Source organism: Bufo bufo, chromosome 3 (assembly GCF_905171765.1).
Source record: "Bufo bufo chromosome 3, aBufBuf1.1, whole genome shotgun sequence".
In the NCBI taxonomy this organism is placed as follows: domain Eukaryota; kingdom Metazoa; phylum Chordata; class Amphibia; order Anura; family Bufonidae; genus Bufo; species Bufo bufo.
The window spans coordinates 1,795,010-1,939,188 of record NC_053391.1 but is presented as its reverse complement, the minus strand read 5'-3'; the positions used below and the strand labels follow the sequence as shown (position 1 = coordinate 1,939,188).

The 144,179-nt window shown below is 48.6% G+C and overlaps 4 protein-coding genes across 7 annotated transcripts in view; 2 read left to right on the top strand and 2 right to left on the bottom strand.

The window, feature by feature from the left end:
- The window catches only part of LOC120994301 (vang-like protein 1), a 71,388-nt gene extending 46,338 nt beyond the window's left edge, over positions 1-25,050 (bottom strand). Inside the window, exon 1 of one of the 2 annotated variants that reach the window (XM_040422763.1) lies at positions 24,970-25,050. The gene's annotated coding sequence lies outside the window, so the exon portion shown is untranslated. The remainder of the gene's footprint in view (positions 1-24,969) is intronic. The other variant, XM_040422762.1, reaches the window with a different exon arrangement.
- An 18,717-nt stretch (positions 25,051-43,767) lies between these two features.
- Positions 43,768-71,935, top strand: POGLUT1 (protein O-glucosyltransferase 1). Its single transcript, XM_040422761.1, has 11 exons — positions 43,768-43,920; positions 48,141-48,225; positions 50,277-50,420; positions 59,024-59,159; positions 59,292-59,413; positions 59,496-59,555; positions 64,644-64,743; positions 64,850-64,908; positions 71,138-71,305; positions 71,390-71,446; positions 71,521-71,935. Exons 1-11 carry the CDS (start codon positions 43,851-43,853, stop codon positions 71,675-71,677), a joined length of 1,158 nt encoding a protein of 385 aa, XP_040278695.1. The 5' UTR covers positions 43,768-43,850; the 3' UTR covers positions 71,678-71,935.
- Positions 71,936-87,308: 15,373 nt separating this feature from the next.
- On the top strand, positions 87,309-96,904 carry TIMMDC1 (translocase of inner mitochondrial membrane domain containing 1). Of its 2 annotated transcripts, none has more exons than XM_040422759.1 (8): positions 87,309-87,376; positions 89,231-89,361; positions 90,336-90,501; positions 90,596-90,684; positions 90,810-90,877; positions 96,176-96,254; positions 96,328-96,438; positions 96,512-96,904. In XM_040422759.1, the coding sequence occupies exons 2-8, from the start codon at positions 89,249-89,251 to the stop codon at positions 96,642-96,644; spliced, it is 759 nt and encodes a 252-aa protein (XP_040278693.1). In that variant the 5' UTR covers positions 87,309-87,376; positions 89,231-89,248; the 3' UTR covers positions 96,645-96,904. The 2 variants fall into 2 exon arrangements, with proteins under 2 accessions (XP_040278693.1, XP_040278694.1); XM_040422760.1 differs by having other exon boundaries at positions 87,310-87,366; positions 89,229-89,361.
- Positions 96,905-99,423: 2,519 nt separating this feature from the next.
- Positions 99,424-127,539, bottom strand: CD80 (CD80 molecule). Of its 2 annotated transcripts, none has more exons than XM_040421725.1 (5): positions 127,460-127,539; positions 102,489-102,589; positions 101,933-102,286; positions 101,026-101,307; positions 99,424-99,944 (listed from the first exon to the last, which is right to left on the bottom strand). In XM_040421725.1, the coding sequence occupies exons 2-5, from the start codon at positions 102,547-102,549 to the stop codon at positions 99,811-99,813; spliced, it is 831 nt and encodes a 276-aa protein (XP_040277659.1). In that variant the 5' UTR covers positions 102,550-102,589; positions 127,460-127,539; the 3' UTR covers positions 99,424-99,810. The 2 variants fall into 2 exon arrangements, with proteins under 2 accessions (XP_040277659.1, XP_040277660.1); XM_040421726.1 differs by having other exon boundaries at positions 101,933-102,283.
- Between the last annotated feature and the right edge of the window lie 16,640 nt (positions 127,540-144,179).

The window sequence follows — 144,179 nt, the reverse complement described above, 5'->3', positions numbered from 1 at the left end:
TGCTCCAGTTTCCTCCCACACTCCAAAGACTTACTGATAGGGACCTTAGATTGTGAGCTCCACTGGGGACAGCCAGATGCTAATGACTGTACAGTGCTGCGGAATATGTCAGCGCTATATGAGGGAGTATAATAAATACATACATGTGTGGAACAACTGCCCTAAAATCTTCTGTCTTTAGACTTGCAACACAAAAAACAACAATAATAATATCCAGCATCAGCTTTGGTGCAAAGCGAGCAGTGTGATTAGAGTGGATCTGCACCTTCTAAAGTAAATATTAACAGTAGGAGAAGATTCCAGACATTCCTGAAGGATAAGCTCAGTGGATTGTGAGAACTTCCACCTGTTTCAGGCTGCACTGTCTCACCTGTATTCTCCATCATCCACCTACTAATAACACCTCACGACTCAATCTTCTTTCAACCTATAAAGTACAGCTGTCTTCTAATGGTCATCAGCTCATGGGATCAGAATTTAGGTTCCTCAACCAGTGGGGCAATGGGGTCAGTTTTAAAGGTTCCTTGGTCCTTTGCTCTTTGCAATCAGGACTGAAGGTCCTCAGCTCATCGGGTCAAGAAAGAAGGTCATCAGATGCCTGAGCTCATGTATTTGAGTGCTGAAGATCATGCTCAAGATCCTCAGCACATGAGTTCAAGGTGTACAGTGTTGAAAGGTCCTCAACTCATGGAGTAAGGGTTAAGGTCCTCAGATCATGGACTTGGGGATGGTGGTCCTCAGTTTATTGAGTTAGTGTTGAAAGTTCCTCAGCTAATGGAGTCAGGAATGAGGGTGCTCAGCTCATGGAGTCAGGAATGAGGGTGCTCAGCTCATAGAGTCAGGAATGAGGGTGCTCAGCTCATGGAGTCATGGTGGGGTAGGATCAACAGATCTTTTTTGGATAACATGTCTGTCAAGCTTTTCTGGAACATGTTCAGACTAAGCTTGGGTTTCAGGCACAGACAGGTTTTCAGACTTCTTCCAGACAAAGACATCATTTCAAAAGGCATATGCAGAAGCTTGCAGATATTGGCGTACAGGTGGGTTTTGGGCAGGCTGCAGTCAGGCATTAGGAGTCACAGGCAGAACCGCAATGAATAATCTGCCCAGAGTTACGGTCGAGAATTGGCCTGTGTAGCCACCGTAGGCAGTCCCAGCAGATGTGGACAGGTAAACACAGGCAGAACATCCAGGGAAATTTTCCCTGAATTGGGCCTGCCCATCTGAAGGGCTCAGTAAAATACTGGATGATCTCAGAGAAAGCCTTTCCATTGACTGAGGTCAACACCAAGGGCTTCTCCAGGAGCTGGATAGGTATAGATTATAATTATTGGTTCACCAAGGCTTTATGCACAAGGTTTTCTGCTGATTGACAGTCTAAGAAGACATAAACAGTAAGCTACGTAGCACCGTAAGACAAATCTATGAGTAAAGTCAACTTCAGAGAGCGTTGTTCTCCACCTAGGGCCATCTCTCCTATGGTCCCTAGGCTCGGGAGCTACGGATTGCAAGTAAAAAGTACAGACATAGTGCCTACATACATTTACATTTAGACTGGCGGTGGATGCGCTGAAGTTATGTGGAGGCCACCGCCGTTGCAGGGGCTTAGTAAGACCAGCATCTAAAACGCCAGTCTTAATAGATGACCCCCTTTGAGTCTATCCATGTGCATGACTTCTGCTGCAGGTGAAAGGAAGGCGGAGGAATCAGAGATTCCTGGAAAGAATGCACCAACAGAGGAGGTCTTCTCTCAGAGACTGCTTCTTTGGCACGTTCCCAGAAACAGAGATCAATACGGATAGCTAGAGCGATCAACCATTCTTAATATGAGCTGACAGACCCTCCCAGAATGCTGCCACTAAACCTTGATTGTTCCAGGTTACCACAGAGGAAAGGGTATGAAATTGTAGGGCATAATGCCCAACAGGCAGACCACCCTGGCAAAACTGTAAAAGAAAGGAGCCAGCAGAAGAGGTACATCCAGGTTCCTCAAAGACTGCAGAAGGTTGCTAGGAAGTCATTCAGGTTACTGGTCTCAGGATCTCTCCCATAATGGTCTTGCCAGACAGGAGTGAAATCACAAAGCCCACCCTGGCCCAGTCAGAAGAAAACAGATGTGGTTGCAGTTCAAAATGAATAGTGCACTGGTTAAGCAAACCAAAACACAGCTTCGGATCTCCATCATAGCATTGAGGTAGAACCTCTGTCAGGCAAGACCTTTGGAGGTAAAACTGATGCTGGGGCAGTTTCAGACTTGTGTGTTTCCAATCCAGAAGAAGCTACAAGAGTGCCCCTAGATACAACACTTTACCCTGATGCTGTTACAGCAGGGGCCCGTGGCTGCAGTGTTCCACTCACCAGTCCTGGGTTTCTGTATGCTGGCAGAGACGGCCCGCCTCGTGCCCTCCCCTTCCCGGTGACTGGTTCTGCTCTGTCCCTACAGCTAGGCCGAGGCCTGTGTTCTGGCTAGGTCCCATTGATGTGGCTACCTTGGGGAGGATGCCTTAGCAATAAGTTCAATAGCTTGCTAAGCTCCTGTAAAGCTGTGCTGAATCCATTTGTCTGCTAGTGTACCAACTTTCTGCCTGTTTACTGGATGCTGACCTTCCGCTGCCTGATCCAATCTGTGCCTGATCTCTATAATGACCCTTTACTGCCTGCCCTGACCTTGAACTGTTTAACAGATTGCTTGTACTCTGGCTGTCCTGATCTTGGCTTCTCTATGACTACAATTATGCCTGACATTTTGGTGCTCCAGAATAGTGTCTCTGACCTGTGGGTCAGCTGTCAACTACACAGAAAGTACCCTAGAAGGTACCGGCCTAGTGGTTTCTCTTCAGAGAAGTCCAGATCACTATATTGGGGTTAAAGGGTGAAAACAAAAGGGAAAGCCAGAATAACACCCTTAGGAATAGCCAAAGTCAAATCTGTTGGTTGACACCGTGGGGTTCCACACCCACTGCTGTAACAGGGGTCTTGGATCCTGAGGTAAAACTCAGAATATAAATCTTGCGCGTAGACACATCCACAGTTATGTGATGAGGCCTCTATCTGTGTCTAGTCCACGTGGGAAGTTCAGAGGCCAATTTGTGAAGGGACTGAACGCATCATCAGAATTTCAACTGGTCAAATCAGACCGGCAGGTATCACAGGCACTGGTCTCCAACATTGGCCTTATCAAGTCCTATCAGCAAGAAGAAGCCAAGTCTCTCCACATCTGATAAACATGAGAACTCTGTAAGGAGGTAGAGATGACACATTGTTGGGTGTCAAGGAGTCGAGACGATTTCTCCCAACAGTGAACACAATAAAATGTATTGTCAAGATCTCCAGTACTTTGCATCCTCTGTCCATTAGGACCTGAACTTCATCACTAATCAGCCTCCTCCTGGCTGGACAGTCATCGTGGATGCAGTGTATCATCTTAGGCTTTTTTCACATATGTGGTACAGAATGTTGGGAATTATCCAGAATGCTCTGCCGCAAATGTGAAACTAGTCTCACTTTAATTTGTCAAGACTTTTCCTTTTTATGGAAATAATATACAATTCACTGATGTCTTACAGAATGACTTACGTCTTGCTTTACTATTACAAAGACCAAAGAACCGAGTAAAGAAAACTATGGAGGACAAGCTCCTGGTGGCCTTCTCCACACCTTCTGTGATCTGTTTCAGGGGCATTGTCTAACAAGTCTGAGAGCCAATCTTCTCAGCAATCCTGGAGAACAGACCTCAGGAGGTTCTAAACTAATCAGATTTGTTACAAATTTCACAAAAAATTGTGTGTAAACAATTTCAAACTTTTTTTGGTTTCAGACAGATTGCGTAAAAACGGTGCCCAGAGCAGGAATAATCATGAGGGAGGAAGAAGATGGAGGATCACATGATACTGGGAGGAAGTGAGGCGCAGCCTGATCAGCCAATCAGGAGCAGAATTCAGGGCGGTCTTTTGCTGAATACGTCAAATTAAGGTATTCTGTGTTTAGCTTCTGACCTGGAAGGACACGTGAGCAGAGTAGAACGAGATTCAATTGGGAACATTTTAGGGAATTTGATCAGGGAAAGCTTTAAAGGCTATGAGCACCATTGAGAGCAATTTTCTTCTATTATTGCATTGCTACCTGTGGTTTTTCTGTCTTCTCCGTCAGACCAGGAGCTGACGGGCTCCTTATCTCTGCTCTCTGACCTTATAAACCTTCATTATCGCTCATTTCTTTTCTTACTGATATGAATGTGGCTTAAATAAGTGTTTATGACCCCTAAATAATTTAGACATCAGGTTTATTAGATGACCGGCACAAAGTGAAAGTACCAGTCACACAGCTAGAAAAACAGTTAACCCTTTGTGACAGAATGGCTCAATATTTTTAAGAAAGGCCAATTGAAAAAATGATTTTTAACAAAAAATGGGCAAAAATCAATCACTTTATGTGGTGGTATCTTTGGAACCCTTTTTTTTTTTTTTTATAAATATTTCTTTATTTTGTTTTCTTTTTCATAATACAATTAGTTGTAACAATCTTTTAATTTCATAACATTGTAATTATCATTTCATAAAACATTTTTTATTACCCCCCTCCCTTCATCCCGAATCTTTTCCCACCTGGTAGAGAAAAAAAAAAAAAAGAAAAAAAATCCCTCCGCTCTCTCTCCAACTCCCCCACAGCACCAGCACACCTCTTGCTGTTTTCACATATGGAAATCACTTTATTAACCATTTCTGCCATATTCTAGTGAATTTCAGTTTTTTATTAATTCAGATGAAACTCCTTTATGGCAAGTGAGATTCTAGTGGACCTCTCCCATTCCCTGACCGTGGGCACAGCACAACCCCCCCCCCCCCTCCCCAATGCCGAACAATGCATTTACTTACTTGAAACAAAAGTTTGGAGATGACTTCTCGATGTTGAGGGGTGTCAATTTTTTCCATCACCCTCAATATACATATCTCAAATTTCTTGGGGAATTTAATCCTATGATATTGTTCTATCCTATCATTTACCTTTGCCCAAAACTCTTGGGTTTTTATACATAACCAAAGTATATGAACATCGTCCACCCCAACCTCCCCACATTTTGGACAGCTAAAGGTTTTAGGTTTATAGCACTTCATTAATATCCTTGGGGAATAATATAACCGGTATAGTATATTGAATTGGGTAATCCTATATGAAAAGTTCTTTGAAATCCTATTTTTTTCTTGTATAGCCATATCCCAAAACGCTTCTCGCTGAGAGCCTATGTCATCTTTCCATTTATGCATTAAACTAGTACCTGCTCTCTTATTAGACTTTTGCAGTAATAAGCATTGATATATTTTAGATACTAATCTTCCCCCTGTTGTCAATTTAGAGATATTTAGTAACGGCTGTGGAAAAATATCAATTTGAGTATCTTTTCCTGGCACTACTCGTAGGTAATAGAACCTCAGGTCTATATTACCGAATCCATGCTCCTTTTTAAGATCCTCGTATAGTCTTACATCCCCTGTCTCCATACCTGCCCTAATTTATAAACTCCATGTTTCCACCATATTTTCTGTTCAATTAGCTTGAGTTCTAAGAGTTGGGTATCCCCCACAACAAAGTGTCGGCCTGGAGTCCGGACTGATTCCATCGCGCTCTCGCCTCCAGACTCGGGGTATCTTACGACCCTGTTGTGTCAGGTACCCGCTTCTAGTATTTGAAAGATTGCACAGTTCTGTAGCCTCGGATTTATCCCTTCCATCATAGCCTTATATCTTTGCGCATTACTCCACGTTATCGTGTTTTTTATATGTCCAGACATACATTTAACCCCGCATGTTTGCCATACTGATCAAATACCCGAAAAATTTTTGTAAGTGATCCACGTGAGCCTACAAATAACATAATGCCATCTGCATATAAAGCAATCTTTTCCTCATGTTCGCCGTATCTAAACCCTACACATTCTTTATCTTGCCTAGTCATATCAGCTAACGGTTCCATGGCTATAGCAAAAAGTAGCGGGGAAAGTTGGCATCCCTGTCTCACCCCCTACCTGCGTGTATTTTATCGGAATATTCCCCATTTAATATCACATTTGCTGTTATTTCCGTGTATAACAACCTTACCCATGAGATAAAGTTGTCGCCGAAGCCCATCTTCTTCAGTGTTACAATCAGGAAAGGCCGCTCTATCCTATCAAACGCCTTTGAGGCGTCTATAGTGACAATCAGTCTTTCACCACAATTTGTAGGTTCAAGCGCCTAATATTATCAGGTGTAGTTTTACCGTCTGATCCTCATGAACAAGCCCCGAGACCACACTTCTAAGTCTAGCTGCCAGGATCAGTGAAATAGGTCGGTAGGAATCCGGCAGAGTTGGATCTTTACCTGGCTTTAGGATTAGTGGGATTAAGGCTTCTCTCGGGGAGTCTGGCAGTTTTCCCCTCTTCATCGAGTCGTCCCACATATTCAATCATTTCGGTATTAGTATCTCTTTATATTGGGCGTAAACCTCAAACAGGATGCCATCTATTCCTGGGGTCTTATTTTTTGCAATCCTAGCTAATATTTTTTCCACTTCCAAGGCCTTTATAGGGGCATGCGTCTTATTTTCTTATTTGTTGTTTCTAGACTTATAATAACTTGATTGTGATCTGATATCCCACGCTGTCCGTATCTAACCTTTTCTATTTCAAACGAACCTTTATTATTAGTGAAAACGAAATCAATCCGTGATAAACTCCTGTGGGTTTTTGAGAAACATGGGTATTTTTTTAGTTTGGGTGCATTACTCTCTAAGTATCCATCCAACCCATTTCCTCCGTGATATTTTTCAATTTAGATCCCGTGCACAAATTTTGACCATTACCGATCCTACATCTATCCATTTTAGTGTCCATAACATTATTGAAGTCACCCCTGACTAAAAGTGGTTTATCCTCTACCTTAAGCACAAATTCATAAATTTTCAATAGGACCTCTGTTTTAAAAGGTGGCGGTATATAGACATTGGCTATTATCCATGGTTTCCCTTCCAATAGACAATCAATCAGGACGTATCGGCCCTCCCCATCTATAGCGTTTCCCCTATTTTTATCTCAATGTCATGATGGATCAGTACACTGACCCCTCCAGCATATGATGAGTGGAATGAGTGCTGTATCCACGGCCTGGAGAGTCCACCCGTCGTCTCACCTGTCAAGAGGTTCTATGTATTGCGTCAAACACTGCCACTTTCTTTGGGCCCCTACTCAGACCCCTAATATTCCATGAGACAATTCTCATAGAGGCTTATTTTATAATTTGTTCCTTTCCCGAGGTCTACTGAAAAGCAGTGGGGAGGAGGGAGAGAAAAAAACAAAAACAAAAAACCATTATAACATCTACCGTTCCCAACCCCTTTCCCTTCTGCATGAGCCAGGCAGTCCCCCTCCTGGTTCTCTATCCAAGCATCCCTCCGCCCGACCAGCCCCCGACCCGATTCGCCCCTAACTCCCTATGCTTTCTTTGATCCATACCTCAGCCGCCTCCACTGTATCAAACACCCAGTTCTTACTTTCTCATTCGATCCTCAGTTTAGCCGGAAACATCATTGAATATTTCACATTATTTGAACGTAATATTTTTTTTACTTCAATAAAGCGACTTCTTTCCTTCACCGTTTCTTTTGCATGATCAGGAAATAGCATTACTGTTGCGCCGGAGTATTCTAGTTTCTCTTTCTTCCTCAACCTGCGCAGTATTTCGTCTTTATCCCTAACTGACAATAGATTGAAAATTATACGTCTCGATCTCGTTCCAGGTGGGGGCAACTTTGACGGGGGTCACAAAGTTTTTATAATCTGAGATGTCCTGGCCCAATTGTTCCTTCAGCCAGGTTTGTATGAACGCGCTAGGGTGTTGCCCCTCCGCGCCTTCTGGTATTCCCAGACATCTCAGATTAGGTCTTCTAGATCTATTTTCCAGCTCCAATACTCTGCTTTTCAGGTCCCTATTTTCCTCCTTAAGGAGATGTTTTTCTTTAGTTATTGTCTGCAGGAGGTCCTCAGAGTCGGATGCTCTTTTCTCTACTTCTGTCAATCTTTCCTTATATTTTAGTACATCCGCTCTGAGGAGACCCACAGACTCCCTAATATTTCCTGTCTGGAGAGAGAGGTCCTGTATTTTTTTACTTCTTGGAATATATCTTGCCGGCTAGGAACCTGCTTTTCCTCTATAACCACCTTTTCTTGCAGTTCCCTTAGCTGTTTACTGCCTCTCTCCCCAGACCGGATACTACCCTCCAGTGTTTTCGACCCCATACTTTTGTCTATAGTAGACTCGTCCTGTTGACCTTGCCCTACCTCCTCCTTTTTTTTTTTGAGGGACTAATCTGACAGTAGTTGCTTGGATCTTTCTGTTTTTTTGATCGTTGGGGAGATTGAGATGTAGGGATGAGCGAACCCGAACTGTATAGTTCGGGTTCGTACCGAATTTTGGGGTGTCCGTGACACGGACCCGAACATTTTCGTAAAAGTCCGGGTTCGGTGTTCGGCGCTTTCTTGGCGCTTTTTGAAAGGCTGCAAAGCAGCCAATCAACAAGCGTCATACTACTTGGCCCAAGAGGCCATCACAGCCATGCCTACTATTGGCATGGCTGTGATTGGCCAGTGCACCATGTGACCCAGCCTCTATTTAAGCTGGAGTCACGTAGCACCGCACGTCACTCTGCTATGATCAGTATAGGGAGAGGTTGCAGCTGCGACGTTAGGGCGAGATTAGGCAGATTAACTCCTCCAAAAGACTTCATTCTGTGATCGATCTGCAGCTGTGGATCATTGAAGTGCTATTATTGACTTGCTCACTTTTTTGAGGCTGCCCAGAGCGTTTTTAGATCACTTTTTTTCTGGGGTGATCGGCGGCCATTTTGTGACTTGTGGTGCGCCAGCACGAGCTATCACCAAGTGTATTTAACCATCGATAGTGTGGTTATTTTGTGCTATATCCTACATCAGCTGCAGGCTGAGCCTGTGTCACCGAAGTGCATTTAACCATCAACAGTCTGGGTATTTTTTGGCCATATACTACATCAGCTGCAGGCTGAGCCTGTGTCACCCAAGTGCATTTAACCATCAACAGTCTGATTATTTTTTGGCCATATACTACATCAGCTGCAGGCTGAGCCTGTGTCACCCAAGTGTATTTAACCATCGATAGTGTGGTTATTTTGTGCTATATCCTACATCAGCTGCAGGCTGAGCCTGTGTCACCCAAGTGCATTTAACCATCAACAGTCTGATTTTTTTTTGGCCATATACTACATCTGGTGCAGGCTGAGCCTGTGTCACCCTAGTGCATTTAACCATCAACAGTGTGGTTATTTTTTGGCCGTGCAAGTTGAGCCTGTCACCCAGCGCCTAAAAAATATACCTGACATTTCTATTCAACCAAATCTGCACAGTTTTAGCTGGTCAAGTTATTTGTAGTGACCGTAAAAGCAGACTTTTTGTTCTGGGTTGAAAAAGCATTCCCAAATTTGCCATTCTCAAAATAACTAGTTTGTGGTATTTGAGGCCTACTTGAAATCTATCCCAAAAAGAAAATCTTACATTGAAGGTGCTGATAGTGTCATTCAGAAAAACCTAAGACACAGGCTAGCGTGCTGATAGAAGTCTGATTCTGTGATTAAACCTATACCTGTCACACAGCGCAAAAAAAAACAGGTCTCACATCTCTATTCAACCAAATCTGCACAGTTTTAGCTGGTCAAGTTATTTGTAGTGACCGTAAAAGCAGACTTTTTGTTCTGGGTTGAAAAAGCATTCCCAAATTTGCCATTCTCAAAATTGTGGTGAACGGGAACAATGAGGAAAACATCTAATAAGGGACGCGGACGTGGACATGGTCGTGGTGGTGTTAGTGGACCCTCTGGTGCTGGGAGAGGATGTGGCCGTTCTGCCACAGCCACACGTCCTAGTGAACCAACTACCTCAGGTCCCAGTAGCCAGCAGAATTTACAGCGATATTTGGTGGGGCCCAATGCCGTTCTAAGGATGGTAAGGCCTGAGCAGGTACAGGCATTAGTCAATTGGGTGGCCGACAGTGGATCCAGCACGTTCACATTATCTCCCACCCAGTCTTCTGCAGAAAGCGCACAGATGGCGCATGAAAACCAAGCCCATCGGTCTGTCACATCACCCCCATGCATATCAGGGAAACTGTCTGAGCCTCAAGTTATGCAGCAGTCTCTTATGCTGTTTGAAGACTCTGCTGCCAGGGTTTCCCAAGGGCATCCACCTAGCCCTTCCCCAGGGGTGGAAGAGATAGAACGCACAACCACTTATTTTTCCTGATGATGAGGACATGGGAATACCACCTCAGCACGTCTCTGATGATGACGAAACACAGGTGCCAACTGCTGCGTCTTTCTGCAGTGTGCAGACTGAACAGGAGGTCAGGGGTCAAGACTAGGTGGAAGACGATGCAGGGGACGATGAGGTCCTAGACCCCACATGGAATGAAGGTCGTGCCACTGACTTTCACAGTTCGGAGGAAGAGGCAGTGGTGAGACCGAGCCAACAGCGTAGCAAAAGAGGGAGCAGTGGGAAAAATCAGAACACCTGCCGCCAAGAGACACCGCCTGCTACTGACCGCCGCCATCTGGGACCGAGCACCCCAAAGGCAGCTTCAAGGAGTTCCCTGGCATGGCACTTCTTCAAACAATGTGCTGACGACAAGACCCGAGTGGTTTGCACGCTGTGCCATCAGAGCCTGAAGCGAGGCATTAACGTTCTGAACCTTAGCACAACCTGCATGACCAGGCACCTGCATGCAAAGCATGAACTGCAGTGGAGTAAACACCTTAAAAACAAGGAAGTCACTCAGGCTCCCCCTGCTACCTCTTCTGCTGCTGCCGCCTCGGCCTCTTCTGCTGCTGCCGCCGCCTCGGCCTCTTCTGCTGCTGCCGCCTCGGCCTCTTCTGCTGCTGCCGCCGCCTCGGCCTCTTCCTCCGCCTCTGGAGGAACGTTGGCACCTGCCGCCCAGCACAAACATGGGATGTACCACCAACACCACCACCTGCGTCACCAAGCATCTCAACCATGTCACACGGCAGTGTTCAGCTCTCCATCTCACAAACATTTGAGAGAAAGCGTAAATTCCCACCTAGCCACCCTCGATCCCTGGCCCTGAATGCCAGCATTTCTAAACTACTGGCCTATGAAATGCTGTCATTTAGGCTGGTGGACACAGACAGCTTCAAACAGCTCATGTCGCTTGCTGTCCCACAGTATGTTGTTCCCAGCCGCCACTACTTCTCCAAGAGAGCCGTGCCTTCCCTGCACAACCAAGTGTCCGATAAAATCAAGTGTGCACTGCGCAACGCCATCTGTGGCAAGGTCCACCTAACCACAGATACGTGGACCAGTAAGCAAGGCCAGGGACGCTATATCTCCCTAACTGCACACTGGGTAAATGTAGTGGCGGCTGGGCCCCAGGCGAAGAGCTGTTTGGCGCACGTCCTTCCGCCGCCAAGGATCGCAGGGCAACATTCTTTGCCTCCTGTCTCCTCCTCCTCAGCTTCCTCCTCCTCTTCTTCCACCTGCTCATCCAGTCAGCCACACACCTTCACCACCAACTTCAGCACAGCCCGGGGTAAACGTCAGCAGGCCGTTCTGAAAATCATATGTTTGGGGGACAGGCCCCACACCGCACAGGAGTTGTGGCGGGGTATAGAACAACAGACCGACGAGTGGTTGCTGCCGGTGAGCCTCAAGCCCGGCCTGGTGGTGTGCGATAATGGGCGAAATCTCGTTGCAGCTCTGGGACTAGCCGGTTTGACGCACATCCCTTGCCTGGCGCATGTGCTGAATTTGGTGGTGCAGAAGTTCATTCACAACTACCCCGACATGTCAGAGCTGCTGCATAAAGTGCGGGCCGTCTGTTCGCGCTTCCGGCGTTCACACCCTGCCGCTGCTCGCCTGTCTGCGCTACAGCGTAACTTCGGCCTTCCCGCTCACCGCCTCATATGCGACGTGCCCACCAGGTGGAACTCCACCTTGCACATGCTGGACAGACTGTGCGAGCAGCAGCAGGCCATAGTGGAGTTTCAGCTGCAGCACGCACGGGTCAGTCGCACTGCGGATCAGACACACTTCACCACCAATGACTGGGCCTCCATGCGAGACCTGTGTGCCCTGTTGCGCTGTTTCGAGTACTCCACCAACATGGCCAGTGGCGATGACGCCGTTATCAGCGTTACAATACCACTTCTATGTCTCCTTGAGAAAACACTTAGGGCGATGATGGAAGAGGAGGTGGCCCAGGAGGAGGAGGAGGAAGAGGGGTCATTTTTAGCACTTTCAGGCCAGTCTCTTCGAAGTGACTCAGAGGGAGGTTTTTTGCAACAGCAGAGGCCAGGTACAAATGTGGCCAGACAGGGCCCACTACTGGAGGACGAGAAGGACGAGGATGAGGAGGAGGTGGAGGAGGATGAGGGTGAAGCATGTTCACAGCGGGGTGGCACCCAAAGCAGCTCGGGCGCATCACTGGTGCGTGGCTGGGGGGAAACGCAGGACGATGACGATACGCCTCCCACAGAGGACAGCTTGTCCTTACCTCTGGGCAGCCTGGCACACATGAGCGACTACATGCTGCAGTGCCTGCGCAACGACAGCAGAGTTGCCCACATTTTAACGTGTGCGGACTACTGGGTTGCCACCCTGCTGGATCCCCGGTACAAAGACAATGTGCCCACCTTACTTCCTTGTCACAAGCAGACAGCTGAGAGGCTCTGACAGGAGCCGTTCAGATCCTCCCCCTTGAGTTTCTTTGTTTTGGTTTCTGTTCCTCACCTCGTTAGGCTATCTCAGCTGTCATGCAGTCAGACTCATTACCTCCCTTTATATTCTCCCCCATAAGGTAGTTGGGTGTGGCTGATACTACTTCCTGGAATGAGTGTGCATGCTGACTTCAGCTCCCAGCTCCCAGCTCCCAGCTCCCAGCTCCCAGCTCCCAGCTCCCAGTCGTCTTCAGATAAGTGCTGTTTTGTATTTATGATTTTCTGTTGTCTGGATCCAGGTGACCCTGACTCCCTCCGTGTCTGTGTAGGGAGCCGGTGGTCGTTTCCCCCCCATATTGTAGGGCCTTCAGGTTAAGATAGCCGAGGTACGTGGATATGCGCCCATTCACCTTTAGAGTGGTCGCATAGGCTGAGCATTAAGGGAGAGCGGCAGGTCGATTGCAGGGGTCTCCCTTTATGTTCCTTAGTTGTGGATCCAGTGAGTCATCATTTGTTATTTGTATCATCTTGTTTCCTGTACACCATCCGTGACATTATCAGCCACCAAAACCGTCTCAAGCATGGATCCGGTTTCACTTTTGGCTGAACGCTTCCAGGGTCTTTCATTGGAGGTAGCTGATCTCCGTAAGACTTTTTCTCAGTTTCTAGTGACCGGTTCAGCTTGCGTTCATGGAGTTTGTGCTGAGCCTAAGATTTCGCTCCCGGATACGTTTTCCGGGGGTAGTGAGAATTTTGTACGTTTTAGAGAGGCTTGCAAACTCCATTTTCGCCTTCTTCCCCATTCTTCCGGTGATGAAGAACGAAGGGTGGGCATCATTATATCGCTGCTCAGGGGTAATGCTCAGTCCTGGGCCTTTTCGCTGCCGGAGGGGGCACAACCCCTCCGTTCAGTGGATGAATTCTTTTTAGCCCTGGGTCAGATATATGATGATCCGGATCGTATTGCTCTGGCTGAGTCTAGACTACGTCTGTTATGCCAGGGTAAACAATCCGCAGAGATATACTGCTCAGAATTTCGGAGATGGGCAGCAGATACGGGTTGGAATGATGCTGCACTCCGAAGTCAATTTTGCTATGGTCTTTCTGAGGGATTGAAAGATGCATTTGCCTTTCATGAAAAACCTACCTCCTTGAATTCTGCTATGTCTCAGGCTGTTCGTATTGACAGGCGTCTTAGAGAAAGAGGAGAGATTTCTCCTTCTTGTCATGCTCAGTCCCGGGACAGTGCAGCGGTCTCATTCTGTGCACAGGGGTCTCAGTCGCTGTCAGCCCCTTCTGAGCAGGAGCCCATGCAGCTGGGGTTGATTGCCTCTGACAATAGAGGATTCAGCCCGCAGGGGAGGGTTTGCTTTTGTTGTGGAGGTATAAATCATCTGGCAAATGTTTGTCCCTCTAGGAGATTCAGGCAGTTTTCTGGGAGTAATAAAGAGACAAAAAGGAAGAAATCTTTTAAGAATATTCCGTCTGTTACTATTGGCAGGGTTGAGGCGGAAATTGAAGAATTGTCTTTTGCTTGTAGTTCCCGTTTTGTCCTGCCTGCTAGGGTGGCGCTAGAGAGCAAGAGCATTTTTTGTGAGATTTTTGTGGATAGTGGAGCAGCTGTCAACCTCATTGATAACCAATTTGCAATAACTCATGGTTTCCAGGTTTGCACTTTGCGAAAAAATATTCCTGTTTTTTCTATTGATTCCGCTCCACTTTCTCAGAAATCATTAAAGGGCATAGTTCACAATATCCGTTTAATTGTGAATGATACTCATGTTGAGGATGTGTCATGTTTCGTCCTTAGCGGTTTGCCTACTCCTCTAGTGTTGGGGCTACCCTGGCTCTCTAAACATAACCCCACCATTGATTGGCCAGCGAGGCAAATAAATGGTTGGAGTGACTTTTGCAGAGAGAATTGCCTCATAACATCTATTTCTGAGGTTTCTACTAAAACTGTACCACCTTTCCTCTCTGAATTTTTGGATGTTTTCTCTGAGAGTGGAGTTCAGGATTTGCCTCCACACAGGGAGTATGATTGCCCTATTGATCTCATCCCAGGTGCCAAGCTGCCTAAATCTCGTTTATACAATCTTTCCCAACCTGAGAGGGTCGCTATGCGTGCTTATATCTCTGAGAGTCTGAGAAAAGGACACATACGACCCTCAAAGTCACCTGTTGCCGCTGGTTTTTTCTTTGTTAAGAAAAAAGATGGTTCTTTAAGACCTTGTCTGGATTTCAGGGAGCTGAACAGTATCACTATTCGTGATCCGTATCCGCTTCCTTTAATCCCAGATTTGTTTAACCAGGTTGTTGGGGCGAAAGTCTTTTCCAAATTAGACCTAAGAGGGGCATACAACCTGGTTAGGGTCAGAGAAGGAGACGAATGGAAGACGGCTTTCAATACCCCTGAGGGCCATTTTGAGAATTTGGTTATGCCTTTTGGTTTGATGAATGCCCCAGCCGTTTTTCAGCATTTCGTCAACAGCATTTTTTATCATTTAATGGGAAAATTTGTATTAGTGTATTTGGATGACATTTTGATTTTTTCTCCTGATTTCAAAACTCATAAGGAACACTTATGTCAGGTCTTACTCATCCTGCGGGAGAATAAATTATACGCGAAACTGGAAAAATGTGTGTTTGCGGTTCCAGAGATCCAATTTCTGGGGTTTCTTGTCTCCGCTTCTGGTTTTCGCATGGACCCCGAGAAGGTCCGCGCTGTGCTTGAGTGGGAGCTTCCTGAGAATCAGAAGGCGCTGATGCGTTTTTTGGGCTTTGCTAATTATTACAGGAAATTTATTTTGAATTATTCCTCTGTTGTTAAACCACTCACGGATATGACCAGAAAGGGGGTAGATTTCTCTTCCTGGTCGGTAGAGGCGCGTAAGGCTTTTTCTGATATCAAGGAGAGTTTTGCTTCCGCTCCCATCCTAGTACAACCTGATGTTTCCTTACCCTTCATAGTTGAGGTTGATGCTTCTGAGGTGGGGGTGGGGGCGGTCTTGTCTCAGGGTTCCTCTCCTGCCAAATGGCAACCGTGTGCCTTTTTCTCAAAGAAGCTCTCCTCCGCAGAGAGAAATTATGATGTGGGAGATAGGGAATTGTTGGCCATCAAGTTGGCTTTTGAGGAATGGCGCCATTGGCTAGAGGGAGCCAGACACCCTATTACCGTGTTTACTGACCATAAAAATCTGGCCTACTTGGAGTCAGCCAAGCGTCTGAACCCGAGACAGGCCAGATGGTCTTTGTTCTTTTCAAGGTTTAATTTTGTTGTTACGTTCCGCCCTGGGGTTAAGAATGTGAAGGCAGATGCCCTGTCACGTTGTTTCCCGGGAGGTGGGAATTTTGAAGACCCGGGTCCCATTTTAGCTGAAGGTGTGGTGGTCTCTGCTCTTTTTCCTGAATTGGAGGCAGAGGTGCAGGCAGCCCAGTCAGAAGCTCCTGATCTTTGTCCTCCTGGGAGGTTGTTTGTGCCTCTCGCTTTGAGACACAAGATTTTTAAAGAACACCATGATACGGTCCTTGCTGGGCACCCGGGGACAAGAGCCACACTGGATCTCATTGCTCGGAGATTCTGGTGGCCTGCGCTTCGTAAGTCAGTTGAGGGTTTTGTGGCAGCTTGCGAGACTTGCGCTCGTGCCAAGGTCCCTCACTCACGGCCATCAGGTCCTCTCCTTCCTTTGCCCATTCCTTCCCGTCCTTGGACACATCTGTCCATGGACTTCATAACGGACTTGCCTCGTTCCTCGGGGAAGTCTGTGATTCTGGTGGTGGTGGACCGTTTTAGCAAAATGGTGCACTTTATCCCTTTTCCCGGTTTGCCCAATGCTAAGACGCTGGCGCAGGCATTTGTTGACCACATTGTCAAATTGCATGGGATTCCTTCTGACATAGTCTCTGATAGGGGCACGCAGTTTGTTTCCAGATTCTGGAAGGCTTTCTGTTCTCGCTTGGGGGTTCGCTTGTCATTCTCTTCTGCTTTCCATCCGCAGTCGAATGGCCAGACAGAGCGTGTCAATCAGAATCTGGAGACATATCTGCGCTGTTTTGTGGCGGAGAATCAGGAGGATTGGTGTTCGTTTTTGTCCCTTGCTGAGTTTGCTTTAAATAACCGTCGTCAGGAGTCCTCTGATAAGTCACCATTTTTTGGTGCATATGGGTTTCATCCGCAGTTTGGGACTTTCTCTGGAGAGGGCTCTTCTGGTTTGCCTGATGAGGACAGATTCTCCTCGTCTTTGTCATCTATTTGGCAAAATATTCAGGATAATCTAAAGAATATGAGTGAGAGATATAAGCGTGTGGCGGATAAGAGACGTATGCCTGGTCCGGACCTGAATGTTGGTGATTTGGTGTGGCTGTCTACCAAGAATATCAAATTGAAGGTTCCCTCCTGGAAGTTGGGTCCTAGGTTTATTGGGCCTTACAAGATCCTGTCTGTCATCAATCCTGTTGCCTACCGTCTTGATCTTCCTCAGACTTGGAAGATCCATAATGTTTTCCATAAGTCCTTATTGAAACCTTATGTTCAACCTATTGTACCTTCACCTTTGCCTCCTCCTCCGATTATGGTTGATGGGAATCTTGAATTTCAGGTCTCTAGGATTGTGGATTCTCGTCTTGTCCGCGGTTCCCTCCAGTACCTCGTTCATTGGGAGGGTTATGGTCCTGAGGAGAGGATGTGGCTCCCAGTGACGGACATTAAGGCCTCTCGCCTCATCAGGGCTTTCCATAGGTCCCATCCTGAGAAGGTGGGCCCTGAGTGTCCGGAGTCCACTCCTAGAGGGAGGGGTACTGTCACAAGCAGACAGCTGAGAGGCTCTGACAGGAGCCGTTCAGATCCTCCCCCTTGAGTTTCTTTGTTTTGGTTTCTGTTCCTCACCTCGTTAGGCTATCTCAGCTGTCATGCAGTCAGACTCATTACCTCCCTTTATATTCTCCCCCATAAGGTAGTTGGGTGTGGCTGATACTACTTCCTGGAATGAGTGTGCATGCTGACTTCAGCTCCCAGCTCCCAGCTCCCAGCTCCCAGCTCCCAGCTCCCAGCTCCCAGTCGTCTTCAGATAAGTGCTGTTTTGTATTTATGATTTTCTGTTGTCTGGATCCAGGTGACCCTGACTCCCTCCGTGTCTGTGTAGGGAGCCGGTGGTCGTTTCCCCCCCATATTGTAGGGCCTTCAGGTTAAGATAGCCGAGGTACGTGGATATGCGCCCATTCACCTTTAGAGTGGTCGCATAGGCTGAGCATTAAGGGAGAGCGGCAGGTCGATTGCAGGGGTCTCCCTTTATGTTCCTTAGTTGTGGATCCAGTGAGTCATCATTTGTTATTTGTATCATCTTGTTTCCTGTACACCATCCGTGACATTCCTACACTGGAGCGTGATAGGAAGATGAGCGAGTACAAGCGCACGTTGGTAGACGCGCTACTGAGAGCATTCCCAAATGTCACAGGGGAACCAGTGGAAGCCCAAGGCGAAGGCAGAGGAGGAGCAAGAGGTCGCCAACGCAGCTGTGTCACGGCCAGCTCCTCTGAGGGCAGGGTTAGCATGGCAGAGATGTGGAAAAGTTTTGTCACCACGCCACAGCTAACGGCACCACCACCTGATACGGAACGTGTTAGCAGGAGGCAACATTTCACTAACATGGTGGAACAGTACCTGTGCACACCCCTCCACGTACTGACTGATGGTTCGGCCCCATTCAACTTCTGGGTCTCCAAATTGTCCACGTGGCCAGAGCTAGCCTTTTATGCCTTGGAGGTGCTGGCCTGCCCGGCGGCCAGCGTTTTGTCTGAACGTGTATTCAGCACGGCAGGGGGGCGTCATTACAGACAAACGCAGCCGCCTGTCTACAGCCAATGTGGACAAGCTGACGTTCATAAAAATGTACCAGGCATGGATCCCACAGGACCTGTCCCTCCCTTGTGCAGATTAGACATTAACTACCTCCCCTTAACAATATATTATTGTACTCCAGGGCACTTCCTCATTCAATACTATTTTTAATTTCATTTTACCATTATATTGCGGGGCAACCCAAAGTTGAATGAACCTCTCCTCTGTCTGGGTGCCGGGGCCTAAATGTGTGACAGTGGCCTGTTCCAGTGGTGGGTGACGTGAAGCCTGATTCTCTGCTATGACATGAAGACAGATTCTGTGCTGACATGAAGCCAGATTCTCTGTTACGCGACCTCTCTCCTCTGCCTGGGTGCCGGGGCCTAAATGTGTGACAGTGGCCTGTTCCAGTGGTGGGTGACGTGAAGCCTGATTCTCTGCTATGACATGAAGACAGATTCTGTGCTGACATAAGGCCAGATTCTCTGTTACAGGACCACTCTCCTCTGTCTGGGTGCCGGGGCCTAAATGTGTGACAGTGGCCTGTTCCAGTGGTGGGTGACGTGAAGCCTGATTCTCTGCTATGACATGAAGACAGATTCTGCGCTGACATAAGGCCAGATTCTCTGTTACGGGACCTCTCTCCTCTGCCTGGGTGCCGGGGCCTAAATGTGTGACAGTGGCCTGTTCCAGTGGTGGGTGACGTGAAGCCTGATTCTCTGCTATGACATGAAGACTGATTCTGTGCTGACATAAGGCCAGATTCTCTGTTACGGGACCGCTCTCCTCTGCCTGGGTGCCTGGGCCTAAATGTGTGACAGTGGCCTGTTCCAGTGGTGGGTGACGTGAAGCCTGATTCTTTGCTATGACATGAAGAGACTGATTCTCTGCTGACGTGAAGCCAGATTCTCTGCTATGGGACCTCTGTCCAATTGATATTGGTTCATTTTTATTTTTTTAATTTTAATTCATTTCCCTATCCACATTTGTTTGCAGGGGATTTACCTACATGTTGCTGCCTTTTGCAGCCCTCTAGCTCTTTCCTGGGCTGTTTTACAGCCTTTTTAGTGCCCAAAAGTTCGGGTCCCCATTGACTTCAATGGGGTTCGGGACGAAGTTCGGTTCGGGTTCGGATTCCGAACCCGAACATTTACGGGAAGTTCGGCCGAACTTCTCGAACCCGAACATCCAGGTGTTCGCTCAACTCTATTGAGATGTTTAACTCCGCTTGTGCCTTACCCTTTTTTCCTGTCCCTTGTCTAGCCATCTCTAGTGCCTTCCCCAATACCCACCAGTACCCCTGGTTCCCTCCCCGGAGTCCTCACAATATTCTACCAAATATATGAGGGAAAAAACAGAAAACAATACAAAAATACAGTCAGAGAGGGCTATCAGTATTCAGATCCAACCAGCAGTACACTAAACAGTTATTCATGTGTTTCTTATCAGATCTACACTCCATGCACCGCTCCACGGGTGTACCATTTCCCCCCGGACTCACACTATTACATTATATCCTTCAGTGACAATCTCTTAGTTAATTGAGTCAGTTGGGTTAGTTCATCGCGATGATGCTAGTCACTTAGTTGGTTAGTCGGTTTATTGGCTAGTTGAGTTAGTCCACCCAGCTCCTGTGAGTACAGAGACATCGGTAGGAGACCCGTATCATATGGCTTCACACAGCCACAAAAAAACTCTCATCCATTTTTTTCCCCCTTTCTTTTCATGCCCAGTAGGTTTCCTTTGTATAGATAGTTCACAGTTATCAATTTTCCCAGTGACAACAATCTCTAATAGTAAAGTCAAGCGTAGAATCTTGAGCTCCGCATTATAATCCCTTTCGCAGGGAGACCACCTCTGGCAAACCCTCCATTGCTGGATCGATGTTACCAGACAGCACAGCCATCCAAAAGAGCGGTGTATACAGATATCAGTATTATTATATAGAGAGCGGTGTATACAGATATCAGTATTATTATATAGAGAGCGGTGTATACAGATATCAGTATTATTATATAAAGAGCGGTGTATACAGATATCAGTATTATTATATAGAGAGCGGTGTATACAGATATCAGTATTATTATATAAAGAGCGGTATATACAGATATCAGTATTATTATATAGAGAGCGGTGTATACAGATATCAGTATTATTATATAGAGAGCGGTGTATACAGATATCAGTATTATTATATAGAGAGCGGTGTATACAGAAATCAGTATTATTATATAGAGAGCGGTGTATACAGAAATCAGTATTATTATATAGAGAGCGGTGTATACAGATATCAGTATTATTATATAGAGAGCGGTGTATACAGATATCAGTATTATTATATAGAGAGCGGTGTATACAGATATCAGTGTTATTATATATAGAGAGCGGTGTCTACAGATATCAGTATTATTATATAGATAGCGGTGTATACAGATATCAGTATTATTATATAGAGAGCGGTGTATACAGATATCAGTATTATTATATAGAGAGCGGTGTATACAGATATCAGTATTATTATATAGAGAGCGGTGTATACAGATATCAGTATTATTATATATAGAGAGCGGTGTATACAGATATCAGTATTATTATATGGAGAGCGGTGTATACAGATATCAGTATTATTATATAGAGAGCGGTGTATACAGATATCAGTATTATTATATAGAGAGCGGTGTATACAGATATCAGTATTATTATATATAGAGAGCAGTGTATACAGATATAAGTATTATTATATAGAGAGCGGTGTATACAGATATCAGTATTATTATATAGAGAGCGGTGTATACAGATATCAGTATTATTATATGGAGAGCGGTGTATACAGATATCAGTATTATTATATAGAGAGCGGTGTATACAGATATCAGTATTATTATATAGAGAGCGGTGTATACAGATATCAGTGTTATTATATAGAGAGCAGTGTCTACAGATATCAGTATTATTATATAGAGAGCGGTGTATACAGATATCAGTATTATTATATAAAGAGCGGTGTATACAGATATCAGTATTATTATATAGAGAGCGGTGTATACAGATATCAATATTATTATATAGAGAGCGGTGTATACAGATATCAGTATTATTATATGGAGAGCGGTGTATACAGATACCAGTATTATTATATAGAGAGCGGTGTATACAGATATCAGTATTATTATATAGAGAGCGGTATATATAGATACCAGTATTATTATATAGAGAGCGGTGTATACAGATATCAGTATTATTATATAGAGAGCGGTGTATACAGAAATCAGTATTATTATATAGAGAGCGGTGTATACAGATATCAATATTATTATATAGAGAGCGGTGTATACAGATATCAGTATTATTATATAGAGAGCGGTGTTTACAGATATCAGTATTATTATATAGAGAGCGGTGTCTACAGATATCAGTATTATTATATAGAGAGCGGTGTCTACAGATATCAGTATTATTATATAGAGAGCGGTGTATACAGATATCAGTATTATTATATAGAGAGCGGTGTATACAGATATCAGTATTATTATATAGAGAGCGGTGTATACAGATATCAGTATTATTATATAGAGAGCGGTGTATACAGATATCAGTATTATTATATAGAGAGCGGTGTCTACAGATATCAGTATTATTATATAGAGAGCGGTGTCTACAGATATCAGTATTATTATATAGAGAGCGGTGTATACAGATATCAGTATTATTATATAGAGAGCGGTGTATACAGATATCAGTATTATTATATAGAGAGCGGTGTCTACAGATATCAGTATTATTATATAGAGAGCGGTGTCTACAGATATCAGTATTATTATATAGAGAGCGGTGTATACAGATATCAGTATTATTATATATAGAGCGGTGTATACAGAATTCAGTATTATTATATAGAGAGCGGTGTATACAGATATCAATATTATTATATAGAGAGCGGTGTATACAGATATCAGTATTATTATATAGAGAGCGGTGTATACAGATACCAGTATTATTATATAGAGAGCGGTGTATACAGATATCAGTATTATTATATATAGAGCGGTGTATACAGATATCAGTATTATTATATAGAGAGCGGTGTATACAGATATCAGTATTATTATATAGAGAGCGGTATATACAGATATCAGTATTATTATATAGAAAATGATGTATACAGATATCAGTATTATTATATAGAGAGCAGTGTCTACAGATATCAGCATTATTATATAGAGAGCGGTGTATACAGATATCAATATTATTATATAGAGAGCGGTGTATACAGATATCAGTATTATTATATAGAGAGCGGTGTATACAGATATCAGTATTATTATATAGAGAGCGGTGTATACAGATATCAGTATTATTATATAGAGAGCGGTGTATACAGATATCAATATTATTATATAGAGAGCGGTGTATACAGATATCAGTATTATTATATAGAGAGCGGTGTATACAGATATCAGTATTATTATATAGAGAGCGGTGTCTACAGATATCAGTATTATGATATAGAGAGCGGTGTATACAGATATCAGTATTATTATATAGAGAGCGGTGTATACAGAAATCAGTATTATTATATAGAGAGCGGTGTATACAGATACCAGTATTATTATATAGAGAGCGGTGTATACAGATATCAGTATTATTATATATAGAGCGGTGTATACAGATATCAGTATTATTATATAGAGAGCGGTGTATACAGATATCAGTATTATTATATAGAGAGCGGTGTATACAGATATCAGTATTATGATATAGAGAGCGGTGTATACAGATATCAGTATTATTATATAGAGAGCGGTGTATACAGATATCAGTATTATGATATAGAGAGCGGTGTATACAGATATCAGTATTATTATATAGAGAGCGGTGTATACAGATATCAGTATTATTATATAGAGAGCGGTGTATACAGATATCAGTATTATTATATAGATAGCGGTGTATACAGATATCAGTATTATTATATAGAGAGCAGTGTATATAGATACCAGTATTATTATATAGAGAGCGGTGTATACAGATATCAGTATTATTATATAGAGAGCGGTGTATACAGATATCAGTATTATTATATAGAGAGCGGTGTATACAAATATCAGTATTATTATATAGAGAGAGGTGTATACAGATATCAATATTATTATATAGAGAGCGGTGTATACAGATATCAGTATTATTATATAGAGAGCGGTATATATAGATACCAGTATTATTATATAGAGAGCGGTGTATACAGATATCAGTATTATTATATAGAGAGCGGTGTATACAGAAATCAGTATTATTATATAGAGAGCGGTGTATACAGATATCAATATTATTATATAGAGAGCGGTGTATACAGATATCAGTATTATTATATAGAGAGCGGTGTATATAGATACCAGTATTATTATATAGAGAGCGGTGTATACAGATATCAGTATTATTATATAGAGAGCGGTGTATACAGATATCAGTATTATTATATAGAGAGCGGTGTATACAGATATCAGTATTATTATATAGAGAGAGGTGTATACAGATATCAGTATTATTATATAGAGAGCGGTGTATACAGAAATCAGTATTATTATATAGAGAGCGGTGTATACAGATATCAGTATTATTATATAGAGAGCGGTGTGTACAGATATCAGTATTATTATATAGAGAGCGGTGTATACAGATATCAGTATTATTATATAGAGAGAGGTGTATACAGATATCAGTATTATTATATAGAGAGCGGTGTATACAGATATCAGTATGATTATATAGAGAGCGGTGTATACAGATATCAGTATTATTATATAGAGAGCGGTGTATACAGATATCAGTATTATTATATAGAGAGCGGTGTATACAGATATCAGTATTATTATATAGAGAGCGGTGTCTACAGATATCAGTATTATTATATAGAGAGCGGTGTATACAGAAATCAGTATTATTATATAGAGAGCGGTGTATACAGATATCAGTATTATTATATAGAGAGCGGTGTATACAGATATCAGTATTATTATATAGAGAGAGGTGTATACAGATATCAGTATTATTATATGGAGAGCGGTGTATACAGATATCAGTATTATTATATAGAGAGCGGTGTATACAGATATCAGTATTATTATATAGAGAGCGGTGTATATAGATATCAGTATTATTATATAGAGAGCGGTGTGTGTAGTATTATCAGTATACAGTACATAGACATATGATATGGACGCTGTATGTACACTGTGGAGTGGTGTTATATGTGGAGCCGTATACAGATATGTACAGGGTGTCTATAGGTATCTTTCTGGTACTTTTACAGGTCAGCACAGAGGGTCATGTTATATATCGCCCCCCCCCCCTCTCCCCCCGGAATGCATCGATATATTATATATTATGTCTTCCAGCCTTTTCCCTACCTGACAGTCGGTTCTTTCGCTGCGGCCTGAATGTGACGACCAAACCTGCAGCTCCACACCTCACCCAACCTGCTCTGCCACACCCCCGCCATGAGGAGAGCATATCCTCCCCCACCCTGAGGTATGCTCCCCGACCCTTCCCTGTCAGCGGCCGACTCCTTCACCTGCAGCTAAATATGTCTGTACGGTATAACACTGCGCTGGGTTATTACATGTCTGTACTATGTCATACCGGATTATTATACATGTCTGTACGGTATAACACTGCGCTGGGTTATTACATGTCTGTACTCTATCATACCGGATTATTATATATGTCTGTACGGTATAACACTGCGCTGGGTTATTACATGTCTGTACTATGTCATACCGGATTATTATATATGTCTGTACGGTATAACACTGCGCTGGGTTATTACATGTCTGTACTATGTCATACCGGATTATTATATATGTCTGTACGGTATAACACTGCGCTGGGTTATTACATGTCTGTACTCTGTCATACCGGATTATTATATATGTCTGTACGGTATAACACTGCGCTGGGTTATTACATGTCTGTACTCTGTCATACCGGAATATTATATATGTCTGTAAGGTATAACACCGCGCTGGGATATTACATGTCTGTACTATGTCATACCGGATTATTATATATGTCTGTACGGTATAACACCGCGCGGGGTTATTACATGTCTGTACTATGTCATACCGGATTATTATACATGTCTGTACGGTATAACACTGCGCTGGGTTATTACATGTCTGTACTCTGTCATACCGGATTATTATATATGTCTGTAAGGTATAACACCGCGCTGGGATATTACATGTCTGTACTATGTCATACCGGATTATTATATATGTCTGTACGGTATAACACCGCGCGGGGTTATTACATGTCTGTACTATGTCATACCGGATTATTATACATGTCTGTACGGTATAACACTGCGCTGGGTTATTACATGTCTGTACTCTGTCATACCGGATTATTATATATGTCTGTACGGTATAACACTGCGCTGGGTTATTACATGTCTGTACTCTGTCATACCGGATTATTATATATGTCTGTACGGTATAACACTGCGCTGGGTTATTACATGTCTGTACTCTGTCATACCGGATTATTATATATGTCTGTACGGTATAACACTGCGCTGGGTTATTACATGTCTGTACTCTGTCATACCAGATTATTATATATGTCTGTACGGTATAACACTGCGCTGGGTTATTACATGTCTGTACTATGTCATACCGGATTATTATACATGTCTGTACGGTATAACACTGCGCTGGGTTATTACATGTCTGTACTCTGTCATACCGGATTATTATATATGTCTGTACGGTATAACACTGCGCTGGGTTATTACATGTCTGTACTCTGTCATACCGGATTATTATATATGTCTGTACGGTATAACACCGCGCTGGGTTATTACATGTCTGTACTCTGTCATACCAGATTATTATATATGTCTGTACGGTATAACACTGCGCTGGATTATTACATGTCTGTACTATGTCATACCGGATTATTATATATGTCTGTACGGTATAACACTGCGCTGGGTTATTACATGTCTGTACTATGTCATACCGGATTATTATATATGTCTGTACGGTATAACACTGCGCTGGGTTATTACATGTCTGTACTCTGTCATACCGGATTATTATATATGTCTGTACGGTATAACACTGCGCTGGATTATTACATGTCTGTACTATGTCATACCGGATTATTATATATGTCTGTACGGTATAACACTGCGCTGGGTTATTACATGTCTGTACTCTGTCATACCGGATTATTATACATGTCTGTACGGTATAACACTGCGCTGGGTTATTACATGTCTGTACTATGTCATACCGGAATATTATACATGTCTGTACGGTATAACACTGCGCTGGGTTATTACATGTCTGTAATCTGTCATACCGGATTATTATATATGTTTGTACGGTATAACACTGCGCTGGGTTATTACATGTCTGTACTCTGTCATACCGGATTATTATATATGTCTGTACGGTATAACACTGCGCTGGGTTATTACATGTCTGTACTCTGTCATACCGGATTATTATATATGTCTGTACGGTATAACACTGCACTGGGTTATTACATGTCTGTACTCTGTCATACCGGATTATTATATATGTCTGTACGGTATAACACTGCGCTGGGTTATTACATGTCTGTACTCTGTCATACCGGATTATTATATATGTCTGTACGGTATAACACTGCGCTGGGTTATTACATGTCTGTACTCTGTTATACCGGATTATTATACATGTCTGTATGGTATAACACTGCACTGGGTTATTACATGTCTGTACTCTGTCATACCGGATTATTATACATGTCTGTACGGTATAACACTGCGCTGGGTTATTACATGTCTGTACTCTGTCATACCGGATTGTTATATATGTCTGTACGGTATAACACTGTGCTGGGTTATTACATGTCTGAACTCTGTCATACCGGATTATTATATATGTCTGTACGGTCTAACACTGCGCTGGGTTATTACATGTCTGTACTCTGTCATACCGGATTATTATATATGTCTGTACAGTATAACACTGCGCTGGGTTATTACATGTCTGTACTCTGTCATACCGGAATATTATATATGTCTGTACGGTATAACACTGCGCTGGGTTATTACATGTCTGTACTATGTCATACCGGATTATTATATATGTCTGTACGGTATAACACTGCGCTGGGTTATTACATGTCTGTACTCTGTCATACCGGATTATTATATATGTCTGTACAGTATAACACTGCGCTGGGTTATTACATGTCTGTACTATGTCATACCGGATTATTATATATGTCTGTACGGTATAACACTGCGCTGGGTTATTACATGTCTGTACTATGTCATACCGGATTATTATACATGTCTGTACGGTATAACACTGCGCTGGGTTATTACATGTCTGTACTATGTCATACCGGATTATTATATATGTCTGTACGGTATAACACTGCGCTGGGTTATTACATGTCTGTACTATGTCATACCGGATTATTATATATGTCTGTACGGTATAACACTGCGCTGGGTTATTACATGTCTGTACTCTGTCATACCGGATTATTATATATGTCTGTACGGTATAACACTGCGCTGGGTTATTACATGTCTGTACTATGTCATACCGGATTATTATACATGTCTGTACGGTATAACACTGCGCTGGGTTATTACATGTCTGTACTATGTCATACCGGATTATTATACATGTCTGTACGGTATAACACTGCGCTGGGTTATTACATGTCTGTACTATGTCATACCGGATTATTATACATGTCTGTACGGTATAACACTGCGCTGGGTTATTACATGTCTGTACTCTGTCATACCGGATTATTATATATGTCTGTACGGTATAACACTGCGCTGGGATATTACATGTCTGTACTATGTCATACCGGAATATTATATATGTCTGTACGGTATAACACCGCGCGGGGTTATTACATGTCTGTACTCTGTCATACCGGATTATTATATATGTCTGTACGGTATAACACTGCGCTGGGTTATTACATGTCTGTACTCTGTCATACCGGATTATTATATATGTCTGTACGGTATAACACTGCGCTGGGTTATTACATGTCTGTACTCTGTCATACCGGAATATTATACATGTCTGTACGGTATAACACTGCGCTGGGTTATTACATGTCTGTACTATGTCATACCGGATTATTATACATGTCTGTACGGTATAACACTGCGCTGGGTTATTACATGTCTGTACTATGTCATACCGGATTATTATATATGTCTGTACGGTATAACACTGCGCTGGGTTATTACATGTCTGTACTCTGTCATACCGGATTATTATATATGTCTGTACGGTATAACACTGCGCCGGGTTATTACATGTCTGTACTATGTCATACCGGATTATTATACATGTCTGTACGGTATAACACTGCGCTGGGTTATTACATGTCTGTACTATGTCATACCGGATTATTATATATGTCTGTACGGTATAACACTGCGCTGGGTTATTACATGTCTGTACTATGTCATACCGGATTATTATACATGTCTGTACGGTATAACACTGCGCTGGGTTATTACATGTCTGTACTCTGTCATACCGGATTATTATACATGTCTGTACGGTATAACACTGCGCTGGGTTATTACATGTCTGTACTATGTCATACCGGATTATTATACATGTCTGTACGGTATAACACTGCGCTGGGTTATTACATGTCTGTACTCTGTCATACCGGATTATTATACATGTCTGTATGTTATAACACTGCGCTGGGATATTACATGTCTGTACTATGTCATACCGGATTATTATATATGTCTGTACAGTATAACACCGCGCTGGGTTATTACATGTCTGTACTCTGTCATACCGGATTATTATACATGTCTGTACGGTATAACACTGCGCTGGGTTATTACATGTCTGTACTATGTCATACCGGATTATTATACATGTCTGTACGGTATAACACTGTGCTGGGTTATTACATGTCTGTACTCTGTCATACCGGATTATTATACATGTCTGTACGGTATAACACTGCGCTGGGTTATTACATGTCTGTACTCTGTCATACCGGATTATTATATATGTCTGTACGGTATAACACTGCGCTGGGTTATTACATGTCTGTACTCTGTCATACCGGATTATTATATATGTCTGTACGGTATAACACTGCGCTGGATTATTACATGTCTGTACTATGTCATACCGGATTATTATATATGTCTGTACGGTATAACACTGCGCTGGGTTATTACATGTCTGTACTCTGTCATACCGGATTATTATATATGTCTGTACGATATAACACTGCGCTGGGTTATTACATGTCTGTACTCTGTCATACCGGATTATTATACATGTCTGTTCAGTATAACACTGCGCTGGGTTATTACATGTCTGTACTCTGTCATACCGGATTATTATACATGTCTGTACGGTATAACACTGCGCTGGGTTATTACATGTCTGTACTATGTCATACCGGAATATTATATATGTCTGTACGGTATAACACTGCGCTGGGTTATTACATGTCTGTAATCTGTCATACCGGATTATTATATATGTTTGTACGGTATAACACTGCACTGGGTTATTACATGTCTGTACTCTGTCATACCGGATTATTATATATGTCTGTACGGTATAACACCGCGCTGGGTTATTACATGTCTGTACTCTGTCATACCGGATTATTATATATGTCTGTACGGTATAACACTGCGCTGGGTTATTACATGTCTGTACTATGTCATACCAGATTATTATACATGTCTGTACGGTATAACACTGCGCTGGGTTATTACATGTCTGTACTCTGTCATACCGGATTATTATATATGTCTGTACGGTATAACACTGCACTGGGTTATTACATGTCTGTACTCTGTCATACCGGATTATTATACATGTCTGTACGGTATAACACTGCGCTGGGTTATTACATGTCTGTACTCTGTCATACCGGATTATTATATATGTCTGTACGGTATAACACTGCGCTGGGTTATTACATGTCTGTACTCTGTCATACCGGATTATTATATATGTCTGTACGGTATAACACTGTGCTGGGTTATTACATGTCTGTACTATGTCATACCGGAATATTATATATGTCTGTACGGTATAACACTGTGCTGGGTTATTACATGTCTGTACTCTGTCATACCGGATTATTATATATGTCTGTACGGTCTAACACTGCGCTGGGTTATTACATGTCTGTACTCTGTCATACCGGATTATTATATATGTCTGTACAGTATAACACTGCGCTGGGTTATTACATGTCTGTACTCTGTCATACCGGAATATTATATATGTCTGTACGGTATAACACTGCGCTGGGTTATTACATGTCTGTACTATGTCATACCGGATTATTATATATGTCTGTACGGTATAACACTGCGCCGGGTTATTACATGTCTGTACTATGTCATACCGGATTATTATATATGTCTGTACGGTATAACACTGCGCTGGGTTATTACATGTCTGTACTCTGTCATACCGGATTATTATATATGTCTGTACGGTATAACACTGCGCCGGGTTATTACATGTCTGTACTCTGTCATACCGGATTATTATATATGTCTGTACGGTATAACACTGCGCTGGGTTATTACATGTCTGTACTCTGTCATACCGGATTATTATATATGTCTGTACGGTATAACACTGCGCTGGGTTATTACATGTCTGTACTCTATCATACCGGATTATTATACATGTCTGTACGGTATAACACTGCGCTGGGTTATTACATGTCTGTACTCTGTCATACCGGATTATTATATATGTCTGTACGGTATAACACTGCGCTGGGTTATTACATGTCTGTACTCTGTCATACCGGATTATTATATATGTCTGTACGGTATAACACTGTGCTGGGTTATTACATGTCTGTACTATGTCATACCGGAATATTATATATGTCTGTACGGTATAACACTGTGCTGGGTTATTACATGTCTGTACTCTGTCATACCGGATTATTATATATGTCTGTACGGTCTAACACTGCGCTGGGTTATTACATGTCTGTACTCTGTCATACCGGATTATTATATATGTCTGTACAGTATAACACTGCGCTGGGTTATTACATGTCTGTACTCTGTCATACCGGAATATTATATATGTCTGTACGGTATAACACTGCGCTGGGTTATTACATGTCTGTACTATGTCATACCGGATTATTATATATGTCTGTACGGTATAACACTGCGCCGGGTTATTACATGTCTGTACTATGTCATACCGGATTATTATATATGTCTGTACGGTATAACACTGCGCTGGGTTATTACATGTCTGTACTCTGTCATACCGGATTATTATATATGTCTGTACGGTATAACACTGCGCCGGGTTATTACATGTCTGTACTCTGTCATACCGGATTATTATATATGTCTGTACGGTATAACACTGCGCTGGGTTATTACATGTCTGTACTCTGTCATACCGGATTATTATACATGTCTGTACGGTATAACACTGCGCTGGGTTATTACATGTCTGTACTCTGTCATACCGGATTATTATATATGTCTGTACGGTATAACACTGCGCCGGGTTATTACATGTCTGTACTATGTCATACCGGATTATTATATATGTCTGTACGGTATAACACTGCGCTGGGTTATTACATGTCTGTACTATGTCATACCGGATTATTATATATGTCTGTACGGTATAACACTGCGCCGGGTTATTACATGTCTGTACTCTGTCATACCGGATTATTATATATGTCTGTACGGTATAACACTGCGCTGGGTTATTACATGTCTGTACTCTGTTATACCGGATTATTATACATGTCTGTACGGTATAACACTGCGCTGGGTTATTACATGTCTGTACTCTGTCATACCGGATTATTATATATGTCTGTACGGTATAACACTGCGCTGGGTTATTACATGTCTGTACTCTGTCATACCGGATTATTATACATGTCTGTACGGTATAACACTGCGCTGGGTTATTACATGTCTGTACTATGTCATACCGGAATATTATATATGTCTGTACGGTATAACACTGCGCTGGGTTATTAAATGTCTGTACTATGTCATACCGGATTATTATACATGTCTGTACGGTATAACACTGCGCTGGGTTATTACATGTCTGTACTATGTCATACCGGATTATTATATATGTCTGTACGGTATAACACTGCGCTGGGTTATTACATGTCTGTACTATGTCATACCGGATTATTATACATGTCTGTACGGTATAACACTGCGCTGGGTTATTACATGTCTGTACTCTGTCATACCGGATTATTATACATGTCTGTACGGTATAACACTGCGCTGGGTTATTACATGTCTGTACTATGTCATACCGGATTATTATATATGTCTGTACGGTATAACACTGCGCTGGGTTATTACATGTCTGTACTATGTCATACCAGATTATTATATATGTCTGTACGGTATAACACTGCGCCGGGTTATTACATGTCTGTACTCTGTCATACCAGATTATTATATATGTCTGTACGGTATAACACTGCGCTGGGTTATTACATGTCTGTACTCTGTCATACCAGATTATTATACATGTCTGTACGGTATAACACTGCGCTGGGTTATTACATGTCTGTACTATGTCATACCGGATTATTATACATGTCTGTACGGTATAACACTGCGCTGGGTTATTACATGTCTGTACTCTGTCATACCGGATTATTATATATGTCTGTACGGTATAACACTGCGCTGGGATATTACATGTCTGTACTATGTCATACCGGATTATTATACATGTCTGTACGGTATAACACTGCGCTGGGTTATTACATGTCTGTACTATGTCATACCGGATTATTATATATGTCTGTACGGTATAACACCGCGCTGGGTTATTACATGTCTGTACTCTGTCATACCGGATTATTATATATGTCTGTACAGTATAACACTGCGCTGGGTTATTACATGTCTGTACTATGTCATACCGGATTATTATATATGTCTGTACGGTATAACACTGCGCTGGGTTATTACATGTCTGTACTATGTCATACCGGATTATTATACATGTCTGTACGGTATAACACTGCGCTGGGTTATTACATGTCTGTACTATGTCATACCGGATTATTATATATGTCTGTACGGTATAACACTGCGCTGGGTTATTACATGTCTGTACTATGTCATACCGGATTATTATGTCTGTACGGTATAACACTGCGCTGGGTTATTACATGTCTGTACTCTGTCATACCGGATTATTATATATGTCTGTACGGTATAACACTGCGCTGGGTTATTACATGTCTGTACTCTGTCATACCGGATTATTATATATGTCTGTACGGTATAACACTGCGCTGGGTTATTACATGTCTGTACTCTGTCATACCGGATTATTATACATGTCTGTACGGTATAACACTGCGCTGGGTTATTACATGTCTGTACTCTGTCATACCGGATTATTATATATGTCTGTACGGTATAACACTGCGCTGGGTTATTACATGTCTGTACTCTGTCATACCGGATTATTATATATGTCTGTACGGTATAACACTGCGCTGGGTTATTACATGTCTGTACTATGTCATACCGGATTATTATACATGTCTGTACGGTATAACACTGTGCTGGGTTATTACATGTCTGTACTCTGTCATACCGGATTATTATACATGTCTGTACGGTATAACACTGCGCTGGGTTATTACATGTCTGTACTCTGTCATACCGGATTATTATATATGTCTGTACAGTATAACACTGCGCTGGGTTATTACATGTCTGTACTATGTCATACCGGATTATTATATATGTCTGTACGGTATAACACTGCGCTGGGTTATTACATGTCTGTACTCTGTCATACCGGATTATTATATATGTCTGTACGGTATAACACTGCGCTGGGTTATTACATGTCTGTACTATGTCATACCGGATTATTATACATGTCTGTACGGTATAACACTGCGCTGGGTTATTACATGTCTGTACTCTGTCATACCGGATTATTATACATGTCTGTACGGTATAACACTGCGCTGGGTTATTACATGTCTGTACTCTGTCATACCGGATTATTATATATGTCTGTACGGTATAACACTGCGCTGGGTTATTACATGTCTGTACTATGTCATACCGGATTATTATATATGTCTGTACGGTATAACACTGCGCTGGGTTATTACATGTCTGTACTATGTCATACCGGATTATTATATATGTCTGTACGGTATAACACTGCGCTGGGTTATTACATGTCTGTACTATGTCATACCGGATTATTATACATGTCTGTACGGTATAACACTGCGCTGGGTTATTACATGTCTGTACTATGTCATACCGGATTATTATATATGTCTGTACGGTATAACACTGCGCTGGGTTATTACATGTCTGTACTCTGTCATACCGGATTATTATATAAGTCTGTACGGTATAACACTGCGCCGGGTTATTACATGTCTGTACTCTGTCATACCGGATTATTATATAAGTCTGTACGGTATAACACTGCGCTGGGATATTACATGTCTGTACTCTGTCATACCGGATTATTATATATGTCTGTACGGTAAAACACTGCGCTGGGTTATTACATGTCTGTACTATGTCATACCGGATTATTATATATGTCTGTACGGTATAACACTGCGCCGGGTTATTACATGTCTGTACTCTGTCATACCGGATTATTATATATGTCTGTACGGTATAACACTGCGCTGGGTTATTACATGTCTGTACTCTGTCATACCGGATTATTATATATGTCTGTACGGTATAACACTGCGCTGGGTTATTACATGTCTGTACTCTGTCATACCGGATTATTATACATGTCTGTACGGTATAACACTGCGCTGGGTTATTACATGTCTGTACTATGTCATACCGGATTATTATATAAGTCTGTACGGTATAACACTGCGCTGGGATATTACATGTCTGTACTCTGTCATACCGGATTATTATATATGTCTGTACGGTAAAACACTGCGCTGGGTTATTACATGTCTGTACTCTGTCATACCGGATTATTATATATGTCTGTACGGTATAACACTGCGCTGGGTTATTACATGTCTGTACTCTGTCATACCGGATTATTATACATGTCTGTACAGTATAACACCGCGCTGGGTTATTACATGTCTGTACTATGTCATACCGGATTATTATATAAGTCTGTACGGTATAACACTGCGCTGGGTTATTACATGTCTGTACTATGTCATACCGGATTATTATGTAAGTCTGTACGGTATAACACTGCGCTGGGTTATTACATGTCTGTACTATGTCATACCGGATTATTATATATGTCTGTACGGTATAACACTGCGCTGGGTTATTACATGTCTGTACTATGTCATACCGGATTATTATATATGTCTGTACGGTATAACACTGCGCTGGGTTATTACATGTCTGTACTATGTCATACCGGATTATTATATATGTCTGTACGGTATAACACTGCGCTGGGTTATTACATGTCTGTACTCTGTCATACCGGATTATTATATATGTCTCTACAGTATAACACTGCGCTGGGTTATTACATGTCTGTACTCTGTCATACCGGATTATTATATATGTCTGTACGGTATAACACCGCGCTGGGTTATTACATGTCTGTACTCTGTCATACCGGATTATTATATATGTCTGTACGGTATAACACCGCGCTGGGTTATTACATGTCTGTACTCTGTCATACCGGATTATTATATATGTCTGTACGGTATAACACTGCGCTGGGTTATTACATGTCTGTACTCTGTCATACCGGATTATTATATATGTCTGTACGGTATAACACTGCGCTGGGTTATTACATGTCTGTACTCTGTCATACCGGATTATTATATATGTCTGTACGGTATAACACTGCGCTGGGTTATTACATGTCTGTACTCTGTCATACCGGATTATTATATATGTCTGTACGGTATAACACCGCGCTGGGTTATTACATGTCTGTACTATGTCATACCGGATTATTATATATGTCTGTACGGTATAACACTGCGCTGGGTTATTACATGTCTGTACTATGTCATACCGGATTATTATATATGTCTGTACGGTATAACACTGCGCTGGGTTATTACATGTCTGTACTCTGTCATACCGGATTATTATATATGTCTGTACGGTATAACACTGCGCTGGGTTATTACATGTCTGTACTCTGTCATACCGGATTATTATATATGTCTGTACGGTATAACACTGCGCTGGGTTATTACATGTCTGTACTCTGTCATACCGGATTATTATACATGTCTGTACGGTATAACACTGCGCTGGGTTATTACATGTCTGTACTATGTCATACCGGATTATTATATATGTCTGTACGGTATAACACTGCGCTGGGTTATTACATGTCTGTACTATGTCATACCGGATTATTATATATGTCTGTACGGTATAACACTGCGCTGGGTTATTACATGTCTGTACTCTGTCATACCGGATTGTTATATATGTCTGTACGGTATAACACCGCGCTGGGATATTACATGTCTGTACTCTGTCATACCGGATTATTATATATGTCTGTACGGTATAACACTGCGCTGGGTTATTACATGTCTGTACTATGTCATACCGGATTATTATATATGTCTGTACGGTATAACACTGCGCTGGGTTATTACATGTCTGTACTCTGTCATACCGGATTATTATATATGTCTGTACGGTATAACACTGCGCTGGGTTATTACATGTCTGTACTATGTCATACCGGATTATTATATATATCTGTACGGTATAACACTGCGCTGGGTTATTACATGTCTGTACTATGTCATACCGGATTATTATATATGTCTGTACGGTATAACACTGCGCTGGGTTATTACATGTCTGTACTCTGTCATACCGGATTATTATATATGTCTGTACGGTATAACACCGCGCTGGGATATTACATGTCTGTACTCTGTCATACCGGATTATTATATATGTCTGTACGGTATAACACTGCGCTGGGTTATTACATGTCTGTACTATGTCATACCGGATTATTATATATATCTGTACGGTATAACACTGCGCTGGGTTATTACATGTCTGTACTATGTCATACCGGATTATTATATATGTCTGTACGGTATAACACTGCGCTGGGTTATTACATGTCTGTACTCTGTCATACCGGATTATTATACATGCCTGTACGGTATAACACTGCGCTGGGTTATTACATGTCTGTACTATGTCATACCGGATTATTATATATGTCTGTACGGTATAACACTGCGCTGGGTTATTACATGTCTGTACTCTGTCATACCGGATTATTATATATGTCTGTACGGTATAACACTGCGCCGGGTTATTACATGTCTGTACTATGTCATACCGGATTATTATATATGTCTGTACGGTATAACACTGCGCTGGGTTATTACATGTCTGTACTATGTCATACCGGATTATTATACATGTCTGTACGGTATAACACTGCGCTGGGTTATTACATGTCTGTACTATGTCATACCGGATTATTATATATGTCTGTACGGTATAACACTGCGCCGGGTTATTACATGTCTGTACTATGTCATACCGGATTATTATATATGTCTGTACGGTATAACACTGCGCTGGGTTATTACATGTCTGTACTCTGTCATACCGGATTATTATGTCTGTACGGTATAACATAGGACAGAGGAGCGCAGCGCAGGAGGGAGGAGCGCAGCGCAGAACGTAGGAGCGCAGCGCAGGACGTAGGAGCGCAGCGCAGGACGTAGGAGCGCAGCGCAGGACGGAGGAGCGCAGCGCAGGACGGAGGAGCGCAGCGCAGGACGGAGGAGCACAGCGCAGGATGGAGGAGTGCAGCACGGAGGAGCGCAGCGCAGGACGGAGGAGCACAGCACAGGACGGAGGAGCGCAGCGCAGGATGGAGGAGCGCAGCGCAGGATGGAGGAGCGCAGCACAGGATGGAGGAGCGCAGCACAGGACGGAGGAGCGCAGCACAGGACGGAGGAGCGCAGTGCAGGATGGAGGAGCGCAGCGCAGGATGGAGGAGCGCAGCACAGGATGGAGGAGCGCAGCACAGGACGGAGGAGCGCAGCACAGGACGGAGGAGCGCAGCACAGGACGGAGGAGCGCAGCATGGAGGAGCGCAGCACAGGACGGAGGAGCGCAGCACAGGACGGAGGAGCGCAGCACAGGACGGAGGAGCACAGCGCAGGATGGAGAAGCGCAGGACGGAGGAGCGCAGCACGGAGGAGCGCCGCACGGAGGAGCGCAGCACAAGCACAGGATGGAGGAGCGCAGCACAGGACGGAGGAGCGCAGCACAGGATGGAGGAGCGCAGCACGGAGGAGCGCAGCACAGGATGGAGGAGCGCAGCACAGGACGGAGGAGCGCAGGATGGAGGAGCGCAGCACGGAGGAGCGCCGCACGGAGGAGTGCAGCACAGGATGGAGGAGCGCAGCACAGGACGGAGGAGCGCAGGATGGAGGAGCGCAGCACGGAGGAGCGCAGCACAGGATGGAGGAACGGAGGAGCGAATCGCAGGACGGAGGAGCGCAGCACAGGATGGAGGAGCGCAGCACGGAGGAGCGCAGCACAGGATGGAGGAGAGCAGCAAGGAGGAGCGCAGCACTGGATGGAGGAGCGCAGCACGGAGGAGCACAGCATGGAGGAGCACAGCACGGAGGAGCGCAGCACGGAGGAGCGCAGAACTGAGGAGAGCAGGACGGAGGAGCGCATGGCAGGACGGAGGAGCGCAGCACGGAGGAGCGCAGCACAGGACGGAGGAGCGCAGGACGGAGGAGCGCAGCGCAGGACGGAGGAGCGCAGGACGGAGGAGTGCAGCACAGGATGGAGGAGCGCAGGACGGAAAAGCGCAGCGCAGGATGGAGGAGTGCAGCACGGAGGAGCGCAGCACAGGATGGAGGAGCGCAGGATGGAGAAGCACAGGATGGAGGAGCGCAGCACAGGATGGAGGAGCGCAGCACAGGACGGAGGAGTGCAGCACAGGACGGAGGAGCGCAGCACAGGACGGAGGAGTGCAGCACAGGACGGAGGAGCGCAGCACAGGACGGAGGAGCGCAGCACAGGACAAAGGATCGCAGCACGGAGGAGCGCAGCACAGGACGGAGGAGCGCAGCACAGGATGAAGGAGCGCAGCACAGGACGGAGGAGCGCAGCACAGGACGGAGGAGCGCAGCACGGAGGAGCGCATCGCAGGACGGAGGAGCGCAGCACGGAGGAGCGCAGCACAGGACGGAGGAGCGCAGCGCAGGACGGAGGAGCGCAGCGCAGGACGGAGGAGCATAGCACGGAGGAGCGCAGCACAGGATGGAGGAGCGCAGCGCAGGATGGAGGAGCGCAGCGCAGGACGGAGGAGCGCAGCACAGGATGAAGGAGCGCATCGCAGGACGGAGGAGCGCAGCACAGGATGGAGGAGCGCAGAACGGAGGAGCGCAGCGCAGGACGGAGGAGCGCAGCACAGGACGGAGGAGCGCAGCACAGGACGAAGGAGCGCATCGCAGGACGGAGGAGCGCAGCACAGGACGGAGGAGCGCAGCACGGAGGAGCGCAGCACAGGACGGAGGAGCGCAGCACAGGACGGAGGAGCGCAGCACAGGATGAAGGAGCGCATCGCAGGACGGAGGAGCGCAGCACAGGACGGAGGAGCGCAGCACCGAGGAGCGCAGCACCGAGGAGCGCAGCACAGGATGAAGGAGCGCATCGCAGGACGGAGGAGCGCAGCACAGGATGGAGGAGCGCAGCGCAGGACGGAGGAGCGCAGCGCAGGACGGAGGAGCGCAGCACAGGACGGAGGAGCGCAGCACAGGATGAAGGAGCGCAGCACAGGACGGAGGAGCGCAGCACAGGACGAAGGAGCGCAGCACAGGACGGAGGAGCGCAGCACGGAGGAGCGCATCGCAGGACGGAGGAGCGCAGCACGGAGGAGCGCAGCACGGAGGAGCGCAGCGCAGGACGGAGGAGCGCAGCGCAGGACGGAGGAGCGCAGCGCAGGACGGAGGAGCATAGCACGGAGGAGCGCAGCACAGGATGGAGGAGCGCAGCGCAGGATGGAGGAGCGCAGCGCAGGACGGAGGAGCGCAGCGCAGGACGGAGGAGCGCAGCACAGGATGGAGGAGCGCAGAACGGAGGAGCGCAGCGCAGGACGGAGGAGCGCAGCACAGGACGGAGGAGCGCAGCACAGGACGGAGGAGCGCATCGCAGGACGGAGGAGCGCAGCACAGGATGGAGGAGCGCAGAACGGAGGAGCGCAGCGCAGGACGGAGGAGCGCAGCACAGGACGGAGGAGCGCAGCACAGGACGGAGGAGCGCAGCACAGGACGAAGGAGCGCATCGCAGGACGGAGGAGCGCAGCACGGAGGAGCGCAGCACAGGACGGAGGAGCGCAGCACAGGACGGAGGAGCGCAGCACAGGATGAAGGAGCGCATCGCAGGACGGAGGAGCGCAGCACAGGATGAAGGAGCGCATCGCAGGACGGAGGAGCCCAGCACGGAGGAGCGCAGCACAGGATGGAGGAGCGCAGCGCAGGACGGAGGAGCGCAGCACAGGATGAAGGAGCGCATCGCAGGACGGAGGAGCGCAGCACGGAGGAGCGCAGGACGGAGGAGCGCAGCGCAGGACGGAGGAGCGCAGCGCAGGACGGAGGAGCGCAGGACGGAGGAGCGCAGCACAGGATGGAGCAGCACAGGATGGAGGAGCGCAGGACGGAGGAGCGCAGCACAGAGGAGCGCAGCACAGGACGGAGGAGCGCAGCACAGGACGAAGGAGCGCATCGCAGGACGAAGGAGCGCAGCACAGGACGGAGGAGCGCAGCACGGAGGAGCGCAGCACAGGACGGAGGAGCGCAGCACAGGATGAAGGAGCGCATCGCAGGACGGAGGAGCGCAGCACGGAGGAGCGCAGCACAGGATGAAGGAGCGCATCGCAGGACGGAGGAGCGCAGCACGGAGGAGCGCAGCACAGGATGAAGGAGCGCATCGCAGGACGGAGGAGCGCAGCACAGGATGGAGGAGCGCAGAACGGAGGAGCGCAGCGCAGGACGGAGGAGCGCAGCACAGGACGGAGGAGCGCAGCACAGGACGGAGGAGCGCAGCACGGAGGAGCGCAGCACAGGACGGAGGAGCGCAGCACAGGATGAAGGAGCGCATCGCAGGACGGAGGAGCGCAGCACAGGACGGAGGAGCGCAGCACGGAGGAGCGCAGCACAGGATGAAGGAGCGCATCGCAGGACGGAGGAGCGCAGCACGGAGGAGCGCAGCACAGGATGGAGGAGCGCAGCGCAGGACGGAGGAGCGCAGCACAGGATGAAGGAGCGCATCGCAGGACGGAGGAGCGCAGCACAGGACGGAGGAGCGCAGCACGGAGGAGCGCAGGACGGAGGAGCGCAGCGCAGGACGGAGGAGCGCAGGACGGAGGAGCGCAGCACAGGATGGAGGAGCGCAGCGCAGGACGGAGGAGCGCAGCACGGAGGAGCGCAGCACAGGATGGAGGAGCGCAGGACGGAGGAGCGCAGCACGGAGGAGCGCAGCACAGGACGGAGGAGCGCAGCACAGGACGAAGGAGCGCATCGCAGGACGGAGGAGCGCAGCACAGGAAGGAGGAGCGCAGCACGGAGGAGCGCAGCACAGGACGGAGGAGCGCAGCACGGAGGAGCGCAGCACAGGATGGAGGAGCGCAGCACAGGATGAAGGAGCGCAGCACAGGACGGAGGAGCGCAGCGCAGGACGGAGGAGCGCAGCACAGGATGAAGGAGCGCAGGACGGAGGAGCGCAGGACGGAGGAGCGCAGCACAGGACGAAGGAGCGCATCGCAGGACGGAGGAGCGCAGCACAGGACGGAGGAGCGCAGCACGGAGGAGCGCAGGACGGAGGAGCGCAGCGCAGGACGGAGAAGCACATCGCAGGACGGAGGAGCGCAGCACAGGACGGAGGAGCGCAGCACGGAGAAGCGCAGCACAGGATGGAGGAGCGCAGCACGGAGGAGCGCAGCACAGGATGGAGGAGCGCAGCATGGAGGAGCGCAGCACAGGATGGAGGAGCGCAGCACAGGACGGAGGAGCGCAGCACGGAGGAGCGCAGCACAGGATGGAGGAGCGCAGCACAGGACGGAGGAGCGCAGCACGGAGGAGAGCAGGACGGAGGAGCGCAGCACAGGACGGAGGAGCGCAGCACAGGATGGAGGAGTGCAGCACGGAGGAGAGCAGGACGGAGGAGCGCAGCACAGGACGGAGGAGCGCAGCACGGAGGAGAGCAGGACGGAGGAGCGCAGCACAGGACGGAGGAGCGCAGCACAGGACGGAGGAGCGCAGCACAGGACGGAGGAGCGCAGCACAGGATGGAGGAGTGCAGCACGGAGGAGCGCAGCACAGGATGGAGGAGCGCAGGACGGAGGAGCGCAGGATGGAGAAGCACAGGATGGAGGAGCGCAGCACAGGACGGAGGAGCGCAGCGCAGGACGGAGGAGCACAGCGCAGGATGGAGGAGCACAGCGCAGGATGGAGGAGCGCAGCACGGAGGAGCACAGCACAGGATGGAGGAGCGCAGCACAGGACGGAGGAGCGCAGCGCAGGACGGAGGAGTGCAGCACGGAGGAGCGCAGCACAGGACGGAGGAGCGCAGCGCAGGACGGAGGAGTGCAGCACGGAGGAGCGCAGCACAGGATGGAGGAGCGCAGCGCAGACAGCGTGTTCTTCCAGGGGATACAGGGGTTTGCTGCGGACACTGTGCCCGGGGGAGGCGACTCTAAGGCCTGGTTCAGACGGAGCGTTCTCTGAGGTAAATATAATCTGAGGTGGAATGTAAATCCTTCTTCTTCACGTGTTGTCGGTGCTGGATTTTGGGCGGTTTCTTTGAGGAGTCCCATTACTGTCATTTTCAATTAAATCAGCACCGATATTGGACAGGACACCTCGTCCGGAGGAAAACAGCGACCTGTAACGTGCAGATTCCTCTCTAAAATCAATGGGGCATTCCTAAATTGCTTTAAAGCGCACAATCCGAACCAAAACGCTCCAGTGTGAACCGAGCCCAAACCATCCGGCGCCCAGTGCAGCGGCCTTGTTAAACTAAACGTTATTACGCATTTATATGACACGTGACCTGCCCTCTGACGTCATCTTTCCGTCTGCTTCAGAAGAAACTACAACTACCGACAAACCTCGCGCTCCACCGCAGCCTAGGCGTCGGCGACGTGTGGATCGCCGATCACACTGATGAGCTCAGGCAGGAGTAATAGATACCAGAGAGATGCGGCTTTTATCGCTGCTTCTGGGGCTCCTGTGCCCCGCAACGTTGACCTCAGAAGGCGGCCATGAGGGTGAGAACCGGGGTCTGACTGTACTGTGCCCGGAGAGCGGCGGGGGGGACGTGTGACCTGGGAGATATGGACCCCCTGTATAATCTGTCCTCCAGTACAGTGCCCCTGTATAATCTATCCTCCAGTACAGTGCCCCTGTATAATCTGTCCTCCAGTACAGTACCCCTGTATAATCTATCCTCCAGTACAGTGCTCCTGTATAATCTGTCCTCCAGTACAGTGCTCCTGTATAATCTGTCCTCCAGTACAGTGCCCCTGTATAATCTGTCCTCCAGTACAGTGCTCCTGTATAATCTGTCCTCCAGTACAGTGCTCCTGTATAATCTGTCCTCCAGTACAGTGCTCCTGTATAATCTGTCCTCCAGTACAGTGCTCCTGTATAATCTGTCCTCCAGTACAGTGCCCCTGTATAATCTGTCCTCCAGTACAGTGCCCCCTGTATAATCTGTCCTCCAGTACAGTGCCCCTGTATAATCTGTCCTCCAGTACAGTGCCCCTGTATAATCTGTCCTCCAGTACAGTGCCCCCTGTATAATCTGTCCTCCAGTACAGTACCCCTGTATAATCTGTCCTCCAGTACAGTGCTCCTGTATAATCTGTCCTCCAGTACAGTACCCCTGTATAATCTGTCCTCCAGTACAGTGCCCCTGTATAATCTGTCCTCCAGTACAGTGCCCCTGTATAATCTGTCCTCCAGTACAGTGCCCCTGTATAATCTGTCCTCCAGTACAGTGCCCCTGTATAATCTGTCCTCCAGTACAGTACCCCTGTATAATCTGTCCTCCAGTACAGTGCCCCTGTATAATCTGTCCTCCAGTACAGTGCCCCTGTATAATCTGTCCTCCAGTACAGTGCCCCTGTATAATCTGTCCTCCAGTACAGTGCCCCTGTATAATCTGTCCTCCAGTACAGTGCTCCTGTATAATCTGTCCTCCAGTACAGTGCTCCTGTATAATCTGTCCTCCAGTACAGTGCCCCCTGTATAATCTGTCCTCCAGTACAGTGCCCCTGTATAATCTATCCTCCAGTACAGTGCCCCCTGTATAATCTGTCCTCCAGTACAGTGCCCCTGTATAATCTATCCTCCAGTACAGTGCCCCTGTATAATCTGTCCTCCAGTACAGTACCCCTGTATAATCTATCCTCCAGTACAGTGCTCCTGTATAATCTGTCCTCCAGTACAGTGCTCCTGTATAATCTGTCCTCCAGTACAGTGCTCCTGTATAATCTGTCCTCCAGTACAGTACCCCTGTATAATCTGTCCTCCAGTACAGTGCTCCTGTATAATCTGTCCTCCAGTACAGTACCCCTGTATAATCTGTCCTCCAGTACAGTGCCCCTGTATAATCTGTCCTCCAGTACAGTGCCCCTGTATAATCTGTCCTCCAGTACAGTGCCCCTGTATAATCTGTCCTCCAGTACAGTGCCCCTGTATAATCTGTCCTCCAGTACAGTACCCCTGTATAATCTGTCCTCCAGTACAGTGCCCCTGTATAATCTGTCCTCCAGTACAGTGCCCCTGTATAATCTGTCCTCCAGTACAGTGCCCCTGTATAATCTGTCCTCCAGTACAGTGCCCCTGTATAATCTGTCCTCCAGTACAGTGCTCCTGTATAATCTGTCCTCCAGTACAGTGCCCCTGTATAATCTGTCCTCCAGTACAGTGCTCCTGTATAATCTGTCCTCCAGTACAGTGCCCCCTGTATAATCTGTCCTCCAGTACAGTGCCCCTGTATAATCTGTCCTCCAGTACAGTGCCCCTGTATAATCTGTCCTCCAGTACAGTGCTCCTGTATAATCTGTCCTCCAGTACAGTGCTCCTGTATAATCTGTCCTCCAGTACAGTGCTCCTGTATAATCTGTCCTCCAGTACAGTGCCCCCTGTATAATCTGTCCTCCAGTACAGTGCTCCTGTATAATCTGTCCTCCAGTACAGTGCCCCTGTATAATCTGTCCTCCAGTACAGTGCCCCTGTATAATCTGTCCTCCAGTACAGTGCCCCTGTATAATCTGTCCTCCAGTACAGTGCCCCTGTATAATCTGTCCTCCAGTACAGTGCCCCTGTATAATCTGTCCTCCAGTACAGTGCTCCTGTATAATCTGTCCTCCAGTACAGTGCTCCTGTATAATCTGTCCTCCAGTACAGTGCCCCCTGTATAATCTGTCCTCCAGTACAGTGCTCCTGTATAATCTGTCCTCCAGTACAGTGCTCCTGTATAATCTGTCCTCCAGTACAGTGCTCCTCTATAATCTGTCCTCCAGTACAGTGCCCCTGTATAATCTGTCCTCCAGTACAGTGCTCCTGTATAATCTGTCCTCCAGTACAGTGCCCCTGTATAATCTGTCCTCCAGTACAGTGCCCCTGTATAATCTGTCCTCCAGTACAGTGCCCCTGTATAATCTGTCCTCCAGTACAGTGCCCCTGTATAATCTGTCCTCCAGTACAGTGCCCCTGTATAATCTGTCCTCCAGTACAGTGCTCCTGTATAATCTGTCCTCCAGTACAGTGCTCCTGTATAATCTGTCCTCCAGTACAGTGCTCCTGTATAATCTGTCCTCCAGTACAGTGCTCCTGTATAATCTGTCCTCCAGTACAGTGCCCTCTGTATAATCTGTCCTCCAGTACAGTGCTCCTGTATAATCTGTCCTCCAGTACAGTGCTCCTGTATAATCTGTCCTCCAGTACAGTGCCCCTGTATAATCTGTCCTCCAGTACAGTGCCCCTGTATAATCTGTCCTCCAGTACAGTGCCCTCTGTATAATCTGTCCTCCAGTACAGTGCTCCTGTATAATCTGTCCTCCAGTACAGTGCCCCTGTATAATCTGTCCTCCAGTACAGTGCCCCTGTATAATCTGTCCTCCAGTACAGTGCTCCTGTATAATCTGTCCTCCAGTACAGTGCTCCTGTATAATCTGTCCTCCAGTACAGTGCTCCTGTATAATCTGTCCTCCAGTACAGTGCTCCTGTATAATCTGTCCTCCAGTACAGTGCCCTCTGTATAATCTGTCCTCCAGTACAGTGCTCCTGTATAATCTGTCCTCCAGTACAGTGCTCCTGTATAATCTGTCCTCCAGTACAGTGCCCCTGTATAATCTGTCCTCCAGTACAGTGCCCCTGTATAATCTGTCCTCCAGTACAGTGCCCTCTGTATAATCTGTCCTCCAGTACAGTGCTCCTGTATAATCTATCCTCCAGTACAGTGCCCCCTGTATAATCTGTCCTCCAGTACAGTGCCCCTGTATAATCTGTCCTCCAGTACAGTGCCCCCTGTATAATCTGTCCTCCAGTACAGTGCTCCTGTATAATCTGTCCTCCAGTACAGTGCTCCTGTATAATCTGTCCTCCAGTACAGTGCCCTCTGTATAATCTATCCTCCAGTACAGTGCCCCTGTATAATCTGTCCTCCAGTACAGTGCCCCTGTATAATCTGTCCTCCAGTACAGTGCTCCTGTATAATCTGTCCTCCAGTACAGTGCTCCTGTATAATCTGTCCTCCAGTACAGTGCTCCTGTATAATCTGTCCTCCAGTACAGTGCCCCTGTATAATCTGTCCTCCAGTACAGTGCTCCTGTATAATCTGTCCTCCAGTACAGTGCCCCCTGTATAATCTGTCCTCCAGTACAGTGCCCCTGTATAATCTGTCCTCCAGTACAGTGCCCCCTGTATAATCTGTCCTCCAGTACAGTGCTCCTGTATAATCTGTCCTCCAGTACAGTGCTCCTGTATAATCTGTCCTCCAGTACAGTGCCCCTGTACAATCTGTCCTCCAGTACAGTACCCCTGTATAATCTGTCCTCCAGTACCGTACTCCCCTGTGTATCCTTTATTCCATTTGAGTGCTCGCCCTCTAGTAGACTGCTCTCCTGTGAAACCTTTACTCCAGGAGAGTGTTCCCCTGTGCAATCTCCCTTCCAGTAGAGTGTTCCCCCGTGTGTCCTCCCCTCCGGTAGAGTCTTCCCCCGTGTGTCCTCCCCTCCGGTAGAGTCTTCCCCCGTGTGTCCTCCCCTCCGGTAGAGTCTTCCCCCGTGTGTCCTCCCCTCCGGTAGAGTCTTCCCCCGTGTGTCCTCCCCTCCGGTAGAGTCTTCCCCCGGGTATCCTCCCCTCCAGTAGACTATGCTCTTGTGTAACCTTGTCTCCAATGGTATGCCACTTGACTGATGATGAAGGGTTCCCTGTGTTTTCCTGTGTGTAACTTTCGATTACATTCTTTTCATCTTAGATCAGAGATGGCGTCAATATGTGAACCGCATCCACAAGAGAGTGCAGAGTCATGAGCCTTGCCACAACCACACCTGCTACAACTGGTACGCAGCTCCCTGCTCCCGTATCTACACACTCCCTCTCTCCGTCTTGTTATCTCAAGTACTCTACCAGTCCTGTTGTCGGCACAGTCCCCCCTCTTCCTCCTGTTGTCGGCACACAGCCCCTCCTCCTCCTGTTCTCGGCACAGTCCCCCCTCCTCCTCCTGTTGTCGGCACAGTCCCCCCTCCTCCTCCGGTTGTCGGCACAGTCCCCCCTCCTCCTCCGGTTGTCGGCACAGTCCCCCCTCCTCCTCCGGTTGTCGGCACAGTCCCCCCTCCTCCTCCGGTTGTCGGCACAGTCCCCCCTCCTCCTCCCGTTGTCGGCACAGTCCCCCCTCCTCCTCCCGTTGTCGGCACAGTCCCCCCTCCTCCTCCCGTTGTCGGCACAGTCCCCCCTCCTCCTCCCGTTGTCGGCACAGTCCCCCCTCCTCCTCCCGTTGTCGGCACAGTCCCCCCTCCTCCTCCCGTTGTCGGCACAGTCCCCCCTCCTCCTCCCGTTGTCGGCACAGTCCCCCCTCCTCCTCCCGTTGTCGGCACAGTCCCCCCTCCTCCTCCCGTTGTCGGCACAGTCCCCCCTCCTCCTCCCGTTGTCGGCACAGTCCCCCCTCCTCCTCCCGTTGTCGGCACAGTCCCCCCTCCTCCTCCCGTTGTCGGCGCAGTCCCCCCTCCTCCTCCCGTTGTCGGCGCAGTCCCCCCTCCTCCTCCCGTTGTCGGCGCAGTCCCCCCTCCTCCTCCCGTTGTCGGCGCAGTCCCCCCTCCTCCTCCCGTTGTCGGCGCAGTCCCCCCTCCTCCTCCCGTTGTCGGCGCAGTCCCCCCTCCTCCTCCCGTTGTCGGCGCAGTCCCCCCTCCTCCTCCCGTTGTCGGCGCAGTCCCCCCTCCTCCTCCCGTTGTCGGCGCAGTCCCCCCTCCTCCTCCCGTTGTCGGCGCAGTCCCCCCTCCTCCTCCCGTTGTCGGCGCAGTCCCCCCTCCTCCTCCCGTTGTCGGCACACCACCTACCCTCCTCCTCCCGTTGTCGGCACAGTCCCCCCTCCACCTCCCGTTGTCGGCACAGTCCCCCCTCCTCCTCCCGTTGTCGGCACAGTCCCCCCTCCTCCTCCCGTTGTCGGCACAGTCCCCCCTCCTCCTCCCGTTGTCGGCACAGTCCCCCCTCCTCCTCCCGTTGTCGGCACAGTCCCCCCTCCTCCTCCCGTTGTCGGCACAGTCCCCCCTCCTCCTCCCGTTGTCGGCACAGTCCCCCCTCCTCCTCCCGTTGTCGGCACAGTCCCCCCTCCTCCTCCCGTTGTCGGCACAGTCCCCCCTCCTCCTCCCGTTGTCGGCACAGTCCCCCCTCCTCCTCCCGTTGTCGGCACAGTCCCCCCTCCTCCTCCCGTTGTCGGCACAGTCCCCCCTCCTCCTCCCGTTGTCGGCACAGTCCCCCCTCCTCCTCCCGTTGTCGGCACAGTCCCCCCTCCTCCTCCCGTTGTCGGCACAGTCCCCTCTCCTCCTCCCGTTGTCGGCACAGTCCCCCCTCCTCCTCCCGTTGTCGGCACAGTCCCCCCTCCTCCTCCCGTTGTCGGCGCAGTCCCCCCTCCTCCTCCCGTTGTCGGCGCAGTCCCCCCTCCTCCTCCTGTTGTCGGCGCATTCCCCCCTCCTCCTCCTGTTGTCGGCGCAGTCCCCCCTCCTCCTCCCGTTGTCGGCGCAGTCCCCCCTCCTCCTCCCGTTGTCGGCACAGTCCCCCCTCCTCCTCCCGTTGTCGGCACAGTCCCCCCTCCTCCTCCCGTTGTTGGCACACCACCTACCCTCCTCCCGTTGTCGGCACAGTCCCCCCTCCTCCTCCCGTTGTCGGCACAGTCCCCCCTCCTCCTCCCGTTGTCGGCACAGTCCCCCCTCCTCCTCCCGTTGTCGGCACAGTCCCCCCTCCTCCTCCCGTTGTCGGCACAGTCCCCCCTCCTCCTCCCGTTGTCGGCACAGTCCCCCCTCCTCCTCCTGTTGTCGGCACAACACCTACCCTCCTCCCGTTGTCGGCACAGTCCCACCATCCCATCATTCATGTCTTCTGACTCTTGTCGCACTAGGCTCATCCAGCAGGACCTCGCACCATTTCAGTCTGGGATTCCCCATGAATTAATGAAGGACATCCTCAGCCGGAAACTGGGGACCCATTATCAGATAGTAAAGCATCGCCTGTACCGGGAGGATGACTGCATGTTCCCCGCCCGGTGAGTCTCAGAAATATCAGAGAGCGCTCGGGAAAATGTCCTGAGGATGGACGACGGCAAAAGGCGACTATAATCACTAGATCTCCTCAGATGTGACCTGGAAGTGGAGGCCGAGACCCACAGACACATCCCGTCCACTGTGTTCTGCTGTCAGTATATTACTGTATATCCCGTGGATGTGTTCTGCTGACAGTATATTACTGTATACCCTGTGGATGTGTTCTGCTGTCAGTATATTACTGTATACCCAGTGGATGTGTTCTGCTGTCAGTATATTACTGTATACCCTGTGGATGTGTTCTGCTGTCAGTATATTACTGTATACCCAGTGGATGTGTTCTGCTGTCAGTATATTACTGTATACCCCGTGGATGTGTTCTGCTGTCAGTATATTACTGTATACCCTGTGGATGTGTTCTGCTGTCAGTATATTACTGTATACCCAGTGGATGTGTTCTGCTGTCAGTATATTACTGTATACCCTGTGGATGTGTTCTGCTGTCAGTATATTACTGTATACCCCGTGGATGTGTTCTGCTGTCAGTATATTACTGTATACCCCGTGGATGTGTTCTGCTGTCAGTCTATTACTGTATACCCTGTGGATGTGTTCTGCTGTCAGTATATTACTGTATACCCTGTGGATGTGTTCTGCTGTCAGTATATTACTGTATACCCTGTGGATGTGTTCTGCTGTCAGTCTATTACTGTATATCCCGTGGATGTGTTCTGCTGACAGTATATTACTGTATACCCCGTGGATGTGTTCTGCTGTCAGTATATTACTGTATACCCAGTGGATGTGTTCTGCTGTCAGTATATTACTGTATACCCCGTGGATGTGTTCTGCTGTCAGTATATTACTGTATACCCTGTGGATGTGTTCTGCTGTCAGTCTATTACTGTATACCCTGTGGATGTGTTCTGCTGTCAGTCTATTACTGTATACCCTGTGGATGTGTTCTGCTGTCAGTATATTACTGTATACCCTGTGGATGTGTTCTGCTGTCAGTCTATTACTGTATACCCTGTGGATGTGTTCTGCTGTCAGTATATTACTGTATACCCCGTGGATGTGTTCTGCTGTCAGTATATTACTGTATACCCTGTGGATGTGTTCTGCTGTCAGTCTATTACTGTATACCCTGTGGATGTGTTCTGCTGTCAGTATATTACTGTATACCCCGTGGATGTGTTCTGCTGTCAGTATATTACTGTATACCCTGTGGATGTGTTCTGCTGACAGTATATTACTGTATACCCTGTGGATGTGTTCTGCTGACAGTATATTACTGTATACCCTGTGGATGTGTTCTGCTGACAGTATATTACTGTATACCCTGTGGATGTGTTCTGCTGTCAGTCTATTACTGTATACCCTGTGGATGTGTTCTGCTGTCAGTATATTACTGTATACCCCGTGGATGTGTTCTGCTGTCAGTATATTACTGTATATCCCGTGGATGTGTTCTGCTGTCAGTATATTACTGTATACCCCGTGGATGTGTTCTGCTGTCAGTATATTACTGTATACCCCGTGGATGTGTTCTGCTGTCAGTATATTACTGTATACCCTGTGGATGTGTTCTGCTGTCAGTCTATTACTGTATACCCTGTGGATGTGTTCTGCTGTCAGTATATTACTGTATACCCCGTGGATGTGTTCTGCTGTCAGTATATTACTGTATACCCTGTGGATGTGTTCTGCTGACAGTATATTACTGTATACCCTGTGGATGTGTTCTGCTGACAGTATATTACTGTATACCCTGTGGATGTGTTCTGCTGACAGTATATTACTGTATACCCTGTGGATGTGTTCTGCTGTCAGTCTATTACTGTATACCCTGTGGATGTGTTCTGCTGTCAGTATATTACTGTATACCCCGTGGATGTGTTCTGCTGTCAGTATATTACTGTATACCCCGTGGATGTGTTCTGCTGTCAGTCTATTACTGTATACCCTGTGGATGTGTTCTGCTGTCAGTATATTACTGTATACCCTGTGGATGTGTTCTGCTGTCAGTCTATTACTGTATACCCCGTGGATGTGTTCTGCTGTCAGTATATTACTGTATACCCTGTGGATGTGTTCTGCTGTCAGTATATTACTGTATACCCTGTGGATGTGTTCTGCTGTCAGTCTATTACTGTATACCCTGTGGATGTGTTCTGCTGTCAGTATATTACTGTATACCCTGTGGATGTGTTCTGCTGTCAGTCTATTACTGTATACCCCGTGGATGTGTTCTGCTGACAGTCTATTACTGTATACCCCGTGGATGTGTTCTGCTGTCAGTATATTACTGTATACCCTGTGGATGTGTTCTGCTGTCAGTCTATTACTGTATACCCCGTGGATGTGTTCTGCTGTCAGTCTATTACTGTATACCCCGTGGATGTGTTCTGCTGTCAGTCTATTACTGTATACCCTGTGGATGTGTTCTGCTGTCAGTATATTACTGTATACCCTGTGGATGTGTTCTGCTGTCAGTCTATTACTGTATACCCTGTGGATGTGTTCTGCTGTCAGTATATTACTGTACACCCTGTGGATGTGTTCTGCTGACAGTATATTACTGTATACCCTGTGGATGTGTTCTGCTGACAGTATATTACTGTATACCCCGTGGATGTGTTCTGCTGTCAGTCTATTACTGTATACCCCGTGGATGTGTTCTGCTGTCAGTATATTACTGTATACCCCGTGGATGTGTTCTGCTGTCAGTATATTACTGTATACCCCGTGGATGTGTTCTGCTGTCAGTATATTACTGTATACCCCGTGGATGTGTTCTGCTGTCAGTATATTACTGTATACCCCGTGGATGTGTTCTGCTGTCAGTCTATTACTGTATACCCTGTGGATGTGTTCTGCTGTCAGTCTATTACTGTATACCCCGTGGATGTGTTCTGCTGTCAGTATATTACTGTATACCCTGTGGATGTGTTCTGCTGTCAGTATATTACTGTATACCCTGTGGATGTGTTCTGCTGTCAGTATATTACTGTATACCCCGTGGATGTGTTCTGCTGTCAGTCTATTACTGTATACCCTGTGGATGTGTTCTGCTGTCAGTCTATTACTGTATACCCTGTGGATGTGTTCTGCTGTCAGTCTATTACTGTATACCCCGTGGATGTGTTCTGCTGTCAGTATATTACTGTATACCCTGTGGATGTGTTCTGCTGTCAGTATATTACTGTATACCCTGTGGATGTGTTCTGCTGTCAGTATATTACTGTATACCCTGTGGATGTGTTCTGCTGTCAGTATATTACTGTATACCCTGTGGATGTGTTCTGCTGTCAGTATATTACTGTATACCCCGTGGATGTGTTCTGCTGTCAGTATATTACTGTATACCCTGTGGATGTGTTCTGCTGTCAGTATATTACTGTATACCCTGTGGATGTGTTCTGCTGTCAGTATATTACTGTATACCCCGTGGATGTGTTCTGCTGTCAGTCTATTACTGTATACCCCGTGGATGTGTTCTGCTGTCAGTATATTACTGTATACCCTGTGGATGTGTTCTGCTGTCAGTATATTACTGTATACCCTGTGGATGTGTTCTGCTGTCAGTATATTACTGTATACCCCGTGGATGTGTTCTGCTGTCAGTATATTACTGTATACCCTGTGGATGTGTTCTGCTGTCAGTATATTACTGTATACCCTGTGGATGTGTTCTGCTGTCAGTATATTACTGTACACCCTGTGGATGTGTTCTGCTGTCAGTCTATTACTGTATACCCTGTGGATGTGTTCTGCTGTCAGTCTATTACTGTATACCCTGTGGATGTGTTCTGCTGTCAGTCTATTACTGTATACCCCGTGGATGTGTTCTGCTGTCAGTATATTACTGTATACCCTGTGGATGTGTTCTGCTGTCAGTATATTACTGTATACCCCGTGGATGTGTTCTGCTGTCAGTATATTACTGTATACCCTGTGGATGTGTTCTGCTGTCAGTATATTACTGTATACCCTGTGGATGTGTTCTGCTGTCAGTATATTACTGTATACCCTGTGGATGTGTTCTGCTGTCAGTATATTACTGTATACCCCGTGGATGTGTTCTGCTGTCAGTCTATTACTGTATACCCCGTGGATGTGTTCTGCTGTCAGTATATTACTGTATACCCTGTGGATGTGTTCTGCTGTCAGTCTATTACTGTATACCCCGTGGATGTGTTCTGCTGTCAGTATATTACTGTATACCCTGTGGATGTGTTCTGCTGTCAGTATATTACTGTATACCCTGTGGATGTGTTCTGCTGTCAGTATATTACTGTACACCCTGTGGATGTGTTCTGCTGTCAGTCTATTACTGTACACCCTGTGGATGTGTTCTGCTGTCAGTCTATTACTGTATACCCTGTGGATGTGTTCTGCTGTCAGTATATTACTGTATACCCTGTGGATGTGTTCTGCTGTCAGTATATTACTGTACACCCTGTGGATGTGTTCTGCTGTCAGTATATTACTGTATACCCCGTGGATGTGTTCTGCTGTCAGTATATTACTGTATACCCCGTGGATGTGTTCTGCTGTCAGTATATTACTGTATACCCCGTGGATGTGTTCTGCTGTCAGTCTATTACTGTATACCCCGTGGATGTGTTCTGCTGTCAGTATATTACTGTATACCCTGTGGATGTGTTCTGCTGTCAGTATATTACTGTATACCCTGTGGATGTGTTCTGCTGTCAGTATATTACTGTATACCCCGTGGATGTGTTCTGCTGTCAGTCTATTACTGTATACCCCGTGGATGTGTTCTGCTGTCAGTATATTACTGTATACCCTGTGGATGTGTTCTGCTGTCAGTATATTACTGTATACCCCGTGGATGTGTTCTGCTGTCAGTATATTACTGTATACCCTGTGGATGTGTTCTGCTGTCAGTCTATTACTGTATACCCTGTGGATGTGTTCTGCTGTCAGTCTATTACTGTATACCCTGTGGATGTGTTCTGCTGTCAGTCTATTACTGTATACCCTGTGGATGTGTTCTGCTGTCAGTCTATTACTGTATACCCTGTGGATGTGTTCTGCTGTCAGTATATTACTGTATACCCTGTGGATGTGTTCTGCTGTCAGTCTATTACTGTATACCCCGTGGATGTGTTCTGCTGTCAGTATATTACTGTATACCCTGTGGATGTGTTCTGCTGTCAGTATATTACTGTATACCCTGTGGATGTGTTCTGCTGTCAGTATATTACTGTATACCCTGTGGATGTGTTCTGCTGTCAGTATATTACTGTATACCCCGTGGATGTGTTCTGCTGTCAGTCTATTACTGTATACCCCGTGGATGTGTTCTGCTGTCAGTATATTACTGTACACCCTGTGGATGTGTTCTGCTGTCAGTATATTACTGTATACCCTGTGGATGTGTTCTGCTGTCAGTATATTACTGTATACCCCGTGGATGTGTTCTGCTGTCAGTATATTACTGTATACCCTGTGGATGTGTTCTGCTGTCAGTATATTACTGTATACCCCGTGGATGTGTTCTGCTGTCAGTCTATTACTGTATACCCCGTGGATGTGTTCTGCTGTCAGTATATTACTGTATACCCTGTGGATGTGTTCTGCTGTCAGTCTATTACTGTATACCCTGTGGATGTGTTCTGCTGTCAGTCTATTACTGTATACCCCGTGGATGTGTTCTGCTGTCAGTATATTACTGTATACCCTGTGGATGTGTTCTGCTGTCAGTATATTACTGTATACCCTGTGGATGTGTTCTGCTGTCAGTATATTACTGTATACCCCGTGGATGTGTTCTGCTGTCAGTATATTACTGTATACCCCGTGGATGTGTTCTGCTGTCAGTCTATTACTGTATACCCCGTGGATGTGTTCTGCTGTCAGTATATTACTGTATACCCTGTGGATGTGTTCTGCTGTCAGTCTATTACTGTATACCCTGTGGATGTGTTCTGCTGTCAGTCTATTACTGTATACCCTGTGGATGTGTTCTGCTGTCAGTCTATTACTGTATACCCTGTGGATGTGTTCTGCTGTCAGTATATTACTGTATACCCTGTGGATGTGTTCTGCTGTCAGTATATTACTGTATACCCTGTGGATGTGTTCTGCTGTCAGTATATTACTGTATACCCTGTGGATGTGTTCTGCTGTCAGTCTATTACTGTATACCCTGTGGATGTGTTCTGCTGTCAGTCTATTACTGTATACCCTGTGGATGTGTTCTGCTGTCAGTATATTACTGTATACCCCGTGGATGTGTTCTGCTGTCAGTATATTACTGTATACCCTGTGGATGTGTTCTGCTGACAGTATATTACTGTATACCCTGTGGATGTGTTCTGCTGTCAGTCTATTACTGTATACCCTGTGGATGTGTTCTGCTGTCAGTATATTACTGTATACCCCGTGGATGTGTTCTGCTGTCAGTATATTACTGTATACCCTGTGGATGTGTTCTGCTGACAGTATATTACTGTATACCCCGTGGATGTGTTCTGCTGTCAGTCTATTACTGTATACCCCGTGGATGTGTTCTGCTGTCAGTCTATTACTGTACACCCTGTGGATGTGTTCTGCTGTCAGTCTATTACTGTATACCCTGTGGATGTGTTCTGCTGTCAGTATATTACTGTATACCCCTGTGGATGTGTTCTGCTGACAGTATATTACTGTATACCCTGTGGATGTGTTCTGCTGTCAGTATATTACTGTATACCCTGTGGATGTGTTCTGCTGACAGTATATTACTGTATACCCTGTGGATGTGTTCTGCTGTCAGTATATTACTGTATACCCTGTGGATGTGTTCTGCTGTCAGTATATTACTGTATACCCTGTGGATGTGTTCTGCTGTCAGTATATTACTGTATACCCTGTGGATGTGTTCTGCTGTCAGTCTATTACTGTATACCCTGTGGATGTGTTCTGCTGTCAGTCTATTACTGTATACCCTGTGGATGTGTTCTGCTGTCAGTATATTACTGTATACCCCGTGGATGTGTTCTGCTGTCAGTCTATTACTGTATACCCCGTGGATGTGTTCTGCTGTCAGTCTATTACTGTATACCCTGTGGATGTGTTCTGCTGTCAGTCTATTACTGTATACCCTGTGGATGTGTTCTGCTGTCAGTATATTACTGTATACCCTGTGGATGTGTTCTGCTGTCAGTATATTACTGTATACCCTGTGGATGTGTTCTGCTGTCAGTATATTACTGTATACCCTGTGGATGTGTTCTGCTGTCAGTATATTACTGTATACCCCGTGGATGTGTTCTGCTGACAGTATATTACTGTATACCCCGTGGATGTGTTCTGCTGTCAGTCTATTACTGTATACCCTGTGGATGTGTTCTGCTGTCAGTATATTACTGTATACCCTGTGGATGTGTTCTGCTGACAGTATATTACTGTATACCCCGTGGATGTGTTCTGCTGTCAGTCTATTACTGTATACCCTGTGGATGTGTTCTGCTGTCAGTCTATTACTGTATACCCTGTGGATGTGTTCTGCTGTCAGTCTATTACTGTATACCCCGTGGATGTGTTCTGCTGTCAGTATATTACTGTATACCCTGTGGATGTGTTCTGCTGTCAGTATATTACTGTATACCCTGTGGATGTGTTCTGCTGTCAGTATATTACTGTATACCCTGTGGATGTGTTCTGCTGTCAGTATATTACTGTATACCCCGTGGATGTGTTCTGCTGTCAGTCTATTACTGTATACCCCGTGGATGTGTTCTGCTGTCAGTATATTACTGTATACCCCGTGGATGTGTTCTGCTGTCAGTCTATTACTGTATACCCCGTGGATGTGTTCTGCTGTCAGTATATTACTGTATACCCTGTGGATGTGTTCTGCTGTCAGTATATTACTGTACACCCTGTGGATGTGTTCTGCTGTCAGTATATTACTGTATACCCTGTGGATGTGTTCTGCTGTCAGTATATTACTGTATACCCCGTGGATGTGTTCTGCTGTCAGTATATTACTGTATACCCTGTGGATGTGTTCTGCTGTCAGTATATTACTGTATACCCCGTGGATGTGTTCTGCTGTCAGTTTATTACTGTATACCCCGTGGATGTGTTCTGCTGTCAGTCTATTACTGTATACCCCGTGGATGTGTTCTGCTGTCAGTATATTACTGTATACCCTGTGGATGTGTTCTGCTGTCAGTCTATTACTGTATACCCTGTGGATGTGTTCTGCTGTCAGTCTATTACTGTATACCCCGTGGATGTGTTCTGCTGTCAGTATATTACTGTATACCCTGTGGATGTGTTCTGCTGTCAGTATATTACTGTATACCCTGTGGATGTGTTCTGCTGTCAGTATATTACTGTATACCCCGTGGATGTGTTCTGCTGTCAGTATATTACTGTATACCCCGTGGATGTGTTCTGCTGTCAGTCTATTACTGTATACCCCGTGGATGTGTTCTGCTGTCAGTATATTACTGTATACCCTGTGGATGTGTTCTGCTGTCAGTATATTACTGTATACCCCGTGGATGTGTTCTGCTGTCAGTCTATTACTGTATACCCCGGTCGATGTGTTTTGACCCCTGGGTCATGTGATTTCCCGTTTCAGCTGTAGCGGGGTGGAGCACTTCCTCCTGGAGCTCCTGCCAGATCTACCGGATATGGAGATGGTGATCAATGTTCGGGATTATCCTCAAGTTCCCCATTGGATGACCCCAGTCATCCCCATCTTCTCTTTCAGTAAGGTGAGAGGTCCGGGTCGGGGGCAGGACATGGGGGGGGGGGGGGCAGGACATGGGGGGGGGGGGGGGGGGGTCAGGACATGGTGAGGCCGACACTTGCAGGTCGTGTGATTAACTCTCTGCTCTTTGCCCCAGACATCAGAGTACAAGGACATCATGTATCCAGCCTGGACATTTTGGGAGGGGGGCCCGGCTGTGTGGCCCATCTACCCCACTGGGCTGGGGCGCTGGGACCTGATGCGGGAGAAACTGGCACGGTGAGTAATGACCGGTGAGGGTGATGGGGCATCTCTACGCTTTGTACCTTCTAATGCCGTCTACGTGTCTTGTGATTGTCAGGGCGGCAGACCACTGGCCATGGGAGAAGAAGGTATCCAAAGGGTACTTCAGGGGGTCCAGGTAAGTGGTGGAGTTTGGGGGTACTAAGAACTCTACCCTTGCCCTGTATGTCAGCCATGACCCCCTCTGCTCTTCTATCACCGGTGCCCCCAGTCTGCCTTCCTCCCTTCAGTATTTCCACTATCTATATCCCTTGTTCCCCCAGGTATTTGCCCACTTCACCTGTGTCCCCCTTATTTTCCACACGCCTCCCTAGCAGCCCTTCACAGGAGGGTCACCGTCTTCATAGGGACAGAACAGAAGGTGGAGATCTGTGTCTGTTCCTCTCGGGATGCTTGGCATCACCTGGTCAAGCCTGTCGGTTTGTATCCCTGGCAGTGCCAGGAGGACCAGGGTTCCAGGGCACGGTGATGGTCCTTCCTGGCTCCAGGTGTAAGTGTGACGTGTGCTGGCGGCCCCAGGCTTATTTAATAGGTCCGAGCCATGGTTTCATGGCGGGAGAAGGAAATGGGTTCCCGTCCTCTGACGTCAGTTCCGGAGCAACAAAGACCATGTGATCAAGATGCCAGGATCACCCAGAAGTGCTGTTCCGAGTTGGGCGAGGGGATTTAAATATGGCGGCGACCAGAGTTCACAAATTACCTGCCCTGGCGGCTGTTTGATGTAACTGCTGTAACGTCTCTACGGATGGAAGGTCTCCCAAGACTGCTGCTCCTCCTGGGGCCCTCAGCCTGCTCGGCCTCGGGGGTTTTCTTTGGTGCTAGATCTATGGTGGTGCGCGGTTCTCCTGATTTTATTTATTTTTAGTGTAAAGAACCCGCGAAGCTTAATGAGGAACCCCTCAAAGGAATGAGAAATGGGCCATCTGCAAGAAAACCTGCCTCTTTTTAAAAAAAAACCTCAGTGTTGAAAGTGCATGGACAGCGTGGTCTCGGAGGAGTCCCCGTCCTTACTGGAAAGCGTGAATCCCCAATAAAGGAGGAAGTCAGTTCAGCCATACAGGGCTTCAGATGGCGACAAAAATGGTCGCCAATGCGACTTAGAATTTACAAATGGCGACAAGACTTTTTAGTCTCGTCGTCATTTGCGACTAGACCCACCGCCAGAGCTCTACAGCGGCGGGGCACAGGAGATGATGGTTCTCTGCCCGCCGCCGATGTTCTTCTCAGCAGCGCAGAGGAGTAGGAGTCTCTCCCTCCCCCCCTGTGCTGCCGCTTCCGCCAATAAGAAGAGAGACGAGGAGGGGAGGGGCTGTGGCCCCTGCGCCACCAATGAAGATAACTGACCTGGTAATACAAATACAGGAGGCGGGTGCCGGAATCAAATAGCCGGCACCCGACCTCTATGACAGGGAGCTGAGATCAGCGGCAGTTCAGTTAACCCTTCAGGTGCGGTACCTGATGGGTTAACTGCAGTGGATCGCAGCTCCCTGTCATAGAGGTCGGGTGCCGGCTATTTGATTCCGGCACCTGCCTCCTGTATTTGTATTACCAGGTCAGTTATCTTCATTGGTGGCGCCCCCACCCCCCAGTATAATAAACATTGGTGGCGCAGTGCACCCCCCCAACACCCCAGTATAATAAACATTGGTGGCGCAGTGCCAATGAGGTTGAAAATAAAAAATTAACTCCCCTCCAATTGATCACGTAGCAGCCGGTCTCCTGTTCTTTCTTCAGGACCTGTCAAAGGACCTGTGGTGATGTCACTGAGCTCATCACATGGTACATCACCATGGTAATGGACCATGTGATGAGCTCAGTGACGTCACCACAGGTCCTGAAGAAAGAACGTCACTGAGCTCATCACATGGTCCATTACCATGGTGATGTACCATGTGATGAGCTCAGTGACATCACCACAGGTCCTTTGACAGGTCCTGAAGAAGGAACAGGATACCGGCTGCTACGCGATCAATTGGAGGAGGTGAGTTCATTATAAAAAAAAATTTAACCCTCATTGGCACTGCCCACTGCGCCACCAATATTTTTTATACTGGGGTGTTGGGGGGGGGGGGGGGGGGGGGCGCACTGCGCCACCAATGTTTATTATACTGGGGTGTTGGGGGGGCACACTGCACCATTTGTTTATTATACTGGGGTGTTGGGGGGGGCACACTGCGGCACCAATGTTTATTATACTGGGGTGTATATAATTGTAACGGATCACCTGGAACCCCGACTGAGTACCTCCGTTGACGATGCTCCTAGCGTTTCCTGAGGGTTCCAAGCACTCTGGCAGACACCACAATCACCGAACCGAAGAAGCAGATAAATCCTCTTCAAGCCTATGAATGCTGTAGACAGTTGAATAGGAACCATACGAATAGGTTTACACTCCTAGCAGTCAAACTGGGACAGCATGCAATAAATCCTCCCCCAAGCATGAGACGACACTTCACCTTGAGGATTAAAACAGGAACTCTCTGTACTTCATGTACAGCCTCTTTTATTCACAAACCAAAAACATAGTACTGCCCACAGGGGTTTAAAAAATACAACCAATCAATATATTACAACACATCCCCACAAAATCCTCCCCTCTGTCCGTGATTGCATCAACCCAGTGTGAGGTAATTCTATCATCACAGACAGACGAATACACAATATCCTCTGTCCTGGAGACAACCGAGAAGTAATTCAATTATCTCCCAGGACAAAGGGAAATCACCAATACACACAGAGAGACAACAGGACAGGAATCCCCACCCAAACACACAAAATCCTCCCTTCTGTCTGGGATATAATTATGGATTAACATAACTATCACAGACAGTAAAAATACAGTTTTTAAACATACACTGTAACTTTAAAACCATACATTCCATCTCCATAAAAATTACATATTTAAACTAAGCATACATCAAACATAAACACTTCCAAAAATCACACAAATCCCTCCAGCGGATCAAAAGTTTAGTGGAAGTCCTTTATGACCGACCGCAAGCACAATTTCCTGCCCAAAACAGTTCCATAGATTTGGGCTGTGCGGTCGGTCAATTTCATGCAGAAAACGACTAAGTCCCATCTTCGAACGGGACTTAGTCTCTGGAGCTGAAAGTTCCGTATGGAAGAAGGTAAGGGTCAGCGGTGTTCGTGTATTTGCGCATCCGATTTTAGTTCCACAGAATCTCCAGCATACACCGCTGACCGCGTTCGGTCCTATTAACAGTCCAGACATGCGGCACAGTTGAAACGGAAGTGGATCCGTATGAGGGAGACATTTCTTCCAAGGCTGATTCTAATTCTTCTGACAACGTCTCTGGCCTCCACGCTGCTCAATGGAAGAGGCGCAATCCCTTCTTAACCCCATCAGGGTGGCAATAAATATAGAAGAGGTTGAAGACCGGCGGAGTGCTCAGGATCAGATGTCCAGGGCTTGAGGGATAGGAAAAAAGAGTCTTCACCAGAATATGAATCTCTGATCAGTGGAAGGATTTTAAAATGATTTAAAAGGAAATATCCCTTTTCGGACGCGGATTCGGTTTACTGGGACAAGACCCCTAAGATTAAGGCCCCTGGGCAAGGTTTGCAAAAACGTCTCTCTCCCTTTTTGAGGACATGGGTCTTCTCAGAGATCCAATGAACAGAAAGTGTGAATCTCTCTTAAGACGGTCTTGGGAGTCCTCTGCTAAGACCTAGCACTGCGGCCAGAACCCTCTCACTGTGTCCATGACAGGCCACTAACGTTATTGCCGAGGCTTCGGAGGACTTCGGTGAGGTTTTCAGCCAGATCAGAGCCTTGTCTAATGCAACCAGTAGGAGGATGGTCAGGAGGTGCGTCATCACACAACCGCCTATGTAGTATTCCATGTAAAGACGACAGGTTATTTGGGTCTGCTCTGGATGACATTTTGGATAAGAACTTCTCGGCAGTCTCTCTTTTTTCTACCAGAGACCCTCCTTTCACACCCACAGATGGAATACACCTGACCAAAGGAAGAAGGAAGGCTGTACTGCCCGGCAGTCCTCAAAGGGAAATGGTTCCTCTTTAACCCTGACAAGTTCACCCATCAGTCAAATCAGTGATCCCAGAAGTCAGGTGGGGTCATTTCCGCGTGGGAAGACATTTCTGCTTCCTCTTGGATTCTCTCGGTCATTCGCTCCAGGTTCTAATTTGAGTTCGCTACGAGATCAACAAAGACGAGGGTTTTAGCCACAGTTTTTTTTTTTTTTGTGAAGAAACCAAATGGGTCATACAGAGCAGTCATCAGCCTAAGGTCCCTAAACAAACATATTCAAGAGACGGTAAAATCCATTCAATCTTCCAACGTTTGGCTTGGATCTAGCCGATGCGTCTTGTCTTGTTCTATATGACCAGATGACCAGAAATGTCTCAAGGATTGCTCTATATTTTAACAACTCGCTCCATCACTTCCAGAATCTTTACAGTGGAAGTGTTGAGTTTTCTTCTCCAGAAAGGCGTTCTTTTTATTCCGTACCTGGACGACTTTCTCTTTGCAGCCCCAACCAAAGAGAGCCTTTGAGCGCATCTACAATTAGTTCAGGAAATTCTGGTGAAGTATTCCTGAGTCTTCTTCTGGATTCTCATCTAATGACTTCTTTCCTTCCAGAAGAGTAACAGCTGGCCCTGAGTCAAAAAAACTTCCACCTTCCACCTGTTTTCCAGAGTGACGATCAGGAGAATCAGGACTATCCTGGGCCTGAGGACATCAACTATCCCGGCAGTAAAGTTGGGCTCAAGCCCATGTAAAGAAATTACAGTCCTTTCTCCTGAGCTCTTTGGACAAACGTCAGAGGTCTTCAGACAAGAAGCTCAAGGTTCCTTACCGGGTAACGTTATCATCTCTGTTGGTGGCTCAGCAGGAGAATCTGGAGGCAATGAGTGGAGTGGGCTCCGAGAAATCAGGAAGTCATCACAACAAGCAGCAACAGATGGGGGCTTATTGTGCACAATCGCTGGTGGCTCAGACCGTTGCTGGAAAGATAAGGGACTATCGGACTCTGTTACATCGGTAAGGCGGTAAGTTTCTGTCGGCTGCTGTCCCACCCTGTTCAGTGCCGTTGGGGAAGTGTGTGGAAAACCCTGCTCTACCAGTAAGAGTAATTTCCATCTTTCCTCCATTATCACCACTTGTGTATTTAAAATCCATTCCCAAGATTGTTCTTTTTCTCTGACAACCACCCATAGAACGAGTCCTGAGCGGGACCCCCTGATACTGCTGTCCCGTGAGAGCCCCAGCCTGGTGGACGCAGAGTACACCAAGAACCAGGCCTGGAGGTCTGAGAAGGTAAGTGTCTGCTGCCCTTCAGCTAGGGATTATACACTCCTGTACGTGCCCTGCCCCCATCCCCGCTACTATTAGATGGCCCTCAGCAGCTTCTCCTCTATTACAGGACACCCTGGGGCGACCACCAGCCAAAGAAGTTCCATTAGTGGATCACTGTGCATTTAAGTATGGCCGCCCTCCACTCCTGTCCTCTATGTCCTCCTGTTCTTCACCTGTTACCTGTGCGCTCTGTATTCTTCTCCACCTGTCTATACCACTCCCTTCACTCTATGCTCACTTCTAGAAGACCTCACCTCCTGTGCACCCTTCCCTCGCCCCCCTGTGCACCCTTCGCTCGCCCCCCCCTGTGCACCCTTCGCTCGCCCCCCCCTGTGCACCCTTCGCTCGCCCCCCCCTGTGCACCCTTCGCTCGCCTCCCCTGTGCACCCTTCGCTCTCCTCCCCTGTGCACCCTTTGCTCTCCTCCCCTGTGCACCCTTTGCTCTCCTCCCCTGTGCACCCTTTGCTCTCCTCCCCTGTGCACCCTTTGCTCTCCTCCCCTGTGCACCCTTTGCTCTCCTCCCCTGTGCACCCTTTGCTCTCCTCCCCTGTGCACCCTTTGCTCTCCTCCCCTGTGCACCCTTTGCTCTCCTCCCCTGTGCACCCTTTGCTCTCCTCCCCTGTGCACCCTTTGCTCTCCTCCCCTGTGCACCCTTTGCTCTCCTCCCCTGTGCACCCTTTGCTCTCCTCCCCTGTGCACCCTTTGCTCTCCTCCCCTGTGCACCCTTCGCTCTCCTCCCCTGTGCACCCTTTGCTCTCCTCCCCTGTGCACCCTTTGCTCTCCTCCCCTGTGCACCCTTTGCTCTCCTCCCCTGTGCACCCTTTGCTCTCCTCCCCTGTGCACCCTTTGCTCTCCTCCCCTGTGCACCCTTTGCTCTCCTCCCCTGTGCACCCTTTGCTCTCCTCCCCTGTGCACCCTTTGCTCTCCTCCCCTGTGCACCCTTTGCTCTCCTCCCCTGTGCACCCTTTGCTCTCCTCCCCTGTGCACCCTTTGCTCTCCTCCCCTGTGCACCCTTTGCTCTCCTCCCCTGTGCACCCTTTGCTCTCCTCCCCTGTGCACCCTTTGCTCTCCTCCCCTGTGCACCCTTTGCTCTCCTCCCCTGTGCACCCTTTGCTCTCCTCCCCTGTGCACCCTTTGCTCTCCTCCCCTGTGCACCCTTTGCTCTCCTCCCCTGTGCACCCTTTGCTCTCCTCCCCTGTGCACCCTTTGCTCTCCTCCCCTGTGCACCCTTTGCTCTCCTCCCCTGTGCACCCTTTGCTCTCCTCCCCTGTGCACCCTTTGCTCTCCTCCCCTGTGCACCCTTTGCTCTCCTCCCCTGTGCACCCTTTGCTCTCCTCCCCTGTGCACCCTTTGCTCTCCTCCCCTGTGCACCCTTTGCTCTCCTCCCCTGTGCACCCTTTGCTCTCCTCCCCTGTGCACCCTTTGCTCTCCTCCCCTGTGCACCCTTTGCTCTCCTCCCCTGTGCACCCTTTGCTCTCCTCCCCTGTGCACCCTTTGCTCTCCTCCCCTGTGCACCCTTTGCTCTCCTCCCCTGTGCACCCTTTGCTCTCCTCCCCTGTGCACCCTTTGCTCTCCTCCCCTGTGCACCCTTTGCTCTCCTCCCCTGTGCACCCTTTGCTCTCCTCCCCTGTGCACCCTTTGCTCTCCTCCCCTGTGCACCCTTTGCTCTCCTCCCCTGTGCACCCTTTGCTCTCCTCCCCTGTGCACCCTTTGCTCTCCTCCCCTGTGCACCCTTTGCTCTCCTCCCCTGTGCACCCTTTGCTCTCCTCCCCTGTGCACCCTTTGCTCTCCTCCCCTGTGCACCCTTTGCTCTCCTCCCCTGTGCACCCTTTGCTCTCCTCCCCTGTGCACCCTTTGCTCTCCTCCCCTGTGCACCCTTTGCTCTCCTCCCCTGTGCACCCTTTGCTCTCCTCCCCTGTGCACCCTTTGCTCTCCTCCCCTGTGCACCCTTTGCTCTCCTCCCCTGTGCACCCTTTGCTCTCCTCCCCTGTGCACCCTTTGCTCTCCTCCCCTGTGCACCCTTTGCTCTCCTCCCCTGTGCACCCTTTGCTCTCCTCCCCTGTGCACCCTTTGCTCTCCTCCCCTGTGCACCCTTTGCTCTCCTCCCCTGTGCACCCTTTGCTCTCCTCCCCTGTGCACCCTTTGCTCTCCTCCCCTGTGCACCCTTTGCTCTCCTCCCCTGTGCACCCTTTGCTCTCCTCCCCTGTGCACCCTTTGCTCTCCTCCCCTGTGCACCCTTTGCTCTCCTCCCCTGTGCACCCTTTGCTCTCCTCCCCTGTGCACCCTTTGCTCTCCTCCCCTGTGCACCCTTTGCTCTCCTCCCCTGTGCACCCTTTGCTCTCCTCCCCTGTGCACCCTTTGCTCTCCTCCCCTGTGCACCCTTTGCTCTCCTCCCCTGTGCACCCTTTGCTCTCCTCCCCTGTGCACCCTTTGCTCTCCTCCCCTGTGCACCCTTTGCTCTCCTCCCCTGTGCACCCTTTGCTCTCCTCCCCTGTGCACCCTTTGCTCTCCTCCCCTGTGCACCCTTTGCTCTCCTCCCCTGTGCACCCTTTGCTCTCCTCCCCTGTGCACCCTTTGCTCTCCTCCCCTGTGCACCCTTTGCTCTCCTCCCCTGTGCACCCTTTGCTCTCCTCCCCTGTGCACCCTTTGCTCTCCTCCCCTGTGCACCCTTTGCTCTCCTCCCCTGTGCACCCTTTGCTCTCCTCCCCTGTGCACCCTTTGCTCTCCTCCCCTGTGCACCCTTTGCTCTCCTCCCCTGTGCACCCTTTGCTCTCCTCCCCTGTGCACCCTTTGCTCTCCTCCCCTGTGCACCCTTTGCTCTCCTCCCCTGTGCACCCTTTGCTCTCCTCCCCTGTGCACCCTTTGCTCTCCTCCCCTGTGCACCCTTTGCTCTCCTCCCCTGTGCACCCTTTGCTCTCCTCCCCTGTGCACCCTTTGCTCTCCTCCCCTGTGCACCCTTTGCTCTCCTCCCCTGTGCACCCTTTGCTCTCCTCCCCTGTGCACCCTTTGCTCTCCTCCCCTGTGCACCCTTTGCTCTCCTCCCCTGTGCACCCTTTGCTCTCCTCCCCTGTGCACCCTTTGCTCTCCTCCCCTGTGCACCCTTTGCTCTCCTCCCCTGTGCACCCTTTGCTCTCCTCCCCTGTGCACCCTTTGCTCTCCTCCCCTGTGCACCCTTTGCTCTCCTCCCCTGTGCACCCTTTGCTCTCCTCCCCTGTGCACCCTTTGCTCTCCTCCCCTGTGCACCCTTTGCTCTCCTCCCCTGTGCACCCTTTGCTCTCCTCCCCTGTGCACCCTTTGCTCTCCTCCCCTGTGCACCCTTTGCTCTCCTCCCCTGTGCACCCTTTGCTCTCCTCCCCTGTGCACCCTTTGCTCTCCTCCCCTGTGCACCCTTTGCTCTCCTCCCCTGTGCACCCTTTGCTCTCCTCCCCTGTGCACCCTTTGCTCTCCTCCCCTGTGCACCCTTTGCTCTCCTCCCCTGTGCACCCTTTGCTCTCCTCCCCTGTGCACCCTTTGCTCTCCTCCCCTGTGCACCCTTTGCTCTCCTCCCCTGTGCACCCTTTGCTCTCCTCCCCTGTGCACCCTTTGCTCTCCTCCCCTGTGCACCCTTTGCTCTCCTCCCCTGTGCACCCTTTGCTCTCCTCCCCTGTGCACCCTTTGCTCTCCTCCCCTGTGCACCCTTTGCTCTCCTCCCCTGTGCACCCTTTGCTCTCCTCCCCTGTGCACCCTTTGCTCTCCTCCCCTGTGCACCCTTTGCTCTCCTCCCCTGTGCACCCTTTGCTCTCCTCCCCTGTGCACCCTTTGCTCTCCTCCCCTGTGCACCCTTTGCTCTCCTCCCCTGTGCACCCTTTGCTCTCCTCCCCTGTGCACCCTTTGCTCTCCTCCCCTGTGCACCCTTTGCTCTCCTCCCCTGTGCACCCTTTGCTCTCCTCCCCTGTGCACCCTTTGCTCTCCTCCCCTGTGCACCCTTTGCTCTCCTCCCCTGTGCACCCTTTGCTCTCCTCCCCTGTGCACCCTTTGCTCTCCTCCCCTGTGCACCCTTTGCTCTCCTCCCCTGTGCACCCTTTGCTCTCCTCCCCTGTGCACCCTTTGCTCTCCTCCCCTGTGCACCCTTTGCTCTCCTCCCCTGTGCACCCTTTGCTCTCCTCCCCTGTGCACCCTTTGCTCTCCTCCCCTGTGCACCCTTTGCTCTCCTCCCCTGTGCACCCTTTGCTCTCCTCCCCTGTGCACCCTTTGCTCTCCTCCCCTGTGCACCCTTTGCTCTCCTCCCCTGTGCACCCTTTGCTCTCCTCCCCTGTGCACCCTTTGCTCTCCTCCCCTGTGCACCCTTTGCTCTCCTCCCCTGTGCACCCTTTGCTCTCCTCCCCTGTGCACCCTTTGCTCTCCTCCCCTGTGCACCCTTTGCTCTCCTCCCCTGTGCACCCTTTGCTCTCCTCCCCTGTGCACCCTTTGCTCTCCTCCCCTGTGCACCCTTTGCTCTCCTCCCCTGTGCACCCTTTGCTCTCCTCCCCTGTGCACCCTTTGCTCTCCTCCCCTGTGCACCCTTTGCTCTCCTCCCCTGTGCACCCTTTGCTCTCCTCCCCTGTGCACCCTTTGCTCTCCTCCCCTGTGCACCCTTTGCTCTCCTCCCCTGTGCACCCTTTGCTCTCCTCCCCTGTGCACCCTTTGCTCTCCTCCCCTGTGCACCCTTTGCTCTCCTCCCCTGTGCACCCTTTGCTCTCCTCCCCTGTGCACCCTTTGCTCTCCTCCCCTGTGCACCCTTTGCTCTCCTCCCCTGTGCACCCTTTGCTCTCCTCCCCTGTGCACCCTTTGCTCTCCTCCCCTGTGCACCCTTTGCTCTCCTCCCCTGTGCACCCTTTGCTCTCCTCCCCTGTGCACCCTTTGCTCTCCTCCCCTGTGCACCCTTTGCTCTCCTCCCCTGTGCACCCTTTGCTCTCCTCCCCTGTGCACCCTTTGCTCTCCTCCCCTGTGCACCCTTTGCTCTCCTCCCCTGTGCACCCTTTGCTCTCCTCCCCTGTGCACCCTTTGCTCTCCTCCCCTGTGCACCCTTTGCTCTCCTCCCCTGTGCACCCTTTGCTCTCCTCCCCTGTGCACCCTTTGCTCTCCTCCCCTGTGCACCCTTTGCTCTCCTCCCCTGTGCACCCTTTGCTCTCCTCCCCTGTGCACCCTTTGCTCTCCTCCCCTGTGCACCCTTTGCTCTCCTCCCCTGTGCACCCTTTGCTCTCCTCCCCTGTGCACCCTTTGCTCTCCTCCCCTGTGCACCCTTTGCTCTCCTCCCCTGTGCACCCTTTGCTCTCCTCCCCTGTGCACCCTTTGCTCTCCTCCCCTGTGCACCCTTTGCTCTCCTCCCCTGTGCACCCTTTGCTCTCCTCCCCTGTGCACCCTTTGCTCTCCTCCCCTGTGCACCCTTTGCTCTCCTCCCCTGTGCACCCTTTGCTCTCCTCCCCTGTGCACCCTTTGCTCTCCTCCCCTGTGCACCCTTTGCTCTCCTCCCCTGTGCACCCTTTGCTCTCCTCCCCTGTGCACCCTTTGCTCTCCTCCCCTGTGCACCCTTTGCTCTCCTCCCCTGTGCACCCTTTGCTCTCCTCCCCTGTGCACCCTTTGCTCTCCTCCCCTGTGCACCCTTTGCTCTCCTCCCCTGTGCACCCTTTGCTCTCCTCCCCTGTGCACCCTTTGCTCTCCTCCCCTGTGCACCCTTTGCTCTCCTCCCCTGTGCACCCTTTGCTCTCCTCCCCTGTGCACCCTTTGCTCTCCTCCCCTGTGCACCCTTTGCTCTCCTCCCCTGTGCACCCTTTGCTCTCCTCCCCTGTGCACCCTTTGCTCTCCTCCCCTGTGCACCCTTTGCTCTCCTCCCCTGTGCACCCTTTGCTCTCCTCCCCTGTGCACCCTTTGCTCTCCTCCCCTGTGCACCCTTTGCTCTCCTCCCCTGTGCACCCTTTGCTCTCCTCCCCTGTGCACCCTTTGCTCTCCTCCCCTGTGCACCCTTTGCTCTCCTCCCCTGTGCACCCTTTGCTCTCCTCCCCTGTGCACCCTTTGCTCTCCTCCCCTGTGCACCCTTTGCTCTCCTCCCCTGTGCACCCTTTGCTCTCCTCCCCTGTGCACCCTTTGCTCTCCTCCCCTGTGCACCCTTTGCTCTCCTCCCCTGTGCACCCTTTGCTCTCCTCCCCTGTGCACCCTTTGCTCTCCTCCCCTGTGCACCCTTTGCTCTCCTCCCCTGTGCACCCTTTGCTCTCCTCCCCTGTGCACCCTTTGCTCTCCTCCCCTGTGCACCCTTTGCTCTCCTCCCCTGTGCACCCTTTGCTCTCCTCCCCTGTGCACCCTTCGCTCTCCTCACTTGTGCACCCGCCCTTTCTTCCAGGTACCTGTTTAATTTCCGGGGGGTTGCGGCCAGTTTCCGCCTGAAGCACCTCTTCCTGTGCGGCTCGCTGGTGTTTCATGTCGGAGACGAGTGGCAGGAGTTCTTCTACCATCGCCTGGAGCCGTGGGTGCACTACATACCCGTGGAGCAGGACCTGTCTGACGTGCGGTAACTGCTCTGCCGTGTTTCTGTCCTAGCACAGACCCTCCCGCTATCTTGGTTCCTAGGACTTACCCGTCTCTCTTGGTTTAGGGAGCTGCTGGAGTTTGTGAAGGCCAATGATGAGGAGGCGCAGAGGATAGCGGAGAGGTAGGAGCCTCCATATATACCTCCTGTGTGGCACGCCCCCCGCACTGTAATAACCGGATATTCCTCTCCTTCAGGGGGCAGCAGTTCATCCGCGAGCACCTACGCTTGGAGGACGTCTCCAACTACTGGCGGGCGCTCCTCACCCACTACTCTCACCTGCTCACATATCGCGTCAAACAGCGAAAGGGTTACCGGGAGGTGACCAGGACGCCGGGGCACAGTGAACTCTGACCTCTCGTGTGGTAATACGCCTGATGACGTCAGCCTGTGGGGGAGGGGGGTATCTGCAGCCCCACCTACTGTATCTCCAGAATGACCCTCAGATGGGACCGTGAAATCTGAGGACAGGCTCCTCCCCTCCTAGCAGTGGGTGGAGCAGCACAATAAAGGGGTGGAGCCTCATCACCGCGCTCCGCTCCAGTCGGGTCTCAGCCGAGCAGAGGAATCATTTTTCTACATTAAAATTTTCACATAAAAGTCTTAAAGTCATTGAGGTTTAGCGGGATTGTCCTTTGTACAGCGCCAACATCCAACAAGCCCCCAGTACCCCGAGGCACCGCCAATCACTGAGCCCCCACTACCCCCTGAGGCACCACAATCACTGAGCCCCCACTACCCCCTGAGGCACCGCCAATCACTGAGCCCCCACTACCCCCTGAGGCACCGCCAATCACTGAGCCCCCACTACCCCCTGAGGCACCGCCAATCACTGAGCCCCCACTACCCCCTGAGGCACCACAATCACTGAGCCCCCACTACCCCCTGAGGCACCACAATCACTGAGCCCCCACTACCCCCTGAGGCACCGCCAATCACTGAGCCCCCACTACCCCCTGAGGCACCGCCAATCACTGAGCCCCCACTACCCCCTGAGGCACCGCCAATCACTGAGCCCCCACTACCCCCTGAGGCACCACAATCACTGAGCCCCCACTACCCCCTGAGGCACCACAATCACTGAGCCCCCACTACCCCCTGAGGCACCGCCAATCACTGAGCCCCCACTACCCCCTGAGGCACCGCCAATCACTGAGCCCCCACTACCCCCTGAGGCACCGCCAATCACCGAGCCCCCACTACCCCCTGAGGCACCGCCAATCACTGAGCCCCCACTACCCCCTGAGGCACCGCCAATCACTGAGCCCCCACTACCCCCTGAGGCACCGCCAATCACTGAGCCCCCACTACCCCCTGAGGCACCACAATCACTGAGCCCCCACTACCCCCTGAGGCACCGCCAATCACTGAGCCCCCACTACCCCCTGAGGCACCGCCAATCACTGAGCCCCCACTACCCCCTGAGGCACCACAATCACTGAGCCCCCACTACCCCCTGAGGCACCGCCAATCACTGAGCCCCCACTACCCCCTGAGGCACCGCCAATCACTGAGCCCCCACTACCCCCTGAGGCACCACAATCACTGAGCCCCCACTACCCCCTGAGGCACCACAATCACTGAGCCCCCACTACCCCCTGAGGCACCGCCAATCACTGACCCCCTTCAACCACTGAGCCCCCACTGCCCCCTGAGGCACCGCCAATCACTGACCCCCTCCAACCACTGAGCCCCCACTACCCCCTGAGGCACCACTAATCACTGAGCCCCACCAACCACTAAGCCCCAGTACTCCATGAGGCATCGCTAATCACTGATTCCCCCCCCACAAAAATTACTGAGCCCCCGTACCCCATGAGGCACCGCTGATCACTGAGCCCCCAGTACCTCCTCAAGCACCGCCAATCACTGACCCCCACCAACCACTAACCCCCAGTACCCCCTGAGGCATCGCTAATCACTGACCCTCACCAACCATTGAGCCCCCAGTACCTCCTGAGGCACCGCTTATCAGTGACCCCCACCAACCACTGAGCCCCCTGAGGCATTGCTTATCACTGACCCCCCCCAGTGCCCCCTGAGGCATTGCTAATCACTGAGCCCCCAGTACCTCCTGAGTCATTGCTAACCACTGACTCACCAACCACTGAGCCCCCATTATCCCCTGAGGCATCGCTAATCACTGACCCCCACCAACCACTAAGCTCCCAGTACTTCGAGGAATCGCTAATCACTAACCCCCAACAAATTACTGAGCCCCCAGTGCCCCCTGAGGCACCGCTAATCACTGAGCTCCCAACAAAATGCAGTGCCCAACAGAATCGGGACTGTGCAGTGTCCGTGTGGCCGTCAGAAGCGGGACTGTGCAGTGTCCGTGTGGCCGACAGAAGCGGGACTGTGCAGTGTCCGTGTGGCCGAAAGAAGCGGGACTGTGCAGTGTCCGTGTGGCCGAAAGAAGCGGGACTGTGCAGTGTCCGTGTGGCCGACAGAAGCGGGACTGTGCAGTGTCCGTGTGGCTGACAGAAGCGGGACTGTGCAGTGGCCGACAGAAGCGGGACTGTGCAGTGGCCGACAGAATCTGGACTGTGCAGTGTCCGTGTGGCCGGCAGAATCTGGACTGTGCAGTGTCCGTGTGGCCGGCAGAATCTGGACTGTGCAGTGTCCGTGTGGCCGGCAGAATCTGGACTGTGCAGTGTCCGTGCGGCCGACAGAATCTGGACTGTGCAGTGTCCGTGTGGCCGACAGAATCTGGACTGTGCAGTGTCCGTGTGGCCGACAGAAGCGGGACTGTGCAGTGGCCGACAGAAGCGGGACTGTGCAGTGGCCGACAGAAGCGGGACTGTGCAGTGTCCGTGTGGCCGACAGAAGCGGGACTGTGCAGTGGCCGACAGAAGCGGGACTGTGCAGTGGCCGACAGAAGCGGGACTGTGCAGTGGCCGACAGAAGCGGGACTGTGCAGTGGCCGACAGAAGCGGGACTGTGCAGTGGCCGACAGAAGCGGGACTGTGCAGTGGCCGACAGAAGCGGGACTGTGCAGTGGCCGACAGAAGCGGGACTGTGCAGTGGCCGACAGAAGCGGGACTGTGCAGTGGCCGACAGAATCGGGACTGTGCAGTGTCCGTGTGGCTGACAGAATCGGGACTGTGCAGTGTCCGTGTGGCTGACAGAATCGGGACTGTGCAGTGTCCGTGTGGCCGACAGAACTGGGACTGTTCAGCGCCTGTGTGCCCGACAGGGAGACTAGCCCACGTGTCCACCTGTAGTTCCCCTAGATGTAAAAGGGAAAGCTGAGGGCATGTCTGGAAACAGGGGCCCTCTGAGCTGGAGATGAGTGCAGGGCCCCGAGGTGGGACTGATATCTGTCATCCTGTGGATAACCCAGAAAGGTCAGATGGGAGCAGAGCAATGTCATCCGACTGCATCAGGTAGGTCTGGGCCCCTGTGTACCCCAACCCTACAGGGGCCCCGTGATCCACACACACAATTGGTGCTACTTCTTTATTAGAGCCTTGCAGCGTCCAGCACCACGAGACGTCATCTCCCGCTGGAGGCCGGCTAAAACACTCACCATAGTGCCGCCAAATGGGTTATTCACTGGTGCCATTTTTATTTGTAGTGACTGCAGTGTCGCTGAAGGATTCACTGTCCTAGGGAGGATTATCACAGAGAGGATTCTCTATCACAGAGAGGATTCACTACCATAAGAAGGATCCACTGTCAGAAGGGAGGATTCTCTATCACAGAGAGGATTCTCTATCACAGCGGGATTCACTACCATAAGAAGGATCCACTGTCAGAAGGGAGGATTCTCTATCATTGGGAGGATCCACTGTCAAAAGGGAGGATTATCACAGAGAGGATTCACTACCACAGGGAGGATTCACTACCACAGGGAGGATTCACTACCACAGGGAGGATTCACTACCACAGGGAGGATTCACTACCATAAGAAGGATTCACTGTCAGAAGGGAGGATTCTCTATTAGTGTTGAGCGAGCATGCTCGGCCGAACTGCTGTATGGTATGCTCGGCACATGGCAGTACTCGGCCAAGTACTGCATGTGATCGAGCGCCATGCTCGAGGCTCCTTCCCGCACGTTTCGCGGCTGCTATGCAGCCAATAAACGTACAGGTAAGTACTGCCATCACTGTAATGCCGTAGCCATGTTGGCTACTGGCATTACAGTGATTGGCTGGCCGGAACGCGTCATCGGGTGCTACTCATTTGTAGTCGGGGAGCTGTGCTTAGGAAGGGACAGTGTAGGGAGTCTGATCGCAATCTATTTAGTAGAAAAAACATTTCAAAGACCCAAAAGTCCTTTTAAGGACTATTATTGTGTGTGGTGGCAGCAATATAATATAGCTATCAAATTTCCCCCCCTTCCCCATCATTTTCAATACTTTTTCTATAGAGGGTGTCTGCAGTGACTTGTGACATATGTGCAATACCTTCTGTGTGTCAGGGCCAGAGATTGGAAAATCTATTTTCCTTTTTCCATATACTGTGCTTGTTGTGAACTGTGACATCGATGTCACACCTTCTGTGTCAAGCATATATAACATTTAATATGCAGAAGGCGAACAGTAAGGGACGGGGAAGTGACCGTGCTGCTGATGGTGCACGCAGAGGCCGTGGCCCTGGGCGTGGTGACACTGTGCCTGCTGCCAGAGCACAAGAAGCACACTCATCCACGATACCGAGCTTCATGTCCCAGTTTTCAGGGTGGCGCAGGACACCACTCTAGAAGTCAGACCAGTGCGAACAGGTGGTCGGTTGGATTGCAGCAGATAATGCTTCCAGTTGGTTAGGGACCACCCTGTCTTCCACCATGTCCAGTCTCTGTAGCCAAGAGTCTGGTCAACAAAATCCTCACCCTGATCCTCCTTCCTCCCACCATGGAGAGTCTTGCCAAACAAGCGATACCACACTCAGAAATTCTGAGGAGCTCTTTTCGTCGCCATTACTTTATTTGGCCCTCAAGAAGAGGGACCTGAGATCTTGTGCCCCGATTCCCAACCTCTTGAGCACCCACAAGAACATGACACTGGGGAACAGCAATTAGTGTTTAATGAGGTGGATGATGATGAGACACAGTTGCCAATGACTCAACTGCAATTACTGTCTTAAGAGGATGAGACACAGTTGTCAATCACTGAGGTTGTGGTTAGGTCAACAAATCAAGAGGAGGTGGTGGACGATGAGGTCACTGACCCAATCTGGGAAGGTGGCAACAAGACGAGCGAGGAGAGCAGTAGAGAGGGGGAGGGATCTGCAGCAACGCAACAGGGTGGAGGTGGCAAAAGGGAGAAGGCAGGCCACACCAAACAGGCCCACAACTGTTTCCCGGAGCACAACCTTGCGGAAATTTCCCTTGCCAAGAGGTAGGTGTTCGGCAGTATGGCGCTTTTTTGAGGGAAGTGCGGACGACAAAAGAATAGTTTACAACCTGTGCCACACCAAAATGAGACGGGCGTGAACACTAGCAACCTCACAACCACTAGCATGATCCGCCACATGGCATCCAAGCACCGTAATAAGTGGGACGAATGCCTGGGTCCACAATCTGTGTCTGCGGGTCACACCACTGCCTCCTCTTCCCCTGAGTTACGTGCTGGCCAATCCCCTGTCAAAGGCGCAGGTGAGGATGCCTCCCACCCTGCACCTGGACCTTCACAAGCATCATCAGCGACCATATCCACTTCTGTGTCCCAGCGCAGCGTACAGATGTCCTTACCCCAGGCATTTGAACGCAAGCGCAAATACCCAGCCACCCACCCACAGGCCATAGCACTAAATGTGCACCTTTCAAAATTACTGGCCCTGGAAATGTTGGCATTTAGGCTTGTGGACACTGAGGCCTTCCGCAGCCTGATGTCGGCAGCCGTCACTCGTTACGCAGTCCCCAGCCACTACTATTTTTCAAGGTCTGCCATGCCTGCCTTACACCAACATGTGTCCCGTAACATCACCCGTGCCCTGACCAACGCAGTTACTGGGAAGGTCCACTTAACGACTGACACATGGACAAGTGCATTTGGCCAGGGACTCTACGTTTTCCTGACGGCACACTAGGTGAACGTTGTGGAGGCCAGGAGCAAGTCGTAGCCTGGGATGGCACAGGTGCTACCGACGCCAAGGAATGTGGGGCCTACATCGATAAGGGTTTCCACCAGCACCTACGTTAGTGGCTCCAACCCCCACTTCTCTTCCGCCTCCACTTCCATCTCCGAATTATCTGTGTGCAGCACTAGCCAGCCATCAGTCGCTAGCTGGAAGCAGTGTAGCACTGCAGTGGAGAAGCGGCAACAGGCCGTGCTGAAACGGATCTGCCTAGGGGACAAACAGCACACCGCCGCAGAGCTGTGGCAGGGGATAAGAGACACAGATGGTGAGCGGCGATAACGCTATTATCAGCGTAACTATCCCACTTCTGTGTCTACTTAAACGCTCGATGCTCACAATAAAGGAGGACGCTCTGAATGTGGAAGAGGTGGAAATGGGGGAAGAAGACAGTACACAGGTGTCCTCAGTATGTCATGTGTATATAAGTCAATGCTGTGTGTTCAATAAAGAGTTCCTGTTTTACATTCAACATAGAGCCTCGTTTCATGTGTGGGGATTGCTATACGCTGTATACTCCCCTGGCTATTACTCCTAGCTCTTGTAAGAGCTGTTCCTGGTTCCTGTGGTGGTATCGGTGTCGAGTGGAGTGCTTGGAGTCCTCGGGAGGCACTGGGAGCATCCATCAACGGAGGTACCCAGTCTGGGTGTCAGGAGATCCTTTACATTGGTGGCAAGCGGCGGGATCATTCCCACAGCCAGAAGGACAGCTACAGGAGACACCATTTCATAGATTTTACAATTTGAGGGCAACGCATGTCCTACTACAGCGACCCTGACAGCACCAGAATGGAAACAGCAGTGGAGTACGATGAGGGTGTCATGGATGACCGAGATGCAGTCCGCAAAGGCATCTAGTACCAGGCACTGGGTATTGTGGAGTATATGCGGGATGAGAGACTCCCCACGGAAGACCAGCGGTTGCAGAAGCGAGTAGCCCTGCGGATGCCCTTCCTGGGAGACCAGCCCCGGGAGGAATAAGTTAAGAAATTGGAACTCCTAGCATGGCAGGAGCTGTGGCTGGAAGATGCCTACCAGGCGCTCTGGTGGAATGGGGCACAGTACCTACCCAGGACAGCTGAGCATGACAAGCCGGAGGGAGAGGAGTTTGATGGTCCTGGCTTGTTATGGGAGACTTTTTCAGAGCTGGAGTTTGGGAGCCCTACACAAGCCCGGTTCCGTGATCTCTTGGAATGGAGGGAGAGCAGGTATGACTGGGACGACACTCATGATATTGAGCAGGACCTTGTCCACCTGGTGACCCGGGAGATGGAGCTGGAACAGGGCTACCAGCAGCTGTTCCACTCCAGTGAGAAGGCTCAGAAGGAGAGCATGGTGACAGACCCAGGGCCAGAGCCCTTCAGCTGGGAGATTATTGTGGATGTTTACTGGGAAGAACCCCAGGTGGCCGGTGGAGATGGGACCAAGGTCTCTCCACCGGTCCTGCAGGGAATTGGGAGCCCAGTCTCCATTCCCCAGCGGCAGGTGGAGTTACAGGGGGCAGAGACAGTTGGTTTTGTCCCCCAGCGACAATGTGATTTATTGGGAATTGGGAGCCCAGTCTCCATTCCCCAGCGGCAGGCGGAGTAACAGGGGGCAGAGACAGTCGGTCCTGTCCCCCAGCGGCAGAGTGTCCAGCAGGGAATAGAGAGCCCAGTCTCCTTTCCCCAGCAGCAGGACACTGTATTGGGAGCGGAGACGGTCGGTCGCCCTCCCCAGTGGCTGGAAGTATTTATGGGAGAGGAGCTCGTTACCCCCTCTTCCCAGCAGCAGCTTAACGCACCAGGGGGAGACAGTAAGCCCCACAACAGTGCAGATGGGACCGTGGTCTCTGCACTTACAGCACAGGGGGTAGAGACAGTCGGTCCTGTCCCCCAGCAACAAGGCTGTTTAGCCAAATGGGAGACAGTCGGTCTCCCCCTCCAGCAGCAGAGCTGGGTATCCAAAGGGGAGACAGTCGGTCTCCCCCTCCAACAACCAGGCTCCAACCAGGCTTCTTCCGTGGTAGCGCTGGCACCAGGGCAGAGTACCGCTGATCCCTGCCCACAAAGCAACCTCCACTCCAAGCCAGGGAGCAACACAGAGACCGGGAGTACCAGCTTCCAACATAACCTTGGTGGACTCACTGGACAGAGACAGGCTACCAAATTCAACAGGTCCAGTATTTGGTTGTGGGTGGACTGCCAGACTAACTCAGGTACCGACCGGCGTGAGGTCAGGTATCTGGTTAGTCTTCCCTGGGAGGGGAAGATGTGTGGTGACTATAACCTCACCACTGGGTTTTGGAGGGGCCTGTTTGCCAGCCTCTTGCCTCAGGATTATGACCCATACTACCTTTGAAGGAGAAGACAGACCGGCCGCACAGCTTAAATCTGTGGAACTGTTTTGGTCAGGAAAGCCATGCTTGCGGTCGGCCAAATGTGACTTCCATGGTATTCGGGAACCCCTGCTCGGATCAGGGTGATTTTTGGATATGTTGTTCACCCAGATCAGAGCTATCCATGGATGTATACATTATGGGGATATGTGGGGTTTTGAGGTGTTTTCTGTGTTTTGGGAAAAATGTGTGTTTTCTGCCTGTGAGTGATTAAGTTAGCCCATTATGTTTGGTAATTGTATCACAGGCAGAGCCCATTGTGTTTTGGTAATTGTATTTTGTTGATTGCGTCAAAAACAATGCCAGTGTGTTTGTTAATTGCGTCACAGACAATGCCAGTGTGTTTGTTGAATAGGGTTAGTTTTGTGTTTAAACAGTACAGGATTGGCTGCTATGTCATGTCCTCAGTATGTCATGTGTATATAAGTCAATGCTGTGTGTTCAATAAAGAGTTCCTGCTTTACATTCAACATAGAGCCTCGTCTCATGCGTGTGGGGATTGCTATACGGCTCTTGTAAGAGCTGTTTCTGGTTCCTGTGGTGGTATCGGTGTCGAGTGGAGTGCTTGGAGTCCTCGGGAGGCACTGGGAGCATCCATCAACGGAGGTACCCGGTCGGGGTGCCAGGAGATCCTTTACATGGAGAAGTCACTATTACAGGGGTATTCACTAGTAATGGAGGAGTCACTATTACAGGGGTATTCACTAGTAATAGTGGAGTCACTATTACAGGGGTATTCACTAGTAATGGAGGAGTCACTATTACAGGGGTATTCACTAGTAATAGCGGAGTCACTATTACAGGGGTATTCACTAGTAATGGAGGAGTCACTATTACAGGGGTATTCACTAATAATGGAGGAGTCACTTACAGGGGTATTCGCTAGTAATGGAGGAGTCACTATTACAGGGGTATTCACTAGTAATAAATGAGTTACTATTACAGGGGTATTCACTAATAATGGAGGAGTCACTATAAGAGGGGTATTCACTAATAATGGAGGAGTCACTATTACAGGGATATTCACTAGTAATTGTGGAGTCACTAATACAGGGATATTCACAAAAAATGGAAGAGTCACTATTACAGGAATATTTACTAGTAATGAATGAGTCAGTAATACAGGGGTATTCACTAGTAATGAATGAGTCACTAATACAGGGGTATGCGCTAGTAATGGAGGAGTCACTATTACAGAGATATTTACTAATAATGGAGGAGTCACTATTACAGGGGTATTCACTAGTGATAGAGGAGTCACTATTACAGGGGTATGCACTAGTGATGGAGGAGTTACTATTACAGGAGTGTTCACTAGTGTTGGAGGAGTCACTATTACAGGGGTATTCACTAGTAATGGAGGAGTCACTATTACAGGGGTATTGACTAGTGATGGAGGAGTCACTATTACAGGGGTATGCACTAGTGATGGAGGAATCACTATTACAGTGGTATTGATTAGAGATGGAGGAGTTACTATTATAGGGGTATTTACTAGTGATGGAGGAGTCACTATTACAGGGGTATTCACTAGTGATGGAGGAGTCACTATTACAGGGGTATTCACTAGTAATGGAGGAGTCACTATTACAGGGGTATTGACTAGTGATGGAGGAGTCACTATTATAGGGCTATGCACTATTGATGGAGGAGTCACTAAACTCACTATTACAAGGGTATGCAATAGTGATGGAGGAGTCACTATTACAGGGGTATACATTAGTGATTGAGGAGTCACTATTACAGGGGTATACACTAGTGATGGAGGAGTTACTATTATGGGGTATTTACTAGTGATGGAGGAGTCACTATTACAGGGGTATTGATTAGTGATGGAGAAGTTACTATTATAGGGGTATTTACTAGTGATGGAGGATTTACTATTTTAGGGGTATTGACTAGTGATCGAGGAGTCACTATTACAGGGGTATTGATTAGTGATGGAGGAGTTACTATTACAGGGGTATTCACTAGTAATGGAGGAGTCACTATACAGGGGTATTCACTAGTAATGGAGGAATTACTATTACAGGGGTATTGACTAGTGATGGAGGAGTCACTATTACAGGGGTATACACTAGTGATGGAAGAGTCACTATTACAGGGGTATTGACTAGTGATGGAGGAGTCACTATTATGGGGGTATTTACTAGTGATGGAGGAGTTACTATTACAGGGGTATTCACTGGTAATGGATGAGTCACTATACAGGGGTATTCACTAGTAATGGAGGAATTACTTTTATAGGGGTATTGACTGGTGATGGAGGAGTCACTATTATAGGGGTATGCACTAGTGATGGAGGAGTCACTATTACAGGGGTATTGACTAGTGATGGAGGAGTCACTATTGCAAGGGTATACACTAGTGATGGAGGAGTCACTATTACAGGGGTATACACTAGTGATGGAGGAGTCACTATTACAGGGGTATACACTAGTGATGGAGGAGTCACTATTACAGGGGTATACACTAGTGATGGAGGAGTCACTAGTACAGGGGTATTGACTGGTGATGGAGGAGTCACTATTACAGGGGTATTGACTAGTGATGGAGGAGTCACTAATATAGGGCTATGCACTATTGATGGAGGAGTCACTAAACTCACTATTACAAGGGTATGCAATAGTGATGGAGGAGTCACTATTACAGGGGTATACACTAGTGATGGAGGAGTCACTATTACAGGGGTATACACTAGTAATGGAGGAATTACTTTTATAGGGGTATTGACTAGTGATGGAGGAGTCACTATTACAGGGGTATTGACTAGTGATGGAGGAGTCACTATTACAGGGGTATTGACTAGTGATGGAGGAGTCACTATTACAGGGGTATACACTAGTGATGGAGGAGTCACTATTACAGGGGTATACACTAGTGATGGAGCAGTCACTATTACAGGGGCATACACTAGTAATGGAGGAGTCACTATTACAGGGGCATTCACTAGTGATGGAGGAGTCACTATTACAAGGGTATTGACTAGTGATGGAGGAGTCACTATTACAGGGGTATACACTAGTAATGGAGGAGTCACTATTATAGGGGCATTCACTAGTGATGGAGGAGTCACTATTACAAGGGTATACACTAGTGATGGAGGAGTCACTATTACAGGGGTATACACTAGTGATGGAGGAGTCACTATTACAGGGGTATACACTAGTGATGGAGGAGTCACTATTACAGGGGTATTGACTAGTGATGGAGGAGTCACTATACAGGGGTATTGACTAGTGATGGAGGAGTCACTATACAGGGGTATACACTAGTGATGGAGGAGTCACTATTACAGGGGTATACACTAGTGATGGAGCAGTCACTATTACAGGGGCATACACTAGTAATGGAGGAGTCACTATTACAGGGGTATACACTAGTGATGGAGGAGTCACTATTACAGGGGTATACACTAGTGATGGGGGAGTCACTATTACAGGGGTATTGACTAGTGATGGAGGAGTCACTATACAGGGGTATTGACTAGTGATGGAGGAGTCACTATACAGGGGTATACACTAGTGATGGAGGAGTCACTATTACAGGGGTATACACTAGTGATGGAGGAGTCACTATTACAGGGGTATACACTAGTGATGGAGGAGTCACTATTACAGGGGTATACACTAGTGATGGAGGAGTCACTATTACAGGGATATACACTAGTGATGGAGCAGTCACTATTACAGGGGCATACACTAGTAATGGAGGAGTCACTATTACAGGGGTATACACTAGTAATGGAGGAGTCACTATTACAGGGGTGTTCACTAGTGATGGAGGAGTCACTATTACAGGGGTATTCACTAGTGATGGAGGAGTCACTATTACAGGGATATACACTAGTGATGGAGCAGTCACTATTACAGGGGCATACACTAGTAATGGAGGAGTCACTATTACAGGGGTATACACTAGTAATGGAGGAGTCACTATTACAGGGGTGTTCACTAGTGATGGAGGAGTCACTATAACAGGGGTATTCACTAGTGATGGAGGAGTCACTATTACAGGGATATACACTAGTGATGGAGCAGTCACTATTACAGGGGTATTCACTAGTGATGGAGGAGTCACTATTACAGGGATATACACTAGTAATGGAGGAGTCACTATTACAGGGGCATACACTAGTAATGGAGGAGTCACTATTACAGGGGTGTTCACTAGTGATGGAGGAGTCACTATTACAGGGGTATTCACTAGTGATGGAGGAGTCACTATTACAGGGATATACACTAGTGATGGAGCAGTCACTATTACAGGGGTATTCACTAGTGATGGAGGAGTCACTATTACAGGGATATACACTAGTAATGGAGGAGTCACTATTACAGGGGCATACACTAGTAATGGAGGAGTCACTATTACAGGGGCATACACTAGTGATGAAGGAGTCACTATTACAGGGGTGTTCACTAGTGATGGAGGAGTCACTATTACAGGGGTATTCACTAGTGATGGAGGAGTCACTATTACAGGGGTATACACTAGTGATGGAGGAGTCACTATTACAGGGGTATACACTAGTGATGGAGGAGTCACTATTACAGGGGTATTCACTAGTGATGGAGGAGTCACTATTACAGGGGTATTCACTAGTGATGGAGGAGTCACTATTACAGGGGCATACACTAGTGATGGAGGAGTCACTATTACAGGGGTATACACTAGTGATGGAGGAGTTACTATTACAGGGGTATACACTAGTGATGGAGGAGTCACTATTACAGGGATATACACTAGTGATGGAGCAGTCACTATTACAGGGGCATACACTAGTGATGGAGGAGTCACTATTACAGGGATATACACTAGTGATGGAGCAGTCACTATTACAGGGGCATACACTAGTAATGGAGGAGTCACTATTACAGGGGTATACACTAGTAATGGAGGAGTCACTATTACAGGGGTGTTCACTAGTGATGGAGGAGTCACTATTACAGGGGTATTCACTAGTGATGGAGGAGTCACTATTACAGGGATATACACTAGTGATGGAGCAGTCACTATTACAGGGGTATTCACTAGTGATGGAGGAGTCACTATTACAGGGATATACACTAGTAATGGAGGAGTCACTATTACAGGGGCATACACTAGTAATGGAGGAGTCACTATTACAGGGGCATACACTAGTGATGGAGGAGTCACTATTACAGGGATATACACTAGTGATGGAGCAGTCACTATTACAGGGGCATACACTAGTGATGGAGGAGTCACTATTACAGGGATATACACTAGTGATGGAGCAGTCACTATTACAGGGGCATACACTAGTAATGGAGGAGTCACTATTACAGGGGTATACACTAGTAATGGAGGAGTCACTATTACAGGGGTGTTCACTAGTGATGGAGGAGTCACTATTACAGGGATATACACTAGTAATGGAGGAGTCACTATTACAGGGGTATACACTAGTGATGGAGCAGTCACTATTACAGGGGCATACACTAGTAATGGAGGAGTCACTATTACAGGGGTATACACTAGTAATGGAGGAGTCACTATTACAGGGGTGTTCACTAGTGATGGAGGAGTCACTATTACAGGGGTATTCACTAGTGATGGAGGAGTCACTATTACAGGGGTATACACTAGTGATGGAGGAGTCACTATTACAGGGGTATACACTAGTGATGGAGGAGTCACTATTACAGGGGTATACACTAGTGATGGAGGAGTCACTATTACAGGGGTATACAATAGTGATGGAGGAGTCACTATTACAGGGGCATTCACTAGTGATGGAGGAGTCACTATTACAGGGGCATTCACTAGTGATGGAGGAGTCACTATTACAGGGGTATTGACTAGTGATGGAGGAGTCACTATTACAGGGGTGTTCACTAGTGATGGAGGAGTCACTATTACAGGGGTGTTCACTAGTGATGGAGCAGTCACTATTACAGGGGCATACACTAGTAATGGAGGAGTCACTATTACAGGGGTATACACTAGTAATGGAGGAGTCACTATTACAGGGGTGTTCACTAGTGATGGAGGAGTCACTATTACAGGGATATACACTAGTAATGGAGGAGTCACTATTACAGGGGTATACACTAGTGATGGAGCAGTCACTATTACAGGGGCATACACTAGTAATGGAGGAGTCACTATTACAGGGGTATACACTAGTGATGGAGGAGTCACTATTACAGGGGTGTTCACTAGTGATGGAGGAGTCACTATTACAGGGGTATTCACTAGTGATGGAGGAGTCACTATTACAGGGGTATTCACTAGTGATGGAGGAGTCACTATTACAGGGATATACACTAGTAATGGAGGAGTCACTATTACAGGGGTATACACTAGTAATGGAGGAGTCACTATTACAGGGGCATACACTAGTGATGGAGGAGTCACTATTACAGGGGCATACACTAGTAATGGAGGAGTCACTATTACAGGGGCATACACTAGTAATGGAGGAGTCACTATTACAGGGGTATACACTAGTAATGGAGGAGTCACTATTACAGGGGCATACACTAGTAATGGAGGAGTCACTATTACAGGGGTATACACTAGTGATGGAGGAGTCACTATTACAGGGGCATACACTAGTAATGGAGGAGTCACTATTACAGGGGCATACACTAGTAATGGAGGAGTCACTATTACAGGGGCATACACTAGTAATGGAGGAGTCACTATTACAGGGGTATACACTAGTAATGGAGGAGTCACTATTACAGGGGTATACACTAGTGATGGAGGAGTCACTATTACAGGGGTGTGTTCACTAGTGATGGAGGAGTCACTATTACAGGGGTATACACTAGTGATGGAGGAGTCACTATTACAGGGGTATACACTAGTGATGGAGGAGTCACTATTACAGGGGTATACACTAGTGATGGAGGAGTCATTATTACAGGGGCATTCACTAGTGATGGAGGAGTCACTATTACAGGGGCATACACTAGTGATGGAGGAGTCACTATTACAGGGGTATACACTAGTGATGGAGGAGTCACTATTACAGGGGTATACACTAGTGATGGAGGAGTCATTATTACAGGGGCATTCACTAGTGATGGAGGAGTCACTATTACAGGGGCATACACTAGTGATGGAGGAGTCACTATTACAGGGGCATACACTAGTGATGGAGCAGTCACTATTACAGGGGCATACACTAGTGATGGAGGAGTCACTATTACAGGGGTATACACTAGTGATGGAGGAGTCACTATTACAGGGGTATTCACTAGTGATGGAGGAGTCACTATTAGAGTAATCAGTGGAGCCATGTGACTAATAAGCCCCGCCCCTGCCCGTCACATAAATGACGGCAGTGAAGCCTTGGATCCGCTCTCTTCCGCTGCGCTAGATGGCGCTGTCATCACGCTTTCGCCTGAGCTCACAGGTCAAGACTCGCTGCACGGGGGGTAGCGGGATGCGCATGCTCAGTAACATGGCGCGGTGACAGCTCTCAGCCCCGCCCCCTAGAGCGCCTTATATGTCCATTACTGACGTGTTGGAGTTATGGTCATGTGACTTGTGTCAGGGTTTCAGACGACGCCAAGATGGCTGCGCCCAGTGCAGTGTGACCTGCGGCCGAGCGTGGATGGTGAGGGGTGTGATAACCGTCTGTGCGATATACGGGGGTCTATAGAATGTACCAGGATTACACTACAGGGGGGGGGTCTATAGAGAATGTACCAGGATTACACTACAGGGGGGGTCTATAGAGAATGTACCGGGATTACACTACAGGGGGGGGTCTATAGAGAATGTACCGGGATTACCCTACAGGGGGGTCTATAGAGAATGTACCGGGATTACACTACAGGGGGGGGGTCTATAGAGAATGTACCAGGATTACACTACAGGGGGGGGGGTCTATAGAATGTACCGGGATTACACTACAGGGGGGGGTCTATAGAGAATGTACCAGGATTACACTACAGGGGGGGTCTATAGAGAATGTACCAGGATTACACTACAGGGGGGGTCTATAGAGAATGTACCAGGATTACACTACAGGGGGGGGTCTATAGAGAATGTACCGGGATTACACTACAGGGGGGTCTATAGAGAATGTACCGGGATTACACTACAGGGGGGGGGGGGGGGGGTCTATATAGAATGTACCAGGATTACCCTACAGGGGGGGGGGGTCTATATAGAATGTACCGGGATTACCCTACAGGGGGGGGGGGGGGTTTATATAGAATGTACCGGGATTACACTACAGGGGGGGTCTATAGAGAATGTACCGGGATTGCACTACAGGGGGGGGGGGGGTCTATAGAGAATGTACCGGGATTACACTACAGGGGGGGGGTCTATATAGAATGTACCGGGATTACACTACAGGGGGGGGGGGTCCATAGAGAATGTACCGGGATTACACTACAGGGGGGGGGGGTCCATAGAGAATGTACCGGGATTACCCTACAGGAGGGGGGGGGTCCATAGAGAATGTACCGGGATTACACTACAGGGGGGGGGGGGGTCTATATAGAATGTACCAGGATTACACTACAGGGGGGTCTATATAGAATGTACCAGGATTACACTACAGGGGGGGTCTATAGAGAATGTACCGGGATTACACTACAGGAGGGGGGTCTATATAGAATGTACCAGGATTACACTACAGGGGGGGTCTATAGAGAATGTACCGGGATTACACTACAGGGGGGGTCTATATAGAATGTACCGGGATTACACTACAGGGGGGGGGGGGGCTATATAGAATGTACCGGGATTACACTACAGGGGGGGGGGGGTCTATATAGAATGTACCAGGATTACACTACAGGGGGGTCTATAGAGAATGTACCAGGATTACACTACAGGGGGGTCTATAGAGAATGTACCGGGATTACACTACAGGAGGGGGGTCTATAGAGAATGTACCGGGATTACACTACAGGGGGGGTCTATAGAGAATGTACCGGGATTACACTACAGGAGGGGGGTCTATAGAGAATGTACCGGGATTACCCTACAGGAGGGGGGTCTATAGAGAATGTACCGGGATTACCCTACAGGGGGGGTCTATAGAGAATGTACCAGGATTACACTACAGGGGGGTCTATAGAGAATGTACCGGGATTACACTACAGGGGGGGGTCTATAGAGAATGTACCGGGATTACACTACAGGGGGGTCTATAGAGAATGTACCGGGATTACACTACAGGGGGGTCTATAGAGAATGTACCGGGATTACACTACAGGAGGGGGGTCTATAGAGAATGTACCGGGATTACCCTACAGGGGGGGTCTATAGAGAATGTACCAGGATTACACTACAGGGGGGTCTATAGAGAATGTACCAGGATTACACTACAGGGGGGGGGGGGGGGGGAGTCTATAGAATGTACCGGGATTACGCAGCCCCCTTTGTAGAATATTCGCGGTGATGTAGCGTTATTTTGTACTAGGACATTATTATATCTTTGGTTTTCTTTTAGGCTCTTTTGCTCTGACCTATGGCAGATGCTGCCCCTTCAGGGGCCCGGGGCCCCTCGTCCTTTGTTCCTCATGGAGTAGGGGACACACCAGAGAGCGGCTGGGACCGCGTCTGTGAGATCTTTCAACGCAAGTGAGTGACCGGAGAATATTGCGGCGGTTGTCAGGACGCTGTGGGCGGAGCTCTGCCGGACAAACTTGTGTGAGGTCTCCCCTGAGAGCAGATGTGAGAGCGCCCCCTGCAGTCTGTCAGCAGACAGCCCCTTGGAACTTCCCCCTCCTCCTCCTCTGTTACCCCAGTCTTCACTAACTGCCCCCTCATCCTCCTCTGTTACCCCAGTCTTCACTAACTGCCCCCTCATCCTCCTCTGCTACCCCAGTCTTCACTAACTGCCCCCCTCCTCCTCTCTTACCCCAGTCTTCAGTAACTGCCCCCTCCTCCTCTCTTACCCCAGTCTTCACTAACTGCCCCCTCCTCCTCTGTTACCCCAGTCTTCACTAACTGCCCCCTCCTCCTCCTCTCTTACCCCAGTCTTCACTAACTGCCCTCCTCATCCTCCTCTCTTACCCCAGTCTTCACTAACTGCCCTCCTCATCCTCCTCTCTTACCCCAGTCTTCACTAACTGCACCCTCATCCTCCTCTCTTACCCCAATCTTCAGTAACTGCCCCATCTCCTCTCTTACCCCAGTGTTCAGTAACTGCCCCCTCCTCCTCTTACCCCAGTCTTCAGTAACTGACCCCCTCCTCCTCCTCCTCTTACCCCAGTCTTCACTAACTGCCCCCTCATCCTCCTCTTTTACCCCAATCTTCAGTAACTGCCCCTCCTCCTCTCTTACCCCAGTCTTCAGTAACTGCCCCCTCCTTCTCTTACCCCAGTCTTCAGTAACTGACTTCCTCCTCCTCCTCCTCCTCTTACCCCAGTCTTCAGTAACTGCCCCCCTCTCCTCCTCCTCCTCTTACCCCAGTCTTCAGTAACTGACCCCCTCCTCCTCCTCTTACCCCAGTCTTCACTAACTGCCCCCTCTCCTCCTCCCTTACCCAGTCTTCAGTATCTGCTCCTGTTGCCCCGACCTCAGTATCTGCCCCTGTGCTCTTGTACTTGCAGTGAGCGCGGTGAGAGCTCCCAGGAGGCGGAGCTCATTGTGAAGAGCGCGTTGACCGGGGCGTTGATTGGCTTGGTCTATGGCGGTGTACCCGCGGCCCGCTTCAGCCGGGAGCAGTATATAAAGCACAGCCAAGCTGAGGTTTTCCGCCACCGGATAGAGGCTGTGGTGAGGACGATGGGGTCACATGACAGGGCGTGGCTTGTATTTGGGCTTAGATCCCACCCCCTCCGCACATTACCGCCTTTCTGTGTCTCTGCAGAGGTCTGTCCATAATGCCGCCCTCCGGGGATTTCTTCGGTACGGATTCCGCTGGGGATGGAGGGTCGCAGCTTTTGTCAGCATTTTTAAGTAAGTTTTGCCCCTTGGTTCTGATACGTGTCCTGTCCCCCAGACTTCTTCCTGACATGTCCCGTCTCTTCACGTTGCCTCCAACGTTTACTTCTTCGTAACCCACAAAGTTTTGCCTCCTTCAGCTGTGTCAGCACTGGCCTCTCCGCGTATCGGGACAAGGTTGTGGTCAGCAACTTTGCTGCAGCTGGAGGTGAGTAGATGTGAAACGGATGGCCGAGTCTTCATGGGGGGTGGTCTGTGTGGGTAGGACGGGTTGAGTCTTCATGGATGATGGGGAGGCTGGTCTGTGTGGATGGGACGGGTTGAGTCTTCATGGATGATGGGGAGGCTGGTCTGTGTGGGTGGGACGGGTTGAGTCTTCATGAATGAGATAGGGAGGGTGGTCTGTGTGGGTGGGACGGGTTGAGTCTTCATGGATGATGGGGAGGGTGGTCTGTGTGGGTGGGATGGGTTGAGTCTTCATGGATGATGGGGAGGCTGGTCTGTGTGGGTGGGACGGGTTGAGTCTTCATGGATGACGGGGAGGGTGGTCTGTGTGGGTGGGACGGGTTGAGTCTTCATAGATGATTAGGAGGGTGGTCTGTGTGGGTGGGACGGGTTGAGTCTTCATGGATGACGGGGAGGGTGGTCTGTGTGGGTGGGACGGGTTGAGTCTTCATGGATGATGGGGAGGGTGGTCTGTGTGGGTGGGACGGGTTGAGTCTTCATGGATGATGGGGAGGGTGGTCTGTGTGGGTGGGATGGGTTGAGTCTTCATGGATGATGGGGAGGCTGGTCTGTGTGGGTGGGATGGGTTGAGTCTTCATGGATGATGGGGAGAGTGGTCTGTGTGGGTGGGACGGGTTGAGTCTTCATGGATGATGGGGAGGCTGGTCTGTGTGGGTGGGACCGGTTGAGTCTTCATGGATGATGGGGAGGGTGGTCTGTAGGCTTTATTTGGGTGTGTACGTGCTCGCGGGTTGGGTTGATGTTTCACGCTGTACTTGTTTTTCCTTGGCTGCGGTGCGTTGAGGCTGGACTGGACCTTTTATACTCTTTCCATGGTCATACTTCGGGCTTGTGCACAGAAACATTTTTTTTGTCTGTTCCGTTTTGTTTGCGGCCTGTATGCGGAACTATTCATTTGAATGGGGCTGCAAAAAACGGAAATGACTGTGTGCATTCCGTGTCTGTAGGTCCGCACGTCCGTTCCACAAAAAAATAGAACATGTCTTATAGTCCGTTTTGAAGACAAGGATAGGCACTGTTACTATGGCAGCGCCCCTGGAGAGACCGCCTCCACCTCCTCAGGACAGGAAACGGGAACCAGGACCATCCCCCTCTACCTCCAGCTCTGTTTCCTGTCCTAAGGGGCAGGTGGGAATCGGATCCGCTGGAATAAGACTAAGATGGAGCTGCGGGGCCCCGGCTATGTCTTAGTGTGAGGCGGCAGCTCGCTGCCATGCTGAGTGGAGTAGGTTGGCAGCTGTTCCTCCATTCTGGCTTGGTTTGCTGTGAGATATGGATCAGCAAGTTAATGGCGGAGGAGGCTCCGTCTCTGATGGGCAGCATTAGGGCTCCTTCACACGACCGTTGGTGTCCTGTGCCTGTGCGGTGAACCGCAAATTGCGGTCCGCAATGCACGGGCACCTTCCGTGGGGCAGGCGCATGGGGATCGCAGACCCATTCACTTGAATGGGTCCACGATCCCTCTGTTCCGCAAAAAGATAGAGCATGTTCTATCTTTTTGCGGTGCGGAGGCACAGAACGGAACCCCAGAATGCGCTCCATAGTGCTTGCGTAGTGTTCCGTTCCGCATCTCCAGATTTGCGGACCCTTCGAAATGAATGGGTCCGCATCCGTGATGCGGAATGACAACGGAGTGGTGCCTGTGTATTGTGGATTTCCTCCGCAATACAGGAACGGGACACCAACGGTCGTGTGAACGAGCCCTTAAGCGGATGATCTGTGAAAAGGTCAGAGAGTGGGTTAGCGGTTTGACTAAAAGCCGCCCAGTACTTCTGCAGAGAAGAGGCCATGCATGACGGCCGCTATTCTGGGAGTAGAATGGGCCCAGGATCATTCAAGGCTCCTTCAGATTCTGCGGGATTGGGACAGATGTCTCCTCTCTCTGGACGCGGAGATCTCTCTATCACCCCAGACTCTGAGTTCCTTGGGGTGGTGGATGGTTCCTTGGATCAGGGAGTCGGCTCTCCCGTTGACCACGGATGCGAGCCCATCCGGTTGAGGAGCCCATGTGGGGTCAACTGGGACAGCAATTCTCTATCCCAGTCTCAATCAAGATGGCCTTAGTACAGAGTCTCCTGTGATGGTCTACTCGGACAACATGACAGCCGTGGCCTATATCAACCGGCAGGGAGGTACAAGGGCTCAGTGTCTCTCACTCATCAGATTTTCAGTCCAGCAGAAGCTTCTCTGTTATCTCTTTCTGCAGTACATGTAAGGGGTTCAGACAATGTGAACGCGGACGGAGAGAGTGGCCCCTGGATCAGCGTTGTGGGGCATTGTGCCACCAGGTCAAACAGGAAGGTAGAGGTCTCCGGGGGAGCATCCAAGAGCAGTGGACGCGTTGGCCCCATCATGGCAGCAGGGCCTTTATGCCTTTTCACCCTAAAGTTGTTAAGGGTTCTTAGGAAAATCGGACAGGAGGGCGCCACGGCCGAGACGGGTGTAGTTTTCCTGGCTCCGCAAGATGTCAATTGCGACCCTCTCCCCCGGGTGCTTCTCTCTCAGGAGAGGTGAGGAATCTGCCCCTGACTGCCTGGTTGTAGAGAGGGAGACTTTAAAGAAAAGGGGTCTCTCTGGGGATGTAGTTAACACTCTGTTGGCCAGTCAGAAGAAGGTCGTTTGGAGGGCTTTTTTTCAGATTCGCCAAAAAACCTGTGACTGTGCTAGAAGTTCCTGACATCCCGCTCGTATTAGATTTCCTGCAAGAGGGATGGAAGAAAAAACTTGGGCCTCCCACTTTGAAGGTCCAAATTTCAGCTTTAAGCGGTTTGAGTTTAAGGCTACTTCCACACTCGCGTTTTGGGCGGATCCGTCATGGATCTGCAAAAAACGGATCTGTTACAATAATACAGGCATGTCTAAACTGCGGCCCTCCAGCTGTTGCAAAACTACAACTCCCAGCATGCCCTAATAGCTGGAGGCTGTCCAGGCAAGCTGGAGGGCCGCAGTTTGGACATGCCTGCAATAATACAACCGCATGCATCCGTCATGAACGGATCCGTTTGTATTATCTGTAATCTAGCCAAGACGGATGAGTTCATGACGGATACATGCGGTTGTATTATTGCAGGCATGTCCGAACTGCGGCCCTCCAGCTTGCCTGGATAGCTTACAGTTATTAGGGCATGCTGGGAGTTGTAGTTTTGCAACAGCTGGAGGGCCGCAGTTTGGACATGCCTGTAATAATACAACCGCATGCATCTGTCATGAACGGATCCGTTTGTATTATCTGTAACCTAGCCAAGACGGATCAGTCACTGAACTCCACTGAAAGTCAATGGGGGATGGATCCGTTTTCTATTGTGTCAGAGAAAACGGATCCGTCCCCGTTGACTTACATTGTGTGCCAGGACGGATCCATTTTCTATTGTGCCAGACTGTGTCAGAGAAAACGGATACGTCCTCGGTGACTTACATTGTGTGTCAGGATCCGTTTGGCTCAGTTTCATCAGACGGACACCAAAACGCTGCAGGCGGCCTCCAGAGCGGAACGGAGATGGATCAGAGGGAAACTGATGGATTCTGAGCGGATCCTTTTCCATTCAGAATGCATTAGGGCAAAACTGATCCGTTTTGGACGCTGAGCCCTGAACGGATCTCACAAACGGAAACCAAAACACCAGTGTGAACGTAGACTAAGTTAGCGGAACATTCTTAGGTTCAGAGGTTTGTGACAGCAGTGTCCAAGTCATATCCGGTCTGTAAAAATAGAGGTCCTCCCTGGGATTTAACTTTGGTCCTCTCTACTCTCACTTCAGACCCCTTCGAGCCTATTGATAAGATCCCCCCCAAAGGTGCTCTCCCTTAAAGGGGACCTGTCATCACCTTTATGCTGCCCACAGTAGAGACAGGTGAGTGGATTTCAGCCGTCTGTCATTTATAAGTTAAATGTAAGTGGTTGCCGAGAACCAACCTCACAATCATTGCAGACTGGGCCTGGAGAAGAGTCGCGGCCTCCTGAGAAGAGTCCTGGTTATTATAATCTCCTGCTCTCCCCGCCCACCTGCTGATGACTGACCGGCTCCTACCCAGTTTTCTCCCTTTCTCTCTAGGAGAGAACTGCCAATCATCAGCAGGTGGGAGAGCAGGAGGTTATAATAACCAGGACTCTTCTCAGGTAGATTTGACTCTTTTCCAGGCCTGGGCTGCAGTGGTTATGATGCTGGTTCTCAGCAACCACTGACTTTTAGCTGATGAGTGACACTCCGCTGAGATCAGCATTTCTGTCACTGTTTTATGCTGCCCTCAGTGAGGTTAGCATAACGTTGGTTCCCTTTAAACTTTCTTTCCTTTTGGCCATTACTTCGGCTAGAAGGGTTAGTGAGATCGCTGCTCTCTCGGTTGGCCCTCCCTACTTGGTAATCTTGGAAGATCGGGTGGTGATTTCTCCTGATCCTTCTTTTTTTACCGAAAGTCTCTTCACTTTTTCACCGCTCTCAGGAGATGGTGTTACCCTCCTTCTGTGCTTCCCCTAAAAATAAGAAGGAATCAGGATTCCATTGTTTAGATGTTAGGAGGTGTATTTTGCAATATCTACAGGTCACTCAGCCTTGGAGGTCCTCCTCGTCCTCCTCGTATTTCAGGGAGCTAAGAAAGGATCTGCAGCTTCTCCTTAGACTATTGCTAGGTGGATTAGTCATGCTATCTCCTTAGCCTACTCTTCTAAGGGAGTTGTTCCACCCTCCGGGTTCAGGACTCGCTCTACAAGATCAGTCTCCACTTCATGGTCAGAGAGCTTCAGCTTCTATAGAGCAGATCTGGAGGCATTGTAGGCTTCAGATACCTTCTAATGAAGGTCTTATCTTTGGCCGTAAGGTGCTTCCGGCTGTGGTCCGACCCTAGATAGGTTTTCTTGCCTATTCTCCAGGGGCGCTATCATAGGCGAAAGAGAAAAAAGATGACATCCTTTTTTTTTTTTTGAGGATCCATTGTAAGAGTGCCTATCCTTGTCTGCAAAACGGACTATAAGACATGTTCTATTTTTTTGCGGAACGGACGTGCGGACCTACGGACACGGAATGCACAGAGTCATTTACATTTTTTGCTGCCCCATTCAAATGAATAATATATATATTTTTATTTTTTTGTGGACCGCGAAATCCATACGGTCGTGTGTATGACCCCTGGCCCTGGCTTCTCTAGGTTGGTGATGAATGTGACCTCACTGAGGGCCCTCGTGGTGTGAGTTATGGCTGCTGACCTGAGGTGCACGTTGTAGGTCTTGATGTCCACAGTGAAACTCCTTCCTTCTATCTCACAGCGGTCACTGGTGGCTTATTCCGGCTGAACCTGGGGCTTCGGGGCCTGGTCGGGGGCTCTGTCATTGGAGCGTTACTCGGGTGAGTGGCAGTTTTGTGTCAGCTGCATATTGGTGGTTGTATACGTTGTTCTCACATCAGTCTTGGTCCTCAGGGTTCCTGCTGGAGCGTTGATCTCCGGTTTACAGAGTCTCGCGGGGGAGGATCTTCGTCAGCACAAGCGCCAGGAACGCCGGCATCTCAGTGAGCGTCAGCTGCAGGAATGGTGCGTATGTGAAGTGTAGACGCGTCTGCTCCTGAGGGGCGCTGTAACCTCTCCATGTGTACTCCCTCCTCAGGACCGAGCGGGTGGCATACACTGACGTCATTGTGCAGGAGATTCGAGAAGCCGGTGAAGAGTCCTCTGAGCAGGAGGTGGAGAAAATCAATGAGTTGTTACAACACACCAGAACTGCTGCCCCCGAGCAATGAGGCCATGATGGGCATTCACATCTACCCGCTTCCCGTGTGAGACAGATGCCACACTGCGCCCGTCTGCATGGCCCTCAGTGATTCTTACAGTGTGTGGATCCAAGAGGAGCAGGAGGCAGCAAATTAACAGGGGCTGGATCAGAACGTCTGACCCTACTGCCCTCTAGTACTCGGGGTCTTCTGTGTGAGAACTGCACCCAGGATCAAGACAGGACAGAGCTGGCAGAACTCTAGGACAATAAATGTCTTAAAATGTGCTATAGCGCCTCCTTGTGGTGTCATTGAGTGCTGCTTGTTACCTTTACTCCTTTTAGTTGTGTGCAGGCGGTTGTGCTGTCTGATCACTGACTGTTCTCACCAAATCTAGAGAGTCCTGAAGCCCCCACATTGACGTGTCTCCTCAGCTGCTTTGGACCTGACCTTTCTCATGTTGGGAGTCGGGGTGTTGGTGACTCTAGATGAGGTCGGGTCCTTCTTCTCATGTTGACATCCGGTCAGCAACTACAAGACTAATTCTTATAGCTGTGGACATAACAGAATGATGTGTCCCTCAAGGCTTTTCTGCACCAGGCCCTTCACATGGTGGGGTGATGGTGTCTTTGACCCACGTTGATGTTTTCCTGGTGGCCCCTCTTCTCATGGTGGAGTCATGGTATAATTGAGGTCATATGGACAGAGCACAGTGACGTGTTCCCAAGGGCTGCTCTGGACCCAGCCCTTCTTCTCATTGCACAGCCATGGTCTACTTGAGGTCAGACCCCTGTAGTTGAGTTTGGGTTGACCTGTAGAAGATACTGAGGGGACTTTTTCCCAGTTGTGTATTGATTGGACATAGATGCAGCTGGAGGAAGACTCCTATCATCCGCACTTATTAGTACTTGGTTGTATTTGTGAAGCTAGTACTGCCATACTCTGCAAACCACCACCATGTCACCAAGATGTGTCCCCCTCTGGCCAGATCTTCTGTAGGCTTAGTGTGCAGAGCAGTCCCCAGCCCAGAGTCTAAGAATCCCACAGTCTGACTACATTCACCATGATCTCATTTATTAAATATCAATCTTTACGTGAGAACTTCAGATTCACTTCTGGACTGGTGTGAATCGGTGTCCCGAGTCACGGGGTAGGAGGCTGCCCAGCTGTGTGCAGAGAACAGGCCTCTGTAACCTCTGCTCTGATTGGGTAGTGTCCTTCTTGCCCCGCTGGGCTATCTACGTTCTGATTGGGCAGTGTCCTTCTTCCCCCGCAGGGCTATCTACGTTCTGATTGGGCAGTGTCCTTCCCCCGCTGGGCTATCTACGTTATGATTGGGCAGTGTCCTTCATCCCCGCTGGGCTATCTACGTTATGATTGGGCAGTGTCCTTCATCCTGCTGGGCTATCTACGTTATAATTGGGCAGTGTCCTTCATCCCGCTGGGCTATCTATGTTCTGATTGGGCAGTGTCCTTCATCCCGCTGGGCTATCTATGTGTTCTGATTGGGCAGTGTCCTTCTTCATCCCGCTGGGCTATCTATGTTCTGATTGGGCAGTGTCCTTCTTCCCCCGCTGGGCTATTTACGTTATGATTTGGGCAGTGTCCTTCTTCCCCCGCTGGGCTATCTATGTTCTGATTGGTTAGTGTCCTTCATCCCCGCTAGGCCCTCTATGTTCTGATTGGTAAATGTATTACATTTGTGGCCCAAGCCCACTGCTGTTCCCCTCTCTCGTGTGGGCATGGGCTTCATGCTACTTGCCCTTCTTCTGTTAGACTGGTAGTCGGTCACTTTTCGCTTTACACCAGCGGCGTCTCAGCCACCGGCATCTCCAATGTCTCCTGCAGGCCGCAGCCTGTGCTGTGTTAAGAAGGCCTCTAGGCCTGTCTTCAGGGCACATGTGTGTGCTGTCCGGCTCTTGAAGGGCCAGCCCGTGCACACCCTAGTGTTTTCCACTGATTGGCTGGCCATCCCTATGTATTTAAAGCAGCTCTGTCACCAGAATAAACCCTATTGACAGCACTAGACCAAGTCAAAGTCTTACTCTATAGTGGCACCGACGGAGGAGGAGGAAGGAATTATTGTTTACTGCATGATCACCCCTACCAGGCCATGTGCCTAGTTTAATAGGGTCGATCTTGGTGACATACACTCCCCAGTGGAAAGGGTGCTTAAGCTGTAGGTTTTCTAGTCTCTATTGACAAGCAAAGGCGTATTCCCATCTGACTACCCATGTACCGTACTCCAACCTGACTACCGACTCTGACTTCCAGCCGCTTGTACTGACCTTAGCTTGTTTCTCTGCTAACTGCCCTGATCTCGTCTCACAAATAAGCTAGTACGCTGCCTGCCCTAACCTAGGCCCTTCTCCTGACGCACCAAAGGGTCAGGCAACATGTGTCATCACACTGATGTCACTAACCACTGTGCTGCCAACTATAACTGGGACTGTCTCAAGAGGTAGTGACCTGGAAGCTTCCCCGCAGCGAAGTCTAGATCCCTGTATATGGGTTAAGTGGTGACTACCGGGGTGCTGCCAGGATAACGCCCGTAGAGTTAACCCAAAGCCAAACTGGTAGGTACAGTGAGGTCACACAGTAACAGAAAGCTCAAGCCATGGACCCGCTGACCCCAGATGAGTTTATCAGAACTATTTAAAGATGTTGTACAGCAATGTGAACATCAGAAACAAATACTAGCATATCTGCATGATGACCCCCGCAGCACCACTGTAACAGTGTCCTTCATCATTGTTGGGCCCCTATGTTCTGATTGGTCAGTGTCCTTCATCTCAGCTAGACTCTCTACATTGTGATTGGTCAGTGTCCTTCATCTCCGCTGGGCCCTCTACATTGTGATTGGTCAGTGTCCTTCATCTCCGCTGGGCCCTCTACATTGTGATTGGTCAGTGTCCTTCATCTCCGCTAGACTCTCTACATTGTGATTGGTCAATGTCCTTCATCTCCGCTGGACTCTCTACATTGTGATTGGTCAGTGTCCCCACTGGTCCCCATGTTCTGATTGGCCAGTGTATTTCATTCCTGTTGGGCCCTCTTCATCCTCACTCTTTTGCCCTCCATATGGACAGTAAATGGAGATCGTATGTGGTTTAATGAGGAATCATTATGATTCACAGTAAAAATAATTCACGACCTCTTAGAGGTCAGAGAAGCCTCTCCGTCCTGCAGGAGGGGATTACCCAGCATGCACCTGGGCGCCCACTTGTTGCAGTGTGTGTAGGGTCAGTGACATCATCAGAGCGAGGCAGATGAGGGCTGTGCTTCGCCTGGGCTCTCCTCTCCCAGCTCCGGATAATTCTGATGACAGTCCTGTAATGACAAGAACGGGTGTCACGTCTTCCACTATGGTGGGTATTACCCTGTGTTACCCCTCTATGACTGTGGGTATTACCCTGTGTTACCCCTCTACGACGGTGGGTATTACCCTGTGTTACCCCTCTACGACGGTGGGTATTACCCTGTGTTACCCCTCTATGACTGTGGGTATTACCCTGTGTTACCCCTCTACGACGGTGGGTATTACCCTGTGTTACCCCTCTACGACGGTGGGTATTACCCTGTGTTACCCCTCTATGACGGTGGGTATTACCCTGTGTTACCCCTCTACGATGGTGGGTATTACCCTGTGTTACCCCTCTACGATGGTGGGTATTACCCTGTGATACCCCTCTATGACGGTGGGTATTACCCTGTGTTACCCCTCTATGACGGTGGGTATTACCCTGTGTTACCCCTCTACGACGGTGGGTATTACCCTGTGTTACCCCTCTACGACGGTGGGTATTACCCTGTGTTACCCCTCTACGATGGTGGGTATTACCCTGTGTTACCCCTCTACGACGGTGGGTATTACCCTGTGTTACCCCTCTACGATGGTGGGTATTACCCTGTGTTACCCCTCTATGACGGTGGGTATTACCCTGTGTTACCCCTCTATGACGGTGGGTATTACCCTGTGTTACCCCTCTATGACGGTGGGTATTACCCTGTGTTACCCCTCTACGACGGTGGGTATTACCCTGTGTTACCCCTCTACGACGGTGGGTATTACCCTGTGTTACCCCTCTACGACGGTGGGTATTACCCTGTGTTACCCCTCTATGACGGTGGGTATTACCCTGTGTTACCCCTCTACGATGGTGGATATTACCCTGTGTTACCCCTTCATGATGGTGAATATAAGCTGACATCTGGAAATAAGTCTAGCAGACAATTGGAGCCATGAATGGGGAGATCTCTGGACCCATGTGAGGTTCAGGGCCGGTTCTAGGTTTGTTAGAAAGAGACGGCCATGTCCTGTATGAGGGGTGATTATTCATGGGAGAACCCCTTAAAGCTTTCCCTCCCTCCTGATGGTGGTTATACCCCCCCCCCCCCCCCCCCCACTTACCCCTTTTGTCACCACACACTGTTTTGTGCCCTCCTACCACACAGCAGTGTATGGAGCCGGTGGCTGATTTCGGGAGGGTGAGACGCCCCGATACGTTGTACAGCAGGGTCCGCGGGTCGCTGTCCGCCCAGGTCTCCGTCTTGTTCCTGAGATCCTGGTTACCAGGGTTTACAAACCACTCGACATCTCCCCTGGGGTAGCCGCCATTAGAGGAGCAAACGGCTGTGTGAAGTGCGCCATCCCTGCCCTCGAACAAGGAGATCTGCGGCCTTGAGTAGTCAGCTGCAAGATGGAACATCAAGTAGTCAGTATACACCCTCCGCCCTACCATATACAACCTCATTGTATTATCCTCAATACCCTTCGTTAGAATATACATCTCATCGTCACACCCAACATCCTCCACGCCCCCACCACGACCTCTCACTCCACTGCCACCATACTCCCCCCTACGTCTCGTTGTCGCGCCGGCCGTACGCCCAACCTACGTCGCGCCGGCCGTACGCCCCCCCTATGTCTCGTTGTCGCGCCGGCCGCACGCCCCCCCTACGTCTCGTTGTCGCGCCGGCCGTACGCCCCCCTACGTCTCGTTGTCGCGCCGGCCGTACGCCCCCCCCCCCCCACGTCTCGTTGTTGCGCCGGCCGTACGCCCCCCCCCCCTACGTCTCGTCACGCCGGCCGTACGCCCCCCCCTACGTCTCGTTGTCGCGCCGGCCGTACGCCCCCCTACGTCTCGTTGTCGCGCCGCCCGTACGACCGCCCCCCCCTTCCTTTGGTTCGTGGTCATGCCCTCCTCTTCTGTTTTATAGTTTTCTGCCACGTTCTCTTCCTCGGTTGTTGCTTTACTTTGCTTCGTCCCTCGGTCTAGTAGGAGGCAATCTAACCATCAGTCGCTTCCCTGTCTTACCCCAGGTGGACAGGCGCAGCTGGCCCGTGTACTCCAGCTGGTAGCCCCAGCGTTTTGGTAGGAAGACTGTGCAGTCGTACTCGCCCTCGTCACTGGGACTGATGTGTGACAAGGTCAGGCTGAGGTTCCCTTTAGAAAGGCGGCAGCGGTTCTTGTAGGCCCAGTCCTGATGATCTGGCTGTTCTTGACCATTTGCGAAAGAAAACACCACTTTTGGGTTGGAAAAGGGCAGCCGTTTCTGCAGGAAGAGTCGGAACGTCCCCCACTGGGTGATATTGGGTACAGGCACCACACATTGCATCTTCACACTGTGTCCCACCTGGGCCTGGACCTGGCGCTGCTGAGTGGCACCTGCTGGAACAGACATGCATGAGGAGCAGAGGACAGCCTGCAGATATACCGGGCGTCTGACGACGGACATGATTATGGGTAATGCCCCCAGGTGCTGGTGATTACAACCAGGAGGACAAGCAAAGGGTTAAATGGGTGCTCGGATGTCCCTGGCCATTGGTGTCCCACTATCTGGAGCCCACCCCTGTAGTATGACACACTTTACCTGTACTGAAGACTGTGCAGAGGATCACACACGTGTCCAGAAACACCACGGCTCCCCACATCTCTGCTGGCCGCGGTCTACGGCATGACCAGGGTGGTGGCCTGCGGAGAGGAGACAGCGTCATATGATGTCACCATCGCCTGAAAACACGTAAGTGACACCTCAACCTGATCATGTGCTCAGAGCATCACTGTCACTGCCGATAATTGTACGAGTCCTGCTGCAGCCGCACACCCTCCGCCACTGCCGATAACGGGCGCCATGTGACACGGTTATTGCTCAAATAGCACTAACATATTCTGCAGTGATGTACGAGGCAATTCTGTACTCCTTACATGTGTGATATTACATGGGGGGGTCTCTGTATTATATGTGTGATATTACATGGGGGGGTCTCTGTATTATATGTGTGATATTACATGGGGGTTCTCTGTATTACATGTGTGATATTACATGGGGGGGGTCTCTGTATTACATGTGTGATATTACATGGGGGGGGTCTCTGTATTACATGTGTGATATAGAAACCTAGAATGTGTCGGCAGATAAGAACCATTTGGCCCATCTAGTCTGCCCAATATACTGAGTACTATGGATAGCCCCCGGCCCTATCTTATATGGAGGATGGCCTTATGCCTATCCCATGCATGCTTAAACCCCTTCACTGTATTTGCAGCTACCACTTCTGCAGGAAGGCTATTCCATGCATCCACTACTCTCTCAGTAAAGTAATACTTCCTGATATTACTGTTAACCCTTTGCCCCTCTAATTTAACACTATGTCCTCTTGTAGCAGTTTTTCTTCCTGTAAATCTTCTCTCCTCTTTTACCTTGTTGATTCCCTTTATGTATTTAGCAGTTTCTCTCATCTCCCCTCTGTCTCGTCTTTCTTCCAAGCTTTACATGTTAAGGTCCTTTAACCTTTCCTGGTAAGTTTTATCCTGCAATCCATGGACCAGTTTAGTAGCTCTTCTCTGAACTCTCTCCAAAGTATCAGTATCCTTCTGGAGATATGGTCTCCAGTACTGCGCACAATACTCCAAATGAGGTCTCACTAGTGCTCTGTAGAGCGGCATGAGCACCTCCCTCTGTCTACTGGTAATGCCTCTCCCTATACACCCCAGCATTCTGCTAGCATCTCCTTCTGCTCTATGACATGGTCTGCCTACCTTTAAGTCTTCTGAAATAATGACCCCTAAATCCCTTTCCTCAGATACTGAGGTTAGGACTGTATCACTGATTGTATATTCTGCCCTTGGGTTTTTACGCCCCAGGTGCATTATCTTGCACTTATCAACATTATATTTTAGTTGCCATATTTTTGACCATTCCTCTAGTTTTCCTAAATCCTTTTCCATTTGGTGTATCCCTCCAGGAACATGGGAATATTTCAATAGTCAGATGACTATAATTCCTGTTTCTGGTATTGTGATTAAAATGTAACTTTTATTTATATTTTTAATAAACAATATACCACAAAAAACATAAGTGTGTTATTAAAAATACATATGGAGGGCTAGTCTTTTAGAGGCAGTTCCTCTGATTTGGGAAAAAGGAAACTATGTATCACTAGAAGCCAAGTGCAGGCTATTTGTGTCCATTTATATTGATAGACTTGTGTCTACCCTGTTAATACACCTTTAATTCCTAGTGTCAGCCGACACTGGACCTTATTCATCTAAGCCGCACCTTTATTGGCTAATCGTTTTCCTAGAGATTTCCCTAAATAATATATATGTATCTTTGATAGTGATCTCTCTATCTTGGTACTGCCAGTACTCTCCTATTTGAACTAACACTCAATGGGTTAGGCGTCTGCAGGTCACCTATCCCTAGACCTTTTTAGCCCTTCCATATTTATTAAGGGAGGAACATCAACCCTGTTACAAATCTTTGTGTCATCAGTAGAGTTGAGCGAACACCTGGATGTTCGGGTTCGAGAAGTTCGGCCGAACTTCCCGGAAATGTTCGGGATCCGAACTTCGTCCCGAACCCCATTGAAGTCAATGGGGATCCGAACTTTTTGGCACTAAAAAGGCTGTAAAACAGCCCAGGAAAGAGCTAGAGGGCTGCAAAAGGCAGCAACATGTAGTTAAATCCCCTGCAAACAAATGTGGATAGGGAAATTAATTAAAATAAAAAAAATTTAAAAAAAATTAACCAGTATCAATTGGACAGAGGTCCCATAGCAGAGAATCTGGCTTCACGTCAGCAGAGAATCAGTCTTCATGTCATAGCAGAGAATCAGGCTTCACGTCACCCACCACTGGAACAGGCCACTGTCCCATATTTAGACCCAGGCAGAGGAGAGAGGTCCCGTAACAGAGAATCTGGCCTTATGTCAGTGCAGAATCAGTCTTCATGTCATAGCAGAGAATCAGGCTTCACGTCACCCACCACTGGAACAGGCCACTGTCACATATTTACGCTCAGGCAGAGGAGAGAGGTCCCGTAACAGAGAATCTGGCTTCATGTCAGCTGACATGAAGCCAGATTCTCTGGATTCTCAGATTCTCACCCACCACTGGAACAGGCCACTGTCACATATTTAGGCCCAGGCAGAGGAGAGAGGTACCGTAACAGAGAATCTGGCTTCATGTCGGCACAGAATCAGTCTTCATGTCATAGCAGAGAATCAGGCTTCACGTCACCCACCACTGGAACAGGCCACTGTCACATATTTAGGCCCAGGCACCCAGGCAGAGGAGAGAGGTCCCGTAACAGAGAATCTGGCTTCATGTCAGCACAGAATCAGTCTTCATGTCATAGCAGAGAATCAGGCTTCACGTCACCCACCACTGGAACAGGCCACTGTCACATATTTACGCCCAGACAGAGGAGTGAGGTCCCGTAACAGAGAATCTGGCTTCATGTCAGCACAGAATCAGTCTTCATGTCATAGCAGAGAATCAGGCTTCACGTCACCCACCACTGTCACATATTTAGGCCCCGGCACCCAGACAGAGGAGAGAGGTCCCGTAACAGAGAATCTGGCTTCATGTCAGCACAGAATCAGTCTTCATGTTATAGCAGAGAATCAGGCTTCACGTCACCCACCACTGGAACAGGCCACTGTCAGATATATTTAGGCCCCGGCACCCAGGCAGACGAGAGAGGTCCCATAACAGAGAATCTGGCTTCACGTCAGCAGAGAATCAGTCTTCATGTCATAGCAGAGAATCAGGCTTCACGTCACCCACCACTGGAACAGGCCACTGTCACATATTTAGGCCCAGGCACCCAGGCAGAGGAGAGAGGTCCCGTAACAGAGAATCTGGCTTCATGTCAGCACAGAATCAGTCTTCATGTCATAGCAGAGAATCAGGCTTCACGTCACCCACCACTGGAACAGGCCACTGTCACATATTTAGGCCCCGGCACCCAGACAGAGGAGAGAGGTCCCGTAACACAGAATCTGGCTTCATGTCAGCACAGAATTAGTCTTCATGTCATAGCAGAGAATCAGGCTTCACGTCACACACCACTGTCACATATTTAGGCCCCGGCACCCAGACAGAGGAGAGAGGTCCCGTAACAGAGAATCTGGCTTCATGTCAGCGCAGAATCAGTCTTCATGTTATAGCAGAGAATCAGGCTTCACGTCACCCACCACTGGAACAGGCCACTGTCAGATATATTTAGGCCCCGGCACCCAGGCAGACGAGAGAGGTCCCGTAACAGAGAATCTGGCCTTATGTCAGCGCAGAATCAGTCTTCATGTTATAGCAGAAGGCCGGTGAGCGGGAAGGCCGAAGTTACGCTGTAGCGCAGACAGGCGAGCAGCGGCAGGGTGTGAACGCTGGAAGCGCGAACAGACGGCCTGCACTTTATGCAGCAGCTCTGACATGTCGGGGTAGTTGCGAATGAACTTCTGCACCACCAAATTCAGCACATGCGCCAGGCAAGGGATGTGCGTCAAACCGGCTAGTCCCAGAGCTGCAACGAGATTTCGCCCATTATCGCACACCACCAGGCCGGGCTTGAGGCTCACCGGCAGCAACCACTCGTAGGTCTGTTGTTCTATACCCCGCCACAACTCCTGTGCGGTGTGGGGCCTGTCCCCCAAACATATGAGTTTCAGAACGGCCTGCTGACGTTTACCCCGGGCTGTGCTGAAGTTGGTGGTGAAGGTGTGTGGCTGACTGGATGAGCAGGTGGAAGAAGAGGAGGAGGAAGCTGAGTAGGAGGAGGAGGAGACAGGAGGCAAAGAATGTTGCCCTGCGATCCTTGGCGGCGGAAGGACGTGCGCCAAACAGCTCTACGCCTGGGGCCCAGCCGCCACTACATTTACCCAGTGTGCAGTTGTGGGACAGCAAGTGACATGAGCTGTTTGAAGCTGTCTGTGTCCACCAGCCTAAATGACAGCATTTCATAGGCCAGTAGTTTAGAAATGCTGGCATTCAGGGCCAGGGATCGAGGGTGGCTAGGTGGGAATTTACGCTTTCTCTCAAATGTTTGTGAGATGGAGAGCTGAACGCTGCCGTGTGACATGGTTGAGATGCTTGGTGACGCAGGTGGTGGTGTTGGTGGTACATCCCATGTTTGCTGGGCGGCAGGTGCCAACGTCCCTCCAGAGGCGGAGGAAGAGGCCGAGGCGGCGGCAGCAGAAGAGGCCGAGGCGGCAGCAGCAGAAGAGGTAGCAGGGGGAGCCTGAGTGACTTCCTTGTTTTTAAGGTGTTTACTCCACTGCAGTTCATGCTTTGCATGCAGGTGCCTGGTCATGCAGGTTGTGCTAAGGTTCAGAACGTTAATGCCTCGCTTCAGGCTCTGATGGCACAGCGGGCAAACCACTCGGGTCTTGTCGTCAGCACATTGTTTGAAGAAGTGCCATGCCAGGGAACTCCTTGAAGCTGCCTTTGGGGTGCTCGGTCCCAGATGGCGGCGGTCAGTAGCAGGCGGAGTCTCTTGGCGGCAGGTGTTCTGATTTTTCCCACTGCTCCCTCTTTTGCTACGCTGTTGGCTCGGTCTCACCACTGCCTCTTCCTCCGAACTGTGAAAGTCAGTGGCACGACCTTCATTCCATGTGGGGTCTAGGACCTCATCGTCCCCTGCATCGTCTTCCACCCAGTCTTGATCCCTGACCTCCTGTTCAGTCTGCACACTGCAGAAAGACGCAGCAGTTGGCACCTGTGTTTCGTCATCATCAGAGACGTGCTGAGGTGGTATTCCCATGTCCTTATCATCAGGAAACATAAGTGGTTGTGCGTTAGTGCATTCTATCTCTTCCACCGCTGGGGAAGGGCTAGGTGGATGCCCTTGGGAAACCCTGGCAGCAGAGTCTTCAAACAGCATAAGAGACTGCTGCATAACTTGAGGCTCAGACAGTTTCCCTGATATGCATGGGGGTGATGTGACAGACCGATGGGCTTGGTTTTCATGCGCCATCTGTGCGCTTTCTGCAGAAGACTGGGTGGGAGATAATGTGAACGTGCTGGATGCACTGTCGGCCACCCAATTGACTAATGCCTGTACCTGCTCAGGCCTTACCATCCTTAGAACGGCATTGGGCCCCACAAAATATCGCTGTAAATTCTGGCGGCTACTGGGACCTGAGGTAGTTGGTTCACTAGGACGTGTGGCTGTGGCAGAATGGCCACGTCCTCTCCCAGCACCAGAGGGTCCACTAACACCACCACGACCATGTCCGCGTCCGCGTCCCTTACTAGATGTTTTCCTCATTGTTACCGTTCACCACAATAAGAAAAATATTATTCGGGCCAATGTATTGAATTCATATTCAGGCCTTTTTTTTACAGACACCTAACACTATCTGGCTATCTACTTAGGTACCGTATTACACTAATACAGGCACAGCAGTAATGACAGATTTAGCTGAATATAAATTTGAGGCCTAGTATTTAGGCGCTGGGTGACAGGTATACGTTTACGGACAGAATTAGACTTGTATCTGCACTGTAGCGTATGTGTGAAGTTTTTCAGAATGACCCTATCAGCACCTTGAATCTAATCTACCCTTTTAGGGATAGATTTAAAGTAGGCCTGATACAGCAGAAACCACTAATTTTGAGAATTGCAAATTTGGGAATTGTTTTTCAACCCAGAACAAAAACTGTGCTTTGACGGTCACAAACAATAACTTGACCAGCTAAAACAGTACAGATTTGGTTGAATATAAATGTGAGGCCTATTTTTTAGGCGCTGGGTGACAGACTCAACTTGCCCCTGATGTAATATATGGCCAAAAAATAACCACACTATTGATGGTTAAATGGACTTGGTGGCAGCTTGTGCTGGCGCACCACAAGCCACAAAATGGCCGCCGATCACCCCAGAAAAAAGTGATCTAAAAACGCTCTGGGCAGCCTAAAAACACTGAGCAATTGAATAGCAGCAGTTCAATGATCCGCAGCGCTACGTGACCCAAGCTTATATAGAGGCTGGGTCACATGCTACACTGACCAATCACAGCCATGCCAATAGTAGGCAAGGCTGTGATGGCCTCTTGGGGCAAGTAGTATGACGCTTGTTGATTGGCTGCTTTGCAGCATTTCAAAAAGCGCCAAGAAAGCGCCGAACACCGAACCCGGACTTTTACGAAAATGTGTCACGGACACCCCAAAATTCAGTACGAACCCGAACTATACAGTTCGGGTTCGCTCATCCCTAGTCATCAGCAAAAAGACACACCTTACCATCGAGGCCTTCTGCAATGTCGCTGATAAAGATATTAAACAATATGGGTCCCAGAACAGACCCCTGAGGTACCCCACTGGTAACAAGACCTTGGTCTGAATATACTCCATGGACTACAACCCTCTGCTGTCTGTCCCTCAGCCACTGCAAATCAATAAGATTAGTTTGACATGATCTCCCTGAAGTAAACCCATGCTGTTTTTCATCTTTCAATCCATGGGATTTTAGATGTTCCACAATCCTCTCCTTAAGTATGGTTTCCATTAATTTCCCCACTATTGATGTCAGGCTTACTGGCCTATAGTTGCCCGATTCCTCCCTACTACCTTTCTTGTGAATGGGCACAACATTTGCTAATTTCCAATCTCCTGGGACGACTCCTGTTGCCAGTGATTGGTTAAATAAATCTGTTAATGGTTTTGCTAGTTCACCGCTGAGCTCTTTTAATAGCTTTGGGTGTATCCCATCAGGCCCCTGTGACTTATTTGTATTGATTTTAGACAGCTGACTCAGAACCTCTTCCTCTGTAAAGACACAAGCATCAAAAGATTTATTAGTCTTCCTTCCTAACTGAGGTCCTTTTCCTTCATTTTCCTTTGTAAAGACTGAACAGAAGTATTCATTGAGGCAGTCAGCTAGTTCTTTATCTTCTTCCATATACCTTCCTTCTTTTGTTTTTAATTTGGTAATTCCTTGTTTTAGTTTCCTTTTTTCATTTATGTATCTGAAGAATGTCTTATCGCCTTATCTCACTGACCGAGCTAATTTCTCTTCTGCCTGTGCTTTGGAAGCTCTTATAACTTGTTTGGCCTCTCTCTGCCTAATCTTATAAATTTGTCTGTCATCCTCGTTTTCTTTATTTTTATAATTCCTAAATGCTATCTTTTTGTTTTTAATGATTTGGGCCACTTCTGCTGAGTACCACGGTGGTCTCCTCCTTTTTTTGCTTTTACTGACAAGCCTAATGCAATTTTCTGTTGCCTTCAATAGTGCCTCTTTTAAGTAGTCCCATTTCTCCTGGACTCCAATGAAACTGTTCCAGTCTGATAGGGACTCGTATACCACTAATCAAATTTTAGAAAAGTCTTTTTTTTTAAAATCTAAATCTTTTGTTTTTGTGGGAGTGTTATCTTCTCTGGTGAAGCCCCTGCAGACTGTGACCTCTGGAGACGAAAAGGTAAATGCTGCCAGCAGTAACAACCTGAGAGCGTTCATCTGAGGCTTCTCCTCCATGGGAGTGCGAGCAGCTGAGAGCATTGCCCTGAATAAAGAATGGGACCAAAACCTCCTCCAGGAGCCGGCTACTCCCGACCTCCCAGAGGCCGGCTTCTCCCGACCTCCCAGAGGCCGGCTTCTCCCGACCTCCCAGAGGCAGGCTTCTCCCGACCTCCCAGAGGCAGGCTTCTCCCGACCTCCCAGAGGCAGGCTTCTCCTGACCTCACAGAGTCAGGCTTCTCCCGACCTCCCAGAGTCGGGCTTCTCCCGACCTCCCAGAGTCGGGCTTCTCCCGACCTCCCAGAGGCAGGCTTCTCCCGACCTCCCAGAGGCCGGCTTCTCCCGGCCTCCCAGAGGCAGGCTTCTCCCGACCTCCCAGAGGCAGGCTTCTCCTGACCTCACAGAGTCAGGCTTCTCCCGACCTCCCAGAGTCGGGCTTCTCCCGACCTCCCAGAGTCGGGCTTCTCCCGGCCTCCCAGAGGCCGGCTTCTCCCGGCCTCCCAGAGGCCGGCTTCTCCCGGCCTCCCAGAGGCAGGCTTCTCCCGGCCTCCCAGAGGCAGGCTTCTCCCGGCCTCCCAGAGGCAGGCTTCTCCCGGCCTCCCAGAGGCAGGCTTCTCCCGGCCTCCCAGAGGCAGGCTTCTCCCGGCCTCCCAGAGGCAGGCTTCTCCCGGCCTCCCAGAGGCAGGCTTCTCCCGGCCTCCCAGAGGCAGGCTTCTCCCGACCTCCCAGAGGCAGGCTTCTCCCGACCTCCCAGAGGCAGGCTTCTCCCGACCTCCCAGAGGCAGGCTTCTCCCGACCTCCCAGAGGCAGGCTTCTCCCGACCTCCCAGAGGCCGGCTTCTCCCGACCTCCCAGAGGCCGGCTACTCCCGGCCGCCCCAGGAGCCGATATCGGCAAAGTGTGCACAGAGAAAAAACTGCTGAAATGCTGATAATTGTCCTTAAATTACCATAGAAATGGGAGATGAAAAGATCCAAAAACTCTGAGGAGCAAACCCCCCGACAACCAAAATGTGCGTCAGTCTTAAAACTCTTGGGTACATAGATATGGAGACTAGAGAGGAGCGAATTTCAGGTTATGAGATTCATTAACGCTTCCTTTACTGGTAAAAGGTGAATTGCGCTATGGATTCTGTTACCACGGACCATAACGCACTTCTATGACGGAATGTATAACGGAATGTATTTAGAGGCTTTCCGTTATTCATTCCGTCATAATAGAAGTCTATGGGCTGCAAAACGGATCCGTCCTGTTTCCGTTATGCAGGGGAGTCCTCTAAATACATCTTTGGAATTGTATTGTGTTATGTGAGGGGACCCAGATAGCTAATGGTATTGTGTTATGTGAGGGGATCCAGATAACTAATGGTATTGTGTTATGTGAGGGGACCCAGATAGCTAATGGTATTGTGTTATGTGAGGGCACCCAGATAGCTAATGGTATTGTGTTATGTGAGGGCACCCAGATAGCTAATGGTATTGTGTTATGTGAGGGGACCCAGATAACTAATGGTATTGTGTTATGTGAGGGCACCCAGATAGCTAATGGTATTGTGTTATGTGAGGGCACCCAGATAGCTAATGGTATTGTGTTATGTGAGGGCACCCAGATAGCTAATGGTATTGTGTTATGTGAGGGGACCCAGATAACTAATGGTATTGTGTTATGTGAGGGCACCCAGATAGCTAATGGTATTGTGTTATGTGAGGGGACCCAGATAACTAATGGTATTGTGTTATGTGAGGGCACCCAGATAGCTAATGGTATTGTGTTATGTGAGGGGACCCAGATAGCTAATGGTATTGTGTTATGTGAGGGGACCCAGATAGCTAATGGTATTGTGTTATGTGAGGGCACCCAGATAGATAATGGTATTGTGTTATGTGAGGGCACCCAGATAGCTAATGGTATTGTGTTATGTGAGGGGACCCAGATAGCTAATGGTATTGTGTTATGTGAGGGGACCCAGATAGCTAATGGTATTGTGTTATGTGAGGAGACCCAGATAACTAATGGTATTGTGTTATGTGAGGGGACCCAGATAGATAATGGTATTGTGTTATGTGAGGGGACCCAGATAGATAATGGTATTGTGTTATGTGAGGAGACCCAGATAGCTAATGGTATTGTGTTATGTGAGGAGACCCAGATAACTAATGGTATTGTGTTATGTGAGGGGACCCAGATAGATAATGGTATTGTGTTATGTGAGGGGACCCAGATAGCTAATGGTATTGTGTTATGTGAGGGGACCCAGATAACTAATGGTATTGTGTTATGTGAGGGGACCCAGATAGATAATGGTATTGTGTTATGTGAGGAGACCCAGATAGCTAATGGTATTGTGTTATGTGAGGGGACCCAGATAGCTAATGGTATTGTGTTATGTGAGGGGATCCAGATAACTAATGGTATTGTGTTATGTGAGGAGACCCAGATAGCTAATGGTATTGTGTTATGTGAGGGGACCCAGATAGCTAATGGTATTGTGTTATGTGAGGGGACCCAGATAGCTAATGGTATTGTGTTATGTGAGGGGACCCAGATAACTAATGGTATTGTGTTATGTGAGGGGACCCAGATAACTAATGGTATTGTGTTATGTGAGGGGACCCAGATAACTAATGGTATTGTGTTATGTGAGAGGACCCAGATAACTAATGGTATTGTGTTATGTGAGGGGACCCAGATAGCTAATGGTATTGTGTTATGTGAGCGGACCCAGATAGCTAATGGTATTGTGTTATGTGAGGGCACCCAGATAGCTAATGGTATTGTGTTATGTGAGGAGACCCAGATAGCTAATGGTATTGTGTTATGTGAGGGGACCCAGATAGGTAATGGTATTGTGTTATGTGAGGGCACCCAGATAGATAATGGTATTGTGTTATGTGAGCGGACCCAGATAACTAATGGTATTGTGTTATGTGAGGGGACCCAGATAGCTAATGGTATTGTGTTATGTGAGAGGACCCAGATAGCTAATGGTATTGTGTTATGTGAGGGGACCCAGATAGCTAATGGTATTGTGTTATGTGAGGGGACCCAGATAGCTAATGGTATTGTGTTATGTGAGGGGACCCAGATAACTAATGGTATTGTGTTATGTGAGGGGACCCAGATAACTAATGGTATTGTGTTATGTGAGGGGATCCAGATAACTAATGGTATTGTGTTATGTGAGGGGACCCAGATAGCTAATGGTATTGTGTTATGTGAGAGGACCCAGATAGCTAATGGTATTGTGTTATGTGAGCGGACCCAGATAGCTAATGGTATTGTGTTATGTGAGGGGATCCAGATAACTAATGGTATTGTGTTATGTGAGAGGACCCAGATAGCTAATGGTATTGTGTTATGTGAGCGGACCCAGATAGCTAATGGTATTGTGTTATGTGAGGGGATCCAGATAACTAATGGTATTGTGTTATGTGAGGGGACCCAGATAACTAATGGTATTGTGTTATGTGAGGGGACCCAGATAGCTAATGGTATTGTGTTATGTGAGGGGACCCAGATAACTAATGGTATTGTGTTATGTGAGGGGACCCAGATAGCTAATGGTATTGTGTTATGTGAGGGGACCCAGATAACTAATGGTATTGTGTTATGTGAGGGGATCCAGATAACTAATGGTATTGTGTTATGTGAGGGGACCCAGATAACTAATGGTATTGTGTTATGTGAGCGGACCCAGATAGCTAATGGTATTGTGTTATGTGAGGGGACCCAGATAGCTAATGGTATTGTGTTATGTGAGGGGACCCAGATAACTAATGGTATTGTGTTATGTGAGGGGACCCAGATAGCTAATGGTATTGTGTTATGTGAGGGGACCCAGATAGCTAATGGTATTGTGTTATGTGAGGGGACCCAGATAGCTAATGGTATTGTGTTATGTGAGCGGACCCAGATAGATAATGGTATTGTGTTATGTGAGGGCACCCAGATAGCTAATGGTATTGTGTTATGTGAGGGGACCCAGATAACTAATGGTATTGTGTTATGTGAGGGGACCCAGATAGCTAATGGTATTGTGTTATGTGAGGAGACCCAGATAGCTAATGGTATTGTGTTATGTGAGGAGACCCAGATAGCTAATGGTATTGTGTTATGTGAGGGGACCCAGATAGCTAATGGTATTGTGTTATGTGAGGGGACCCAGATAGCTAATGGTATTGTGTTATGTGAGGGGACCCAGATAGCTAATGGTATTGTGTTATGTGAGGGGACCCAGATAGCTAATGGTATTGTGTTATGTGAGCGGACCCAGATAGCTAATGGTATTGTGTTATGTGAGCGGACCCAGATAGCTAATGGTATTGTGTTATGTGAGGGGACCCAGATAGCTAATGGTATTGTGTTATGTGAGGGGACCCAGATAGCTAATGGTATTGTGTTATGTGAGCGGACCCAGATAGCTAATGGTATTGTGTTATGTGAGGAGACCCAGATAACTAATGGTATTGTGTTATGTGAGGGGACCCAGATAGCTAATGGTATTGTGTTATGTGAGGGGACCCAGATAGCTAATGGTATTGTGTTATGTGATGGGACCCAGATAGCTAATGGTATTGTGTTATGTGAGGGGACCCAGATAGCTAATGGTATTGTGTTATGTGAGGGGACCCAGATAGCTAATGGTATTGTGTTATGTGAGGGCACCCAGATAACTAATGGTATTGTGTTATGTGAGGGGACCCAGATAGCTAATGGTATTGTGTTATGTGAGGGGACCCAGATAGCTAATGGTATTGTGTTATGTGAGGGGACCCAGATAGCTAATGGTATTGTATTTGTGTACCCTGAGCGGCATTCCCCTAATGATATGCACTCAGACTGGAGCTATCTGGGAATATGTTAAATGTCTGTGTTTCCTGTGGGGGTGTGACATGGTGTGTTTGGGTGGGGATTCCTGTCCTGTTGTCCCCACATGTCCACCAGATGGGGACCTGCATAAATACGGGCGGGCAGCCCTCAATAAAGTGTGCTGCTTTATACCCTTCATCATGTTGAGGCTGGTGTTTGGGTAACTGATCGACGCTGGGGATTGCTATACGCTGGGAGATTTGCTATACTCCCCTGGCTTTACTACTAGCTCTTGTAAGAGCTGTTCCTGTCTCTGGTTTTAGGAGAGGTTCACCCACTGGAGCCTGGAGCCTGGTCGTAGGTCCAGGGTGGGTAGGAGACGGTGAGACCTCAACCAAGCTTCGGCGGTTCGTGGGGTCCGCAGTGCGTACGGTGTCAAGTGCTTGGAGTCCTCGGAAAGCACTAGGAGCATCCATCTACGGAGGTACCCGGTCGGGGTGCTAGGGGATCCGTTACATACACACACACACACACACACACGCTGTCGCACGTCATACACACACACACACAGTCGCACGTCATACACACACACAGTCGCACGTCATACACACACATAGTCGCACGTCATACACACACACACAGTCGCACGTCATACACACACACACACAGTCGCACGTCATACACACACACACAGTCGCACGTCATACACACACACACACAGTCGCACGTCATACACACACATAGTCGCACGTCATACACACACACACTGTCGCACGTCATACACACACACACTGTCGCACGTCATACACACACACACACAGTCGCACGTCATACACACACATAGTCGCACGTCATACACACACACACTGTCGCACGTCATACACACACACACTGTCGCACGTCATACACACACACACAGTCGCACGTCATACACACACACAGTCGCACGTCATACACACACACAGTCGCACGTCATACACACACACACTGTCGCACGTCATACACACACACACTGTCGCACGTCATACACACACACACACTGTCGCACGTCATACACACACACACTGTCGCACGTCATACACACACACACACTGTCGCACGTCATACACACACACACACTGTCGCACGTCATACACACACACACACTGTCGCACGTCATACACACAGTGTCGCACGTCATACACACACACGCTGTCGCACGTCATACACACACTGTCGCACGTCATACACACACACTGTCGCACGTCATACACACACACTGTCGCACGTCATACACACACACTGTCGCACGTCATACACACACACTGTCGCACGTCATACACACACACTGTCGCACGTCATACACACACACTGTCGCACGTCATACACACACACTGTCGCACGTCATACACACACAGTGTCGCACATCATACACATATACACACTGTCGCACATCATACACACACACACTGTGGCACGTCATACACACACACAGTCGCACGTCATACATACAGTAGTAAATCCAATAGGTCGGCACTGCAGGTAAATAATTTGTGGTGCCCGTGTCCTAGGATTGGCATCCCACGAAACAAGAACAAGAAAGGGTCGGCACTCACTAAATTATCTGCAAAAGTTCTTGTTTATTGTTACATAATCCTGTGACGCGTTTCGACACTCGCAGGTGTCTTTATCAAACAGCATCATACATACACACAGGAGCACAGTCCACGTCATACATACACACAGGAGCACAGTCCACGTCATACATACACACAGGAGCACAGTCCACGTCATCCACACAGTTACACATCATCCACACACATACACACAGGGGCGCAGGCACACTTCATACACACACACACTGTCGCACGTCATACACACATACACACAGGGGCGCAGGCACACGTCACACATACACACAGGGGCGCAGGCACACGTCACACATACACACAGGGGCGCAGGCACACGTCACACACACACACAGGAGCGCAGGCACACTTCATACACACACACACTGTCGCACGTCATACACACATACACACAGGGGCGCAGGCACACGTCACACATACACACAGGGGCGCAGGCACATGTCACACACACACACAGGAGCGCAGGCACACTTCATACACACACACACTGTCGCACGTCATACACACATACACACAGGGGCGCAGGCACACGTCACACATACACACAGGGGCGCAGGCACACGTCACACACACACACAGGAGCGCAGGCACACTTCATACACACACACACTGTCGCACGTCATACACACATACACACAGGGGCGCAGGCACACGTCACACATACACACAGGGGCGCAGGCACACGTCACACACACACACAGGAGCGCAGGCACACTTCATACACACACACACTGTCGCACGTCATACACACATACACACAGGGGCGCAGGCACACGTCACACATACACACAGGGGCGCAGGCACACGTCACACATACACACAGGGGCGCAGGCACACGTCACACACACACACAGGAGCGCAGGCACACTTCATACACACACACACTGTCGCACGTCATACACACATACACACAGGGGCGCAGGCACACGTCACACATACACACAGGGGCGCAGGCACATGTCACACACACACACAGGAGCGCAGGCACACTTCATACACACACACACTGTCGCACGTCATACACACATACACACAGGGGCGCAGGCACACGTCACACATACACACAGGGGCGCAGGCACACGTCACACACACAGGAGCGCAGGCACACTTCATACACACACACACTGTCGCACGTCATACACACATACACACATACACACAGGGGCGCAGGCACACGTCACACATACACACAGGGGCGCAGGCACACGTCATACATACACACAGGAGCACAGTCCACGTCATCCACACAGTTACACATCATCCACACACACACACACAGGAGCGCAGGCACACTTCATACACACACACACTGTCGCACGTCATACACACATACACACAGGGGCGCAGGCACACGTCACACATACACACAGGAGCGCAGGCACACTTCATACACACACACACTGTCGCACGTCATACACACATACACACATACACACAGGGGCGCAGGCACACGTCATACATACACACAGGAGCACAGTCCACGTCATACATACACACAGGAGCACAGTCCACGTCATCCACACAGTTACACATCATCCACACACATACACACAGGGGCGCAGGCACACTTCATACACACACACACTGTCGCACGTCATACACACACACACACAGGGGCGCAGGCACACGTCACACATACACACAGGGGCGCAGGCACACGTCACACACACACACAGGAGCGCAGGCACACTTCATACACACACACACTGTCGCACGTCATACACACATACACACAGGGGCGCAGGCACACGTCACACATACACACAGGGGCGCAGGCACACGTCACACACACAGGAGCGCAGGCACACTTCATACACACACACACTGTCGCACGTCATACACACATACACACATACACACAGGGGCGCAGGCACACGTCACACATACACACAGGGGCGCAGGCACACGTCATACATACACACAGGAGCACAGTCCACGTCATCCACACAGTTACACATCATCCACACACACACACACAGGAGCGCAGGCACACTTCATACACACACACACTGTCGCACGTCATACACACACACACACAGGAGCGCAGGCACACGTCACACATACACACAGGAGCGCAGGCACACTTCATACACACACACACTGTCGCACGTCATACACACATACACACATACACACAGGGGCGCAGGCACACGTCATACATACACACAGGAGCACAGTCCACGTCATACATACACACAGGAGCACAGTCCACGTCATCCACACAGTTACACATCATCCACACACATACACACAGGGGCGCAGGCACACTTCATACACACACACACTGTCGCACGTCATACACACACACACACAGGAGCGCAGGCACACGTCACACATACACACAGGAGCGCAGTCACAGGTGCGCCCCCTTAACCAATTGAAAAAAATATACATCATGGGCATATTAATGGCATACGGCAAATGGCGTAGCGGGGAAAAAAAAAAAAGCAGCCAATTTTCTATTTTTTGCCACTTCAACTACCCAATAATTTTTTTTATAAAAAGTGATCAAAAAGTTGCGCACACTTAAAATTGCTATCACTGAAAAGAACAGCTCGTCCTGCAAACAACGAGCCCTCAGACAGCCCCGTACACATAGCTGCAAAAAAGTTATAGGGGTCAGAATATGGTTATGAAAAAAAAAATCCCTCAAAGGTTAAAAAAAGATATTTCACTATTAAAATGCATGAAAAATTATTCAAGTGTGGTATCGTTGTAACCGTACTGACCTGGAGAATAAAGATAACAGCTCAATTTTACCGCATAGTGTACAGTGTAAAAAAAAAAATAATAATAAAAAACCTTTATCAGAATTGTGTTTTTTCCCAATCCTACCCCATTTGGAAGTTTTTTCCTGCTCCCTACTACATGGTATGCAACCGTAAATGGTGCCATTGGAAAGCACAACTTGTCCCGCAAAAAATAAGCCCTCATGAGGCTATGCTAATGAAAATAATAAAATAATTAGGACTATGGGAAGGCGGAGAGTGAAAAACTAAAACGCAACAATATTTTTTTTATTTTTCACTCTCCTTAAGGAGTTAAAGAGTTCCTGTTTTACCCTCAGCATAGAGCCTCGCCTCATGTGTGGGGGACAAGGCTGCATCTACACTGGGGAATGCTATACGCTGTATACTCCCCGGCTATAATCCCTGAGCTCTTAGGAGCTAGTTCCTGCATCGCTCTCTGAAGGAAGAGAGGTTCACCCACTGGAGCCTGGAGCCTTGTCGTAGGTCCAGGGTGGGTAGGAGACGGCGAGATCCCAACCAAGATTCGGCGGTTCGTGGGGTCGGCAGTGCGTACGGTGTCAAGTGGAGTGCTTGGAGCCCTCGGGAAGCACTAGGAGCATCCATCAACGGAGGTACCCGGTCGGGGTGCAGGAGATCCGTTACAGTGGTGGCAGTGGTGGGATGGCGTCCTAGTGCGAGGAAAAGCAGCTCAGAGACACCGTTCATGGATTTACAAAACTGAGGGCAACGCTAGTATCCGTACAGCGCCCCTGGCTACAGCAGTATGGAACCAGTTTGTAACCAAACAGCTTCCCGACACGAGGAGGAGGACCCGATTGATCCGGATACAGTCCAGAAAGGCGTCTGGTATGAGACCCTGGAGGGCGTACAGTGTCGGAGGGGCGAGAGACTCCCCAGGGAGGAACAGCGATGGCAGACGCGACTGGCCATATGGATGCCCCTTCTGGAAGAGCAGCCCCTGGAGGAGTGGGTGAAGGAGCTCGAGCTCAGAGTGCGACAGGAGCTGTGGCTGGCGAATGCCTACCAGGCGCTTTGGTGGTATACAGCTCGGCATGCACCCTGGACGGCGGAGCACGACAACCCGGAGGGGTATGATTACAATGGCCCTGGCCTGTTGTGGGAGGTTTTCACAGAACCGGAGTTCGGGAGCACTGCGGAGACCCAATTTTATGACATCTACGACTTCAGGGAGGGTATGCAAGATTGGGCTGACCCCAACGAGGTGAGACACTGGAGTGGGGGCTGGAGCAGGACTACCGACATCTGCTCCACATAATTGAGAATACCCTGCAGGAGAGTTGGGTGGCAGTCCCAGACTTAAAGCCCTGCGGCGGGGAAGACCCGGCAGAGGTACCCCCTACTTTACTACCAGCTACAGAGGTAGGGGACCTGGTAGACGGGTTCTGGGGGGAAACCCATATGGCAGGTGGAGATGGGACCGAGATCTCTTCACCGGCCCTACAGGGATGCTGGGCGGTCGTCCCAGATCCCCAACGGCAGCCAGAGTTTCAGGGAGTAGGGACAGTCGGTCCTGCTCCCCAGCGGCAGTATGCTTTGCAAGAAGAGGAGAGCATCGTCTCCCTTCCCCAGCGGCAGTGTACCTTGCAGAGAGAGAAGAACATCGTCTCCCTTTCCCAGCGGCAGTGTACCTTGCAGGGAGACGAGACAACTGGTCTGTCTCCCTAACCACAGGGGTACAGCACCCCTAACTTCGATAGTGCAGATGGGACTGCGGTCTCTGCACCAGACCTACAGGGATGCTGGACGGCCGGTACAGATCCCCAACCAACCCTGCAGGAATACCAGAAGGAGGTAAGCGATCCCTCCTCTCCACAGCAAATCTACAACAAGGTCCTGGGGGTAAGATTTCCTGACCACATCCTAGTAGAAGAGCTGGCATCTGGGCAAAGCGCAGTCTGCCTCTGCCCTCCCCTATCCTCTTGTCCAGAGTCTGACTCCCCACAGGCTACCCCAGCAGAAGCGCTGGCATCCAGGCAGAGCGCCGCTGGTCTCTGCGCTGCCTCTCCCTTTGTTACAGGGCTGGATTGCGCACCAGTTTGCCCAGCTGAAGCGCTGGCAATAGGGCAGAGTACTGCTGATCTCTGCCCACAAAGCAACCTCCACTCCCAGCAAGAGAGCAACACAGAGACCGGGAGTACCAGTTACCAACACAACCTTGGTGGACTCACTGGACTGAGACAGGCTACCAAATTCAACAGGTCCAGTATTTGGTTGTGGGTGGGCTGCCAGACTAACTTAGGTATCGACCAGAGTGAGGTCAGGTGTCTGGTTAGTCTTCCCTGAAAGGGAAAGATGTGTGGCGGAAATAACCTCGCCACTGGGTTTTGGAGGGGCCTGTTTTTCAACCTCTTGCCTCAGGATTATGGCCCATATACTAAAACTTTGAAGGAGAAGACAGACCGGCCACACAGCCGAAATCTGTGGAACTGTTTTGGGCAGGAAAGCCATGCTTGCGGGCGTTCAAATGTGACTTCCATGGAATTCGGGAACCCCTACTCAGATCTGGGTGATTTCTGGATATGCTGTTCGCCGAGATCAGAGCTGTCCAGGAATGTATAATTTATGGGGATTTGTGGGGCTTTGGGGTGTTTTCTGTGTTTTGGGGGAAAAATGTGTGTTTTCTGCCAGTGAGTGATTAAGTTAGCCCATTGTGTATGTTAATTGTATCACAGGCAGAGTACATTGTGTTTGGTAATTGTATTACAGGGAGAGCCCATTGTGTTTGGTAATTGTATCACAGGCAGAGCCCATTGTGTTTGGTAATTGTATTACAGGGAGAGCCCATTGTGTTTGTTAATTGTATCACAGGCAGAGAGGGGGTTGTGTACAATTGCTGGGAATGTTTCCATACTGTAAATGCATGTTATTGGCTAATGTAAAAACTGTCTCAGTCTTCCACAAGGTCCCCAGGGGAGTGTTCCTTGCTGGAAGACCTGCATAAAAGACTGACATGTAGCCCTATTAAAGAGTTCCTGTTTTACCCTTAACATAGAGCCTCGTCTCATGTGTGAGTAAAGGGTTGCATCTACACTGTGTTGTAGAAATTTGCTTGCGTCAGACGCACGTATCCAAGCTACGCTAAAAGTGCGCCAAAGTACGCCAACCACAAAAAATTTCCCTCGTGCCTAAAAGCATGTGTATCAAGCTCTTTTGTGTAAGGAAAGGTAACACTCATCGAGAGTCAGACAAGGTGTTTCATCGTAGAGCTTCTGTTCAGCGCTGCTCCTCCTCCCGCCCAGTCTCCTCACTTTTATTTTATAGCCACCAAAGGGGTAACAATAGAAAGGGGCGGCTCGTCACCCGACCACTTCCTTCATGTAACAAACATACAGGAAGTGATGATATACAGGAAGTGATGATATACAGGAAGTGATGATACAGGAAGATGAGAAACCACTATTACTTCTTCAATACAATAAAATAACATAGCCAGCTAACAAACACATGTATACAATAATCTCCCATCACCACTGGAGTAATCAATGCCCAATAAAGTTACGATGACCCTCATGCGTGCTTCATCTCCACATCCACAGGAAGATATCCACTCCAATGGTTTACCCTGACACTGAGAGACATGATGACAATACACAATACGCTGTATACTCCCCGGCTATAATCCCTGAGCTCTTGTAAGAGCTTGCTCCTGCATCGCTCTCTGACGGAATAGAGGTTCACCCACTGGAAGCTGGAAGCCTGGTCGTAGGTCCAGGGTGGGTAGGAGACAGAGAGACCCCCAACCAAGCTGTGGCGGTTCATGGGGTCTGCAGTGCTTACGGTGTCAAGTGGAGTGCTTGGAGCCCTCGGAAAAGCACTAGGAGCAACTATCAACAGAGGTACCCAGTCGGGGTGCCAGGAGATCTGTTACAATAAGCATTGCCGTGTGCAAGATCTGCGGGATAAAAATATGCTGCAGACATTCAAACGCAGATGGCGCGGCTCTATCAGAGCTCATGAAGCTGATCACCGGTTACTGTGGGACAATAGCTACCATAACAGGAGTTCCCTGCTTCTCCCGATTCCTCTTCCGGCAGCCAGAAGGCATCCATGGGCAGTATGTGTCTTTCATCCCTTTCCGCTTCTCCTGCTCGACTCCTCCTCCGCTCCATTATCAGCCATCTATAACGGAATGCATGGAAACAACTCTACGCGCCCAGCAATCTGAGCACAACCTTAATTCCTACCTGGCCAAGTTGCTGCCGTACCACTTAATAGAGTCTTCTGCCTCTAGGGAGCTAATGGCGTGCGCTCTGCCTCACTGGAAGATACTTAGCTGCCATTATTTCTCCCAAAAGGTCATCCCTGCCTTGTACTCTCACGTGGCGGACAGCAAGGGCCGCTCCCTGCGATTCTCTCTTGGTGGCACGATTCATGTCACAGTGGACACCTGGAGCAGCTCTTACGGGCAGATACAGTACATGTCTTTCACGGGCCACTGGGTCAATGTTTTGTGGCAGTGGCAAGGCAGCACCCCAGCAACAAGGCCAGGTCCTTTTGACCCCCTCCCACCATATCATGGGGCTAGCTCCCACACCAGGTTCACCTCCTCCATGGGCATGCTCCCGTCCCCAACATCAGCTGGCCAAAGGGTCACTCACACGCTCCCGCCTTCATATCACATGTGTCAGGTGAAGTGTTGCCATGCTGTGTTGAGGCCTGGGAGAGAGTAGCCACACTGGTGGGCAGCTGTACATCAAGCAGAAAACATCCCACTGTCTGTCAAGGTGGTCAGCGGCAATGGGCACAGCATTGTGGAGCCACTCTTACATGGTGGGGAATGTTCTCCTGGACTTGCAGCGACAGGACGGCCTGCTACTACACTGCTTAATCCGCGGTGTCCAACTCGCTTCCATGGGTTTTCTGTCCATGCATGCCGACTGTCTGATGCGGATCGCGGCCCCTATTCAAGTAAATGGGTCCTGCACCTTAATACGGTGGCCCTGCGGTCGGTGCCCGTGCACATCTTGCACACGACCGTATGTATTTTGCGGTCCGCAAAAACGGATCCACAAAAAATACGTCCGTAATGCGGACAATAATAGGACATAATCAATTTTTTTGCGGAACGGAAATGCGGAAATGGAATGCACACGGAGTACCTTCCGTTTTTTTGGGGTACCTATTGAAATGAATGGTTCCATATACGGTCCGCAAAGAAAACGGAAACGGAATGAAAATACGTTCGTGTGCAAGAGGCCTTAGGCTCACAATCACTGATGGAAATAACTGACCAAATAACTGAAGTGTTTACTGGGCTTAGGCCGAATGCACATGGCTGTGAAACACGGACGTGAGCTGTCCGTGGTATCCCGGCCTGGCATCCTGCTGACAGCAAAAGCGCACTGCATCATTGGTTGCTATGACGCCGTGCGCTTCAGGCCGCCGCTGCAGTACAGTAATACACTGGTGTGATCTATACGAGTGTATTACGGCCGTGTGCATTTGGCCTTAAGATGTTGTGTCTGACCCGGGAAAAGCTGAGAGGGGAGGAGATTCTGGGGTTAACGAGGCTCGTTAGGAGTTGGCTGCAGAGCTCCGATAAATATGAGCGGAGCTCCTCCAACATGGACGAGGCTGGCGGAGCTGCGGCACAAGACGTGTGGTATGTACTGTGAGGTGCTGGGTGGTAGAGAGGGAAACCTCTGTATAGTGAGCGGCCAGAAGGCCGAGGATCTGCGTGGCCTGTACACTGCCATGTGCATGAAGAGTAACACAGGTTGTGGCCACTGCCATAACTCATGGGTATACATGTATGTGAGGTCATACGCCTCTCATACATGTACATGAGGTCATACACGAGGTCATACATCTCTCATACATGTACATGACTTCATATACCTCTCATACATGAGTTCATACAGCTCTCATACATGTACATGAGGTCATACACCTCTCTTACATGTACACGACTTCATACACTTCACATACATGAGGTCATACACCTCTCATACATGTACACAACTTTGTGCAACTCTCATACATGTACACGACTTTGTGCAACTCTCATACATGTACACGACTTTGTACACCTCTCATACATGTACACGACTTCATACACCTCTCATACAAAATTTCATACACCTCTCATACACGAGGTTATACACCTCTCATACACATACATGAGTTTATACACCTCTCGTACACAAGGTTATACACCTCTCATACAGGGAGTGCAGAATTATTAGGCAAGTTGTATTTTTGAGGATTAATTTTATTATTGAACAACAACCATGTTCTCAATGAACCCAAAAAACTCATTAATATCAAAGCTGAATATTTTTGGAAGTAGTTTTTAGTTTGTTTTTAGTTTTAGCTATTTTAGGGGGATATCTGTGTGTGCAGGTGACTATTACTGTGCATAATTATTAGGCAACTTAACAAAAAACAAATATATACCCATTTCAATTATTTATTTTTACCAGTGAAACCAATATAACTTCTCAACATTCACAAATATACATTTCTGACATTCAAAAACAAAACAAAAACAAATCAGTGACCAATATAGCCACCTTTCTTTGCAAGGACACTCAAAAGCCTGCCATCCATGGATTCTGTCAGTGTTTTGATCTGTTCACCATCAACATTGCGTGCAGCAGCAACCACAGCCTCCCAGACACTGTTCAGAGAGGTGTACTGTTTTCCCTCCTTGTAAATCTCACATTTGATGATGGACCACAGGTTCTCAATGGGGTTCAGATGAGGTGAACAAGGAGGCCATGTCATTAGATTTTCTTCTTTTATACCCTTTCTTGCCAGCCACGCTGTGGAGTACTGGGACGCGTGTGATGGAGCATTGTCCTGCATGAAAATCATGTTTTTCTTGAAGGATGCAGACTTCTTCCTGTACCACTGCTTGAAGAAGGTGTCTTCCAGAAACTGGCAGTAGGACTGGGAGTTGAGCTTGACTCCATCCTCAACCCGAAAAGGCCCCACAAGCTCATCTTTGATGATACCAGCCCAAACCAGTACTCCACCTCCACCTTGCTGGCGTCTGAGTCGGACTGGAGCTCTCTGCCCTTTACCAATCCAGCCACGGGCCCATCCATCTGGCCCATCAAGACTCACTCTCATTTCATCAGTCCATAAAACCTTAGAAAAATCTGTCTTGAGATATTTCTTGGCCCAGTCTTGACGTTTCAGCTTGTGTGTCTTGTTCAGTGGTGGTCGTCTTTCAGCCTTTCTTACCTTGGCCATGTCTCTGAGTATTGCACACCTTGTGCTTTTGGGCACTCCAGTGATGTTGCAGCTCTGAAATATGGCCAAACTGGTGGCAAGTGGCATCTTGGCAGCTGCACGCTTGACTTTTCTCAGTTCATGGGCAGTTATTTTGCGCCTTGGTTTTTCCACACGCTTCTTGCGACCCTGTTGACTATTTTGAATGAAACGCTTGATTGTTCGATGATCACGCTACAGAAGCTTTGCAATTTTAAGAGTGCTGCATCCCTCTGCAAGATATCTCACTATTTTTGACTTTTCTGAGCCTGTCAAGTCCTTCTTTTGACCCATTTTGCCAAAGGAAAGGAAGTTGCCTAATAATTATGCACACCTAATATAGGGTGTTGATGTCATTAGACCACACCCCTTCTCATTACAGAGATGCACATCACCTAATATGCTTAATTGGTAGTAGGCTTTCGAGCCTATACAGCTTGGAGTAAGACAACATGCATAAAGAGGATGATGTGGTCAAAATACTCATTTGCCTAATAATTCTGCACGCAGTGTACATATACATGAGTTTATACACCTCTCATACACGAGGTCATACACCTCTCATACATATACATGAGTTCATACACATGTTAATCAATACACTCATATACATGACTTTCTGCACATATAATATACATCAGCTTATACAGATATTATACCGTCACACACACCAGTCTTACCTGCCCGGCGCGCTCAGTCCCGGCACACGGCTTCTCACCAGCCACAACCTTTCAAGTCTTTACTAACACAAACCCTGCCCAACACTGAGTAGTAATGAGGAAGAATGGGGAGTCCCAGAGGAAAGAGAGGGCGGGAGGTCACGCTCCAAAGCACACGTCACCTACTCACAGCTCCGCGGCTCATCATGCGTGTACAGAACGCACCTCACATACCTGTCACATACTCTCCATACGTGTGGTGACACAGTCTGGGGGCTGCTTTCAGAGCCTCGCTGGGTCCTAGGTTTAAGTACCCAGAAATGGTGTCCAGACATTGGCGGCGCCGTTCCCTGAGGCAGATTCCTACTCGGTCATCTTTGAGCTCCTTTTGAACTGTTTTCCATTAGTCTCCATCTTTTTATATCTGCAGTGTGAACCTGAACGTAGAACCACTAAAGGTAACTGTACGCGGATTACGTGTTTCTCCAGGCGAATCCTCGTGCAGCGGAAACCCGAAGCCGTAAAATGAATAACACCAGACACATCTCAGGAACACTTTGCTCTTAATTCAGTTCGGAAACTAATGTGTTATGCGGATTTTAAAATCCAAAGCATTACAATTATTGCCGTGATTCCGCCCATTCTGAGGATGACTTTTATCCATATAGACTACAATGAAGCTAAAAATTTGCAACAAAAAACAAACAAAAACTGTGATAATTATTTCAGATTTATGTGGATTTTGTGGAGAGTTTGTACAAGCAAATCTGCACTGCGTACACTGGCCCTAAAAATAAGACATATTCCCCAATAAGTGACCTCTAAACTATGACCCAAATGCCAAAATATAGGGGTGTAGATATAGAGGTAGCAGTCAGAGGTGTAGAGGTAACAGTCAGGCGTGTAGATATAGGAGGTGTAGAGGTAACAGTCAGGGGTGTAGATATAGGAGGTGTAGAGGTAACAGTTAGGGGTGTAGATATAGGAGGTGTAGAGGTAACAGTCAGGGGTGTAGATATAGAGGTGTAGAGGATACAGTCAGGGGTGTAGATATAGAAGGTGTAGAGGTAACAGTCAGAGGTGTAGATATAGGAGGTGTAGAGGTAACAGTTAGGGGTGTAGATATAGGAGGTGTAGAGATAACAGTCAGGGGTGTAGATATAGGAGGTGTAGAGGTAACAGTCAGGGGTGTAGATATAGGAGGTGTAGAGGATACAGTCAGGGGTGTAGATATAGGAGGTGTAGAGGATACAGTCAGGGGTGTAGATATAGAGGTGTAGAGGTAACAGTCAGGGGTGTAGATATAGGAGGTGTAGAGGTAACAGTCAGGGGTGTAGATATAGGAGGTGTAGAGGATACAGTCAGGGGTGTAGATATAGAGGTGTAGAGGTAACAGTCAGGGGTGTAGATATAGAGGTGTAGAGGTAACAGTCAGGGGTGTAGATATAGGAGGTGTAGAGGTAACAGTCAGGGGTGTAGATATAGGAGGTGTAGAGGATACAGTCAGGGGTGTAGATATAGAAGGTGTAGAGGTAACAGTCAGGGGTGTAGATATAGGAGGTGTAGAGGATACAGTCAGGGGTGTAGATATAGAAGGTGTAGAGGTAACAGTCAGGGGTGTAGATATAGGAGGTGTAGAGGATACAGTCAGGGGTGTAGATATAGAGGTGTAGAGGTAACAGTCAGGGGTGTAGATATAGGAGGTGTAGAGGTAACAGTCAGGGGTGTAGATATAGGAGGTGTAGAGGATACAGTCAGGGGTGTAGATATACAGGTGTAGAGGTTACAGTCAGGGGTGTAGATATAGGAGGTGTAGAGGATACAGTCAGGGGTGTAGATATAGAAGGTGTAGAGGTAACAGTCAGGGGTGTAGATATACAGGTGTAGAGGTTACAGTCAGGGGTGTAGATATAGAAGGTGTAGAGGTAACAGTCAGGGGTGTAGATATAGAGGTGTAGAGGTAACAGTCAGGCGTGTAGATATAGGAGGTGTAGAGGTAACAGTCAGGGGTGTAGATATAGAGGTGTAGAGGTAACAGTCAGGCGTGTAGATATAGGAGGTGTAGAGGATACAGTCAGGGGTGTAGATATAGAAGGTGTAGAGGTAACAGGGGTGTAGATATAGGAGGTGTAGAGGTAACAGTCAGGGGTGTAGATATAGAGGTGTAGAGGTAACAGTCAGGGGTGTAGATATAGAGGTGTAGAGGTAACAGTCAGGCGTGTAGATATAGGAGGTGTAGAGGTAACAGTCAGGGGTGTAGATATAGGAGGTGTAGAGGTAACAGTCAGGCGTGTAGATATAGGAGGTGTAGAGGTAACAGTTAGGGGTGTAGATATAGAGGTGTAGAGGTAACAGTCAGGGGTGTAGATATAGGAGGTGTAGATGATACAGTCAGGGGTGTAGATATAGGAGGTGTAGAGGTAACAGTTAGGGGTGTAGATATAGGAGGTGTAGAGGTAACAGTCAGGGGTGTAGATATAGAGGTGTAGAGGATACAGTCAGGGGTGTAGATATAGAGGTGTAGAGGATACAGTCAGGGGTGTAGATATAGGAGGTGTAGAGGATACAGTCAGGGGTGTAGATATAGGAGGTGTAGATGATACAGTCAGGGGTGTAGATATAGGAGGTGTAGAGGTAACAGTCAGGGGTGTAGATATAGAAGGTGTAGAGGTAACAGTCAGGGGTGTAGATATAGGAGGTAACAGTCAGGGGTGTAGATATAGGAGGTGTAGAGGAAACAGTCAGGGGTGTAGATATAGAGGTGTAGAGATAACAGTCAGGGGTGTAGAGGTAACAGTTAGGGGTGTAGATATAGAAGGTGTAGAGGTAACAGTCAGGGGTGTAGATATAGGAGGTGTAGAGGTAACAGTCAGGGGTGTAGATATAGGAGGTGTAGAGGTAACAGTCAGGGGTGTAGACATAGGAGGTGTAGAGGTAACAGTCAGGGGTGTAGATATAGGAGGTGTAGAGGATACAGTCAGGGGTGTAGATATACAGGTGTAGAGGTTACAGTCAGGGGTGTAGATATAGAAGGTGTAGAGGTAACAGTCAGGGGTGTAGATATAGAGGTGTAGAGGTAACAGTCAGGCGTGTAGATATAGGAGGTGTAGAGGTAACAGTCAGGGGTGTAGATATAGAAGGTGTAGAGGTAACAGTCAGGGGTGTAGATATAGAGGTGTAGAGGTAACAGTCAGGCGTGTAGATATAGGAGGTGTAGAGGTAACAGTCAGGGGTGTAGATATAGGAGGTGTAGAGGTAACAGTCAGGCGTGTAGATATAGGAGGTGTAGAGGTAACAGTCAGGGGTGTAGATATAGAGGTGTAGAGGTAACAGTCAGGCGTGTAGATATAGGAGGTGTAGAGGATACAGTCAGGGGTGTAGATATAGGAGGTGTAGAGGATACAGTCAGGGGTGTAGATATAGAAGGTGTAGAGGTAACAGTCAGGGGTGTAGATATAGAGGTGTAGAGGTAACAGTCAGGGGTGTAGATATAGAGGTGTAGAGGTAACAGTCAGGCGTGTAGATATAGAGGTGTAGAGGTAACAGTCAGGCGTGTAGATATAGGAGGTGTAGAGGTAACAGTTAGGGGTGTAGATATAGGAGGTGTAGAGGTAACAGTCAGGCGTGTAGATATAGGAGGTGTAGAGGTAACAGTCAGGCGTGTAGATATAGGAGGTGTAGAGGTAACAGTCAGGGGTGTAGATATAGAGGTGTAGAGGTAACAGTCAGGGGTGTAGATATAGAGGTGTAGAGGTAACAGTCAGGCGTGTAGATATAGGAGGTGTAGAGGTAACAGTTAGGGGTGTAGATATAGGAGGTGTAGAGGTAACAGTCAGGCGTGTAGATATAGGAGGTGTAGAGGTAACAGTCAGGCGTGTAGATATAGGAGGTGTAGAGGTAACAGTTAGGGGTGTAGATATAGAGGTGTAGATGATACAGTCAGGGGTGTAGATATAGGAGGTGTAGAGGTAACAGTTAGGGGTGTAGATATAGGAGGTGTAGAGGATACAGTCAGGGGTGTAGATATAGGAGGTGTAGATGATACAGTCAGGGGTGTAGATATAGGAGGTGTAGAGGTAACAGTCAGGGGTGTAGATATAGAAGGTGTAGAGGTAACAGTCAGGGGTGTAGATATAGGAGGTGTAGAGGTAACAGTCAGGGGTGTAGATATAGAGGTGTAGAGATAACAGTCAGGGGTGTAGAGGTAACAGTTAGGGGTGTAGATATAGAAGGTGTAGAGGTAACAGTCAGGGGTGTAGATATAGGAGGTGTAGAGGTAACAATCAGGGGTGTAGATATAGGAGGTGTAGAGGTTACAGTCAGGGGTGTAGATATAGAGGTGTAGAGGTAACAGTCAGGGGTGTAGATATAGGAGGTGTAGAGGTAACAGTCAGGCGTGTAGATATAGAAGGTGTAGAGGTAACAGGGGTGTAGATATAGGAGGTGTAGAGGTAACAGTCAGGGGTGTAGATATAGGAGGTGTAGAGGTAACAGTCAGGGGTGTAGATATAGAAGGTGTAGAGGTAACAGTTAGGGGTGTAGATATAGAAGGTGTAGAGGTAACAGTCAGAGGTGTAGATATACAGGTGTAGAGGTAACAGTCAGAGGTGTATATATACAGGTGTAGAGGTAACAGTCAGAGGTGTATATATACAGGTGTAGATGATACAGTCAGGGGTGTAGATATAGAGGTGTAGAGGTAACAGTCAGGGGTGTAGATAAAGAAGGTGTAGAGGTAACAGGGGTGTAGATATATAGGTGTAGAGGATACAGTCAGGGGTGTAGATATAGGAGGTGTAGAGGTAACAGTCAGGGGTGTAGATATGGAAGGTGTAGAGGTAACAGTCAGGGGTGTAGATATAGAAGGTGTACAGGTAACAGTCAGAGGTGTAGATATACAGGTGTAGAGGTAACAGTCAGAGGTGTATATATACAGGTGTAGATGATACAGTCAGGGGTGTAGATATAGAGGTGTATAGGATACAGTCAGGGGTGTAGATATAGGAGGTGTAGAGGTAACAGTCAGGGGTGTAGATATAGGAGGTGTAGAGGTAACAGTCAGGGGTGTAGATATAGAAGGTGTAGAGGTAACAGTCAGGGGTGTAGATATAGAAGGTGTAGAGGTAACAGTTAGGGGTGTAGATATAGGAGGTGTAGAGGTAACAGTCAGAGGTGTAGATATACAGGTGTAGAGGTAACAGTCAGGGGTGTAGATATAGAAGGTGTAGAGGTAACAGTCAGGGGTGTAGATATAGGAGGTGTAGAGGTAACAGTCAGGGGTGTAGATATAGAAGGTGTAGAGGATACAGTCAGGGGTGTAGATATGGAAGGTGTAGAGGTAACAGTCAGGGATGTAGATATGGAAGGTGTAGAGGTAACAGTCAGGGGTGTAGATATAGAAGGTGTAGAGGTAACAGTCAGGGGTGTAGATATGCAGGTGTAGAGGTAACAGTCAGAGGTGTAGATATACAGGTGTAGAGGTAACAGTCAGAGGTGTAGATATACAGGTGTAGATGATACAGTCAGGGGTGTAGATATAGAAGGTGTAGAGGTAACAGTCAGAGGTGTAGATATACAGGTGTAGAGGATACAGTCAGGGGTGTAGATATAGGAGGTGTAGAGGTAACAGTCAGGGGTGTAGATATAGGAGGTGTAGAGTTAACAGTCAGGGGTGTAGATATAGAAGGTGTAGAGGTAACAGTTAGGGGTGTAGATATAGAAGGTGTAGAGGTAACAGTCAGAGGTGTAGATATACAGGTGTAGATGATACAGTCAGGGGTGTAGATATAGAAGGTGTAGAGGTAACAGTCAGGGGTGTAGATATAGGAGGTGTAGAGGTAACAGTCAGGGGTGTAGATATAGAAGGTGTAGAGGATACAGTCAGGGATGTAGATATGGAAGGTGTAGAGGTAACAGTCAGGGGTGTAGATATAGAAGGTGTAGAGGTAACAGTCAGGGGTGTAGATATAGAAGGTGTAGAGGTAACAGTCAGGGGTGTAGATATAGAGGTGTAGAGGTAACAGTCAGGGGTGTAGATATACAGGTGTAGATGATACAGTCAGGGGTGTAGATATAGAGGTGTATAGGATACAGTCAGGGGTGTAGATATAGGAGGTGTAGAGGTAACAGTCAGGGGTGTAGATATAGGAGGTGTAGAGGTAACAGTCAGGGGTGTAGATATAGGAGGTGTAGAGGTAACAGTCAGGGGTGTAGATATAGGAGGTGTAGAGGTAACAGTCAGGGGTGTAGATATAGAAGGTGTAGAGGTAACAGTCAGGGGTGTAGATATAGAATATGTAGAGGTAACAGTCAGAGGTGTAGATATACAGGTGTAGAGGTAACAGTCAGGGGTGTAGATATAGAAGGTGTAGAGGTAACAGTCAGGGGTGTAGATATGGAAGGGGTAGAGGTAACAGTCAGCCGTTGTAGCTATAGGAGGTGTAGAGGTAACAGTCAGAGGTGTAGATATACAGGTGTAGAGGTAACAGTCAGGGGTGTAGATATAGGAGGTGTAGAGGTAACAGGGGTGTAGATATAGAAGGTGTAGAGGTAACAGTCAGGGGTGTATATATACAGGTGTAGAGGTAACAGTCAGGGGTGTAGATATAGGAGGTGTAGATGTAACAGTCAGAGGTGTAGATATAGGAGGTGTAGAGGTTACAGTCAGGGGTGTAGATATAGGAGGTGTAGAGGTTACAGTCAGGGGTGTAGATATAGGAGGTGTAGAGGTAACAGTCAGGGGTATAGATATAGGAGGTGTAGAGGTAACAGTCAGGGGTGTAGATATAGGAGGTGTAGAGGTTACAGTCAGGGGTGTAGATATAGGAGGTGTAGAGGATACAGTCAGGGGTGTAGATATAGAAGGTGTAGAGGTAACAGTCAGGCGTGTAAATATAGGAAATGTAGAGGTAACAGTCAGGGGTGTAGATATAAGAGGTGTATAGGTAACAATCAGGGGTGTAGATATAGGAGGTGTAGAGGTTACAGTCAGGGGTGTAGATATAGGAGGTGTAGAGGTAACAGTCAGGGGTGTAGATATAGGAGGTGTAGAGGTTACAGTCAGGGGTGTAGATTTAAGAGGTGTAGAGGTAACAGTCAGGGGTGTAGATATAGGAGGTGTAGAGGTTACAGTCAGGGGTGTAGATATAAGAGGTGTAGAGGTAACAGTCAGGGTGTAGATATAGAGGTGTAGAGGTAACAGTCAGGGGTGTAGATATAGAAGGTGTAGAGGTTACAGTCAGGGGTGTAGATATAGAAGGTGTAGAGGTAACAGTCAGGCGTGTAAATATAGGAAATGTAGAGGTAACAGTCAGGGGTGTAGATATAGGAGGTGTAGAGGATACAGTCAGGGGTGTAGATATAGAAGGTGTAGAGGTAACAGTCAGGCGTGTAAATATAGGAAATGTAGAGGTAACAGTCAGGGGTGTAGATATAGGAGGTGTAGAGGTAACAATCAGGGGTGTAGATATAGGAGGTGTAGAGGTTACAGTCAGGGGTGTAGATATAGGAGGTGTAGAGGTAACAGTCAGGCGTGTAGATATAGGAGGTGTAGAGATAACAGTCAGGGGTGTAGATATAGGAGGTGTAGAGGTTACAGTCAGGGGTGTAGATATAAGAGGTGTAGAGGTAACAGTCAGGGGTGTAGATATAGGAGGTGTAGAGGTTACAGTCAGGGGTGTAGATATAAGAGGTGTAGAGGTAACAGTCAGGGTGTAGATATAGAGGTGTAGAGGTAACAGTCAGGGGTGTAGATATAGAAGGTGTAGAGGTTACAGTCAGGGGTGTAGATATAGAGGTGTAGAGATAACAGTCAGGGGTGTAGAGGTAACAGTTAGGGGTGTAGATATAGAAGGTGTAGAGGTAACAGTCAGGGGTGTAGATATAGAAGGTGTAGAGGTAACAGTCAGGCGTGTAGATATAGGAGGTGTAGAGGTTACAGTCAGGGGTGTAGATATAAGAGGTGTAGAGGTAACAGTCAGGGTGTAGATATAGAGGTGTAGAGGTAACAGTCAGGGGTGTAGATATAGAAGTGTAGAGGTTACAGTCAGGGGTGTAGATATAGAGGTGTAGAGATAACAGTCAGGGGTGTAGAGGTAACAGTTAGGGGTGTAGATATAGAAGGTGTAGAGGTAACAGTCAGGGGTGTAGATATAGGAGGTGTAGAGGTAACAATCAGGGGTGTAGATATAGGAGGTGTAGAGGTTACAGTCAGGGGTGTAGATATAGGAGGTGTAGAGGTAACAGTCAGGGGTGTAGATATAGGAGGTGTAGAGGATACAGTCAGGGGTGTAGATATGGAAGGTGTAGAGGTAACAGTCAGGCGTGTAGATATAGGAGGTGTAGAGGTTACAGTCAGGGGTGTAGATATAAGAGGTGTAGAGGTAACAGTCAGGGTGTAGATATAGAGGTGTAGAGGTAACAGTCAGGGGTGTAGATATAGAGGTGTAGAGATAACAGTCAGGGGTGTAGAGGTAACAGTTAGGGGTGTAGATATAGAAGGTGTAGAGGTAACAGTCAGGGGTGTAGATATAGAAGGTGTAGAGGTAACAGTCAGGCGTGTAGATATAGGAGGTGTAGAGGTTACAGTCAGGGGTGTAGATATAAGAGGTGTAGAGGTAACAGTCAGGGTGTAGATATAGAGGTGTAGAGGTAACAGTCAGGGGTGTAGATATAGAGGTGTAGAGGTAACAGTCAGGGGTGTAGATATAGAAGTGTAGAGGTTACAGTCAGGGGTGTAGATATAGAGGTGTAGAGGTAACAGTCAGGCGTGTAGATATAGGAGGTGTAGAGGTAACAGTCAGGGGTGTAGATATAGAAGTGTAGAGGTTACAGTCAGGGGTGTAGATATAGAGGTGTAGAGATAACAGTCAGGGGTGTAGAGGTAACAGTTAGGGGTGTAGATATAGAAGGTGTAGAGGTAACAGTCAGGGGTGTAGATATAGGAGGTGTAGAGGTAACAGTCAGGGGTGTAGATATAGGAGGTGTAGAGGATACAGTCAGGGGTGTAGATATAGAAGGTGTAGAGGTAACAGTCAGGCGTGTAGATATAGGAGGTGTAGAGGTTACAGTCAGGGGTGTAGATATAAGAGGTGTAGAGGTAACAGTCAGGGTGTAGATATAGAGGTGTAGAGGTAACAGTCAGGGGTGTAGATATAGAAGGTGTAGAGGTTACAGTCAGGGGTGTAGATATAGAGGTGTAGAGGTAACAGTTAGGGGTGTAGATATAGAAGGTGTAGAGGTTACAGTCAGGGGTATAGATATAGGAGGTGTAGAGGTTACAGTCAGGGGTGTAGATATATTAGGTGTAGATGTTACAGTCAGGGGGGTAGATATAGGAGGTGTAGAGGTAACAGTCAGGGGTGTAGATATAGGAGGTGTAGAGGTTACAGTCAGGGGTGTAGATATAGGAGGTGTAGAGGTAACAGTCAGGGGTGTAGATATAGGAGGTGTTGAGGTTACAGTCAGGGGTGTAGATATAGAAGGTGAAGAGGTAACAGTCAGGGGTGTAGAAATAGGAGGTGTAGAGGTTACAGTCAGGGGTGTAGATATAAGAGGTGTAGAGGTAACAGTCAGGGTGTAGATATAGAGGTGTAGAGGTAACAGTCAGGGGTGTAGATATAGAAGGTGTAGAGGTTACAGTCAGGGGTGTAGATATAGAAGGTGTAGAGGTAACAGTCAGGCGTGTAAATATAGGAAATGTAGAGGTAACAGTCAGGGGTGTAGATATAGGAGGTGTAGAGGATACAGTCAGGGGTGTAGATATAGAAGGTGTAGAGGTAACAGTCAGGCGTGTAAATATAGGAAATGTAGAGGTAACAGTCAGGGGTGTAGATATAGGAGGTGTAGAGGTAACAATCAGGGGTGTAGATATAGGAGGTGTAGAGGTTACAGTCAGGGGTGTAGATATAGGAGGTGTAGAGGTAACAGTCAGGGGTGTAGATATAGGAGGTGTAGAGGTTACAGTCAGGGGTGTAGATATAAGAGGTGTAGAGGTAACAGTCAGGGGTGTAGATATAGGAGGTGTAGAGGTTACAGTCAGGGGTGTAGATATAAGAGGTGTAGAGGTAACAGTCAGGGTGTAGATATAGAGGTGTAGAGGTAACAGTCAGGGGTGTAGATATAGAAGGTGTAGAGGTTACAGTCAGGGGTGTAGATATAGAGGTGTAGAGATAACAGTCAGGGGTGTAGAGGTAACAGTTAGGGGTGTAGATATAGAAGGTGTAGAGGTAACAGTCAGGGGTGTAGATATAGAAGGTGTAGAGGTAACAGTCAGGCGTGTAGATATAGGAGGTGTAGAGGTTACAGTCAGGGGTGTAGATATAAGAGGTGTAGAGGTAACAGTCAGGGTGTAGATATAGAAGTGTAGAGGTTACAGTCAGGGGTGTAGATATAAGAGGTGTAGAGGTAACAGTCAGGGTGTAGATATAGAGGTGTAGAGATAACAGTCAGGGGTGTAGAGGTAACAGTTAGGGGTGTAGATATAGAAGGTGTAGAGGTAACAGTCAGGGTGTAGATATAGAGGTGTAGAGGATACAGTCAGGGGTGTAGATATAGAAGGTGTAGAGGTAACAGTCAGGCGTGTAGATATAGGAGGTGTAGAGGTTACAGTCAGGGGTGTAGATATAAGAGGTGTAGAGGTAACAGTCAGGGTGTAGATATAGAGGTGTAGAGGTAACAGTCAGGGGTGTAGATATAGAAGGTGTAGAGGTTACAGTCAGGGGTGTAGATATAGAGGTGTAGAGGTAACAGTTAGGGGTGTAGATATAGAAGGTGTAGAGGTTACAGTCAGGGGTATAGATATAGGAGGTGTAGAGGTTACAGTCAGGGGTGTAGATATATTAGGTGTAGATGTTACAGTCAGGGGGGTAGATATAGGAGGTGTAGAGGTAACAGTCAGGGTGTGTAGATATAGGAGGTGTAGAGGTAACAGTCAGGGGTGTAGATATAGGAGGTGTAGAGGTTACAGTCAGGGGTGTAGATATAGGAGGTGTAGAGGTAACAGTCAGGGGTGTAGATATAGGAGGTGTTGAGGTTACAGTCAGGGGTGTAGATATAGAAGGTGAAGAGGTAACAGTCAGGGGTGTAGAAATAGGAGGTGTAGAGGTTACAGTCAGGGGTGTAGATATAAGAGGTGTAGAGGTAACAGTCAGGGTGTAGATATAGAGGTGTAGAGGTAACAGTCAGGGGTGTAGATATAGAAGGTGTAGAGGTTACAGTCAGGGGTGTAGATATAGAAGGTGTAGAGGTAACAGTCAGGCGTGTAAATATAGGAAATGTAGAGGTAACAGTCAGGGGTGTAGATATAGGAGGTGTAGAGGATACAGTCAGGGGTGTAGATATAGAAGGTGTAGAGGTAACAGTCAGGCGTGTAAATATAGGAAATGTAGAGGTAACAGTCAGGGGTGTAGATATAGGAGGTGTAGAGGTAACAGTCAGGGGTGTAGATATAGGAGGTGTAGAGGTTACAGTCAGGGGTGTAGATATAGGAGGTGTAGAGGTAACAGTCAGGGGTGTAGATATAGGAGGTGTAGAGGTTACAGTCAGGGGTGTAGATATAAGAGGTGTAGAGGTAACAGTCAGGGGTGTAGATATAGGAGGTGTAGAGGTTACAGTCAGGGGTGTAGATATAAGAGGTGTAGAGGTAACAGTCAGGGTGTAGATATAGAGGTGTAGAGGTAACAGTCAGGGGTGTAGATATAGAAGGTGTAGAGGTTACAGTCAGGGGTGTAGATATAGAGGTGTAGAGATAACAGTCAGGGGTGTAGAGGTAACAGTTAGGGGTGTAGATATAGAAGGTGTAGAGGTAACAGTCAGGGGTGTAGATATAGAAGGTGTAGAGGTAACAGTCAGGGGTGTAGATATAGGAGGTGTAGAGGTTACAGTCAGGGGTGTAGATATAGGAGGTGTAGAGGTAACAGTCAGGGGTGTAGATATAGGAGGTGTAGAGGATACAGTCAGGGGTGTAGATATGGAAGGTGTAGAGGTAACAGTCAGGCGTGTAGATATAGGAGGTGTAGAGGTTACAGTCAGGGGTGTAGATATAAGAGGTGTAGAGGTAACAGTCAGGGTGTAGATATAGAGGTGTAGAGGTAACAGTCAGGGGTGTAGATATAGAGGTGTAGAGATAACAGTCAGGGGTGTAGAGGTAACAGTTAGGGGTGTAGATATAGAAGGTGTAGAGGTAAAAGTCAGGGGTGTAGATATAGAAGGTGTAGAGGTAACAGTCAGGCGTGTAGATATAGGAGGTGTAGAGGTTACAGTCAGGGGTGTAGATATAAGAGGTGTAGAGGTAACAGTCAGGGTGTAGATATAGAGGTGTAGAGGTAACAGTCAGGGGTGTAGATATAGAGGTGTAGAGGTAACAGTCAGGGGTGTAGATATAGAAGTGTAGAGGTTACAGTCAGGGGTGTAGATATAGAGGTGTAGAGGTAACAGTCAGGCGTGTAGATATAGAAGTGTAGAGGTTACAGTCAGGGGTGTAGATATAGAAGGTGTAGAGGTAACAGTCAGGGGTGTAGAGGTAACAGTTAGGGGTGTAGATATAGAAGGTGTAGAGGTAACAGTCAGGGGTGTAGATATAGGAGGTGTAGAGGTAACAGTCAGGGGTGTAGATATAGGAGGTGTAGAGGATACAGTCAGGGGTGTAGATATAGAAGGTGTAGAGGTAACAGTCAGGCGTGTAGATATAGGAGGTGTAGAGGTTACAGTCAGGGGTGTAGATATAAGAGGTGTAGAGGTAACAGTCAGGGTGTAGATATAGAGGTGTAGAGGTAACAGTCAGGGGTGTAGATATAGAAGGTGTAGAGGTTACAGTCAGGGGTGTAGATATAGAGGTGTAGAGGTAACAGTTAGGGGTGTAGATATAGGAGGTGTAGAGGTTACAGTCAGGGGTGTAGATATAGAAGGTGTAGAGATAACAGTCAGGGGTGTAGAGGTAACAGTTAGGGGTGTAGATATAGAAGGTGTAGAGGTAACAGTCAGGGGTGTAGATATAGGAGGTGTAGAGGTAACAGTCAGGGGTGTAGATATAGGAGGTGTAGAGGATACAGTCAGGGGTGTAGATATAGAAGGTGTAGAGGTAACAGTCAGGCGTGTAGATATAGGAGGTGTAGAGGTTACAGTCAGGGGTGTAGATATAAGAGGTGTAGAGGTAACAGTCAGGGTGTAGATATAGAGGTGTAGAGGTAACAGTCAGGGGTGTAGATATAGAAGGTGTAGAGGTTACAGTCAGGGGTGTAGATATAGAGGTGTAGAGGTAACAGTTAGGGGTGTAGATATAGAAGGTGTAGAGGTTACAGTCAGGGGTATAGATATAGGAGGTGTAGAGGTTACAGTCAGGGGTGTAGATATATTAGGTGTAGATGTTACAGTCAGGGGGGTAGATATAGGAGGTGTAGAGGTAACAGTCAGGGTGTGTAGATATAGGAGGTGTAGAGGTAACAGTCAGGGGTGTAGATATAGGAGGTGTAGAGGTTACAGTCAGGGGTGTAGATATAGGAGGTGTAGAGGTAACAGTCAGGGGTGTAGATATAGGAGGTGTTGAGGTTACAGTCAGGGGTGTAGATATAGAAGGTGAAGAGGTAACAGTCAGGGGTGTAGAAATAGGAGGTGTAGAGGTAACAGTCAGGGGTGTAGATATAGAAGGTGTAGAGGTAACAGTCAGGGGTGTAGATATAGAGGTGTAGAGTTAACAGTCAGGGTTGTAGATATAGGAGGTGTAGAGGTAACAGTCAGGGGTGTAGATATAGGAGGTGTAGAGGATACAGTCAGGGGTGTAGATATAGGAGGTGTAGAGGATACAGTCAGGGGTGTAGATATAGAAGGTGTAGAGGTAACAGTCAGGGGTGTAGATATGGAAGGGGTAGAGGTAACAGTCAGGGGTGTAGATATAGAGGTGTATAGGATACAGTCAGCCGTTGTAGATATAGGAGGTGTAGAGGATACAGTCAGGGGTGTAGATATACAGGTGTAGAGGTAACAGTCAGCCGTTGTAGATATAGGAGGTGTAGAGGTAACAGGGGTGTAGATATAGGAGGTGTAGAGGTAACAGTCAGGGGTGTAGATATAGGAGGTGTAGAGGATACAGTCAGGGGTGTAGATATAGGAGGTGTAGAGGTAACAGTCAGGGGTGTAGATATAGGAGGTGTAGAGGTAACAGTCAGGGGTGTAGATATAGGAGGTGTAGAGGTTACAGTCAGAGGTGTAGATATAGAAGGTGTAGAGGTAACAGTCAGGGGTGTAGATATAGGAGGTGTAGATGTAACAGTCAGGGGTGTAGATATAGAGGTGTAGAGGGAACAGTCCTGGGTGTAGATATAGGAGGTGTAGAGGTAACAGTCAGGGGTGTAGATATAGGAGGTGTAGAGGTAACAGTCAGGGGTGTAGATATAGGAGGTGTAGAGGTAACAGTCAGGGGTGTAGATATAGGAGTTGTAGAGGAAACAGTCCTGGGTGTAGATATAGAGGTGTAGAGGTAACAGTCAGGGGTGTAGATATAGGAGGTGTAGAGGTAACAGTCAGGGGTGTAGATATAGGAGGTGTAGAGGAAACAGTCCTGGGTGTAGATATAGAGGTGTAGAGGTAACAGTCAGGGGTGTAGATATAGGAGGTGTAGAGGTTACAGTCAGGGGTGTAGATATAGAGGTGTAGAGGTAACAGTCAGGGGTGTAGATATAGAGGTGTAGAGGTAACAGTCAGGGGTGTAGATATAGGAGGTGTAGAGGTAACAGTCAGCGGTGTAGATATAGAAGGTGTAGAGGTAACAGTCAGGGGTGTAGATATAGGAGGTGTAGAGGGAACAGTCAGGGGTGTAGATATAGGAGGTGTAGAGGGAACAGTCCTGGGTGTAGATATAGGAGGTGTAGAGGTAACAGTCAGGGGTGTAGATATAGGAGGTGTAGAGGATACAGTCAGGGGTGTAGATATAGAAGGTGTAGAGGTAACAGTCAGGCGTGTAAATATAGGAAATGTAGAGGTAACAGTCAGGGGTGTAGATATAAGAGGTGTAGAGGTAACAGTCAGGGTGTAGATATAGAGGTGTAGAGGTAACAGTCAGGGGTGTAGATATAGAAGGTGTAGAGGTTACAGTCAGGGGTGTAGATATAGAGGTGTAGAGGTAACAGTTAGGGGTGTAGATATAGAAGGTGTAGAGGTTACAGTCAGGGGTATAGATATAGGAGGTGTAGAGGTTACAGTCAGGGGTGTAGATATATTAGGTGTAGATGTTACAGTCAGGGGGGTAGATATAGGAGGTGTAGAGGTAACAGTCAGGGTGTGTAGATATAGGAGGTGTAGAGGTAACAGTCAGGGGTGTAGATATAGGAGGTGTAGAGGTTACAGTCAGGGGTGTAGATATAGGAGGTGTAGAGGTAACAGTCAGGGGTGTAGATATAGGAGGTGTTGAGGTTACAGTCAGGGGTGTAGATATAGAAGGTGAAGAGGTAACAGTCAGGGGTGTAGAAATAGGAGGTGTAGAGGTAACAGTCAGGGGTGTAGATATAGAAGGTGTAGAGGTAACAGTCAGGGGTGTAGATATAGAGGTGTAGAGTTAACAGTCAGGGTTGTAGATATAGGAGGTGTAGAGGTAACAGTCAGGGGTGTAGATATAGGAGGTGTAGAGGATACAGTCAGGGGTGTAGATATAGGAGGTGTAGAGGATACAGTCAGGGGTGTAGATATAGAAGGTGTAGAGGTAACAGTCAGGGGTGTAGATATGGAAGGGGTAGAGGTAACAGTCAGGGGTGTAGATATAGAGGTGTATAGGATACAGTCAGCCGTTGTAGATATAGGAGGTGTAGAGGATACAGTCAGGGGTGTAGATATACAGGTGTAGAGGTAACAGTCAGCCGTTGTAGATATAGGAGGTGTAGAGGTAACAGGGGTGTAGATATAGGAGGTGTAGAGGTAACAGTCAGGGGTGTAGATATAGGAGGTGTAGAGGATACAGTCAGGGGTGTAGATATAGGAGGTGTAGAGGTAACAGTCAGGGGTGTAGATATAGGAGGTGTAGAGGTAACAGTCAGGGGTGTAGATATAGGAGGTGTAGAGGTTACAGTCAGGGGTGTAGATATAGAAGGTGTAGAGGTAACAGTCAGGGGTGTAGATATAGGAGGTGTAGATGTAACAGTCAGGGGTGTAGATATAGAGGTGTAGAGGGAACAGTCCTGGGTGTAGATATAGGAGGTGTAGAGGTAACAGTCAGGGGTGTAGATATAGGAGGTGTAGAGGTAACAGTCAGGGGTGTAGATATAGGAGGTGTAGAGGTAACAGTCAGGGGTGTAGATATAGGAGTTGTAGAGGAAACAGTCCTGGGTGTAGATATAGAGGTGTAGAGGTAACAGTCAGGGGTGTAGATATAGGAGGTGTAGAGGTAACAGTCAGGGGTGTAGATATAGGAGGTGTAGAGGAAACAGTCCTGGGTGTAGATATAGAGGTGTAGAGGTAACAGTCAGGGGTGTAGATATAGGAGGTGTAGAGGTTACAGTCAGGGGTGTAGATATAGAGGTGTAGAGGTAACAGTCAGGGGTGTAGATATAGAGGTGTAGAGGTAACAGTCAGGGGTGTAGATATAGGAGGTGTAGAGGTAACAGTCAGCGGTGTAGATATAGAAGGTGTAGAGGTAACAGTCAGGGGTGTAGATATAGGAGGTGTAGAGGGAACAGTCAGGGGTGTAGATATAGGAGGTGTAGAGGGAACAGTCCTGGGTGTAGATATAGGAGGTGTAGAGGTAACAGTCAGGGGT

Bases quoted from the DNA above. Each gene is read 5' to 3' on its own strand.
- CD80 (XM_040421725.1), bottom strand. From the start codon at position 102,549: ATGTGGGGAGCCGTGGTGTTTCTGGACACGTGTGTGATCCTCTGCACA. The intron at 102,287-102,488 runs GTAAAGTGTGTC...TGTCTGTTCCAG, and splicing joins CTGCACAGTCTTCAGTACAG to CAGGTGCCACTCAGCAGCGC. The intron at 101,308-101,932 runs GTAAGACAGGGA...TCCATCTTGCAG, and splicing joins GCTGCGCCTGTCCACCTGGG to CTGACTACTCAAGGCCGCAG.
- POGLUT1 (XM_040422761.1), top strand. From the start codon at position 43,851: ATGCGGCTTTTATCGCTGCTTCTGGGGCTCCTGTGCCCCGCAACGTTG. The intron at 59,556-64,643 runs GTAAGTGGTGGA...AACCACCCATAG, and splicing joins GGGTACTTCAGGGGGTCCAG to AACGAGTCCTGAGCGGGACC. The intron at 71,306-71,389 runs GTAACTGCTCTG...CTCTTGGTTTAG, and splicing joins CAGGACCTGTCTGACGTGCG to GGAGCTGCTGGAGTTTGTGA.
- TIMMDC1 (XM_040422759.1), top strand. From the start codon at position 89,249: ATGGCAGATGCTGCCCCTTCAGGGGCCCGGGGCCCCTCGTCCTTTGTT. The intron at 90,685-90,809 runs GTAAGTTTTGCC...TGCCTCCTTCAG, and splicing joins GCTTTTGTCAGCATTTTTAA to CTGTGTCAGCACTGGCCTCT. The intron at 96,439-96,511 runs GTGCGTATGTGA...CTCCCTCCTCAG, and splicing joins GAGCGTCAGCTGCAGGAATG to GACCGAGCGGGTGGCATACA.